Source organism: Ovis canadensis, chromosome 13, assembly GCF_042477335.2.
Source record: "Ovis canadensis isolate MfBH-ARS-UI-01 breed Bighorn chromosome 13, ARS-UI_OviCan_v2, whole genome shotgun sequence".
NCBI classification, from domain to species: Eukaryota; Metazoa; Chordata; class Mammalia; order Artiodactyla; family Bovidae; genus Ovis; species Ovis canadensis.
In genome coordinates, this window is record NC_091257.1 from 63,292,141 (window position 1) to 63,436,319 (window position 144,179).

General features: G+C 41.4%; 1 protein-coding gene and 2 pseudogenes across 5 annotated transcripts; all 3 read right to left on the minus strand.

The window, feature by feature from the left end:
- Positions 1 to 19,541: 19,541 nt before the first annotated feature.
- On the minus strand, positions 19,542 to 80,786 carry FERMT1 (FERM domain containing kindlin 1). Of its 5 annotated transcripts, none has more exons than XM_069547954.1 (17): positions 80,757 to 80,786; positions 80,494 to 80,584; positions 69,952 to 70,120; positions 67,446 to 67,679; positions 64,117 to 64,263; positions 62,564 to 62,777; positions 60,526 to 60,628; positions 47,722 to 47,829; positions 47,205 to 47,336; positions 45,616 to 45,665; positions 32,359 to 32,483; positions 31,289 to 31,395; positions 29,969 to 30,190; positions 29,002 to 29,126; positions 27,783 to 27,924; positions 24,147 to 24,316; positions 19,542 to 22,501 (listed from the first exon to the last, which is right to left on the minus strand). In XM_069547954.1, exons 3-17 carry the CDS (start codon positions 70,100 to 70,102, stop codon positions 22,492 to 22,494), a joined length of 2,040 nt encoding a protein of 679 aa, XP_069404055.1. In that variant the 5' UTR covers positions 70,103 to 70,120; positions 80,494 to 80,584; positions 80,757 to 80,786; the 3' UTR covers positions 19,542 to 22,491. The 5 variants fall into 5 exon arrangements, with proteins under 5 accessions (XP_069404055.1, XP_069404052.1, XP_069404054.1 ...); XM_069547951.1 differs by having other exon boundaries at positions 79,972 to 80,584; positions 80,726 to 80,765; XM_069547953.1 differs by having other exon boundaries at positions 80,494 to 80,771.
- Positions 39,479 to 45,439, minus strand: LOC138417253 (developmental pluripotency-associated protein 2 pseudogene; annotated as a pseudogene).
- Positions 80,787 to 112,381: 31,595 nt separating the features above from the next.
- LOC138417873 (pyridoxal kinase-like) lies at positions 112,382 to 113,541 on the minus strand (annotated as a pseudogene).
- Between the last annotated feature and the right edge of the window lie 30,638 nt (positions 113,542 to 144,179).

A 144,179-nucleotide genomic window follows, 5' to 3' on the forward strand; every position in this document is an offset into this window, starting at 1 on the left:
CTGGAGGCTGCATGGTGAGCTGGTATGAGGAGGAAGCCCCCTTCCCAGAAGAGGAAGGCACCCCAGTCCACAGGAAAGAAAAAGCGGCAGGAGGGGCATCCTCAGAGGAGTGTGAGAGCAGGGGCAGGCATGGGGCAAATCGAGAAGGACTGGTTTTGTTTCCTTTTAAAAAATAATAATTTACTTATTTATTTTTAGATGTGCTGGGGCTTTGTTGTTGGGCTTTTCTCTAGTTGTGGTAAGTGGGGGCTACTGTTAGTTGAGGTACGTGGGCTTCTCACTGCGGTGGCTTCTCTTGTTACTGAGCACAGGCTCTGGGGCACGCAGGCTTCCGTAGTTGTGACTCCCGAGCTCTACACCACAGGCCCAATAGTTGTGGCTCAGGGGCTTAGTTGCTCCTCAGCATGTGGGATCTTCCTGGCTCAGAGATCAAACCTGTGTCTCCTGCATTGGCAGGCAGATTCTTTACCACTGAGCCACCAGGGAAGCCCCATGGCTTGGGTTCTCCGGGACCCACTTTGGTGAAAGTACGAATGTTTGTCTCTCGTAAGGGGTGGGAATCAATAAAGAAGGCAGAAGTGCAGAAGGATCATTCCCACCCCATGGCTGGGGTGATCAGTCCTGGTTACCACAAGCCCAGGTCTTCCCGAAGCTGTGGGGATGTTAAGTGTGTGTTCCTTCGAGCATATTTGTTTAGAGCCGTCAGTGCCTTTCTTCTGCAGAATTCCAAGACTGTTTGTTCATCTAGGGTCTTTGATCTGCACACCCCACCCCCTACCCCCAGCCAGGGGTTAATCATTCCCAGCGCTGTGTACACAGACTTCTGAGACCAGAATTTCATCCCTCCTCCTGTCAGTCCTTATCTGAACAGCCCTGAGGAACTCCAGGACCTCTGGGGACTGGCATGTTTAACTGGATAATTGCAAATTCCTGGGCATCTCTTTTGAGGCCTTCTTTACCTAAAGCCTCAAAAATATCCTTTCAGCTAAGTGCTAGCCTGGAGCCTTGCTGCTCAGAAGTATACCTCCATCAGCGACACGAGAGGGCAGGGAGATGCCTGTTCTGTGCAGCACTGTTTAGGGCATTGCATTCACTACCCAAGGAGCCTGAGGCTCAGGCCCCAGAGGTAGAAATGCTGTGTCATAAATGACATGAGGTCAAGAGGGAGGAGGGATCAGGGAAAGATGGGAAGAGTGAAAAGACCGGTGTGGGGGTCAGTGGGCAGCCTGAGGTGAGGCCCTTACCTCTACCTTTGCTTGGTTCTCATGCCAGAGAGCACCCAGCAGGTCAACCACAACTCAGCTTCTTCCAGAGAATAACCAGCTGGGTCTGCTCTCAAGGTGACCAGCAACCTGAGGGCAGCAGAGGTTTGGGGTGTTCAGGCTGGGGTGCCCAGATGAGGGGGAGCTGAATCCACTGAAACATGCCCATTTGAATGGAGACCCTGAGGAGGAAGTGGCTGTCCTTGGAGACCTGTAAAGAGGACACCAGGGAGTGATGTTGGCCTGCTCCTCTGGACACCAGTGGGGCAAGAGGCCTGGACAGGCCCTATTCGAGGAGCCCCCTGAGGTCATTGTCTGACACTTGCCGGAGCCCCAAGCCCTCTGAGCCACCTTCTCATTCCTGCTTTTGCTGGGTAGCCCACCAGTGGCAGCAAGGGCCTGGCCAGGTGAGGTGGACCCGATATCTGAGCTCGGCCCTCTGCTCTGTTGCTTTGGTCATACCCAACCCAAGCAGACCAGAGAAGGCAATGGCAACCCATTCCAGTACTCTTGCCTGGAAAATCCCATGGATGGAGGAGCCTGGTAGGCTGTAGTCCATGGGATCACTAAGAGTTGGACACAACTGAAGTGACTTAGCAGCAGCAGCAGCAACTCAAGCAGAGATACTCTTGGTGGGCTACCCAGTTGGGCCTTTAAGCCAGGGAGTCTGGAGGCAGATCCTTCATGGCAGCATTTGTTCAGGGGTCTCACCCAGGTGGTATGTTAGCCTTGCCTCAGTGGGTGCACTCCGCTTGTTACCAGCATCCTGGCCCCCTCCCTCCACCTTTTAAAACTGAGCACTTACTATACTCAGAGCCCAATGCCATATGCATTGGGATGCATGTGGATTCTTTTTGAATCCACACTCAAATCCTCACTGGGTAAGATTTTTCCCATGCTACAGGTAAGGAAACTGAGGCTCTCAGAGGCTTTCTAGGCTTTGGAGCACACTACTAGTTTCTGCCTGGCTTACCCACTGCTTTATATTGCCTTCCACAGGCTTCAGGATTTCACACTGTAATATCCTTTGTAAGCACAAGAGAAACTTCCAAATACTTGGACCCAAATCACTCTAAAAGCCAGGACAGATGGGGTATTTCCTTTCATAGTTGAGCAGCTCATTCTCCAAAGAATGACTTTCTGGGCTCTTGTGGCCCCAGGACTGAGGCAGATGGGTGGGCAGGGTCACTGGGCACCTCTCAGGAAGCCCCTGGTCATCTTTTCCTGCCCCTTCTCCTCCCCCAGCACCACCTCTGGAAAAGATGACTCAAGTGTTTGCCCTCTTTGGACAAGGGTGCTAAGGTCCAATGACAAAGTCCTGGAGCCAACAAGTGTGCCAGGCTGCATGCCACCCCCAGGGGATCTTCCAAAGTGGGCTTTCGTGCCCTCCTCAGGACCACCTTACTCTCCAATCCAGCTCACTCTTCCAGACCTCCCGTGGCTTCCCTCAGAAGTTGGCCTTTAGGTAAGGACTTGCATGCAGGTAATTTACCCCAGAGACCATCCTGAGAGGCATGGAGAGGGAGTAAGGAAGTGAGACCCAGAAGGGCAGGTACTGCAGCTGTGTTAACTACAAGCAGGTCACTCAGCCCTCCTGGGAGCCTGTGTCCAGCTGCCTTGGGATTATTTCATCCCGTGGCGAGGAGGTGGGGTGTTTACCCCCTCAGCCTCTGCTGCTTGTTGGCTCAAGGGTTCTTCCTATGGCTCTAACTGCCCAGCACATCTGCTTTGCCCTGCGAACTCTAAGGAGGGCTATGGGGATGGGTGGGCACTGACAGCATCTGCCTAGCACCTTCAAGGTTTTGCCCAGGCAGGCTTTCACTTGGTGTTCTCTCCCAGGTGGACCTGGGGTTAACTGCTGTCCTGTGGACTGATGTGGTGCCTCCCTAATTTAAGAGTCAACTCCCTGAGTATGGGACACATCATTCTTCTTTTGAGCCCAGGTGCCCAGGATATAGGCTGGCACACAGGATGAGAAATGAGTTAGAATTCCCCCCAAGGGGCCCAGGAGTGGATGGGGCAGGACTCAAAACAGCGAATGTTACATGAAAGTGCTTGGGACTTCCCTAGTGGTCTAGTGGCTAAGACTGTACTCACAATGCAGGGGCCCAGGGTTCAATCCCTGGTCATGGGACTGTATCTAAAATGCTGAAATTAAGAGTTCACATGCTACAAATAAAAGATCCCACATGCTGCAACTAAGACCCAGCATAGCCAAATAAAGAATATTTTATAAAATGCAAGTGCCTGAGACTTACATCCCTGGTCTGCCAGCATCCCAGCCTTGAGAAGAGCTCAGGTGAAGGTTGAGTGGGCATGGTGGGTATAGGTGGAGGTGGTGGAGGTAGGAATAGAAGGAGAGAACTGAGTCCCAGAGAAGTTTCCAATCCTTTTCCCCAGTACAGCTAGGGGTACTGGGGGGAAAGTTCTCTTGGAAGAAAATCACAAGGTTAGATGTTAGTAAACCCAGAGCCTTCAGAAGAAAAACAGTAAATCAGTAATTACACACCTGGCTACATGTTTTTTTCTGGATTTAGATTGAAATCAGAGTCATGGGTCCTTGGCCTTAGATGTGACTTGCCTGGTTCCACCCCCTCCCTGTCTGTTTTAGAGGGAGAGAACTGAGCCCCTTTGAGGAACATTGGCTTGTCTGGGGTTACATAGTTGAGTTCCAATAGTCCAGTGAGAAGGAAGGGTTGACCTAATTCTCACTGTTCTGTTTTGGGCTCTGGGCTTGTTTGCATAGCCAGCCAGGTCTCATCTGCCCTGGCATTAGCACGGTGGGCCTTTCTCCATAGGCGTGACTCATGGAACACACCTGACGAGAGTCAGGAGACTGGCAGAGTTTCTAGGGGTGCTGACCGCTGTGGTCCTGATATCATTCCCAGTACGCCAGAGATAAATACCCCGAGACTATATGGGGCTGCCCCAGAGACTCAGATTTGGTGCTTTCCAAAGGGACCCTGTCTAGCTCTGTGCATGGTTCTGCCAGCCTGGGTGCAGTGAGGGGGCCTGGCTTATGTGATGGGTGACTGGGCAGCCAGCTTCCCCATCCTGCCTCCAGATGCCAAATGGCTGTGCCAAGGGTTCTTCCCCCAAGGGCTGGAGTTGGAATGTACAAGTTTGAGGCTCATTCTTCTCTGACACCAGAGATAAGCTGGAGGAATGGGAGGGTGATAGTGGGAGGAGATGGTACCAGGTTGTCAAGTCTCCAGGCAGCAGCTCTCACGGAATGGTATGCAGAGCAGAGGTCGGGGCTCCACTCATGCGGCTGATCTGAACTTGACAGAATGAAATAGTAACAGGTTGGGACTCATGTTTATTTTTCTATTGACACATCACTCAGTGACAGTGAAGTTTTAACGTGAGGATTTATAGGATGCTTAGAATGAAAAAAAAATTACCATTTGAGATCCTGTTAAAATTTTTAGTGGAAGAGAAAAAAATTGAAAAGTGAGACTCTAATCTGGCACTTTATTTTGTATGTGGCTGTAGGAAGTGGGATAAGGTAGTAAGTAGGCTGTTTGTTTTTTAAATTAATTAATTTGTCTGCACTAGGGTCTTTGTTGCAGCACATGGGATGTCAAGGTGAATTCTTAACCACTAGACCCACCAGGGAAATCCCTAGGCTGCTTTTATAAAACACATTCTGGAATTTACCACATCTCAGAGGCATGAGGTTCCCTGGTAATTCAGATGGTAAAGAATCTGCCTGCAATACAGGAGACCTGGGTTCGATCTCTGGGTCAGGAAGATCCCCTGGAGAAGGGAATGGTTACCCACTCCAGTGTTCTTGCCTGGAGAATTCCATGGATAGAAGAGCCTGACAAGCTACAGTCCATGAGATTGCAAAGAGTTGGACACGACTGAGTGACTAACACTTTCACTTTTTTCACTTTCAGAGGCAGTACACAAATACAAAGTTCTTTAAAGTGGGACAGGATACTGGGTTTGCATCATAACAGAGCTAATCTTTGATTGGGTACAATGTCTGCATCCTGAAGCTTCTACTTGTCTCGTATATTTTCTTTCTACTCCCAATGCTGAATTTTATTTGTTTATTTACTTTTGGTTGTGCTGGGTCTTTGTTGCTGCACAGGTTTTCTCTAGTTGCAGGGGCTACTCTTCATTACAGTGCACCCGCATCTTATTGCAGTGGTTTCTCTTGTTGCAGAGCACAAGTTCTAGGGCATATGGGCTCAGCTGTGGCTCCCAGGCTCTAGAGCACGTGCTCAATAGTTGTGGTACACAGGATTAGTTGCTCTGTGGCATGTGGGATCTCCTGGGATCAGGGATCAAACCCATGTCCCTTGCATTGGCAGGAGGATTCTTTTACCATGGTCACCAGGGAAGACCCTGTCTCATATTTTTAAGTGAATCAATTGGTTCAGGCTTTGCAATTCAACACATGTTTGAGATGGTGAAGGACAGGGAAGCCTGGTGTGCTGCAGTCCACGGGGTCGCAAAGAGTCAGACACAACTTAGTGATTGAACAACAACAAAAACAGTCCTCAGAACATGGCAGCATTTGCCTGAGGTGCTCAGGATGTAAAATGGTGACTCAGAGATGAACAGGACATGGGACTCTGTCTTCACGCAGTCCCCAGACTAGAAAGGGCAGAGGACAGAACACAGTCCTGCATAGTGTGAGTGCACCATCCTGTCACAAAGGGCTGAGCTGCAAGCTCTGTTAGCTCTGGAGGTGTCCAGCCTGTTCCTTGCTGTTTTCAGGGTCTGGCAGTACCTGCGCACATATATGCTTAAGAAATATTTGCTGAATGAATAAGGGTTTATTAACTGCATCTCCTTCTGTTTCTGATCAGTCATATTTCCTAATTTAGGATTTTCCATAGAAGGACTGTCAGGGTTTGCCTGTATATTTATTTAGATTTTTAATATGTTGAATAAAATTCTTTCAGAAGCAACAATGTTCAAGTTGCACAAACAAGGCAATGATATACGATTTCATGGAGCCTGAATGTTATTTATTCCCATTGCTATAGCCACATACACATGCAGTGTGGATGTTCAGTACCATTTTGTGGAATGAAGTAATGCATGCCATCCAATAAGTATATGAGTGTATACTCAACATCATTAGTCACCATGGAAACACAAATTTAAGCTACAATGAGATACTAGTAGGCACCCACCAGGATGGCCAAAATGAAATAGATTGATGGTACCAAGTTGTGGGGAAGATGTGGAGCAGCTAGAACTCTGCAGATGAGAGTGTAAGGTGGTACAGCTATTTTGGAAAACTGGCACTATCCATCTGTGAATGTCAAGTGTACATCTACCTGGTGACTCAGCAGTTGCAATCTTGGGTTAATATGAAAGAGAAATGAGTGTATATATCCACCAAAAGAATGTATATAACAGCTTTATTCAAAAGCCCTGAACTGAAAATAGCCCAAATGACACAAATAAGAAAGTTCAGTTCAGTTCAGTCGCTCAGTCATGTCCAGCTCTTTGTGACCCCATGGACTGCCAGCACACCAGGCTTCCCTGTCCATCACCAACTCCTGGAGCTTGCTCAAACTCATGTCCATTGAATTGGTGATGCCATCCAACCATCTCATCCTCTGTTGTCCCCTCCTCCTTCCACCTTCAAACTTTCCCAGCAACAGAGTCTTTTCCAATGAGTCAGTCCTTCTCATGAGGTGGCCAAAGTATTGGAGTTTCAGCCTCAGCATCAGTCCTTCCAGTGAATATTCAGGACTGATTTCCTCTAGGACAGACTGGTTGGATCTCCTTGCAGTCCAAGGGACTCTCAAGAGTCTTCTCCAACACCACAGTTCAAAAGCATCAGTTCTTCAGTGCTCAGCTTTCTTTATAGTCCAACTCTCACATCCATACATAACTACTGGGAAAATCATAGTTTTGACTAGACAGACCTTTGTTGGCAAAGTAACGTCTCTTTTTTAATATGCTGTCTAGGTTGGTCATAGCTTTTCTTCCAAGGAGCAAGCTTCTTTTAATTTCATGGCTGCAGTCACCATCTGCAATGATTTTGGAACCCCCCAAAATAAAGTCTGCAACTGTTTCCATTGTTTCCCCTTCTATTTGCCATGAAGTGATGGGACCGGATCCCATGGTCTTAGTTTTCTGAATGTTGAGTTTTAAGCCAATTTTTTCACTCTCTTTCACTTTCATCAAGAGGCTCTTCTTTGCTTTCTGCCATAAGGATGGTGTCATCTGCATATCTGAGGTTATTGATATTTCTCCTGGCAATGTTGATTCCAGCTTGTGCTTCATCCAGCCCGACATTTTGCATGATTGTACTCTGGGTATCAGTTAAATAAGCAGGGTGACAATATGCAGCCTTGATGTACTTTCCTGATTTGGAACCAGTCTGTTGTTCCAATGTCCAGTTCTAATTGTTGCTTCTTGACCTGCATACAGATTTCTCAGGAGGCAGGTAAAGTGGTCTGGTATTTCCATCTCTTGAAGAATTTTCCACAGTTTGTTGTGATACACACACAAATGGAGAATAGATACATAAATCATGGTATAGTCATATGATGGCCTATAGCGGTTAACTCTGAAGAACATCCCAGGCAGAGGGCTCAGTATGTACAAAGAAATGGAGTTTTGACAAGGCTTGGTGTTTAGAGGGAAGGGGCAACCTAGTATGGTAGGAGGATTGCGAGACCCAGGGAGGAGGCTTGTAGGGAGAGAGATTGGAAGGTTTCTTGGCTCATTTTGTAAAAGGCCCTGTGGTAGCCATTAATGCTGTTAGCCACATATTTCAGGTTCTCTCCCTCTGGCCACTTGGTAAGATTTTACTCCTGGCCCATTGTGGTTGAGTGGGACCATGTTTCCATGTTTTATTCCAGTCAGTGGGTTGTAACAGGAAGCAATGTGCGTCACTTCTAGGCAATGCATTTAACTGCTATCAGTTCAGTTCAGTCTCTCAGTCATGGCCGACTCTTTGCGACCCCGTGAACTGCAGCATGCCAGGCCTCCCTGTCCATCACCAGCTCCTGGAGTCCACTCAAACCCATGTCCATTGAGTCAGTGATGCCATCCAACCATCTCATCCTCTGTCGTTAACTGCTATAGTGAGAACTTTCAAGGAGTTCTCTCTTCCACTCTTGCAGCTGACACTGTTTGGGAGGTGGCTGCTCCATTAGCCTGGCCCCTAGGAAGACCAGAGTTCTCTTGAGGTTGAACATATATAGTGTGAGAAATAAACTTTGTAGTTTTAGGTTGCTTGTTACTACTGCAGCATATTTTTATCTATTTTGGTTGATACAGACCTTGGTTACGATGTCAATTTCATTTGTACATTAATTCGTTCAACACACTGAGCTTCTGCTCTACACTAACTACTATTCAAAATGCTGGAACAGATATAGTCTCTTCTTTTGGAAACTTTCATCCTATTGGGGAGTATAGAAGACAAGCAAATTCATGGATAAGGTAATTACAGATTGCAGTAAGAGCTGTAAAGGAAATAAACAGGCTAGTGACTGTTACATTCCTTTACAATGTAAAGAAATCAGGAAGGAGAGTGGAGATGGACATCAAGAGGGATTGCTTCATTTGAACTGAGACCCAAGGATGAGAGGGAGCTGTCATGCCAAGAGCCACAGGAATAATGTTCCAGGGAAAAGCCTCCAGGAAAGGACCTGTTGGGTTTGAGTTGCAGAAAGTAGATCTTTGTGTCTGTAGGAATGTAGGGGAGGGGAGAGGAAGGCAGGGACAGTATGTTGCAAATAAATTGCACATGGCATGCTTGGTGTGTTGAAAGGTCACTGTCTTTGCTTTGTTGTAGGCAAGAGCAAAGTTGCTAGGGAACTGTTGCCCAAAATGCTGTCTGTGGCCAGGGTTAGGGTTACAATGATAACTGCTTGCTTGAATTGTCTCAGAACAGGAGGTCCCAATAAGGAACTTGATGCTGCCACTGGAAGACTAACCAGTAGAATTCAGGAGGGGCCAAAAGGAGGGAGAAGATGACCAGTCTCCCAGAATCCTTGTTGCCAGAATCCATCTTGGCTGAGAGATGTGCACACTACTAGGAAGGACCCTGAGTCAGACTATGGGCCAAGCAAGATGATTAGTCAGAGACAGCCTGGAAACTAACCCCATCACCATAAAATCTGAGACTGAGCCAGGTGGCAGAGCAGTTCTCTTGGGTTCCATTACTCTGCTGCTTTCCGCCTGGGCTCCCCTTTCCAATAAAGTCCCTAGCTTTGTCAGCATGTATGTCTCCTTGGATAAAAGTCCAATCTTGAGCCCTAGAAGGGGTCCCCCTTCCTGCAACAAAGCTAAGGAGTTACATTAGTAGGGTGATGATATTGGCTTGAGAGTGTTGATAATAAAAGTGGAGCCAAGGATACATCTTTGATATGTATGAGGTAGAAGCCACAGAATTTGTTAGTGGATTGAAAGTGAGGAATGGTAGGCTGAATAATTGCCCTCAAAAATATCCATGTCTTAATCCCTGGAACCTATAGATGTTACTTTATATAGCAAAAGGAACTTTGCAAGTGTGGTTAAGGTAATGGATCTTGAAGATGAGATTATCCTGGATTATGTGGATGGGCCCTGAATGTAATCACAAGTATTTTTATTTATCTGTTCAGAAGGAGGCAGAGAGAGATTTTGCCGCAAAGAAGAATGCAAAGTGGAGACTGAAGAAGGATGCTCCACTGCTGGCTTGAGGAACGCAGCTTTAGAGGCTGGAAAAGGCAAGGGAGTGGATCCTCTCCTAATTGCTCTGGAGGAGCACGGTCCAGCTGACACTTTGATTTTGGCTCAGTGACTCTGACTTCAGAATTCTCACCTCAAGAATTCTGAGGGAACACATGTATATGTTATTTTTTTATGGTGGTAAAATTTACATAATTTAAAATGTATCAATTTAACTATTCATTAAGTTTACAAACCAGTAGCATTAAATACATTAACAGTGTTGTATAACCATCACCACTATCTTTGGCTTAAAAAACTTCATCATCTCAGTAAAAAACTCTGAACCCATTAAATAATAACTCCTCATTCCCCCTCTCCCCAACTCCTGGTGACCTCTGTTCTACTTTTTGTCTCTGTATTTGTCTATTCTAGATACTTCCTGTAAGTGGAGTCATACAATATTTGTCCTTCTATTCTGGCTTATTTCACTAAAGCATAGCGTCTTCAAGGTCCATCATGTTGTAACATATATCAAAATTTCATTCCTTTTTAAAAAATTTCATTCCTTTTTATAGCTGAATATTACATGTGTTGTGTTAAATCACTGCTGCTAAGTCACTTCAGTCGTGTCCAACCCTCAGCGACTCCATGGACTACAGCCTTCCAGGCTCCTCCGTCCATGGTATTCTCCAGGCAAGAGTACTGGAGCGGGTTGCTATTGCCTTCTCCTAAATCACTGAGGTTGTGGCAATCTGTTATAGTAGCTGAAGGAAACTGACAAATGAGGGAGAGAAAAGAAGGTATTAAGGATGATCTGCAGATGGTGCTAGTGGTAAAGGACCTGCCTGGAAATCTAGGAGATGTAAGAGATGTGGGTTCTATCCCCGGGTCGGGAAGATCCCCTGGAGGAGGGCGTGGAAGCCCACTCCAGTATTTTTGCCTAGAGAATCCCCTGGACAGAGGAGCCTGGAGGGCTGCAGTCCATAGGGTCACACAGAGTCGGACATGACTGAAGCGACTTAGCATGCATGCAGGCTTTTGGCTTGAGGACTGAATGGATTGAGATGCCATTTACTGGGAAAGAGAAGACTCAGAGAAGATCAACAGATTCAGGGTAGGAAAATCACAGGCTCTGTTTGGGCCATACTGTTTGAGATATCTGCTGGATTTTCAGAGCTGTTGAGGAGATAAGCAGATATCCGACTATGGAATTCTGAGGGGAGGGCAAAGCGGGAGAGCTACACTCTGGAAATGTCACCACATAGAGATAGTGCTTAAAGCCAGCAGCCTGGTTGAGGCGTCCCAGGGAATGTGTGCAGAGAGAAAAGGAGGGGACGCAGTTACCAGCACGTGAAGGTGGAGGCAACCTAGCTGGCTGAGAAGGATCAGCAAGGGAGGGGAAGAAAACTCAGGAAAGTTTGGTATTATCAGAGTTTTGGTAAGGAGGGCATGACCAGTCAGGCTTGGAGAGACCGAATAGAGGGGAGGACAAGACCGGGGCGAGAGCAGAGTTTGAGGTGGTGAGCAAGGGAACAGAAGCCAGAGAGGAAACAGTTAAGGTGCAAGAGAGTTTTAGCTTTCTTAACACTTGGAAGAAATTTTGCTGTGAGAAGGAGCAGAAAAATGGGGTAAGGTGGAATTCAAAATTTTTAAAGTTGGAAATATTGTAGTTTTCAATGGCTGCCTAGCAAGTACCCTATAAATAGTGGCTTTAAGCAATAATCCTTATATTCTATTCCATGATTACTGTGGGCCAGAAATTTGGTCAGAGGTTGGCTGGATGATTCTTTTGCTCCAGTTTGTATTAACTGGAGTCATCGGTAGTATTCGGCTGTTGAAGAGGTTGGTTTTGAGGGTTCAAGATGGCTTCACTCACAGGTCTGGCATCTGGTGGGTATGAGCTCCACTTGCCTGTCAGCTAGAGTGCCTGCTTGTGGCCTCTCTAGTATGATGGCCTCAGAGCTCAAGAGGGAGTGCCCCATGACAAGATAGAAGCTACCTGGACTTTTATGACTAATGTTTAGGAGTCAAAGACTATCACTTTGGCTGTACTCTTTGATCAATCTAGCCAGAAGCCCAACCAGATTAAAGGTTGGGACATAGTTCCTGCCCTTTGGTGGAAGGACAGTCATAGAATTTGCAGCTGTGTTTTAAATCCCCACAGATCAGAACATGTTTGCAGGCTGGGTGAGAGTGCACCGTGAGATAGGGAGAGGTGAATGATGTGAAAGAGAGAAGAGCAAACTGTAGGAATCAAGTCCTTCGCAGGTCACAAGGGGACAATACTCAAAGGCTCAAGACTGAGCACTGTTCTCACCAGGACAGGAGGGAAGAAGAACGTGTGAGGAAGGATTTGGAGTCAAAAGATGAGACTGCTCCCCTCTGATGACTTCACTGTGCCCAGTAATGTACAGGTCATTACATTACAAATCATGAGCTAAGGGTAGGTGCTGAGGAGGATTGAGAAAAACTGTACAGCAAGCTGTACAGCACAGTGATTTCAGAAAGTGAGAACACTAGGTACTTGTTTGAAAAGCTGATTTTAACAATGCTGCCTTTCTATTATTGCCAAAAAGAATATAGATAATACTCTTTGTGACCCCACGGACTGTGGCCCGCCAGCCTCTTCTGTCCATGGAATCTTCCAGACAAGAATACTATGCCATTTCCTACTCCAGGGGCTCTTCCTGACCCAGGGATTGAACCTGTGTCTCCTGCGTTTGGCAGGCAGATTCTTTACCACTGCACTACCTGGGAAGCCCTAAGTATCTGATGATCAATCCTGAATAATATATTAATAACAAAACCATTTTACTGGTGAGCATTAATTATGTCAAGTATTTATGTAAACTAGGAGAGATACACTAAATTCTAGGAAGTTGATGACCAATTCTTGTTCACCACCTTCCTTTCGATGGGAGGCATTTGCTGTTTCTATCTTATTGCTTGGGGGAATTAGGATTAATTTCATAAATTAAGTCTGAGGAAGAACCCAAGATTAGAACTCTGACATAATTTCTTTTTTTAGGAGTATGGAGAAAATGAAAAATACCTGCCTGTTTTATTTAAGAGGATGTTTGGATCACCAACTCCTGAGTGTATTTAAAAAAGAAAATCTGGCAAGAGTTTGTGTGAAGTGACTTGGTAGGTGGTGTCCTTTTGTAAATGATGCTTTCATAGTTGAAAACATTTGTGTTTCTTGTTGTGGAATTGCTTTTAGAAGGACTATGATATGCACAGAAAATAATCAACAGAATTTCTTTTATTTACTAGAGCATTCACAAAAATATTTTATCAAAATCTCATAACTCACCTTGTTTAGTTTTAGATATTTCCAAAAGCTGAATGTCCATGAAAACAATGAAGATTCATCCAGTCAGGATATCCCAAATAAGGTGAATGAGGCTTTGCTAAGAATTTCCAAAGGGGAGTTTTGATGATGCACCATTACAAAGATCCACACATACTTCATAGAATTACACTGTACCAGGAGTGATTGAGATATTAGGCTCACCCAAACAAAACTCGTCTGTGTCCACGGATTGTTATCTATGCCTTCTCTCCATCCAGTATTCTTTATATTTATTAATCAACTGGGTTTCCACCCCCTCAACTAGCAAAGTTAGTTTTAAAAACCTATTTTTAAAAACATTTATTTCTTTATTTGGTTGCACTGGGTCTTAGTTATGATGCGCGAGGCCTTTTTAGTTGCACATGTGAACTCTTTGTTGTGGCAGGTGGGATCTAGTTTCCTGACCAGGGATCATTCCCTGGCTCCCTGCATTGAAAATGCAAACTCTTAGCCACTGGACCATTAGGGAAGTCCCAGAATGCTGATTTTGAATTGAGTTCATGGTTACCTTGAATAAAGACCAAATATTTCAATCTCCCTTGTAGCTAATTGAAGCTGTGTGACATAATGCCTGAAGCTAAAGCAGCTACCAAAGAGATGACAGCAAAGTCACACCATGAGATGGCAGAGGAAAAGGTTAAAAGGATGTGGGTCTCTGACATGGTACAAACATAATGCCTTTTTGGTCTAGGCTTGCCTTGAGAGTTTTAGGTGGAAGAGAAAAAACTTGCTTGTTTATGAGTCACTATTATTTTGGGTTTTCTGTCACTTATAGCTTTATGATTCTAACTGAAATATGTAAAAACTGTGTGTGTGTGATTTAACTACATTGGTTGAATTATGATTGACTGAATCATAGCAAGGCTTGAAAACTCTCGGCCCAGTGGCTGCATCACATTCTCAGATACATGAGACACATATTCACATATTTTAAAGATATGTGCATACTAGACAGGGCAAGCTTCGAGAAGCCCTGTGGTTTCACATGACTGGCTGTGACTATGCACATTGTCTGCCCCTGAATGTACTTGCATTTACACCCCCTTATCCTAGAGTATTGTTTTCCAATGACTCAGTGGTAAAGAATCTGCCTGCCAATGTAGGAGACACAGGTTCGATCCTTGGATCAGGAAGATCCCCTGGAGAAGGAAATGACAACCCACTCCAGTATTTTTGCCTGTGAAATCCCATGAACAGAGGAGCCTGGTGGGCTACAGTCCATGGAGTTGCAAAGTCCTAGAGTGGACTCTGCTGGATTATAAACAATTGATTATTCAACAGCTTCTTACAGAGTGTTTGACTACCCATTTGTTCTCCTGATGTCTACTGGTTTCAAAGAACCATCTATAAAGGGAGGCAAAGGTTAGAATGAAAACATTTCACTCAGCCTCTGAAAACGGCGCTCAGTCCCTGAGGAAAGGTCACCTCTCTCTGGTGGAATTGGCATCAATTGTTTACATGCAATGGCGGGAACTGGGCCAACCCTGTGTGGGGTGGAGTGGGAGTGGGTAGGGTTGTCTCTGGTCACCGTTGGGTGTTCGAGCTATTGGGAAGAAGGCAGAATTCTTTCCCCTCCTAAACTCCGCCTCTGTCCCATTTGCAGTCAAATGTCATATTGAACAAGTAGGTCAGCAGTTAGGTCTAAGATTTTTTTTAGAAGAAATTTTCATCATTTTGTTGTTGGAAATCTGATGTGATATAATTGGGAGGAAAAAATGTCCATGGAGTTTTATAGGTCTGACCTATTATGTTCTGGGAAAAATCACCTCAGGGGTGTATTATTACGTATGAAGACAGTCTAGGGCTCTCTGCTCACAAGGACTTGCCATTCACATGGGAATATCAAGAGCTGTACTAAAGTCAGAGGTCTGGGTTCACATCCTCGCTTTCCACATTTTAGCTGGGTGACCTTGATTAGTTGCTTGACCTCTCTGTACACAGTTATGGTGAGTGCTGGAGTCTTCTCAGCCTTGTCAGAAAGCCAGGTATTTGAATTTCTTCCCAACTCTGATTTCATCTTGGGTCATGTTGGCTGTGGTAGGCATCTTTAAACCAGGGAAACTGGCAAATTGGGGCTCCCTCCTGCCCATGGAGTTATTAAAAATTTACCAGGACTCCCTGTACTTTTCCAAATCTGTATAATGGGGTTGATAACCCCTACCTCACCCAGAGGATGAATGGAATGACCTTGTGGGAAGCACAAGTGATAGCCGCTAATACGTGTTGGTTTCCTAATTCTTTTAGCCGTGGATCATTAGCAATGTTACTGTTGAGACTGCTCTTTGGGGAGGCAGAAGCTGACTTCACTGGCTCTAAGATGGCTGAGCCATTTAACCTCTCAGTATTCCTTTGGCCCCTGGGGCATATTTGACTGCCACAGCAGCTTGTCATCCTACCCTGAAATTTGAGTTATGTAACAATAGGGCCTGACACAGATAACGCGGTTGTGTTGGCAGAATGATGATAGTTTTGAGAGAAAGGCAAATGTATGGTAGAAAGGCTTGGAGTGTTACACTGGAGTCGGGGATGCACCTGGACATGACTGAGGAGGTGAGGGGAATGGACAATAATCACCGAAACCTGGGATATAAGGGGCTCCAAGAAACCACCCAGTCTTTACCCCTTGCCTTTCAGCTGAGGAGACAGATACTCTTAGATCAAGGCTTGGTCTTCCTCTACCGTTGTTTTTCCAGTTTCCTTTTTGACCAGGTTGATGCTTTAGCTTTTGATTATGGTGAAAAAATGATCAAATTCAGACTCTGTAAGATAATTTTCTAAATGGGATCAGAAAAGCAAGCAGGAAAATATCTTAAAATAGGAATATAAACTGGTGTTGCCACTGTGGAAAATAGTATGGAGGTTCCTAAAAAAAATGATAAATAGTATAAATAGAATTACCAGATGATCAAGCAATTCCACTTCTGGGTATTTATCTGAAGGAAATGAAAACCACTTTCTAGAAGCAGTAACTGTACCTTCATGTTCACTGCAGCATCATTCGCAATAGCTAAGACGTGGAAACAATTCAAGTGTCCATTGACAGATGAATGGATATATCTACACAGTGGAATATTAGCCATAAAAGAAGGAAATGCTGCTATTTGTAACAACATGGATGGACCTGGATGGTTTTATGGCAAGTGAAATAAGTCAGAAAAAGATATTAATAAATACTGTATAATCACATTTATATGTGGAATCTAGAAAAACTGAACCCCTAGAAACAGAACAAACTGGTGGTTTCCAGAGGTGGGGAGTGGAGAATGGAAGAAATAGGTGAAGATGGCGAGAAAAAAAGGGAAAAAAAATGTCTTAAAAGTGAAGCATTATGTTCCATTCTGTGGCCCAGGTGCTTATCTGGGGGACCTGTTCTCACAGTGGATGACGGGAGTGCAAAAGGGCAGTCAAACTGTACAAGGACATGAGGGCCTCTGTTCACATCAATCACTAACTAACATCCAATTGTCCAAAGGAGTCACATGGCCAAATCCACACAATGGGGCAAGAGGTATGCACTACCAACCCCTGGGAGGAGGGGGCAAATATCCAAATTATTACACAAACTTCTTTAAAAATAAGTACATAAATATTTTATAACTGAAAGTATGTCCTCATTAAAAATAATAATGTTGGCACCTCCATTGTGGTCCAGTGGTTAAGTCTCTGTGTTCCGAATGCAGGGGCTGAGGGTTTGATCCCCGGTCGGGGAACTAAGATCCCATATGCCACACAGCATGATCAAAAATAAAGATTTAAAAATACAAAAAAAATAATGTGTCATCTTTGAATTGCATTTTATAGTTTTTTTCATTAACATTTATTTGTTTGGCTGCACCAGGTCTTGGTTGTGGCACGTGGGATCTTTAGTTGACGCATGTGGGATCTAATTTCCCTGACCAGGGATTGAACTCCAGCCTTCTGAGTTGGGAGTATGGACTCTTAGCCACTGGACTACCAGGGAAATCTCTGCATTTTATAGTTTTTGAAACATCTTTGCAGTCATTCTGTCATATATTCTTTCCAGTAACCCAGTGATTCAGTGGGGAAAGCAGCACCCCCATTTTTAAAGATGTCAAAATTCTGGCTGCATTATTTTCCTAGAACTGCCATAAAATTTTACCATAGGCCTGCTGGCTTCAAATAGAAATTTGTTCTTTTGCAGTTCTGGAATCTAAATGTCTAAAATTAGACGTCAGCTGGACTGTGATCTCTCTGAAGGGTCTTGGGAATAACGTGTTCTTGCCCTTGTGGTTGCCAGCAGTCCTTGACTTGTAGTTGCATGTGTGCGTGCGTGGTAAGTTGCTTCAGTCACGTCCAAGTCTATGCGACCCTATCAACTGCCAGGCTCCTCTGTCCATGGGAGTCTCCAGGGAAGAATATTGAAGTGGGTTGTCATTCCCAAGCCAGGGATCAAACCTGCGTCTCTTACGTCTCCTACATTGGCAAGTGGCTTCTTTACCACTAGTGCCACCTGGGAAGTCCTGGCTTGCAGCTACACCGCTCTAATCTTTGTCTCAGTCATCACAGGGCCTTCCTTCTCCCTGTCTCTACCTGTCTTCTCTCTTCTTATAAAGCCCCCAGTCATACTGGATTTAGGGGCCACCCTAATTTAGTGCACCTCATCCTAACCTGATTACATCTTCAAAGACTTTATTTCCAATTAGGTTACATTCACTGGTTCTGGGTAAACATGAAGTTTTGGGGGAAAACTAGCCAACCCATATACTGGCAAGTAGGTTTTATGGTATTTGTGTTCATGATGCCTCAGGGTTTGATGTCCTCTCCGCCAAATCCATGCCATGTGTCTTAGGCCAGAGCTTCTCAGACTTTGCTGTGTACACATATCACTTGAAGGTCTTGTTAAAATTCAAGAGGTCAGGGTGGGCCTTGGAGCTGGGATAAGGATGAGATAAGGGAGGCCCTGGTGGTGAGGACCTCCTTAAATGTGCCCCGGGTGACTTGCTTGCTTCACCCTGTTCCCGGCCCTATGGATCTGGCGTCTCTAACCAGTGTTGTGGATCCAACAATACACTTTCACCAGTATTCTTGCCTGGAGAATCCCCATGGGCAGAGGTGTCCGGCAGGCTACAGTACATGGGGTTGCACAGTTGGACAAAACTGAAGTGACTTAGCACTTATGCACGCAAGCTGCAGTGTATGTGGGTTTCGTGCTCAGTATCTGACCCTCAATAGCAAAGAGCGTGCTTTTCCATTTTGAAGCTGAGTGTGTGGGCTAAGTCCTAGAAAAGAAAACACAGGTTCTGCTGGGTCATGTGGACTGACCTGGCTGCTAATATTAATTTTTTGGGAACACTGCAGGTATCTGGGAGAAGGCAATGGCACCCCACTCCAGTACTCTTGCCTGGAAAATCTCATGGATGGAGGAGCCTGGTGGGCTACAGTCCATGGGATCACACAGAGTTGGACACGACTGAGCGACTTCACTTTCACTTTTCACTTTCATGCATTGGAGAAGGAAATGGCAACCCACTCCAGTGTTCTTGCCTGGAGAATCCCAGGGATGGGGGAGCCTGGTGGGCTGCTGTCTATGGGGTCGCACAGAGTCGGACACGACTGAAGTGACTTAGCAGCAGCAGCAGCAGCAGCAGCAGCAGCAGCAGCAGCAGCAGCAGCAGCAGCAGCGGCAGGTATTTGAGCCCCTTTGTAAGCCCCTCCATCAGACCTCCATCCCTGAGCCTCACCCGTTCCTGGAAGACCTCACTATTTCAGCACTGGCTTTCCCACTCTCCACTATGTTGCCTGAAAGAGCATCCTTGTTCTCTCCCAACAGTCACAGTGGGCACAAGTCAGGGCTTCCTTTATAAGGCAGGTGCTGGGCCCAAACCAGCCACTCCACCACCAACCCCTGTGTGTGGGGCCTGGGCCCCCAGGCTCTGTTGCATTCCCCATCCCTTCTTTTCTCAAAGATATACAATTCTTTCCCTCTTTCAGGACCTCATTTGCCAACCTTGCTTCGCTGTTATGGGCCCTATTTGGGGCCAACAAAGATGCAGGCTTGGGGCTTTGGACCCTGCTCTCCCCTGAGGCCCTGGGTCCCCTCACAAAGGGCTCTCCTCCTCCCCTGGCACATTCCTGCCTCTGGGGATCTCAGAGAGCAGCCAGAGGCTTGCCTCCCAACTTTCAAGGGAGGAGAAGAGAAAAAACACCCTGCTGGGTTGTGGACAGCACTGTCATTTGAGGTCCTCTGTACAGGAGGGACTGTGGGATTTTCTCTCTGTAATGACTGGAGAAACTGAGGCCTGCAAGGTCACACACACAGTGGCGAGTCAGAGGAAGGAAATTCATTTAGTTGAAGATCTCTTTTGACAGTTGTTAGTGAGGAGCATGAGCAAACCTGAAGAGAAACCTCACATTCCCATTCTGTTTACATTCTGTTCACACAAGGGCTGCTCTGAGGGAGCTGGGTCTTCACGCAACATGGATGTCTGGGCAAACGTAGGGAGGCTCCTGGAGGCTCTCTCTAAATCTTCTGGCCTAGTGTCATGTGAAGTGGCTTCTGGGAGCTCTGGGCTCCAGGGTGGCTTATTGGAATCTGACCTTTCACTCAGAAGATTTCTGCTCTGAAGAAATCTGAGAATCCATCACCCCAAGGCCAGCAAGAGTTGAGGGCAGTGCAGGCATTTGTGAGGAGGGAGAACCCACAGGCAGGTTTTGTTCTCTTTGCTGGAGCTCAGTATTTCCCCTTGGCTTCAGGGAGGAATGCGCTCTTGAGAAATGGGATAGGGAAACTTGAATACAAGTAAGGGCTATGTGGGGACTGTCAGCTTTTCTAGGATTTTCAGGGTCCAATGGCTCTTGGAGCTAAGGGGCCTGAAGAGGGGAAAGGGGGTGAAAAAGAAAAAGAGGCAGCTTTCTCCCACCCTTACCATCTAGAGAGATTCAGGGGTGATAGCAAGGGATGAGGAGGAAGTAGGAAACCACATGCTGTGTGGGCAAAGAATGAAAGTCGTATATGTCATTATCTCACATCATCATCTCTCCTGTGATTTTATAAAAATCATGTGTTTGTGTGGGAAAATGAAAGAATGTATTTCATGTATATTTCATTATTTCACATGATTTTGCTGCTGCTTCTCTTCCTCCTGTCAGCCTGGAATCTCTCAGGGAGGTTGGAGGAGTGGAAAGGAGCCTCCTTTTCTATTTCACTCTTTGCTGAATATACTGAAGTGAAAAAAAAAGTCTTTACTTACAAGTGAATAAAAAAAAACTGTTTAAAAATTTTAAGCAATTTCAGGATGTCTTGCTTCTAATGCCTGCAACTCAAAGATGAGTTTTCAAATGAAAGATTCATCTGCTTACTTTTTTGACCTTGGGACTGAAAAAGAAACTTTCCCAGAATCAAAATACTTGTGAGGCAACTCACTTCTCTGGCTCCCAGACCTTTCTGATACCCCTGCACCTCCCCAGCTCCTCGGAGGCAACCAACCCTTTAGTTTCCCTGGCCCTCCCCCACCAGTGTGTGAAACGGGGACACTGAGCTCAGGAGAGGCCTGCACTGGGGCTGGGGTAGGCATTTCAATGCTGCACAGGTTTTTGTGGGGTTTGCTGGACTAAGGTCAATGGTCTCTGTAGTTAAGACCTGCCTCTCAATCTTGTTCCATTGCTTACTCTTGGTGTGACCTTGGGCAAGTTACTTTATCTTCTGAGCCTGGTTTCTCCTTTGTGAAATGAGAAGGCAAGTCATTCCTGCCCCTTATGCGTTGATGTGAGAATTGCACAAAGGGTTGCAACAGTACCTGAAACCATACTCAATATCTTGTAATACCTATAATGGAAAAGAATCTGTACCTGAAACTAATACAACTGCATTGTAACTGTATTGTAAATCAACTGCAGTTAAAAAAAAAAAGAACTGCATGAAAGGATGTCTACAAACTCCACATCTCTAATTCTTATGGACCATCTAAATGAAAGATGTGCCCTTGACATTTGACCATAAATCAGAGGCATTCTGATGCCTTTGGCTATTTTTGATCTATGGTGCTTTTTCCAAAAGGTAGACCTGGATAAAAAGAGCTCACTATATGTCAGAAAATCTGGTGATGATCAGTTGATTTCAAAAAAAAAAGTTGAAACCAATGATTAAGTAATGTTTCTAAGTCAATCTCACTGCAGAGAATATGCTCAAATCTTGGAATTGTGAGCAAAAGCATATGTTAAACCTGAAAGTTGCACTTCTTTTTCAAAGTGGAGAAAATATACACCTTTTTAGAGTCAATAGACTGGAGATGACACAATTAGACCATATTCAAATCTGTAGAAAACTTTAAAAAAGTCATATAAAATAACAAAAAAATGCAGATTTCCCCATGTACCATAGATAAGAAAACAAACAAGGTTGAAAGCCACATATTAATTTCAAATTTCATCATAGGAAGTCAGGTGACCTTTGCACCCAATGTAAAAAATCTGTAAGTTGCTCTTTAGAATAGCAATGTTTATGATTTTTGTCACACTTGCTTTTTCCTCTGGGATGTTGCTGTGTAGTCATGGAAGAAATGCTCCCTTAAAAGTCTGGTTAAAACCAGTCAACTCTTTTGAGTTTTACATGGAAATATCAGACAACTAGGAAAAGCTGAGGAAGAAAGTTGAGCCAAAGGTCTAGCTTTGGTAAATTAGGCAGAGCTGTATTTGACAGCAGACGGGTAAACTGTGACATCAAGGAGCACTATTTTAATCTAGGGCCCAGCTAGGTTCTAAAATAATGGGACCCAGGACTATGGAGAAATAACCACCAACTTCAGCACCATTCACTTGGCACTGGTTTCTGTATGAGTGAGTGAGTGAAGTTGCTCAGTCGTGTCTGACTCTTTGCAACCCCATGGACTGTACCCTACCAGGCTCCTCCATCCATGGGATTCTCCAGGCAAGAATACTGAAGTGGGTTGCCATTTCCTTCTCCAGGGGATCTTCCTAACCCAGGGATTGAACCTGGGTCTCCCGCATTGCAGGCAGATGCTTTAACCTCTGAGCCACCAGGGATTTTCAAACTCAGTTCTTTATGACATGGACCAGATGAGTCAAGTGCCTGAGGCACAATTAATCTTTTAGCCAGGCCTCAGAAGTTCAGGTATTGCCTGAAGATTCTTCACTAACATTCACTTCTAAGGTGAGGCTGAAAGAGGAACTTCCAGTGACAACTTCTGCCTCAGGGCTGAAGAGTCCCCAGCCAAAGCTGTCTTGAGGTGGCCCCCAGAATTGCAGAGATCTGTCTTCTCAAATAGCTCTGTTGGAAAATAAAGCAACAGTGGATGTCTTTGGGCATCTGAGGTCTAACAAGGCCCCCTGAGCTCTGCATCCTAAAGGAACTTTAAAGTGGAAAGGGAGTCTCGGCCTTAACCTTGCAACCCATATCCTTTGTGTGACAGAAGAATATTTATAAAAACATAATAAAATACATCTCATATATCCTTCTATCCCCAGTACTGCTTTTTACTTTCTTAAAACTCACTCATCCCAACAATGACAAACCAAAACAGAAAATGACAATTGAGGCAGCTGTTAATTGGCCCATGTTCATGTCTCATGGCAGAGATGACAAAGCAAAAAGCAGAGGAAAAAAAAAGGTTTGTTATCAGCTTTTGATTTACAAAAGTCAAAAGCCTTTAGGGGAAAGGCCATGAGTCATATGTCGTTCAGTTGCTAAGTCATGTCTGACCCTTTGTGACCTCATGGACTGAAGCATGCCAGGCCCTTCTGTTCTCCACTGTCTCTCAGAATTTGCTCAAATTCATGTGGAGTAAGAAATGGCAACCTGCTCCAGTATTCTTCCCTGGAAAATTCCATGGATGGAGGAGCCTGGTGGGTCATAGTCCATGGGGTCAGAGTCAGACACAACTGAGCAACTGAGTGCACACATTCACGTAAACAGACACAAACCTAAGAGAACACTGTTGAGTGATAAGAGCAAGGCTTCCCTACCCCACCCACCCACCAGCCAAAGGCCCAGTAGAAGTCTCCAGGGATGCCAAGAGCTCTTAAATTTGGTGGGCTTTGGGGATGGGCTGTCCTGCTCTTCTCTCCCTGACGGGTTGCAATGGAAACTTTGCTGGAAGCCTCGATGCATGAAGTGGTTTTGTGAAGAGAGAATTGGACCCATCTTCTTGAGCCCCAACCCAGAGTAGAAGCTTTGGAGACATGAAGCAGTTTTGAGGAGTGGGATTCCCAGAACCCATGTGTTATCACGTCTTTAGAAGGACTTAAAGGTGGCTGGAGTGGAATGGGACTTGCAGTGGGGTCGGGGGGCAGTAACCTGTGTCTAAGACAAGAGGGGTCAGTGATCACCTTGGCAGATACCGCTCTGGACTCATGCCACCAAGGGCCACTACTCTGATGCCTTGTCACCAACTAGTACCAGGTAACCCCACCTTCCCCCAGACCTGCACCCTAGACCTTGATCCCCAGGACGTAAGAAAAATCAGGGCTCCCTCTACCAGTTCCACAAGATGGCAGGTAAAAGCACTTCTGTTAAGGAAAGACCTATTTCTTTTCATACCTGAGTTTGGGGAATAAGATTTGTCCTTACTACATGTGCTACCTGGCTTTCCTCTGACTTAACAACCAAGCCATAAGCACACAGGCAGCTTCCAACCCTGTACGCACAGGCTCTTCAAGTTACAGGTGGGGCCTTAGAGCAATGCCAAGTACGGTGCTCTCTCCCACCCCACATTTTAAGTTACCAGGCCCCTTCCACCACAGGTGGCAGAGGGAAGAGGTGGGGGACGGATGTGCTAGGCAAGGTGTCTGAAATAAGGAGAGGGTCTGGGTGTCCATATATGCTGTCAGCCTGGAGCATACACACGATTCGCGCCATGGACCCAGCTCCAGGGAGGCTGCCCTCTGTGTAGGCCCAGCAGGCCTGCTTTGCTCACTCCTGGCCGCCGGTCAACTTGTGGAACAGGTCCTCGTCAAGCGTTTCATTCTGGTCCTTGGAGCGGGTGGACAGGAAAATGTAGCCTCCGATGTACTCATGCACGATTTTGCAATCCGCACTCAGGCAGGTGAACGCAATGGAGACGTTCTGGTCAAACTCGATAGCCACCTGGAAGGGGAAGGCATAGGTACGCTTAAAACTGACAAGGATGGATCGAAAAGAAGCCGCTTGGCTGGAGATGGTCCAGAGCTGAGGACTGCTGAGGTGCTGACAGCTTTTCCCGAACCTCACAAAACCCCACTGCTTGCATCAAAGCTTAGAGAAAAACATCTCTGCTCTCCGTGCGCCCTCTTGTGGTGTCAACTTTGCCGCGCACCTGGGAAAACACTAAGACCTAATGCAAAGATATTTCCTGTCTGTCTCTTTAGATGAAAGAACTGTCTAAACACTATGTGTGGAGGGACAGGACGCTTTGCAGAGTTTTGAGCGGAGAAGAAAAGGCTCACATGCATTTTTCCATGGCCACGGCCCTCAGTCCTTCCCAGCTGGAAGTCATAAACTCTACACTAGAAGAAATTGAAGCTTGACGGGTTCTCTACCTTGGCTACTACTGGAATCAGCTGAGGACCTTAAGAATGGATGATCTACATAGAAACATTCTAATCTAGAATGCTTCATTTCTCTCAATTTCTTCTTTCCATCATCATCCAACAGTGGGTAAGTATGGGCACGTGTGTCACTTAGATGTGACTTACAATTTCACTTCCAAAGGTCCCTTTCAGAAGATGGCCTTTCAATGAATTTTAATACAAAGTGTGCAAAATGTGTTAGTTTACTAACTGTACTTTTGTCAAACATTGGCTACTCTTTAATATCTAGAGACTAGATATTATACAATTGGGACATACTGTCCAGTATTTACAAAGAATATACAGCAAAGCTAAAATGCATGTAACTTATACAACAATGGATATGTTGAAATGTCCTTATACACAAAGCAAGACATCTTCGCAAAGTTCATTCTCTATTTGCAACATCTAAGTCTTTTAGATGTCCTGAGGTGACAACATATGACTAAAAAGTAGAACTATTGAATTGATCAATTTGTAAATATCTTTGTTATAATTGATAAAAAAGTAGCATCTTGGACATGGACTTATTAATCCATCTGAGAAATCTAGGTCAGGACTTGTTCATTAGGTTGGCAGCAGAGGGGAAGAGGAAGTATAAATGGAGGGATATATGTGGAGGTGTTCATATTTATATTTTGCTTCATGTCTCACTTTTAATGGAATATTAAGGGAATGTAGTATTTTAATCATGACTCTGCCAACATCTTTATGTAGAGTCTGTTGCCATTTTTTACTTTTATGAAATTTTTGTCCCAGGAAAGGTAGGACTACATTTTTTCCTTCTAGATTGAGTTGGTGTAGTGTATTCTTGGTTATCAAAATACTCATATAGCTTTGGCACTTTGAAATGGTAAATATTCATGATGTGTGAAAAAGCATGCTATATGACTATATGATCTTAATTATATAAAAATGGATGCTTACTTTTATAGATAAACAAATGAAGCCTAGAAAAACACATCAAATGGTAAACTGCTTGTGATTATGGATGACTTTGTTTTTTGCCTTTTGTGTTTTTTGGTTTCCTATTATGCACATGATAAGTTTTAAGAAATAAATGTTATTTTAAAAACCTTTAAAAAAAAGAGTCACTGACCTTGCCCATTCCCAGAGTTGGATTTTTTTTCCCAAATGGTGTTACTGAGGTATAACTGATATATAATAAACAGACCTATTTAAGGTACACAGTTGGGTTATTTTTTAAAATTATAGTTGATTTACAATGCCATGCTAATTTCGGCTGTATAGCAAAGTGATTCAGATATATATATATATACAGGGTTGGCCAAACTGTTCTTTCATTCTGTAACATCTTCTGGAAAAACCCAAATGAATTTTTTGGCCAACCCAATATATATATATATATATATACACGTGTGTGTGAGTGTGTATACATTTTTACAATAGCCTTTGCTATTATGGTTTATCATAGCATACTGAATATAGTTCTTTGTGCTATACAGCAGGACCCTGTTTATCCATTCTATATACAAAAGCTTACATCTGCTAAACCCAATCTCCCACTCCATCCCTCCCTCAACTCTCTCCCCTGTGGCAAACATCAGTCTGTCCTCTGTGTCTGTGAGTCTGTTTCTGTTTTTGTTCATTTGTGTCATATTTTAGGTTCTGTATCATATGCTATAGCCATATAATTGATATCATATGGTATTTATCTTCCTTTTTTTTGACTTGTTTCACTTAGTATGAGGATCTCTAGGTGTATCCATGTTTGCAAATGGCATTATTCTGTTCTTTTTCACAGCTGAGTAGTACTCCATTGTATCTATGGACCACATCTTCTCTACCCATTCACCTGTTGTTGGACATTTAGGTTGTCTCCATGTCTTGGCTATTGTGAATAGTGCTGCTTTAAACATAGAGGTCCACATATCTTTTGAATTAGAGTTCTGTCTGGATATATGCCCAGGAGTGGGATTTCTGGATCATATGGTAATTCTGTTTTCAGTTTTCTGAGGAACCTCCATACTGTTTTCCAGAATGGTTGCACCAACTTACACCAACAGTGTAGGAGGTTTCCCTTTTCTTGACACCCTCTCCAGCATTTATTGTTTGCTGATTTTTTGATGATGGTCATTCTGACTGGTGTGAGGTGGCACCTTGTAGTTTTGATTTCCATTTCCCAGAGGTGGATTTATATGGCCTTGAGGGTATAGCAAGGTTTTCAAGCCACTGCCTTAGAGGCCATCTAATCTCAGACCTTCATTCTACAAAAGAATTAAGACTGTCAACAGCTGTGCTGAGAGGAATCCATGGTTCTTAAAAAAATGTGAGCCTCTTAACCTCCCTCTACATTGACAGCTTTCTACTGGAAAAATAGGAATGCCACAGGAATGAGGTAGAGCTCCTCTGTCATCATTAGAAGAATGTTTTAAACCATCAGGACTCTCAGGTGGCTCTGACTCAGTCCAGCACAGCCTGTGACGTAGGTGTGGCCTGGTTCCCAGGGCAGAGATGATTGTGGTGGACGGCTCCTGAAGTCGGAGGTGGAATTTTCCCCTGTCACCCCTGTGTACCATGCTGGCTTTGGTACTTTTCCCCTTTGGGACTAGAATGCTTTCCACATGGTCAGTTGAGCCTGGGAGTCCTCAACCAGTTATACCTCTTGGCAGCCAGTCAGATGAGGCCTGTTTTGGATTTATTCTGTATGATATATGCATCTCAGGTGACTTCTGCTAAGTAATTATCAGCCTAAATCTTATATAATCATACATGAGTTGAAGGAAATTAAACTACTGAGCAATTTTAGAGTCTGTCTGTATGGAGACCAAGCCAACTTATGTTAATTCAAAAGCATTTGGCCTATACTTGTTAGGGAACTGCCCAGAACTGCCTATGATTATTTTAGCAGACAATTACCACATGCTTGTGGTTTCTAAATTCTAGGTATAAGAATACCTTCTTAAAATCAGAATAAGCTGCAGTTCTGAGGGAGCACAGGTTTAATAGGTTCAATACTGAATGTATCCAGACTTTCACTTTACCTGCCGGATTTCCCAGTTTACATTCCACTGTTTCATATTTGTAAATCTCCATGTTGTAATTGGGATCCCAGTGGCTGCATCGATTCTAATCAACCTATTATATGAAATTCCCAGAATGTCATCTTTTTTGCTTCCTTTAAATCTGAAAAAATTTAATTAAAAGATGTAACTACTTCCTGTGACATGATGTTTATTCACACACAACTTCTTAAAAATAATACCAACATTTCGAAATAATTAAGTAGACAATGAGGGGTTAACTTTCTGCAAAGGGCATTATTATTGTGATAGAGAGAATATAAAGGCTGGAGAGAATTAGGATGTCCTGCTGACATCATTTAAATGAAATTGACATTAGAGGAAAGCAAAATAAGAGGCAGTCAAGTCAATTAATTCAAATTAGTACCAATTGTGTATGCCAGGCACCCTTCTAGGCACTGCTTAGGCACAGCAACCTAAGCAGACAGAAAGAACATTCCTAACCTCATTGAGCTTATATCCTAACTGGGAGAGAGGGTCATGAATAAATGAAATATATATGTCAGATAAGATCATGAATGAGAATAAAGCACAGAAGTGAGACAGGGAATAATGGGGAGGAGGTTCTTACAATTTTAAATAGAGTGTCAGGGATATCTTAGTGAGAAAGAAGATTTGATTGAAGAACTGGTGTCTATGAGGGCGTGAGTTATGTGGATACCTGGAGAAAAAGTATCTTAGGCGGAGGACACAGGGCAAAGGCCTGAGCTCTCTTTCCCTCACCAGCCCCCTCATGCTCAAAGCCCTGCCAGGAGGCCAGCATGGCTCCCTGCCAGGAGGCTAGGGCAGCATGAATGAGGGGAGAGGAAGTGAAATTCTAGAGTTAAGGTCCTGCAGGGCCACTGTAAGGATTTGGCCTTTACCCTGAGTGTGACAGAATGCCTTTAGATGGGGTGAGAAGAAGCCTGACAGGATTTGACTTAAAAGGATCACACAGGCTGCTAAATTGAAAACTTAGGGAACAAGCAGGAGAAGCAGAGAGATCAGGTAGGCACTCTTAACAGAGGTATGGAAGATTGTTATGAGCAGCCAAAAGTGATGGCCATTTGTGAACAGAAAGTATTCTAAAGTTTAAAAAAAAGAGAATTTTATATTCTAGACCAAATGAGAATAAACTGGATTCCAAGGAAGGCACTTAGAATTGAACAGAAAGTAAGAGGCAGGTGAGCATTATAATCACCTGACAAGGTAGTAGGTGAGGCCGAATTCAGGTAGAGACTGCCATGCCTGGATGAATCGCAGCTTGGCTTCGACCAGGGGCATTTGGGCCACGTTCTGGTGGGCTTCCAGAATGCAGGCTGCCAGCTAAGCAGAAGTGGAAGATGTCAAATTCCCTTTAGCAGACACTGACTCTCTACAGCAAGTATCCTGTTGGCTTCAGGTCTCCAGTGAGAAGAATGAACACAAGACCCAACTGCGGCTTCACAAAGACAATTCCTTTCCATTCATTCATTCATTCTCTCTCTCTCTTTTTCTATAATACACACAAATCACTGGGGAGAAGCAGGATGATCAGGTAATTTGTAGGCTTGCTTTTTTTCTGGGGTCTGTGGGGTCTCCATGGGCAATGGTTCTACTTGAATTATTTTACTGTGTACCTTTCAACCCACTCTTATGGAAGCATAAATTTAAAATTTTAATTTGTGGGGACTAAATCATTCTTTTAAAATTTTTATTCTGGGAATACCGCCATGTTCAGTTAGTAGTGCAGTCATTGCTATCAAAATTAACAATAATTTGGGACTTCCTTGTTGGCCGAGTGGTTAAAAATGCACTCTCTGATGCAGGGAACATGGGTTCAATATCTGGTTGGGGAACTTAGATCCCACATGCCACAGAGCAACTAAACCTATGTGCTACAGTGACTGAGCCTGCATGCTCAGAGCCTGTGTGTTGCAAATTAGAGAGAAGCCCACATGGCACAGTGAAGACCCCTCATGCTGCAATTAAGATCCAACACAGTCCAGTAGATAAATATTTAAAAAATTAACAATAATTTCTTAATATCATTTGATACCCAGTTCATAGTTAAATTTCCCCATTAGCTGATTTTTCATGATGATGATCTCAATCAATTTAATTCCCTATTCTATTTCAGAAAATACAGAATGTACTGCAAATAATCACCCCAGCCTGCTTAGCAGTACCTGTTTAGACTTGTGCTTTTTTGCACACCGAGGTGACACAAAACATTCCGGGTTTATGTCCATGTTTTCGAGACCAGAAGCCACCTGAGATGCTGAGTTCCGGTTTTTCATCTTCAGAAAAGAAAGAATGTTGAGGACCTCTGGCTGGTAGGAGCTGTCTGCCATGGTTTTGCCCTTTGATGCCAAGATGCAGGCAGCCATCCATTGGGCATACTGACTCTCCTGCAAGAAACACCAGAGGGCTGAGAAGCAAGTTCAAGTACAAAGCTGCCATGCTGCGAACAGAGCAGGATTTGGACCATCATTCTAGAAGATGTGGGGTGGCATGCATTTGAACTGTCTGTTAATCACCTAATTTAACACCATATGAGACGTTTTGTGTCCTGTGTTGAGTTACTAGATACCAAAGGACTGGAGAACGGGAATGTCGACCGTGAGAAATTCTATGTGGTGAACTTTGAATGTAAAGATGAACCAAGGACACAAAGGAGCTTCATGGAGCACAGACAGGTGAAAATTCAAACTACTGGGGAACATCCTTGATGTATATTCCCATTTTCATATCATGTCTTATCCCTTTGACAAAAGACAGTGAGGAAAATCATTAACTGACTTCTCATATTGGTGGATGTGAACCAGCTAGTTGTGGCTTCTACTGTTCTTTAATGTCTGTGCTCATTTGCTACCTCAGGGAGCAAATCAGGAAGCAAAGGGGAGTGGTCCCGGAAGCCTAGGGGATGTGGGTGAAGAGTGAAATTAATTCTTCAGGGCAACAGTAGGTGTGGCTCACTGAATCACTGGCCTCAGTCATCACCCTCCTTGCATCCACATCTCTAGCCATGTAATTTTACAGTCCCTCCCATCAGAGCCAGAGTGTAATTTCCCATCTTTTGACTTTCGGCCTGGCCAAGGATGTGCTTTAATCAGCGGAGTGTGGGTGGAAATGACAGTGTACCTACCAACTGACTCCAGGCTTAAGCGTTAGGAGGTCTCACACGTTCCCACTCTCCTTCTGGTACTTCTGCCATCACTATGAGAAGAGCCTCCCCAGGCAGCCTGGGGCTCAAAGTAAAGCCCATGAGCTCAGCCAGTGGTAAAGAGCCAGCTGAGCCAGGTGGATGGCTTGAAGCAGATTTGTCCAGCTGCCCACAGCCTGAATCATCCAATCCCTAGTCACCTGGCAGAATGCTTATTGGTACGTATCTTTATGATTTTTGTGATTGTTAAAAAGCAGGAGCTGACTGATGAGTGCTCTGATTTGAGAAAACAACTGAGATGGTTTGTCTTGAGGCTTAGTAAAAGAGAAGTGATTTTACTTACGTGGTCACATCTCAGATACACTTCATTCATACCATCAGCAACTGGGATTAGTAATTTGATTCCAAATTTTCTCCCTGCTACATTTACATCTGGCACAACTTCACAACCTGAACGACAGAAGGCAGGGAAAGAACTGAGTTCTGAGAAATCTATTAGACAAATATCAGATGTGCATCTAAAAACAAAGAATTTGAACATAAACTCTTCAGATTTGACTCTCTTCTGAAAAACTGAAGAGCAGGCTGATAACATTGATTAAAGCAGGGGTCCCCAACCTCTGGGATCTAATGCTTGATGGGCTGAGGTGGAGATGATGTAACAATAATAGGAATAAAGTGCACAATCAATGTAGTGTGCTTGAACCATCCCCAAACCGTCCCCTGACCCCTCCTCCTAATCTGTGGAAAACCAGTCTTCCACAAAACTAGTCCCTGGTGCCAAAAAGGCTAGGGACTGCTGAATTAAATGATTACTAGGTAAGTTATGAACTTAACATGGATAAATAAAAATATTTTATTTTATGGATTTCTTAAATATGTCATCGATTGACTTCCTTTTCAGGCTAATTTGGCTAACTCATATGATCAGTTATTGAACATAAACTTTGAAAGAATTAAAGGAGAGGGAATTCTCTGATTGTCACAATGATAAGGGAATTGAGTGCGCTAGTTAATTAAATTTTTAGTTAATGGAGTTACCAGTACACTCACAGCCATTTTCAGACATAAAGCCCAAATGTGACATTGAATTAAACATAATTGTTTTGGAATTCAGAAAGCTTTACAGGTTCCAACAATGTCTCATGTACTATATTTATGACAACAATTACCATCACATCAGAGACTTGGACACACTGGGAAAGAACGGGCAGCATAATAACTGATTGTTTTTTCACTGATTTGCATTCCAGGTTCGTACTTCATGGGGAGGAGGAGCTCCAGGCAGGTGGCCATTGACAGCCCATGACAGACAGAGGTTTCTCTGGGAGGGAACATGCTTCACTGGGTGATCATGCTTTCACCCTCTTGATGGGCCTTGTCAAGACATACTGAGATACTGGATCCTCTTACCTCTAAGGTTTAATTTTTCAACTGGTTCTCCTTGTTCAAGTTCCTTATTCTTAAAGTAGGCTATAGATGTGTCTTTAAAGACAAACCAATATTGTTTGAAAGCTTTTAATATTAGCTTTTTGGGCCTGCAAATTAAAGTACAGTAAACATTTGAAAAACCATCCAGAAATGTAGGACACATTGCAAATTCAAGCGAATCAAGATGCTCTAGAGATCCTTTCAAACAACATTCTCTGTATTTTTTAATAATTTTCAAATTGCTAACTCATTTCTAAAACTGGAAAATGGGAGTTTTGATATGAGATGTAGAAGTTAACACAAAATTTCAGGAGCTAGACCACTCAGTGCTACACTTTAGCTCTCCTGTATAAATGTATGACCCTGGGAGAGCTGCTGTGTCTGTTTGGGCCATGTGTACTACTTCTGTGTGATGGGAGAGTATCAGCCTCAAACTCACAGGGCTTTTGTGAGGGTAGAAAGAGGTAATTTCTGTAAAGTGTCTGGCAAACTGAAGTGCTCAACAAGTTATTATTATTATTATTGTGATGATGTGAGAAACATCCGTGAATATGGAGACATCTAAAATTTCAATTTATTTCTTGATTCTGAAAAAGCTGTCCATATGGAGAACACAAGCGTCAAGTTACAGACATAAAAATCAGATATAAAAGTAAGCAACTTTTTCTGTATTTTCCTCTTGACCCTAAAAGAAACCAACCAGAAAATTCCCAGTGAGCCATGGAAATCACCAAAATCTATAGCTAATCCATGTAGACCCTACTGTTATTAAAAAATATTTTGAGGGAAGATTTCTAACCACGGTATCTGTTTAGGCCAGAAAACTGTAATCTGGGCTAGACAAGGCTGGCAGTGCCAAAGGAAGACCTCAGCTAAGTCATTCAAACTAGAAAACGAGAGAGCAAGCTGGGGAGCAGGGAAGAGGGTACAGCTAGACAGAGACAAGGTAGTAGGTTTCATATGTGGTTCATTGGGACAATTCCGGCTTTGGGGGTGGATCAGGGTATCTCATTTCAGAGAGCTGGGTTTCTGTATTTAAGAATGGGAGGAAGACAGGAAGCTTGGGGTTAACTGCACTCACATATGCTTCTAGGCAAGTCTTTTAACATGTCGGTAATAATCTTTTGTCTGCTAAAAATGTGCTATCCTTAACACAAAGATAAGGGAAATGTTAATTTAAAAAACCAGCGTATTACAGGAGATTGTTACATAACAATTATATAATAAAATTGAAAAACATTATATGTAGTTAATATTTCCAGGATTTAAAAAACCACTACTTGTTAAGTTTTATTATGTTGAGAGTTGTAAGATAATTTTAAGGGACATATTTGAAAGGTACCTGTCTAAGAATCAGATTTTCCAAAGTTAACAAACAATGTTTTCAAAATAAAATCTAAGGACATAGCCTACAAACAAAACATAGTGAAGTCTCAGTTTAGTCTCAGGATTCTAAATGTTTCTATTCAGAATTAAGAATGAAACTCTGTTTCTCCACTTTAAGTGGACTTGAAGAGTATCAAAAGATTTTAAACTCTTTCTACTCTCTTCTTCCAGGTTGGGTCATCCTCCAACTGCTTTCACACATCCCCAAACTCTTATTCCATATTCCAGAGACTGAGGAAAGGCAGGGAAAGAAGAGTGGAGAAGGTGTCAGAATGGGGAATGATGTACACAAGAATGAGACAGTCCCTTGTACACTGGAAACTATATGACATTGTTAAAAGAAACTGGAGAAGACACAGATAAATGGGAAGATACTCCACATTCATGAACTGGAAGAATTAACATAATTAAAATGTTCATATTGCCTAAAGCAATCTGCAGATTCAATGCAATCCCTATCAAAATCCCAAGAATGTTTTTCATAGATATTGAGCAAAAATTTCTAAAGTTATATGGAACCACAAAAAACTCTGAATAGCCAAAGTAATCCTGATGAGGGTAGGGGACAAAGCTGGAGGTATCACATTCCCTGACTTTAAACTATATCACAAAGCCACAGTAATCAAAACAGCATGGTATAGGCAGAAAAACCCATGCACATATGGACAATTAATTTAGGTAAAGGAGTAAAGCACATACAATGGGGAAAGAATAGTCTCTTCAATAAGTGGTGTTGGAGAAACTAGACTGTTACAAGCAAAAAAATGAAATGAGATCACTATCTTATTATTGTTGTTTAGTTGCTAAGTCATATCTGACTCTTTTGTGACCCCGTGGACTGTAGCCTGTCAGTCCATGGGATTTTCCTCTGTCCATGGGATTTTCCAGGCAAGAATACTGGAGGGGGTTGTCATTTCCTTATCCAGAGGATCTTGCCAACCCAGGGATCAAACCCATGTCTCTTGTATTGGCAGATGGATTTTTTTTTTTACCACTGAGACACCTGGGAAGCTTATTATCTTATACCATACACAAAAAAACAACTCAAAATGGATTAAAGACTTGAATGTAAAACTTGAAACCATAAAACTCCTAGAAGAAGAATACATAGGCACTACACCTATGTTTGCCAGCATTGCTTAGATATTGGTCTTAGCAATATCTTTCTAGCTAAGTCTCCTCAAGCAAGGGAAACAAAAGCAAGTTTTAAAAATTGGATTTTAAGAAGATTCTGGATGGCAAAGGAAACCATAAAAATGAACAGACAAGCTACAGAATGGAAGAAGATATTTGCAAATGATATATCCAATAGAGCAAATACATATATCCAAAATATATAAAGAGCTCATATAATTCAGCAATAACAAAAAACAAACAACCCAAAGACTGAGCAGAGGAGATGAATAGACACTTTTCCAAAGACATACAGGTGACCAATAGATACATGGAAAGATGTTCAACATCACTAATTATTAGGGAAATGCAAATCAAAGCCACAAGGTTAAAATCACTTTATGCTTGTTAGACTGGCTATTATAAAAAATACTAGAAATAAAAAGTGTTGGTGAGATTATAGAGAAAAGAGAACTCTCACACACTGTTGGTGGTAATGTAAGTCGATATAGCCACCATGGAAAACAATATGGAGATTCCTCAAAAAATTACGATTAGAACTACTGCAAAACTCAGCAATTTCATTTCTCTGAGTATTTATCCAAAGAATATGGAAACACTAATTTGATATATGTACCCCTATGTTCAATGTGGCATTATTTACTATAGCCAAGATATGGAAACAACCAGAGTGTTCATCAATAAATGAATAAAGAAGAGATGATATGAACATGTATATGAATATATATGTATATTTTCAATATATATATTCACAATGAAATATTAGCCACAAAATAGAATGAAATATTGTCATTTGTCATGGACTTTGAGGGTACTACATTAAGTGCAATAAGTCATACAGAGGAAGACAAATACAGTATGATTTCATTCATGTGTGGAATATAAAAAACTAATTAAAAACAGACAAAAATAAATGAACAAACCAAAACAAACACATAGATATAGAAGTGAGAGTAGTAGTTACTAGAAGGGGAGGGTTGGGGAAAGGGGGGAACAATGGGTTAAAGGGATAAACTATATGGTGGTGGTGGGTTGTGGTTTAGTAGCTTAAGTTGTGTCTGACTCTTGTGACCCCATAGATTGTGGCCCACCAGGTGGCTCTGTCCATGGGATTCTCTAGGAAGTATACTGGAGTGGGTTGTCATTTCCTTCTCCAAGGGATCTTCTGGATCCAGGGACTGAAGCCGTGTCTCCTGCAATGCAGGCAGATTCTTTACCATTGAGCCACCGAGGAAGCCCATGGTGATAGACGGAAGCTAAATTTTGGTGGTGAGCACACTGTAGGGTACACAGAAGTAGAAATATAATGATGTATATATGAAAATCACATAGTATTATAAATCAGTGTTACCTCAATAAAAATAAATGAAAAAGTAATCCATAAATTTTACCTGAAGAATGACAAAGAGAAATAAAAGCAGAAAGAATGAGACAGTCTCAAATCCTCATGGAGCTTCCCTTTTAAAGAGGGAAATGTGTAAATAAATAAATATAAAAAAATGTGGTAAGTCACACAACAAGGATATAGGAGTAGTAACAGAGGACACTGTTTAAACTCAGAATGAAGGATCAATAAGCATATGATGGGAAGAACAGAAAAGAAATTTCAAAAAGAAAAGTGCAGGCAACTGCATGTCCAAAATGCAGAGGTGAGTCAGAGTTGGGTACCTTGCTGGTAGAAGCTGGGTCAACACTTCCTGGACATCTCCCTTATGCTGGGTGCTGCTGGGTTGAGCCATGGAAATGGGCAGAGGGGCAGTTTCTGAAACTAAGTCATTTCCATGTCAGGGCTGATGAAGACAAGAACAGCGAGCAGGCTGGGGCCACTGGGGGCCTCTGGATTGTATGGCTAAGAAGTTGGACTTTATTTTCTAGAAAAATGGTTCTCAAACTCTGGTATTCATAAGACATGGAAGGGAACTTATTGGAGATATATAAGCCTGGACCCATTCCCAGAGAGTCCTATTCAGCAGGTTCAGTTTAGGGCACAGGTGTCTGTAATTTAGGTAAGCTTTCCTAACATGGTTTCCTAGTTTGCCCCATAATCTCCAAAGTAAATCTGGGCACAATCTATCTTTAAAATATTTTGAGTACCTACTTCCTAACATATTTACAGTTATTGAAAATTATATATGAAAAGTTCATTTTGTTTCAAGAAGGGAGGTTATACAAATCCCAGTGGAGGAACCACACTGTTGGCTGTGTTTACTAATTACAATATTCATATTTTAATGCCATCTATCTGTTTGTGAAGGGTTTTGTTGAAGCAAGGCTACTAATTTTCATATTCCTTGATGTCAATCACTCACTTATGCAAACTAATCAGGATATGTTGTAATTTAGTATTTTTAATAAGTGTGTTTCAAATACACTATCATTCAATTTGGATGCTGTTTAACACAGAAAAATTCTGTTTCCAAGTTTTAAAGGTGAGCAGATAATACTGTTTTAATAGGCAGGATCATTACCGGCAACACTGTGGCAATGGAAACATTTCCAAATAACTCTCAAAATGTTCTCCTCATAGCATTAATATCTTTCAAAATCTAGTTCCATACTCACTAATTTTACAATCACCTTTAAAAATTTACAGATTAAGTGTATCTATTATTTTTAAAGTATCTGGAGACTCACTACCAATGGCCACTTATTATCACAGAAAAGTCATAGATTTGGAACAGTTTTTTTTTTTTTTTTAAAGTATAACACTTATAGGTAATTTTGCATGTGATAACCAGTGAGCCTTAGAGCAGGATCAAAGATTTTCATGGTCACCCTCCATCTCTTTAAAAGTACTGTAAAGAGTCTCATTTATAAATTGAATCAAACTGACAGTTTTTTATAGCACATTGTGTATGTCTGATTGGAACTTCTTTGCTATAGTAACTTGACTGTGAATAATTCCATGAATGAATTTTATGTATAACCTCTCAGCTATAACCTTGCTGTGGAGCCATTTATTCCAAAGCAGTCTCTCCAGCAGTGGTTATAACCTCACAGTTTGGGGATAAATCATTGTTTTTATTAAACATATAGCTGACTATTAGGATTGTATCTTGCCTGATTTATATTTAAGGGTTTGTAGCAAGTAAAATCTTAAAGAGATTGATTGGGCATAAAGTTCTAGATCGACTTATCTTCTCTTATGTGCTGTGTGCTAAGTCACTTTAGTCATGTCTGACTCTGTGACCTCATGGACCTGGGTCAGGAAGATCCCCTGGGGGAGGGCATGGTCACCCATTCCAGTATTCTTGCCTGGAGAATCCCATGGACAGAGCAGCCATAGGGTTGCAAAGAGTCGGACATGACTGAAGTGACTGGGCACGCACTCATGGATGACAGCCTGCCAGACTCCTCTGTCCATGGGATTCCCATGCAAGAATACTGGAATGCGTGACAGTGTCCTCCTCCAGGGGACATTCCCGACCAAGGATCAAACCTGTGTCTTTTATGTCTCCTGCATTGGCAGGCTGGTTCTTTACCACTAGTGCCACCTGGAAAGCCCTTATCTTTCCTTAGTCCTTTCAAAATATCTTCCAGCCAACAAGAAATCTGCTGCCCCTATTTTTCTTTTGTAGGAAATCAATCTTTTCTCTCAGACTTTAACAACTTTCTCTTACCAGTGTTGGGCCATATCAAGATGTACATTTATATTGATTTAGTTTGTTTGGATATGAGATTTCTGAATTTAAGGATTTTGTCCTCAACAATTATGAAAACTCTCAAGCATTCTTTTTTTATATATGATTTTTGCCTTATTTATAGACTTTTGCATTTGTTTTTAGCAGCTTTATTCATAGTTGCCAAAACTTGGAAGCAACCAAGGTGGCCTTCAAGATATGAATGGATAAATTATGGTATATCCAGACAATGGAGCATTCAGTGTTAAGCCTAAAACTGCTTAAAAAAAAATCTATTAACTAAAATGAAACCAAATTAAATTCTATCAAGACATAGCTAGAAACAGTCACTTTCAGATAAACCTCAAGTACAGAATATAGACATTCCCATCTGTACTTAAGGCATTAGGCCACACTGAGGATGGTGAGGACAGAGCATAGCCATCACTGGGATGTGAGTCACTTTAACCATGGACTCTCCACCATTTATCCTTTCCCCCCTGATTACTAGTAAGGAGATTGAATCAGTAATCAAAAACTTCTCAACAAGCAAAACTCCAAGACCAGAAGGCTCCCATGGTAAATTCTAACGTTTTAAAAAATTGAGGCAAAACCAGTATATAGCATTTCGTTACAGATATACAGGGCTTTCCAGATGACACAGTGGTAAAGAATCCTCCTGCCAATGCAGGAGACGCAGGTTTGATCCCTGGGTCAGGAAGTTTCCCCTGGACAAGGAAATGGCAAGTCCTCCACCAGTATTCTTGCCTGGAAAATTCCATGGACAGCAAAGCTTGTCAGACTGCAGTTTATGGGGTCCCAAAGAATCAAGCTCAACTGAACAACAGCGACTGAGCACACACACACCACTACAGATATACAATAGTAATTCGATATTTGATGCTACAAAAATCTAGTTACCATGATTACCATAAAATTACCCCTATCACCCATTTCCCCACTTCACACTCCTTCCCCTCTCATAATCACTTATTCTGTTTTAAGACATGACCCATTTAAAAGCAATGATGTTGATGTATCCAAACCAGGTTTCTTCCTCCTCCCCACTGCGATTAATCTTTTCATAATCTTCTTATTCCTCCGAACACATTCAGGGCATAACATGTTATCTTTCAGGCCATGAAGAGAGAGGTCATCCTCCTGGGGTGTTGGGAACCCAGGTCTGACCTGCTTGGAACTGCAGGTGAACCCAACATTCGGTGTCTGCCAAGAGTGGTCTGCAGTGGACCACAAAACACTGGATGCTTGAGGCTTGGGGCAGAAAGGACTGAGAGGTAAGAAGGGCACACACATTCACAGCCTTCGGCTGAACAGCCCCTGCAGCAATTCTTGACCATGCTGCCAGCATGGCTACCTGAGCTGAAGTTACCACATCAACCTTGTTAGTCCTTTCCTCACTCTCACTCATCTTTCTTTTCTGTATACTTCCCCTCTTGGTCATCATGTTGTATTTCCTTGAACATGAGTGCATTTGGGCCTGCCGTGATGATTTAGGAATATACTGATCTTTTTCAGGATAAGCATGTTCTTGGAGTCTCCGAGAAACTTCTATTTTCTGGCCGTCGGTACTCAACTTAAGTTGTTGGCACCAGTATCACAGTGTCCTGACTCACGTCGTTAATTGGAGGCAATGTGGTGGGCAAGGGACAAACTGATCTTCTAAAGCTAGAGCTCCAACAAGCTTCCTCAAGCTCATTTGTTCGAGGAGGAGGAACTTGATCGTTTGTATTCAGTGCCTCCTCTTTGACTTCTGAAGTTGAGGAAACACCTGGTTCCACTTGATGGTCTTCAACAATTTTCTCATTAACTGGATACAATGTAGGAATCACATTTTCTTCATCTAATTGCCCTTCAAAAAAATTCTTGTAATTTGCGTATGCTATTTCAAGGAATGCTCAGAGAAAGGCAGAGCCACAATGTTCAATCTCTGCAGTTTAATCCTCTTAACCCTAGGGTTTCTCATTTGTTGACTTTTTATTTATTTATTTGGCTGTGCATGGGCTTGAGTAGTTGTGGCTCATGGGCTTAGTTGCTCTGCAGCATGTGGAATCTTCCCAGATGAGGGATCAAAACTGTCTCCTGCATTGGCAAGCAGATTCTTATCCACTGTACCACCAGGCAAGTCCAGGGATATCCTCTTTTGAATGCTTGCTTCTCCACCCTTTTTTCCTTCCTAAACTCCTAGTTGAACCCTCTTATTCTACCTATATCGTATTTTCCACTTTTATCTTTCTAAGTCCTCTCCTTAACTTTTTAAATTTTTGGCCATGCTGTGCGGCTTGTGAGATCTTAGTTCCTTGACCAGGGAACAAACCTGGGCCCTTGGCAGTGAAATCTGAGTCCTAAACACTGGACTGACAGGGGCTTCCCTTTAGCTGTGTTTTAAACTTGATGTTTAACACATGTATTCAATTTTCAATTTCTGTGACTATGTTTTTCTTTTCTAGAGTTTCTAGTATTAACTTTCATTAAAATGTTTACCTTTCAGTATATTTAATGATTTTTAACATACTCATATTATGGTTTCTTCAGATTGTTCTACTGCCTAATCCTCTTATTTATTGGGCCTACTGATGTTTCTTTACGGTAGTTCATGAACTCACAGGGTTAGCAATTTTTATTGGGAAGGTTTTTATTTGTTTGTTTATTTGAGGGGGTTTACTTTCTCTGTAGCTCTTTAGGTATTTCTGCAATTACATTTGCCAGGGTTTCATAGCTTCTGTGGTTTTGGACCAGTATGTTTTATTTTTCAGAATTCTTTTATCATAGAAGACATTTAAATTTAGATCTACATCTGGGTGTGGCACAGACCATGGCTCTTATTTTTCAAAGGACATCGCATTTCCCTACACAGAACTCCACGCAAAGATGAACTTCTTACTCTTCCTTCCACTGATGGGCAGTTTTTCTATTCCTGGTTAAGCAGAAAAGGCAGCTCTTACAAGTTTCTGCCTTTACGCAGCGGCTTCAGTCCTGGCTCACTGCCTCACAGGAGGCAACCCCACCTTAAATTTTGTGCAGGGATTACAGTCCCAGCCCTGAGCCATGAGAATCCATGTCTATAGCCTAATCTCCCTGTGCAGCTGAGGCCTCATGTGTATTGTGCGTGTGTGCTATGTCAGTTCGGTTGTGTCTGACTCTTTGTGACTCTATGAATTGTAGCCCACCAGGCTCCTCCGTCCTTGGGATTCGAATACTGGAGTGGGTAGCCGTGCCCTCCTCCAGGGGATCTTCCTGACCCAGGGATCGAACCGTCTCCTGTGTCTCCTGCATTGGCAGGAGGGTTCTTTACCACTGAGTCACCTGGGAAGCCCTTCATCTGTATTAGGGAAAGGGAGGGAAAACCACTAGACCATTCAGGTGTGGTGGTGGTTTAGTTGCTAAGCCATGTCTGGCTCTTGCAACCCCATGGTCTGTAGCCCATCAGGCTCCTCTGTCCATGGGATTTGCCAGGCAAGAATACTGGAGTGGATTGCCATTTCCTTCTCCAGCATCTGCATTAGGTTGGTGCAAATGTAATTGCTGTTTTGGACTGTGAATTTTAAATCATTTTAACTAGGCTCAAACACATTTTTATTAATCAAAATAGGAACCATTACAATCAACACATTTTTGCCAACAAGAAATAAGTTTGTTTTTTTCCTGTAATGTAAAAAGTCTGTGCTTCGAAATTTGACGAACTCTTGGAAAGCATTTTCTACCTCCTGCTGGTTGTGGAAGCATTTTCCCTGCAAAAAGTTGTTGAGATGCTTGAAGAACTGGTAGTCCAAGGTTGGCAAGAGGTCAGGTGAATATGACGGATGAGGTAAAACTTCATATGTAGCCCAGTTCGTTCAACTTTTGGAGCTTTGGTTGTGTGGCATGCAATGCGGTTAGGTGGGAAGGACTGGGCCCTTTCTGTTGACCAATGCCAGCTACAGGTGTTGCAGTTTTTGGTGCATCTCATTGATTTGCTGAGCACACTTCTCAGATGTAATGATTTCACTGGGATTCAGAAAGCTGTAGTGGATCAGACTGGCAGCAGATCACCAAAGGGTGATCATGACATTTTTTTTGGTGCAAGTTTGGCTTTGAGAAGTTCTTTGGAGCGTCTTCTTGGTCCAACCACTGAGCTGGTTGTTACTGGTCATCATATAAAATCCACTTTTTTCTTGCATGTCACAATCCAATCAAGAAATGGTTAGTTGTTGTTGTATAGGATAAGAGAAGATGCTTCAAAATGATGGTTTTTTTGATTTTTGGTCAGCTCATGAGGCACCTATCTATCAGTTCAAGCCTTTTCACCTTTCCAATTTGTTTCAAATGCTAGATGATTGTAGAATGGTCGATGCCGAGTTCTTCCGCAAATTCTCATGCAGTTGTAAGAGGATCAGCTTTGATGATTGCTCTCAATTGGTTGTTGTCAACTTTGGATGGCCAGCCACTGCGCTCCTCATCTTCAAGTCTCTCATCTCCTTTGCAACACTCTTGAACTGCCACTGTACGTTCATTAGCAGTTCCTGAGCCAAATGCATTATTGCAGGTTTTATGCAACATCTCTGCTGCTTTATGACCCCTTCTGAACTCAAATCAGAAAATTGCTTGAATTTGCTTTATGTCTAATATCATTTCCATAGTTTACATTTCTAAAATGAGTGTAAAATACACAACAAATAATGTCATTAGCAAACAAAATAAAATGAGAAATATGCATTAAAATGATATATAACATAACCACATTTAAGAATGTATTCCAATATCAAATGGCAAAGTTCAACAATACAGAACCACATTTACTTTTGTACCAACCTAATAGAACTGGTTCCCTCTTCATTCCCTACAAGCTGAGGAAGTCTCACTTGTGACTTCCCAGTCTCACTTCAAGATCAATTTTGTATAGGTAAGCAAGATTGAGATTTGCATCAGATCAGATACCACATTGCTAGGAAGAGAAGTCCATTATTTACATGTGGGTTCAATAGATGTGGTTTCAGAGAAGGCAATGGCAACCCACTCCAATACTCTTGCCTGGAGAATCCCATGGGCAGAGGAGCCTGGAAGGCTGCAGTCCATGGGGTCGCTAAGAGTCGGGCACGACTGAGCGACTTCACTTTCACTTTTCACTTTCATGCATTGGAGAAGGAAATGGCAACCCACTCCAGTACTCTTGCCTGGAGAATCCCATGGATGGAGGAGCCTGGTAGGCTGCAGTCCATGGGGTCGCTAAGAGTCGGGCACGACTGAGCGACTTCACTTTCACTTTTCACTTTCATGCATTGGAGAAGGAAATGGCAACCCACTCCAGTGTTCTTGCCTGGAGAATCCCAGGGACGGGGGAGCCTGGTGGGCTGCTGTCTATGCGGTCGCACAGAGTCGGACACGACTGAAGCGACTTAGCATTAGCAGCAGCAGGAAAGAAAAAGGAGCTTCACTGTCAAAGAAAAAAATTTAAAACCAAAGGGCTAGTTCAGTGCTCTTCTGTTGAGGACAGGAGGCCCAGAGAAAAGAATGGCCTATAAAGATCACACACCCACCAACAGCAGAGGTATACCCTCCAACCTCCTTCCTCCTTTCTCTTCTCCTTTCCTGTGTCATTAGCTCCACTCTCCCCCGTCCCTTCCTCCTATATTTATTTCTTCCAGAAACAATATTATATATTACATTCAATGCATTGAGAACTTTGGTAGACAAAGTGTCCACTGGCCAAATATGAGGATAACTTTGTGAGTTTTAGCATAAAAGTCACTTTAAAGTGATATGGATGTGGGGCTTACTTCTAGAATATCATCTCCTTTTTAGGATTTATCATTTTATAGGAAGAATACTGTCATCATTTGGTCTGTGAAGAGCTCAGTTTGCTCTATACAGAAGCTATGGCAATCAGATTTCTCTCAAGAACAATTAATAATTTATAAAGAGATTTGTGGATTCCAGTTGTTATTTTTTTCTGTAATTTTGACTGTAATGATACATGGTTACAACTATTTATGCCACAGAAGTTAAATGAATGACCCAATTGTTTGGACCATCTGCTAAGATCACATTAAAAAAGAACCCTGAAGAAACCCAGTGACAAATACTGTTACCTTTGGACTCTTATTTCTCATTTATATCTGATTCATTGCTCATTCTTTCCAAGTTTTTCTTTGAATCATGGTAACAAAAGCGACCGGTGTTTCTTTTCAAGCCAACTAAGTGAAGTGTCAGTTTGTCAGGAAAAGTCAACAAACCATAAAGTAACAGACAGAACTTCAAACGAACCTTACTCCTTTCATCCTAACCCACCTTGGCACCATCACAAATGTGGCAGACCTTCATGAAGAAAGTAAAACACTTCTGTTCCTTTTAACAGTTTCAGAGTGATCTGAGGTGACTGGGGGGTTTATCAGAAATACCTTAACAGGTGAAGGTAGATAAACTAAGGTGTGTGTATGTGTGTGTTAGTCACTCAGTCATGTCTGACTCTGCGACCTCATGGATTGTAGCCCATCAGACTCCTCTGTCCATGGAATTCTCCAGGCAAGAATACTGGAGTGGGTAGTCATTCCCTTCTCCTGGGGATTTTCCTGACCCAGGGATCGAACCCACATCTCCTGCATTGCAGGCAGATTCTTTACTCTCTGAGCCACCAGGGAAGCCAACTCTCTGTAAGTCTGGGATCAAAGCTCTAGAGGCAATCATAAAAAAGCCTTCAAATAGTATGAGAGCCCTGAGAAGGTGGACCATAAAAGTCTGGCATACGTGTTCATGATCACCAATACTGACCATATTTATACCAGCATTTCATGAGCCAGGAACCATGTTTAATGCTTCATATGCATCATTTAATTTAATATTCCCAACATACCCAAGAGGAGGTATATCCCCACTTCATAGATCAGGAAACTGAGGCTCAGAGACATGATGACAATGCCTGAGATCATCCCGCTGTTGTGCGCTATGGAGCTAGGACTCCATCCATTATCTGTCTGATGCCAAAGCTTGTTCTCTTACCTTTGAACCATGAACCTGCCTAATGGATGTTCAGTTTAAACTCCTACATTCTTTACCTGCAAGATTTTGCTATGAGTAACTTCTTTCCTCTTCAAGGGTGACTTACCTAAATAATCTGAGATTATCTGCAAGTTTAGGGATATCAGTAATGTCCTCCTGAGGAAAAGCAGATAACATTTGACAAGCAGTAATTAGACAGGTGGTGCTGGTACTCTATCCCACACTGTAGCCACCTGCCACGTGGAACTATTTACATAAGAATTAATTAAAATTAAATAAAATAAAAAACTCACTTCCTCAGTTATACTAGCTACATTTCCAGTAGTTACCTCAAGGGTAGGGTGGGAGAGGGCTGGGCCTGAGATTAGGCACATGTGGGGATCCTGAGGGTAACTGGTGAAGTTCTGTTTCTTGATTTGGGTGGTAACTTGGCTGATAATTTAATACTGATTTGTTAAGCTATACGTTTTTGTATTTTTTCACTTTCTGTGTCATATATTACACAAATGAAAACAGATTAAAAAAAAAAAACTGACCATACACTATCATTCAAGTTAAAAATCTGAGTTAGAAACTACTTTTATGCTCAAACAAAATATTTCATAATTTTTACATCAGAGTGTATAAGAGTAGCTATATCTAGTTTACTGATATATAGAATCCTACTGATTCTCAGAAAGAATCTGGTTCAAAGTCCATTCTATGGTATAGATTGGTGCCTATTTTCAAACTGAAAAGACTATTTGGCATCACATAAAAATATTGAGGGTGTTGAGAGGGAATTTTCCAATTGTTCTAAGAAGGATGACTTTTCCACTGTATTTAGTAGAGGAAGTAAACAAAACAGAAATCCAGTTTCGTGGGGCCCAGATCTCATAAATGTGGTTCAGGGCCTGGATTTCTTCAGAATCTGAGAATTTCATTTATATAAGGTAGTTGCTTTTGCATTATACCAACTCCCTATTTTAAGGAATTTAATCATAAGAGAACACACATTAAATACAATATAATGTCTCATTACATCTATTACTATTTATACCAAATTACAATGAATCTACCTCTCTGATTCAATGTGATTAAACTAATGATTGAAGAAGTTAAACAAAAGGGTGGCTCCCAACAAATGAATCAAACAAGGCAGGGCACTGCAATTATAAAGCTGACAATTCAGCCACATTTGCTGGATAAGAAGCAGGAGCATTATTACTTTATGTTTTACTGGAGAGTTTTTCTTTATTTCCTAAAGTCAAAAGGGTTCAGGAACTTTTTACAGTGTACAGTCTTGCCCAAAGAAATGCATGACTAGTTCAACAGATCACATGGTTTTGTATCTGTGAAGCATCCTCTCTACTTTCACAGCTACCTCATTCTTCTAGACTTCAGTTAAAGGGCCAATATCATGTTCCACTCTAGTGAAATGGAGACCAGAGCGGTCTTTCCCTCATACCAAGCTAGCTTATCTTTAAGCAGAAATACAATACAAAAGAATTGTCATTGGGAGTGATAAAAATACCTTACAGTTACTTACAGAGCTGATCTGAGAAAAGCTAGTCAAGTTTAAGTTTGTCCGAGGAAGAGAGTATTTTCCTTTCTTCAAAATCAGACAAAATATTCCCTTATTTATAATAAAAAAGCACATTTATATTTGTCAATCAGAGCAAAGCCACAATTCTGAGTTATCAGAAACTTTCATACCAAAGTGTTGTCTGCTTTTCCACCTTCCAGGGTCACTTCCAAATTAGAAAGTGCTGCTTCTACTTCGTCAACCTCAGACTCATTTGTAAAATCCTGCATTTCAGTGGACAACGACAGTTTGCTAATGTGATACTACAACAGAAACAGAGTGTTTAGGATTACTAGATACACAAATGAAGACAGAAAATACTGAACATCTCCTGGAAGGAGATCTCCCAGGTATGCAGGGAAACTGACATTTTAATGTAAATTATTTTGAGATTTATGGTTAGTCATGTTCCAACTCAGTTCTTCTCCATCACTGGTTGACCTTATAGTGTGGAAGCAATGAGGATAGCAAGACTGTTGCCTTATAAGATGTATGCATGGGTTGGTTATGAGGAATATTTTAAACTTAAATTTACTACACTAATTTTCAACTCCTTTTCTAAGAAAAAATCAGTAGAAAGAAAATGAAACTTTAAGGAGCAAAATTTTCTTTGTTTCCTTCCAGAGGAAGGTACCAACGTTCCCATACCTGTAGTGCTGCAAAGATCAACATTTCTTCCTCTGTGCAGTCAATTTCTTCTAAGAGAATGGCCCACCTGGCTTGTTCATAGAGTTGGTTTATTCGGACAGCATCATACTAGAGAGAAGAACAGGCATGTGCACATGTGTGTGTGATGGGACATATTTACATCCCATGATACAAAAGTTCTAGAATAACTGAGGTCAATTCTTATTAATCAAATGCAATACATTTTAGTTCAGGTAACTGAAAGAAACCCCTCTATCTTTCCACTACTGCAGTTCATTTCACTTCTGAATTAAGAATTTTCTTTCTCAAAATATTTCCCAGAGCTTCTTCAAGAGGCCAAACCGACCCATCTTAGTTAGACTCCATTATTTTCCCTTTCTTATCATACTTCTGTTGGTGGGAAACACAGCTAATGGAATGGTTTATGTGTTAAGCAAAATAAGGAGAAGGGGTCCCCAGGCTGATCTGTAGACTCTGTGTAATTCTAAGCAGAATCTTAACCCCCCACCCTCTGTGTTTCAGTGGACAAGGACACAGGTTTTTAGTGGAACTTCACGCAAGCTGTTCAAGTTGGGCTGGAAAAGACAATGTTCAAATATCTCCAAGAACAATTTGAAAAACAGCAATGTTGGGAAGGTACTTTTCCTCTCAGTTATTGAAACATACCATAAAGTGGCAGCAACTAAAACTGTGTGTTATTGCTGTGGCAATGGACAAAATGTCAATAAAGCAATATCTAGCAACAGACCTAATGAAGGTATGTAATTTAATATAAAATAAAATGGCATTTTATAAGCAAGAGAAGCTTTCTTTCAACACTATAATAGTGTTAAAAATGCCTAGCCATTTGGAAGACAAGATAGAAAATCACAAAGCCTTACACATCCAAAATATACAGATAGATGAAAGAATCCAAGCATGCAAAACCACAATGTGATACCATCTCACATCCACTAGGATCAATCTAACCTAAAGACAGATAATAACAAATGTTGCTAAGAATATGGAGAAATTGGAACTCTTATGCATTGCTTGTGGGAATGTAAAATGGTGCAGCCTCCATAAGAAACAGTTTGGCAGTTCATCAAAAAGTTGAACATAGAGTAAGATCCAGCAATTCCACTCATAAGTATATACTGAAAAAGAATGAAAACAGGGACTTGAATGGATACTTGTACTGCAGTGTTCACAGTAGCATTATTCACAATAGCCCCAAAGTAGAAACAACCAAAATATCTATCAATTGATGAATGAATAACAAAAAGAAGTATATACATACAAGAAGTATTATTTAGCCTTAAGAAGGACAGGAATTCTGATACAAGCTATAAGATATATGCATCTTGAAGACATTACGCTCAGTGAAAACAGACAGACACAGAAAGACAACTATTGTATGACTCCACTTATATGATGAACTGCTGAGAATAGACAAATTCATACAGATAGGAAGTAGAATAGAGTTTACTAGCTGCTGGAGGAAGGGAAAAATGGGGAGTTTTGTTTAATGTGTATAGAATTTCTGTACAGGATGATGAAATAGTTCTGGGAATAGTGGTGATAGTTGCACTACTCTGTGACTATACTTCTTGACACTGAACTGTAGACCTAAAAATGATTAAAATGGCAAATGTTATATTTTGTATATTTTAGCACAATTAAAAAAAGTCAAAGGAAAAAAACCCCAGATGTGTACATGAATGGTCACAGCAGCATTAGTCATAATAACCAAAAAATAGAAATAATTCAGATGTCCATGAAAAAAAAATATGGCATAACATATAATGGAATATTATTTGGCAATAAAAAGAAATACAATACTGATACATGCTACAATACAGATGGACCCTGAAAATATGCTAAAGGAAAGAAACTGTCACAAAGTACCATGTATTTTGTATACTGTATAATTCCATTTACATGAAATGTCCAGAACAGGCCAATCCACAGAGGTAGAAAGTAGACTGATGGTTGTTAAGGACTGGGAGAATTGAAGGGAAATGGGAAGAGACTCCTAATGGGTGATAAGGTTTTTTGATGGGATGATGAAAATGCTCTGAAATTACATAGTAGTAATGGTTGCACAACTCTGAATATACTAAAAACCACTGACTTGTACATTTTAAATGAGTGGAAGGTTGGTATGTGAAATGCATGGTATATGATTTTATATCTAAAGGCATGTGGTATATGATTTTATATCTAAAGGCATATTATATTTAAAAATCTAAAGATAACAATCAAAACTATTAGAAGGAAACACATTAGAAAACTTTGTTATCTTTCAGAGAGGAAGCCCTTTCTAAGCAAGACAGGAAGCCTTTAGGTTATGATGCATAAGGCTGACTTTACAATCATTTAAAAATCATTTAAACATTTTTAATGGCGAAAAATACCCTAGAGAAGATTATATGTTAAGACAAGATATAGACTGAAAGAAAATATTTACAATAAATAAGTGCTCCTATAAGTCAATATGAAAAATATAAAGAATTCAATAAAAAATGGGGCAAATATATATAAACAGGCAATTCACAGATGAAACCAAAATGGCCACATAAACATTGGAAAATATGCTTGACCTCATTAATAATCAGAGGATTAAAACTAAAACCAGATGACATAATTTCTATTTTCCTATCAGATTTATCTAGGTTGTAAGTACTGATAATGTGTGGTGTTGGTGAGGATGTAGTGTAAATTGGCACATACACATATGTCAGTAGGAAGCACTCTGGCAGGATCTTTAAATGTCTTTTTCCCTTTCATGAGCATGTCCATGGTTACTATTCTAAAGAGATACAAAGCATTCATCAAAGATAAGCAATCCACAGGTCCTGATAAACTATGTGAAGTTGCTCAGTCGTGTTCGACTCTTTGTGACCCCGTGGACTGTAGCCTACCAGGCTTCTCTGTCCATAGGATTCTCCAGGCAAGAATACTGGAGTGGGTTACCATTTCCTTCTCCAGGGGATCTTTCTGACCCAGGGATCGAACCCAGGTCTCCCACATTGGAGGCAGACACTTTAACCTCTGAGCCACCAGGCTTTAGCCTTTTCCTTGATTATTTTGTAGTAGTTAAAAAAAGTGAGTCAGACACATATAGGCTGACATGAAAATATGGCTGATATAAAGTAAAAAGAAGCAAGCTGCAAAGCAAATATATGTTTATAAATGTATGTGAAAAAATCTGCAAGGATGGTTAATCATTAAGCTGTTAACCATGGCTACCTCTTGGGAGAAAGATCATGGTAAAGGATTACTTTCCATTTTTACTGTAACTACTTCCTTTTTATGTTTGATTTTTAAAAAGTCCTTTAAAAAATACATATGAAATTTACCATCTTAACCATTTTTAAGTATACACAGTGGCATTAAGTACACTCGCATTGACCACCATCTGACTCCAGAACTTGATTCATCTTGCAAAACTGGAATTCTGTTCCAATTAAACAGTAACTCCTTTGTTTGATTTTCTTTTTTCCCTTCATATTGAGTTTATACTGTATCCTTTAAAAAAGAAAAAAATGTTGAAGAAAACATGGTGGAGAAATAGAAAGACATTCAGAGTATGTAAACAGGTTTATCGATGGTTGGTTAGCATGAGTCCACTTTTCCTTTTGCATTAACTTTATGCGCGTGGGACTGTGACCTGCCCGCAGGCTTCCTCCTTCTCATTGCTTTTAAAACTGCTTGGAAAGGAGGGCAAATGCAGATCCAAGTGTGTGGTTTTCAGGAGGCTGGAATAATAACAGTCTTAAGGAAGTGTGTCCTTGTTTTTTTAACTTTGCCAGGTGTCATGGAAACCCTCAGGCGTTTGCCCCAGAATCCTCCAAAAACAAACTGAAATATGACACGCATGAAAACATTCACGGCAGCATTATTCCTAACAGCTCCAAACCAGAAACACTCGAGTGTCCCTCAAATTGAAGATGAATAAACAAAACGCATCCACATGTATCCATCCACATGATGGGACTCCACTCAGGCAGAAACGCAGATACACATCAAAGCCATCATGCCGAGTGAAAGAATCCAGACACAAGCTACACGCTGTATGATTCCATATGTGAAATTTCTAGAAAAGGCAAAACTCAAGACAGAAAGCAGATCAGGTGCAGGCTGGGGCTTGGGACAGAGACTGACCACAAATGGGTATGACTGGAAACGTTTTTGCATGATGCAAGTGTTTTAAAACGAGATTGTGGTGATGGCTACACGACTATGTAAATTTACTAAAAATTACAATGTATACTTGCAATGGGTGAATTTTATGGCATGCCAATTATACTACCATCCAAAGACATGAAAACTAAAAAAACCACATATACACACAGTGCACACCAAAAACCAGGCAACCAACTCCCAACCCTATCCCCACGAAAGGCCCCTGCCCTTAATTCAAGCTGACACACACAATTTAAATAGTATGTGCAGTTGCTAAAATCTGAATTGGGCTCATAAACTGTCATTTGTCATATACATATTTATATATATCTGTATGCATGTATGTATCTATTGGTCTACCTATTACTCCTTCTCTGTTTGCTTAGTGAAAGTAAATTAAATCACCCGATAAGGCTTTTCTCTCAAATGCAGTCAGTACAGATTTAAGAAATTGAATAAGCGCTTCCACACTTAAAACTACTTATCTCCTTTCCATTCCCAAATCTGGTAAAACAATTCTTTGAAAGTATTGATTAACAAGAGTTGCCTATTTTTCCAGACTGACATCAGGAGAACAGGCTGGGCCAGGCCTGGCTCTTGCTGAGGAACCCCAGATCGTCTGCTACATCCAGAGAGCTCTGGACTTTTCCTCTTTGGACTGTTTGCATTCCCACTGAGCACAGGGTCCTGGGTATTTTGCAGGTTCATTTGCTAACAGGGGCCCCAAAAGGTTTTCCCTGAGAGCTCTTTCAGGGGTTTCAGTGATTCAGAAACACATTTTTCCCTGGTGGGGACTGGCTACTGCTGCTCTCTCCTTGGCCCTCGATTTCCTTTGTCTCCTAGTTAATTGAAAATAGAAATCACCAAAACATGTGGCTTCTGCCACCTCCACTGCTCAAATCCCTGTTTTTCCCCATCTAGTCAGTTCAATAAACCTCTTTCTCCTTCCACCAATCAACAATATGAAAAAATAATACAGCCTACCTCCCAAAGTTTTCATGCTCTCAGGAGAGGATTACTATTTGATCTAATCATTCAAGATTCTCTGTTAGTTGGGTAGCAACTTTTAGTATCTTTTAAGCCTCTTACTAAAATTGATGTACCTTTTCTGGAGAAGGAAATGGCAACCTGTTCCAGTATTTTTTGCCTGGGAAATCCCATGGATAGAGGAATCTGGTGGGCTATAGTCCATGGGGTTGCAAAAGAGTTGGACATGACCTAGTGACTATAAAACAACAACAAACCCTGTAAGACACCATCCTGCAGGTTGTTGTTTTCTTTTTTGCTGTAGAGCAGGCATTCCTTTTTTTGTGGTTGCTAGCTGGATGCTGTATTTAATGAAGTAGGTATGAGCACATGCTAAAAATATAGCCTTAGTACATAGAGATTATCATGCAGTTAGTGTAATTTGGCATATGTGCTAATGTACTGAAAAGAAGATTACTTCCGTGAACTATTTTGCTTTTGTATTTTGCTTAAAATGAAACTAATTGATGGGGGAATATGTAAGACCCTGCATAAGGATAAAAGCAACATGTTTCTAGTTATGTGATGATCAAGATTTATCATGTCTGTGTTGCTATATGGCCTCTGTTCAGTAATCTTAAATCTAATTTTAGGCCTAAAATTCCCATTTTACTCCAGAGTGAAAAATGATTATATGTAACTCTGTAAACCCTGTCATATTATTTTTGTAAAAAACAAATGTAAATGTGTACATATATATGTGTATATATATGCATCTATCTGTCTATATAGGTTTCCCCTGTGGCCTAGACAGTAAAGAATCTAACTGCGATGCAGGAGACCTGGGTTTGATCCCTGGATTGGGAAGATCCCCTGGAGAAGGAAATGGAAACCCACTCCAGTATTCATGCCTGGAGAATTCCATGGACAGAGGAGCCTGGTGGGCTACAGTCCATGGGGTTGCAAAGAGTCGGACATGATTGAGCAACTAACACACACACACACACACACACACGTATGAAGTATGGAAGGTCCTAGTTGATTACCGCCTGCCTTGACAGCACTTTTCTCTAAGATGTTAGACTTGTAAACCACATATTGCAGGCCTGAGGACTGAGTACAGAATCAAGTTAGAAAACACATCTTTCAAGGACAGAGTTTGTCTGCTTCCTAATGAGGAAATTAATAACAAAGAAACACTTTTCAAAGACGTTGGACTTTAAAAAGTCCACATGAGCCTAATAAAAGGGAAAGTGTTGCTTTGAAGTCATAAAAGTTATTTTTTAAATGCACACATCTTAAAATGCCCTTAAATGGGGCAAAAGAGTATATAATGATGAAATTAATTTTGAATGAATTTAAAAGAGACAAAAGGTGTACAATAAAAAGTCAACTCTCTTTCTTCCTTGTTCCGCACAAATGGTGGTTTCTCTCCTGACTGTTTTGTATCTTGTTCCTTTTTGAGTGAGTGAGTGAGTGAGTGAAGTCCCTCAGTCGTGTCCGACTCTTTGTGACCCCATGGACTGTAGCCTATCAGGCTCCCCCGTCCATGGGATTTTCCAGGCAAGAGTGCTGGAGTGGATTGCCATTTCCTTCTCCATTTACTCAATAATATTCCCTGAACATGTTTCCCATCAAAAGGAAGCTGACTCATTCTTCCTAATCACAACACTAGATGAATGGATCATAATGTAACTAACCAGTTCCCTACTGATAGATGTTTAGGTGGTTTCCAATTTTTTTCTAAAACAAACAATGTAATAATAACTATTCTTGTGTACAGATATATTGACTAACATATTTGAGTATAACTGTGGTAAAAATACCAAAGGGTAGGTTTTCTGGGTTAAAGCTATGCAGAATTGTAATTCTGACAGACACTGTCAAATAGTCTTCCACAGAGACTTAATTTGTACTTTGACCTACAAGCAGTCTATGTATGAGAGAACCTGTTTCTCCACACTCTAGATAAATAAGATAGTGTATGGAACTTTTTGTTCTTTGTGGATGTAAGACTAAGAGCTATTATAGTTCCTTTTCTATGAACTATGTGTTCACATCCTTTGCTAGTACGTTGTTGCTATTTTATTACTGATTTGGAAGAACTCTGTATATATTGGAGAGTCTGTCCTTTTGTTTGTAGTAAGTATTACAATAAAAATTTTCTACTTATTTGTAGTTTTTTGCCATGTACACAGTTTTCACTTTTAATTAAAATGTATCAATCTTTCCTTTTATGGATTCTTTTTGCATTTCTAAAGTAATATATTTGAAATGTTGTATTCGAGTACTCTCATATATCTGAGATTTTAATCAGTTCCGGTAGCCTACACCCTGAAGCTTGCTTGTATCTCTCCTCTGAAAGCCAGAGTAGAGAGGTTCCCTGGTCCAATTAACTGATCTAGTTCTTAAATACAGGGTGCCTTGTATATTTGCAGTGGTTTCCTGGGTGCTATCTTTGCTCTTCTTAATTTATTGTAGATTCTTTGAAAACATGAACTCTATCTTAAGTTTCTGTATCTTCTACTCAGTACGCAGTAGAAGCCTTAAACTTGGTTTCATTTATAGCACTCTGTACTTTAGGAGGGGAAGGGAAGGAGGGCTGCCACAACTCTAGTTGGTTGGGAATCATCTTGCATCGCAAAGTCATATCCTGCTAGCCTGAATCTTCCAGTCATTTTTGGGTTGACAGCTGCTATTTGGCTGTTATATTCAAATACATTTTGTTCATAGGCTGTGGACAGAGAATTCCTTACCAATTAAGCAAGCAGAGACTGGAGGCAAAGAGCCTAGGACAATGGCCCTGGCGACCTTTGTCTTTGGTGTGCTTGCCTCCTTCTGGGATTATGATTCTTTTTAATCTTCCACTTTTTAAATTATTTTTACTTTTTAAAAAAAAAATTTGGCCACACTGAGAGGCATGTGGGATCTTAGTTCCCCAACCAGGAATCAAACCCACACCCTCTGTATTGGAAGCATGGAGTCTTAACAACTGGACCATCAGGGAAGTCTCATAATCTTCCACTTTTTAGACAATACATATTTAACACTGCTCTTCCATGTTTGCTAACTTAGGCTGATGATTTGACATGTCTGAATTTTTTGACTGTGATGTCATTCACATGTTTCTGACAAATTTTTTAGAAGTAGATGACTGAGTTTATTTTCAGCAATGAGCTCAATTGCCAAAGCAAGGAATTTAATGTAGAATCTCTTGGCAAGGAAACTGATAGGAAGGCCTTCAAGACCTAGCCGATCCAATCACAGAGCAAGTGACCAAGGATCACTCTCCTAGCATCCTTGCAACATGTAGGGGTGGAGGGCAAAGGATTTATCAGAAGTGCTCCCTATTTTCAAGGAGTCTGGAGTTTGTGGAGAAAATTCATGAACGTGGTACAATTAGAAGTATGAGTCCTGAAATCACACTCAGTTGTGGCTCAGAAAATGGAAGGGCCAGGGTGACCAAGAATAGAGAAAAGCTCTTATTCTAGAAGGAATAAGACTTGAGTGTGATCGTAGGGCAGGGTTTCTGAATCTGGGAGTCTAAATCAGGTAGTCTATAAGCTTGGATGAGGAAAAATTACATCTCCATTTGCACCAACTGCTAGTGGAAATTTAGCATTTCCACCCATGATGAATGTAAGCAACAAACCACAGTATTATAGAGTACTCATGACTACCAGAATCACAGACTTTTCATATTCCTTACAGTTGCTATTTTCCAATAATGCTCACATGCATCACCACCACTTCAATATTAAGCTAGTCATGAGAATGGCCACTATATATTCCTGTTTATTCAATTAATGAAAGAGATTTACTTATATCCATTTTGGATACTTTTGGTTACTATAGTTCAATATAATTATTCCTTATTGTAATCTTATGTTTTATTTCATAAATTTGAAAACCTTATTATCATGTCCAGCAGTTTTGGGTCCTTGGCTGCTATCTTAGCTCTTGGCACACGGTTGCTGTTTGTTGTTTAGTTGCTGAGTCAGGTCCGATTCTGTGCAATCCCATGTACTGTAGCCTTTCAGGCTCCTCCATCCATGGGATTTTCCAGGTAAGAATACTGGAATTGGGCTGCCATTTTCTTCTCCAGGGGATCTTCCTGACCCAGGGACCATTTCCTATATTGGCAGGCAGATTCTTTACCACTGAGCCACCTGGCAAGCCCTTGGCACACAGTAGTTGTTTGATAAATAAATGAAAAAATAAACAACAGGGGTACAAGTCTGAACAGACAAGATGGAGTCACATTCCTGACTTAGCAATTAGAAAATGCATAAATATGCTTTATTTACGTCTTATCAGATTTCAGAAAAAAAAAACTTCTATATTAGAATAGATAGCATACAACAAGGTAGAACAAGCTACCTAGAGACTAGGCAAGGAAAGAGTAAGTTGAGTGAGGAATGAGACTAAAAATTGAGGTCATAGGAAATGTAAAGATTTGGTTCTTTGATTTTTTTCATCAGTGTCTTATAGTTTTCTGTATATAGCTCTTTTGTCTCCTTAGGTAGGTTTATTCCTAGGTATTTTATTCTTTTAGTTGCAATGGTAAATGGGATTGATTCCTTAATTTTTCTTTCTGATTTTTCATTGTTAGTATATAGGAATGCAAGTGATTTCTATTTATTGATTTTGTATCCTATGACTTTATCAAATCCACTAATTAGTTCTACTAATTTTCTGATAGTGTCTTTAGCATTTTCTATGTACAGTATCACGATGACATAAACAGATGAAGGGATATTCCATGCTCGCGTGTTGGAAGAATCAATATTGTGAAAATGACTACACTACCAAAAGCAATCTACAGATTCAATGCAGTCCCTATCAAATTACCAATGACATTTTTCACAGAAGTAGAACAAAAAATTTCACAATTCTGTATGGAAATACAAAAGATCCCAAATAGCCAAAGCAATCTTGAGAAAGAAGAATGGAGCTGGAGGAATCAACTTGCTTGATTTCAGACTATACTACAAAGCTACAGTCATCAAGACAGTAAGGTATTGGCTCAAAAATAGAAGTATAGACCAATGGAACAGGAAAAAAAGTCCAGAGATAAATCCATGCACATAAGGGTAATTATCTTTGACAAAGGAGGCAAGAATACACAATGTGAAAAAGATAGTCTCTTTAATAAGTAGTGCTGGAAGAACTGGACAACTACAAAAGAATGAAATTAGAACATTTAGTAATACCATACACAAAGATAAACTTGAAATGGACTAAAGACCTACATGTAAGACTAGAAACTATAAAACTCTTAGAAGATAACAGGCAGAATACCATATGACATAAATCATAGCAAGATCCTTTATGACCCACCTCTTAGAATAAGAGAAATTAAAACAAAGATAGATAAATGGGACCTAATTAAACTTAAAAGCTTCTGCACAGCAAAGGAAACTATAAACAAGGTGAAAAGACAACCCACAGAATGTGATAAAATAACAGCAAACAAAATAACTGACAAAGAATTAATTTCCAAAATATACAAGAGCTCATACAACTCAATACCAGAAAAACAAACAACCCAATCAAAAAGTGGGCAAAAGACCTGAACAGACATTTCTCCAAAGAAAACATACATAGATGGCTAATAAACATATGAAGAGATGTTCAACATCACTCATTATTAGAGAAATGCAAATCAAAACTACAATGAGATATCACTTCATCTCAAACAGAATGGCCATAATTAAAAAATACACAAACAACAAGTGCTGGAGATGGTGTGGAGAAAAGGGAACCCTCCTGCACTGCTGGTAGGAATGTAAATTGTTATAGCCACTATGGAAGACAGTAAGGAGAGTTCTTAAAAAACTATGAATAGAACTACCAAATGACCCAGCAATATCACTTCTAGGCATATACCCTGAAGAAAACAGAAGATACATGTACCCCAGTATTCACTGCAGCACTATTTACAATAGCCAAGACTTGGAAGCAACCTAGATGTCCATTGACAGATGAATGGATAAAGAAGTAGAGGTACATAAATACAATGGAATATTACTCAGCCATATAAAGGGATGCATGTGAGTCAGTTCTAATGAGGTAGAGGAACCTAGATCCTATTACACAGAGTGGAGGAAGTCAGAAAGAGAAACGCAAATATCACATATTAACATATATATATATGGACTCTAGAAGGACAGTACTGAGGAATCTGTTCACAGAGCAACAGTGGAGATGCAGACATAGAGAACAGACTTATGGACAAGGGTGGGGGAGAAGAAGGAAAGGGTGAGATAAATGGAGAGGGTAGCATGGATGTACATACAGTAACATATGTAAATAGATAGCCAATGGGAATTTGCTGTATGACTCAGGGAACTCACACTGGGCTTTGTAACAGCTTAGAGGGGTGAGAATGGGTGGGAGGTGGGAGGGAGATTCAAAAGGGAGGGGACATATGGACACCTATGGTTAATTCATGTTGATGTACAACAGAAATCAAACCAACATTGTAACCAATCATCAACAATTAAAATAAATAAATATTTAAAAAAAGATTTGGTTCTAATAGGCAACACAAAAAGAAAATCCTCATAGCTGTATAATTCACATTGCCCTTAGGAAAATTAAAACAATTGGTTAGGAAAAGCTGTAACAGTGATTTCTCCTCCAGATTTAATCAAAGAAGAACCAAAATTTGCTTTCTTACCATGGTTTGATGGAAGTGATGCACTCCAGACACAAGCCAGGTCCAGGGGCAGAAAACTGGATCTCAACCAAAGATGGAGCAAGAGCTCCAGAGAAGGACAAGAAATAGGGCTTATTTTAAAGAAGACACCAGTTAGAGAAGCAGTGATCCCAGAAGGCCTCTGGAGACCAGATTTAAGCTAAGGACTAGGGAGAAGATAGTGGCAGAGACAGAGAGAGACACTGCCATGCACGAGGAAAGGATGGGCGCAGAAGGCGACTTGGAGCAGCTCCTCGAAGAGCAGCCCTTTGGTAATTGGACAAAAGCAGCCAGCTTTTGGTGGAAATAATACAATCCTGTGCACTCAGGTGACCAGTTTGTATTTTCTACTTTGGGCCATTTTAAATGCTGGTTCACAGCTCTACAAAAGGGAGAGCTGGGGCAAAGAAAAGGCAGACATTCAGAGGCCTTGTTTCACCACTCAGCTGTCCTGGGAAACTTCAGGGAGGGGATGAGCACTTAATATGGGAGTTGGCAACCAGCTGGGTTCTTTATTGACCCAGGTGACCCCTCTGTCTCACCAATCAAGACTCATTCAGCACTGTGGTGGGGAGCCAAGTGTGTGCTATCATGGGGTCCTGGCTTCTTCGCCAGAAACCCTACACCTCTTAACCTGGCCCTGACAACTCCTTTCTTCTTAAGCATGAAGGGCTCCAGCTTCATGCTTGTGAGCCACTCACTCTCTTCTTGTTCTGGGCCCCTGTGGAGAGGGGCAGCACATGCCATGCATGAAGGTCCTCAGAGACTCCCTAACTCAGGGGAAGCTCACCATTCCCACTAGAGACCAACAGGAAAATCCAGAGACCAGTATACACTTATTGGTCTAACCCTGCAGAGCTAAACAGAAGGTTACAAGAATTAATCCTAATTTTGGTAACTAAATGATTCAGCTTTACATTTCAAAGCATTTGCATTTAAAAAGGAGAGAGAATAGAGAAAAAGTATCTTACTTTGGGATTCAAGTCAAAGAAAGTGTAGTATTTAAATCGTAACAGCAGCTGCTCATCCTCCTGGATGCCTTGTTCCATAAGGGAACGTGAGGAGTCTAGCCAACTAGAAAACAAGATAAGTTTTAAAAGTCAATCAATTTTACACACATATTTTATTTAGTATTATATAATATGATATATATACATATACATGTAAATGTATGCATGTATGTCTATATACACCCTTGAACAAAGTCTGGGTAAGTAACATAATCTAAACCCAGTAAAGGAGATGACTTGATTATAGCTTGTGCCTCTATTTTATCACACAGCTTTCTAAGTGCTTCTTTGTACTTATGTATTTTCTCACTGGCACTTTAGAGTAAATCAGTGAATGAGCCAGGGCAGTTATTTTCCTAGTTTTAGCAATGAGGAAAATGAGCCTCAGTGACATTAAGTGACATGTTCAAGGTCCTGTGCCTCCTGGTGGAGCCAGAATGAGAATCTGCAGTTGCTGACTGCTGCATGTACTTGTGCTGTGTGTACTTGCTGACTGCTGACCACTTCCACACCAGGTGACCTGACCCCAAAGTGGCTTTATCTTATTATCTAGACCTTTCTGTAACTATGGAAATATTCTACAATGCCCAGTCCAATTGAACAGCCACTAGTCACACAAGGCTACTGAAGATTTAGCTAGTGCCATATTTTAATTTTAATTATATTCAAACATTAATGTAAATGTCCACATGCTGCTGGTGACTCCTGTATTGGGTAGCACAGTTCTAGAGTCTGAAAGATACATACTGGGTAATGGTGAGGAGAGAATAACAGTTAACAATGAAATGAGGTGGGAATGAGGGCCCTCCAATACCACTGAAAATGGCTTGAACTTCTATATATGAATATATAGAAGATCAGTTTATATGTTTTATGTATTTTATATATGTCTATATAAATTTATTTTATTTATATATAAAATATTCTATTATATAGTCATATATTCCCTTGTGGGAGAATGAGGACAACCAAGATGCAGTCTCCATCCGAAAGGAACTGACAGTCAGTGGGGTAACCAAGCCTCAGATTAAAGGAACAAGGAGACACTGGAGCAGTAGGACGGGACTTGAGGGAAGTGACTGATCTTCTGAGAAGACTGGAAGTGGTTGGGCCTTATAGGACAAACAGGGACAGGCTAGTAGAGCAGGAGGGAGGGAGAGGGTCCTGGAGCAGAGGGAAAGCTGGAGGCAAGGCAGTGACGCAGGAAGCAGCATGTGCGTTGGAGGCATGGGGAGCATGAGAGCGCAGCAGGACAGAAAGATGGACATGCATGGAGTCTGATCTCACGGGATCAAAGGAGAGTATGAACTAGGATCTGAATGCTAACACATGTGACTTTACTTGGACAACAGTGAGTGAAATAAGTGGTGGTTTGAGAAACTTTGAGTGTATTTTCTGAGACCACTTCAAAGCTTAAGGACTCACTAATTGGAATGCAGAATGGAAAAAGGGGTGCTCTATCAAAGACAGCAAAGCCACTTGGGGCTCCCCTGCTGCCACAGAGGGAACCAGCCCACTTATAAGCTGATCTGCTGCTGCTGCTGCTAAGTCGCTTCAGTCGTGTCCGACTCTGTGCGACCCCGTAGACGGCAGCCCACTAGGCTCCTCTGTCCCTGGGATTCTCCAGGCAAGAATACTGGAGTGGGTTGCCATTTCCTTCTCCAGTGCATGAAAGTGAAAAGTGAATGTGAAGTCACTAAGTCGTGCCCGACTGCCCATAAAATTTGCACACGTGTCTGAACAAAGAATTAGCATTCACATGCCAGTAAACCATTGAGTTAACCCAATGTGTAAATGTCATACTTTAAATGTATTGAAATGGCAAATGGTTACATTTTGTCTCTTTTGTTGCTAAAATCAGTGCTGGCCTTTGTGAATAGTATACAATTCCTAGGTGTGCTGACTTGAGAACTGAACAACCCCTCCGTGCCTCATCTCCACAGCATCTCTCTTACATTAACATCAGTTCACAGAGAAGTAAAACAAGTTAAGTCCTTACCCTGCGTTAAGCTTGGCTTTGTCAGCCAGAGACCGAGGCTGGTACATATCAGCAAGTGCTTCTGGTGATTGTGGGGGCTGGCTGAATGCCAGGATGCTACAGTTTTGTTCTGCCAGGGGGCTGTCACTGAACCAAGTCATTGTGGACGATGCTGGTGTTCCGTTTATGGGGTCATATGTGGGGGTCATGGTTTTACTGTATAAGCCAGGACTTACTGCAAAGCAAAGGAAAGTACGAACTAGGATATGAGATTTGGGATACGAATCTTTAGAACAATAATTATCAACACTGCTTGTACTAAAATGGATTTTGAATTTAAATGTCTGTATCATTTAGAAAAAGCAGATGAATGATGGTAGAAGTTAAACACAGGTGAAACTCCAGTCTGAATATTTAGTCCCTGGAAAGCTTGGAAACTCATAGGCTGTAAAAACTTCCAAAATCACTTCCAAAATCTTCTTCTTAATAATTCAAAATTCTCTTATATCAGTAGTGAGTTCTGGCACTATTAGAAAACTGGAGCTCTCACAGAATACATGCATATACTTTATTTTTTGGCAAATCTCTTAAATTGCAATGCTTACCAATTTAAAGAACTTAGCTAGTTGATGGTTTATAAATCATCTGACTCTACTTTGCATAAGGGAAATATAAATAATCCTTTTCATTCTTTGTACTGGAATATACTATGCAAGAAACTCTCAATATTGCAAGCATGCTAGAGATTCATTCTTATATACAGGCATATCTCATTTCACGATGCTTCGAAGATATGTTTTTTTGTTTTTTAACTTTTTTTGTTTTTACTTTTGTGACTGTGTTACATTTTGGTAACTTCTCCAATATTTCAAGCTTTTTTCACTACTATTATACTTGTCACTGTGATCAGTTATCTTTCATTTTACTACTATGACTTGCTGAAGGCTCAGATGATGTTAGCATCTTTAGCAATAAAATATTTTAAATTATGGTATGTACATTTTAAAAAGACATACTGCTACTGTACTCGTAATGGTAACAATATAGTGTAAACAACTTTTATATGCGCTGGGAAACAAAAACAAATTTTATGCAACTTGCTTTATTAGAGCAGTCTGCAGTATCTCTGAGCATGTCTGTAAAAATAAAAGAATGACACTTTTCTAGAATTTTTATTGCCCCTCCTGTTACATACCCAGTGCAAGATTTAAATTGAGTTCAGGAAAGAGTCACGTGAAGGTAGAATCAGGAAGAGAAGTATATTTGAATGATCTAACAAATTTCCTTATCCCACAAATTCATGGCCAATTCTGCTCAAGCTTTTCATTCATCAGCAGCATAATATATACAATTAAAATAATGAGCCATATAACATATCTTATTAAAAATTTTCTGTTCTAAAATTAGTTGGATACTCTTTCCTTATCACTGGAATCCTTAATTTTAGTCCTTGATTAGGGAGAGAGGAGGAAAGGCTAAGTAGAGGGGAGGAGAGTTCTTGGGACTTAAGAATTTAAGAAATTCTTGGATTTAATAATAAATTAAAATAATGAAACACCTATCATGAATCTTACCAGATGGACCTGAAATTGTTGGAGAACCCTCCAGGTTTAAAATATCTTCAATTACGGGCTCCTTATTATTTTTGTCTTTTTTCTTCTTCTTTTTAAAATATTCACCTGAAGGCTTTAATAAGGACAGTTCTTCTGCTCTTCTAATATCTAAAAAATATATATAAAAAAGAAAAAAGAAAAGCAAGAAGTAAAAAGAAAATTCCTTCTAAGACTTTGAGTCATGCTGGGCATTTGAAACTATTTCTCAAAAAATTCCTGAGAAGTAAATGGAACTAAATGACATTCCTTTTGAAGAAACTGAAGATCAGTGACCCCCAAAATGGGTGTGTGGGGATCAAACAGTGGAGGGAGATTCATTCTAGGAAAATTTCTAGTTTGTTTTTAAATCTATTGTGAAACTATTTCAAACATATTCAATGCTAGCATGGTGGCCCCTTCCCATGCTCGCCACCCCCTTAAACCTTTCCTACTGTTTTGCTGTTCTTGTGTCATTTACTTACTAGCAGTTTCCCCCTTCCTCCTTCCTTCTTCCTTTTCCCCCTTCCTTTTCTGTTTTTAGGTTTTTAAGCAACCAGCAAGGACTCCATCTTTTTCTTTATGGACCAGTGGTCCTCAGAGCCTTTGTCTGCCCAGTGGCTTCTTCCATCCCTGTGGCAGACATCCTAGGCACCTTGTCCATTTCCTGGCCCTCCCCATTTTGGTGCATTTTGACCTCTTTCCAGTGGTAGCTAGGATGTATCTCTTTATCCAAGGGCCTGCTTCAGACAGAGATGCAACAGGTCACATGAGTTCAGAGAGTTAATACTCCCCAAGAGCAGCCCTCAATGACTCAGTGACTGGTGGAATGGTATATTAACATCCCAGCTCCCTTACCCCTTGGTTGCATAGCTCCAAGGCATGACCACACCACTTCGCAGAGGGCCCCAGCTGTGCACAGTGTGAGCTGATTAATGACACTCGCTTATTAGTGGCCTTCTCTTCCCAGTCTCACTTCACCACTCCCAGCCAGTGTTTCCTGGCATGACTTTCTAAATAAATAATATTTATACTTGAATTCTTATCTCAGGTCTTCTTCTGGAGAACTCAAGCTAAGAAGATAGTCCCCACTGTCCTCCATTAATCAAATATACTTCTAACTGCCATTTCCAATTAGAACTGATTGTACACTGGGCTGTTATGATCCCAGGTAAAAATCAAGGAATGTGCATGTTAGAATCTCTGGGCAGCTTTCCTGGAGGTAAATGCACTAATTCCACAGGTATCCTCACCTCTTAGTTCAGCTGAGGTTGAATCTGGCAGTTGAGCTACCAGTAAACAAACCTGACTGTCAGGTTGCAACACACACCTGTAACCATTCCAAATGCATAATTCATACACAAAACCAGGAGATGAATAAAAATTTCCAGTAGCATTAGTAACAAAACAAAACAAAAACCCCACTGATATCTAAGCCCAAGGTTTGTATCTTGTCTTTTCTTTGAGAGAAAAAAAAATCATCCTGTTGCTAGATTTAAGTTCAGTTGGTCAGATATAAAAAGTGATTATTAGGAAATTCCCTGGAGGTTGAGTGGTTAGGTCTTGGAACTTTCACTGCAGGGGGCATAGGTTCAAAGTTCAATCCCTCATTGAGGAACTATGATCCTACATGCTGTGCATCTTGGCCAAAAAAAAAAGTGATTATTAGAAATGCCAAGTTGAGTCATTTAGAGTTACCATGAAGGTGTAATCTAGAAAGAAAAGAATGTATGAATGCTTCTGTTTATTTAAAAACTTCAAGTTTTTGACCCCAGCTATAATGTGTGCTTCTAGTCTACTGTAGTATCTGAAATGTACATTTTCTTTACTCATTTACTGTTTTCAAATTTTCACTAGAATATTATTGAAAGCCAGGTACTTTGTGCTTATATCATTTGCTCACCATGCATCAAGGAAAATTCTGGAACTTACCTTTTGTAATGGAAGCTTCCAATCATTTGTCTGGTCAGCAAACAGTTACCAAGCAGGTGATATGTGTTGGGCATTGTGCTAAGTGTTAGGAACAGACATGCTCAAGAAATGGCTGTCTTCATCCTATATAATACCATACCAGCCTGCACCACTCAACACTGGCACTCTCAATAATGTGTACATTATTAGATTTTCCCCCCTTTTTCCTCCATTACCTACCTCCTTTTAACATCTTATTTTTTACATGATTTTTTTTTTGGTCTCTGTATGCTACAGTGGAAGCTCAGGGAGGGCAGAGGGTTTGGATTATTTTTATTGCTAACCAATCTCTGCTGCAAAGTTGCTTCAGTTGTGTCTGACTCTGTGCGACCCCATAGACGGCAGCCCACCAGGCTCCCCCATCCCTGGGATTCTCCAGGCAAGAACACTGGAGTGGGTTGCCATTTCCTTCTCCAATGCATGAAAGTGAAGAGTGAAAGTGAAGTCGTTCAGTCATTTCTGACTCTTGGCAACCCCATGGACTGCAGCCTACCAGGCTCCTCCGTCCATGGGATTTTCCAGGCAAAAGTACTAGAGTGGGTTGCCATGGCCTTCTCCAAACCAATCTCTAGCACTCACCATAGTGCCTGCCAAGTCAAAATATATATTTGCTGAAGGAGTGAATAAGCAGTTTACAGTTTAATGGGGAAGATAGATCACCCACTCACATAGTGTGTATACTGTGTTCAAATCCTAAATACTAGTCTTGGAACTCAAGAATATACCTACACACACTTTCAAAAAATATGCTTCCTTACCCAGAGTTTGCTAATATTATGGAAGTCCCAGAAAGAAGAAATGGTTTGGGCAGTGTTGTCCCTAAAGACTGTTAAAATTTTTGATCCATAATTAAGCATACATTTCTGCTTAAAATAAACTCCACAAATGATGTTTATGTACAGAGTTATTTACTGGAGCCAAGTGTTAGGGAAGCAATTAAGACATTGCATCACCATTATCTCAAAAACAACATAGACATATCAGCTCTATGGTGATAATGATTTAATGGAATTCTTTTCGTTTGTCTTCAATATAGCAATTTCAGTATGGCTTAGGGAAATGAGTTTGGGGGTGGAAATCTTAATGGAGTTGTCTTTCCTGTTTACAAATCTCTTTTGAGACTTTGAGCTTTAAGCTTTGGGAAAATGAACCTGATTTACTCTGATAATGTTCCATCTGGTTTAACTTCACTTAAATGGCTAAAGTCCCCAGAACTGGGCTTGAAAACTGTGCTCCTAATAAGGGATGTAAAGCCAACCACTTGTGGGCAGAAGTGCGTGTATTTTCCTGTCCTCTTTTGCTGAGAGTACAGAGGGTAGAGGTGCCCGCCTGTGGGGACTCACTCAGGGCTCTGCAGATGTCGCTGACAGCTCTGAAGACCACAGTCGAGAAGCTGACTCGCAGTCGGACTGTCTTCATGTTTGGCAGGCGGAGGCGAAGCATTTTATGCTGAGGGGTAAAGACAAGCTTTGCATCTGCCTGGACCCCACATTTGTCCAGAGTCCAGTGTGTTTTCAGAAGCCAGCAATGTTTCTGTTCCCACCAAAGGGCAAAGTCTGACCAGTCCTGGGCTATGTCTGCAAGAATAGAGAACAGAGCGCAGAAAAGTGAGAGCAAGCACCTGCACCCTGGAGTCAAGTCCTGCATGTGCAAAACCAAAGCCAATGCTGGTCTTCCACTCTCATCTCTTCCTACAACCCAAGGCTCCATCATTCTTGGCTTCTTGTCCAAGTCCCTAAGACAAGGCAGCTAGAAGACCGACTGAACCTCACCTTCTTTACATTTAAATACTATGGAAGGAACAGAAACATACAACGTTTATTCACGATGAAATGCTAAAGTTTTCTTCTCCCAAGTCCCTCAGTGCCATGGTCCTTTCTGGGAAGGCCAGAAGCAAGGCTTTGTTTAATTGAGATGATTTCTCTAATAGAAATGGATCCTTCCAGGTCCCTGGTGGTCTGGTGGTTAAGAGTCCCCCTTCCAATGCAGGGCATGTGGGTTTGATCCCTGATCAGGGAACTAAGAACCCACCTGCTGTGGGACAACTAAGCCCATATGGTACAACTTGGCCCATGCACTACTAACACCACCACAACAGTGAGGAAAAATAGATGAATCCTTCAGACACCAGCTCACAAGGGAACATCAAAAGCTTCCAGTCAAAGTACATACAGAACTACTGAGAAGTTTACATTTCACCCTTCTCAGGAATGTCCACCTCTTATCAGTACCACTGCATTACCAGTTTCCAAAATTGTTGACACTAAAATCAGAGCTGAATATTTTATCTCTCAATAGTAGCATCAACACTGAACCCTTCCACTTTTCAATGCCCCTTGGCATCAAGATTGAATCTTTCCCCTTTGCCAATGTTAGAGTCATAGTCAATCTTTTACTTTGCTAAATTAAGAGTCACCAGTACTTTTACTTAAAATATGGTTTCTCCCTCTTTCTCGCTTTTTAAATTAGAAAACCTTTCTCTCAGTGCTATTAGTAGAAGTATAAATGCTGTAGGCTTCCCCCATGGCTCCGTGGTAAAGAATCTGCCTGCAGTACAGGAGATGTGGGTTCAATCCCTGGGCTGGGAAGATTCCCTGGAGGAGGGCATGGCAACCCACTGCAGTATTCTTGCCTGGAGAATCCCATAGACAGAGGAGCCTGGCGGGCTATAGTCCATGGGGTCATAAAGAGTCAGATGTGACTGAAGTGACTGTGCACAGCGCAGTGTAGAATAAATGCTGTAATGCTGTAACTATTTTGGAAAGTCCTATGATTCAGTAACTTTTCTCTGATCTGTATGCCCAACAGAAATGCCTATACTTACCTAAGACAGGTACTATCTATAAAAGCCCCTATATGTAAAGAACCCAATATCCATAAACCATCAGGTAAATGGATAAATTGTGGGGGAAAAATCATATAATGGAGTATTATACAGCAATGAGAATCAAAGAACCCAAACTATATGCAATAAAATGGATAAATGTCACAGACATAATGTGGCATGAAAGAAAGCAGATGCTTTAGGGTATATTATCCTGTATAATTCCACATATATACAGTTTGAAAACAAGTAAAATTATTCCTTTGGAGTAACAATTCAGGGTAATAGCTACCCTTAGTGGGACAGTGGCTGGGAGGTGTCAGATGTGGGACTTGGGTAGGGGAACAGGTATTGTTTTATATCTTGATTTGGGTGGTGGTAATATGACTTTGTGAAAATTCACTGAATTATACACTTTTGATAATTGCACTTTTTGTATGTATGTTATACTCCAATGAAGACAACTTAAAAATACTTTATATCACTAGTATAAGTGAAAAGCCAACATCTGTGGTCTTAAATAGAAGACAAAAAAATAAATGCAAAGAAAATAAAACATTATTAAATTCTAGGTCCATCGCGTTGACTCCTGATGTGAAGACTCTGACCCTGAAGACTTCTTTCCTTGTTTAAACAAGGACTAGTAGCAAATGGTAGGTAAGGACACTGGTACCAGGCTGCTTGCTCACAGAGCAATCAAGCATTGACAAAAAATCATGTAACAGTCTAAGGCCCCAGGTGTGGTCTAAGGTTACCCTAGATGTCACCATGGAGGGTGACCTCATTCCAGTGCAAACAGGTTATTACACCTACTGGGGAGCTTCAGTTTGCTACCAAAGACTTAAGTTTTGACAGAGGGGGTCAGGGGGTTGTTTGGGCTCATTCAGGGCTCCCCATTTCTCTTCTTCCTGTAGAAAGGGGCCATTGCAAGATGGATGATCAGAAAAACTTAGATAGTCAGACAGCCTAGTTCGGTCATTCAGTGATGATGCAACATAAGAAACCATAAATAAGCAGCAACTTACTTATCTGTTCCACTAACTTGAGCATCACTCCCCCAATGTGCAGGTCTCCAGACACTCTCAGTGTGATGTCCTTCTGCTCCTCTTCATTTGGATGATCAACTCGGACCACAAGCTCCCAGGAAGCAGATGCAAAGTCACTGGATGAGAGCATTGTGGCAAATACAGGTGTCTACGTGAAAAAAGGCAGACGGACCAGAATGAAACTGAGGCTCATCAGGTAGACTCTGCAGAGCAAAACTTTCTTTTCTCTCATTTTTAGTCCCCTCCTCAAAAATGCTGCAGAGTTCCTGATACTAAATTCAGCATCTTAACTTTAAAGACAAAAAGTCTTATAAAAATGATCTCTTCTAAATCTCTTGTACTTTAAACTTTCTACCCTCCCAGGTCCACCTAGCTATTTATTTTCTGTGCCTGCCCCATGCATCCATCCCTTTCTCCTGACTTTTCTTGACCTTCTATGAACTACTTTAGCAATAGGCAACAAATCATGACAATCCTTGACATAAAAAATCACATTTATTAAAGTGTAATTTACATACAATAAAAGGCATTGAATTGAAATGTATACTTTGATGCATTTTATTGTATGCATATTATACTTAAAAAGAATTGATTTTAAAAAGAATATCTATACATAGGTATTATTACATTCACCTATAAAATAGTAAGGACATTTTCTGGTATGAAAATTAAAAAAAAAAACCAGAACAAAATAGTTACTTGTTTAGTCATATAACATGTAGTTTTATCTTAAGCACATAAGAGATACAGGTCATTAATAATTTGTTCTTGTTGTTCAGTCACTAACTCATGCCCCTCTCTTTGTGACCCCCTGGTCGTATGCTAGGCATGCTAGTCTTCCTTGTCCCTCACCATCTCCCAAAGCTTGCTCAAACTCATGTCCATTCACATGTCCATCTTGATTCCAGCTTGTGAGTCACCCAGCCCAGCATTTCGCATGACGCATATAAGTTAAATAAGCAGGGTGACAATATACACCCTTGACATACTCCTTTCCTAATTTGGAACCAGTCCTTTGTTCCATGTCCAGTTCTAACGGTTGCTTCTTGACCTGCATACAGGTTTCTCAGGAGGCAGGTAATGTGGTCTGGTACTCCTGTCTCATTAAGAATATTCCACAGTTTGTTGTGAACCACACAGTCAAAGGATTTAGCATAGTCAATGAAGCATATGTTTTATTTGAATTCTGTTGCTTTCTTCATGGTCCAACAAATGTCAGCAATTTGATCTCTGGTTCCTCTGCCTTTTATAATTCCAGCTTGTATATCTGGAAGTTCTTGGCTCACGTACTGCTGAAGCCTACTGCATAGGATTTTGAGCATAATCTTGCTACCACTGAGATTAGTGCAATTGTACAGTAATTTGAACATTCTTTGGCATTGCCTTTCTTTGGGATTGGAATGAAGATTGACCTTTTCCAGGCCTGTGGCCACTGCAAAGTTTTCCAGATTTGCTGGCTTAGAGTGCGGCACTTTAACAGCATCGTTCCAGTTCAGCTGGGATTCTATTACCTCCATTAGCTTTGTTCACAGTGATACTTCCTAAGGCCCACCTGACTTCACAGTCCAGAATGTTTGGCTCTAGGTCAGTGATCACACTATTATGGTTACCCCAGGTCATCCAGAGCTTTTTCATACAGTTCTTCTGCGTATCTTCTGTGTATGGAAGAAAGTGAAGAAGAACTAAAGAGCCTCTTGATGAAAGTGAAAGGAGAGTGAAAAAGTTGGCTTAAAGCTCAACATTCAGAAAATAAACATCATGGCATCCGGTCCCATCACTTCATGGCAAATAGATGGAGAAACAGTGGAAACAGTGGCAGACTTTATTTTTTGGGGCTCCAAAATCACTCCAGATGGTGACTGCAGCCATGAAATTAAAGGACACCTACTCCTTGGAAGGAAAGCTATGACCAGCCTAGATAGCATATTAAAAAGCAGAGACATTACTTTGCCAACAAAGGTCCATCTAGTCAACGCTATGGTTTTTCCAGTAGTCAGGTATGGATGTGAGAGCTGGACTATAAAGAAAGCTGAGTGCCAAAGAATTGATGCTTTTGAACTGTGGTGTTGGAGAAGACTCTTAAGAGTCCCTTGGACTGCAAGGAGATCCAACCAGTCCATCCTAGAGGAAATCAGTCCTAAATGTTCATTGGAAGGACGATGTTGAAGCTGAAACTCCAATACTTTGGCTACCTGATGTGAAGAGCTGACTCATTTGAAAAGACCCTGATGCTGGGAAAGATTGAAGGCAGGAGGAGAAGGGGACCACAGAGTTTGAGATGGTTGGATGGCATCACTGACTCAATGGGCATGAGTTTGAGTCAACTCCAGGAGTTGGCGATGGACAGGAGGCCTGGCGTGCTGCAGTCCATGGGGTCGCAAAGAGTCGGATACGACTGAGTGACTGAACTGAACTCTGTGTATCAGTTCAGTTTAATTGCTTAGTCATGTCCAATTGATTCTTTGTGACCCCAAGCACTGCAGCAGGCCAGGCTTCCCTGTACATCACCAACTCCTGGAACTTGCTCAAACTCATGTCCATCGAGTCAGTGATGCCATCTAACCATCTCATCCTCTGTAGTCCCCTTCTCCCTCCACGTTCAATTTTTCCCACCATCAGGGTCTTTTCTAATGAGTCTATTCTTCTCATCAGGTGTCCAAAGTATGGGAGCTTCAGCTTCAGCATGAATCCTTCCAATGAATATTCAGGATTGATTTCCTTTAGTATTGACTGATTTGATCTCCTTGCAGTACAAGGGACTCTCAAGAGTCTTCTCCAACACCATAGTACAAAAACATCTATTCTTTGGCACTCAGCTTTCCTTATAGTCCAACTCTCACATCCGTACATGACTACTGGAAAAACCATAGGTCTGACTAGACAGACCTTTGTCAGCAAAGTGATGTCTCTGCTTTGTAATATGCTGTCTTGGTTGGTTATTGGTTTTCTTTCAAGGAGCAAGCATCTTTTAACTTCATGGCTGCAATCATTATTTGCAGGGATTTTGGAGCCCAAGAAAATAGTCTGTCACTTTTTCCATTGTTTCCTCATCTATTTGCCATGAAGTGATAGGACCAGATGCCATGATCTTAGTATTTTGAATGTTGAGTTTTAAGCCAACTTCTTCATTCTCCTCTTTCACGTTCATCAAGAGGCTCTTTAGTCCTTCTTCATTTTCTGCCATAAGGGGGTGTCATCTGCATATCTGAAGTTATTGATATTTCTCCCAGCAATCTTGATTCCAGCTTGTGCTTCATCCAGCCCAGCATTTCGTATGATGTACTCTGCATATAAGTTAAACAAGCAGGGTGACAATATACAGCCTTGATGTACTCCTTTCCTAATTTGGAACCAGTCTGTTCCATGTCCTATTCTAACTCTTGCTTCTTGACTTCATACAGATTTCTCAGGAGGCAGATAAGGTGGTCTGGTATTTCCATCTCTTTAAGAATTTTGCACAGTTTGTTGTGATCCACACAGTCAAACGCTTTGGCATAGTCAATAAAGCAGAAGTAGATGTTTCTCTGGAACTCTTGCTTTTTCAATGATTCAACCGATGTTGACAATTCGATCTCTGGTTCCTTTGCCTTTTCTAAATCCAGCTTGAATATCTGGAAGTTCACAGTTCATGTACTGTTGAAGCCTGGCTTGGAAAATTTTCAGCATTACTTTGCTAGCACCTGCTGCTGCTGCTGCTGCTAAGTCGCTTCAGTCGTGTCCAACCCTGTGCAACCCCACAGACGGCAGCCCACCAGGCTCCCCCATCCCTGGGATTCCCTAGGCAAGAATACTGGAGTGGGTTGCCATTTTCTTCTCCAATACATGAAACTGAAAAGTCAAAGTGAAGTTGCTCAGTCATGTCTGACTCTTAGCGACCCCATGGACTGCAGCCTACCAGGCTCCTCTGTCCATGGGATTTTCCAGGCAAGAGTACTGGAGTGGGGTGCCATTGCCTTCTTCAGCTAGCACATGAGATGAGTGCAATTGTGCTGCAGTTTGAACATTGCCTTTCTTTGGAACTGGAATGAAAGCTGACCTTTTCCAGTCCTGTGGCCAGTGCTGAGTTTTCCAAATTTGTTGGCATATTGAGTGCAGCACTTTCACAGCATTATCTTTTAGGATTTGAAATAGTTCAGCTGGAATTCCATAACTTTCACTAGCTTTGTTTGTAATGATGCTTCCTAAGGACCGCTTGACTTCGCATTCCAGGATGCCTGGCTCTAGATGAGTGATCACACCATCTTCCGTGTATTCTTGCCTCCTTTTCTTAATCTCTTTTGCTTTTGTAGGTTCTTACCATTTTTGTCCTTTATTGTGCCTATCTTTGCAATGAAATGTTCCCTTGCTCTATCCAGTTTTCTTAAAGAGATTTCTAGTTGTTCCAACTCTATTGTTTTCCTCTATTTCTTTGCATTGTACACTTAAGAAGGCTTTCTTATCTCTCCTTACTATTCTCTGGAACTTTGCATTCAGTTGTGTTATCTTCCCTTCCTCCTTGCCTTTTGCTTCTCTGCTTTTCTCAGCTTCTGTAAGGCCTCCTTAGAGGTCTTTGCCATTCCCTTCTCTGGTGGACTGGATGTCCATAGGACAACATGGCAGCAGCAGTCTGAAGAGGCACTGGTGGCCTGGGAAGCAGCCTCGCAGAGATCACACTGGAGACGGAGATGGGAGCAGGGTAGTGACCAGCACCACCAGTTCCTAGCACAGAGCAGGAGGAGAGGAGAGGCTGGGGCCAGAGCTCGGCAGTGGTGGGGGATCAGCTCCAGGGTGACCTGCAGCAGCAGAGAGGGCGAGAGAGGCCCTCTGCTCCTGAGTGGTGGATCAGCCCCAGGGTGGCCAGGGGCAGCACATATTCAACTTACTTGAGTTACCACTTTATATTATATATATCATATAAGTTTTTGGACACACTTTTGGCAAAATATTTAAAACAGGAGTGATAGACATATAATCCCACTCTTCAAAGTACAGATGAAGTGAGTGCTTCAAACCCACAGTGTCCCATCATTGGAGGAACTAGGATGAATGAAGCTGCTGCTGCTAAGTTGCTTCTGTTGTGTCCGACTCTGTGTGACCCCATAGACAGCAGCCCACCAGGCTCCCCTGTCCCTGGGATTCTCCAGGCAAGAACACTGGAGTGAGTTGCCATTTCCTTCTCCAATGTGAATGAAGCTAAGCAGTTTCAAAACTGAGTGTTTTGAGTATAATAGGAAGACTGGAACCCCAAATTTGCAGAACTTAAAAATGTCAGTTCTCTTTAAGTAGGAGGCAAATGATAAATACCTCCTGGCTATTTTAAGATTTGAAATAAAGATCAGTCATTGAAGTGATGACAAATCTTTTTTACTTTGTGAGGTAAAGACAGCTTATAAGAAATCCCGGTTTTCATAAGGCCTGTTCTTGAAAATCATCAGTGTATGCAAAGGGCTCGGGAAAGGGTCTCTCTAAGGGAAAGTGCACAGGAACCCTGTGGATCTTATTTATATGCAGATTCTATTCAGCAGGATCTTATTAACATACAGGTTCTAGTCAGCAGATCTGGGAATGATGTGGAAACCCTGCATTCATAACAAACTCCAGCTGATGCTAGTCTTCATCTTACACTCTTAAGTCAAAACAGCCACTTAAAAAATTAGCTCCAGGACTCCGTTCCTCCCTTCAACCTAATTAGATCAGTATTAAGCTAGGACCACGGTGACCTCTGAGGAACATTCTTTTTAATATTAAGCACTAAATCCCGTGGATAGGGGAGCCTGGCAGGCTCCAGTCCATTTGGTCACAAGAGTTGGACATGACTTAGTAACTAAACCACCAACCACTAATTATAGTAAAAACTCTCAAGAAAGTGGGCATAGAGGAAACCTACCTCAACATAATAAAGGTCATAAATGAGAAACCCACAATAAACATCATTCTCAGTGATGAAAAGGTGAAAGCGTTTCCCTATAAAATCAGGAACAGGGACTTCACTGGTGGTCCAGTGGTTAAGAATCCACCTTGCAATGAAGGGGACACAGGTTCGATCCCCTGTAGGGGAACAAGATCCCACATTCCCTGGAGCAACTACTGAGCCTGTGCACTCCAGAGCCTCTGTGCCAAAACTAGAGAGCCCACAGGCTGCAACTACTGAAGTCTGCATGCCACAGCTAGAGCCCCTGTGAGGCCATGAAGGATCCCACGTGTTGCAACTAAGACCTGATGCATATAAGTAAAAAAATAAAAGATCAGGATCAAGACAAGATGCCCACTATAGCCACTTTTATACAACACAGTATTGGAAGACCTAGCCACAGCAATTAGACAAGAAAAAGAAAAAAAAGGAAGCCAAACTGGAGAGGAAGCAGTAAAACTGTCACTGTTTGCAGATGACATGACACTATATATAGAAAACCCTAAAGATGCCACCAGAAAACTACTAGAGCTAATCAATGAATTTGGTAACATTCCTGCTGCTGCTGCTAAGTCACTTCAGTTGTGTCCAACTCTGTGTGACCCCACAGACGGCAGCCCACCAGGCTTCCCTGTCCCTGGGATTCTCCAGGCAAGAACACTGGAGTGGGTTGCCATTTATATATATATATATAGTATCTGTTGCATTTCTGTACACTAACAATGAACTATCAGAGAAATTAAGGAAACAATCCTACTTAACCACTACATCTAAAAGAATAAAATACTTAGTTATAAACTAATCTAAGAGGTAAAAGATCTGTACTTGGATCTATTTACTAGACGCTGATGAAAGAAATGGAAGATAATACAAACAGATGGAAAGATATACTATGTTCATGGGTTGGAAGAATTAATATTGTTAAAATGATGATACCATGCAAGGAAATTTACAGAAAGTGTAATCCCTATAAAAATAACCAAAGGCATTTTTCACAGATCTAGAACAAATAATTTAAAAATTTGTATGGAAACACAAAAACCCACAAATAGTGAAAACAAGCTTGAAAAGGAAGAACAGTACTAGAAGAATCATGCTTCCTGATTTCAGATTATACTACGAGGCTACAGTACTCAAAACAGTATGGGACTGGCACAAAAACAGACACTTAGATCAATGGAATAGAACAGAGAGCTCAAAACTAAACCCGCACGCTTATGGTCAATTAATCTACAACAAAGAAGACAAGAATATTCAATGGAGAAAAGATAGTCTCTTCAATAAGTACTACTGGGAAAACTGGACAGTTACATGTAAAAGAATGAAATTAGAACACTCTCTAACACTATATACAAAAATTCAAAATGGATTAAAGACCTAAATGTAACCAGAAACCATAAAACTCCTAGAAGAAACCATAGACAGAACGCCCTTTGACATAAATGGTAGCAACATTTTTTTGGTATCTGTCTCCTAAAGCAAATGAGATAAAAGCAAAAATAAACAAATGGGACCTAATTAGACTTAAAAGCTTTTGTACAGCAAAGGAAGCTGTAAACAAAATGAAAGGACAACATATAGAATGGGAGAAAATATTTGTAGAAGATGTGACAGACAAGGGATTGATTTCTAAAACATACCAACAGCTTATACAGCTCAATTAAAAAAAACCCTACCCACTCAAAAAATGGGCAGAAGACTTAAATAAACATCTCTCCAAAGAAGACATATAGATGGCCAACAGGCACAAGAAAGATGCTCAACATCGTTAATCACCAGAAAAGTGCAAATTAAAACCACAGTGAGATACAGTCTCATACCTGTCACAATGGTGATGATCAAAAAGACTAGAAATAACAAACGTTGGTGAGGACATGGAGAAAAGGGAACCTTCAATACTTGTTGGTGAAAATGTAAATTGGTGTAGCCAGTGTGGAAAACATTATGGAGGTTTTTCAAAAAACTAAAAATAGAGCTATCATATGACCCAGCAATTACATTCCTGATAAATATCAAAAAACAAACAAACAAAATAACAAAACAAATAATCCCCCCAAAACACCAATTTGAAAATATACAAAATATACATATTGTAAAGATATTATTTACAATGGCCAAAATACGAAGCAGCTTAAGTGTCCATCAACATATGAGTGGATAAATATGTGGAATGGGATATTATTCAACCATAAAAAAGAATGACATTTTGCCATTTCCAACAACATGGATGGACTTGGAAGATATTATGCTAAGTGAAAAAAGGCAGACAGACAAATACTGTATGATAACACTTATATGTGGAACCTAAAATAATAAACTACTGAATATAACAAAAAGGAAACAGCTATATAGATAAGAGAACACATATATAGAGAAAAACTAGTGGTTACCAGTGGGGAGAGGGAAGGATGGAGGGGCAAAATAGGGGAAATTAAGAGCTACAAACTATTCTATTATATATAAAATAACCTTTATAGCTTATAGGATACATTGTATAACACAGGGAATATAGCCAATATTTTATAAGTATAAATGAGGTATAGCCTTTAAAATTGTGAATCACTGTTGTACATCTGTAACTTATAATGCTGTACATCAACTACATTTCATTTAAAAGTTAAAAAAATTATAAAAAGCAATAATTAAACCACCAGTGTCACTGTTCACATTCATAAGCAAAAGAGAATCACAAGATAAATGCTGCAAATCTGAACAGGCTTAGAACAGATTTCATTTGTTCCACTCAACTTCAAGAGTTCAGAGGCGACTAAAGGATCCTAATGTTTGCACCTCCCAATGCACAGAGGAACATACAAGACTTCTTGCATGGGCAGCGTCATGCAATGATTATATTGGGCCTAACCACCTCACTGTCATCTTCAGCCTCAGGTGTTATTTTATTGTGTACATCATTCAGAATGATGTACTCTGGGATAACTACTATCCTTGTGTTATCTCCATCCTCTCAGCAATCCCATTTAGAAATGAGGAAACACAGTCTCAGAAAAGCCAGAAGTCACACAGCAGGTTAGATCAATTCAGGTTCTAACTCCAAACTCTCAACCAGCACTCTGGGACATATTCTTGATAATATTACAAAGTTAATATGAAATACAACACTTAAAACTATGAGCTAAATTCTCAGTACCTTCACCAAACATTTTAACTAACATAAATCTTCCCATTTAGGAGACAATAAAGATACCTCTTTCACTGTCAAATTCTTTAACATGGTATTGAAATATTTGACTTTAGGATCCTTACAGCTTTTTTAATGCTATGCTTTGAGGCTTTGTTATTTAAAATGTTTTGTACATAAAGAAAATAACCTTACTTTTAAAATGACTCCTCACTGCTTGTTTTGGGAGCAATTAGACAGGATTTTTCTTTACCTAACCTGGGCAGTAAGGTATTTCTCATTTAAAAAACAGGCAATAGGTGGTGATTCCCTTACAACGAAATTCAGGCAAAAATTAGACAATCTGGTTTCCCCACATTCCACTCCTATCTTTTCTGCGCCTTTCTTTTCGAGAGTGAACTGCAGCAAGCTGTTGCTTGTTGAAGAAAGCCTCAAGCTTCGGCTGGGAAAGCAGACCTAGGGTGTTAAAGATCAGAACTAGAAGCAAAGCGCACCACCAGCACACCTGCCTTCCCTGGGGAAACCAAGTGGCCCACTTCCGGTAGTCCTTTATAGAAAACTCAGTCAAGACAGACACAGGCAGACAGAGAGACAGAGAGGGAAACAGACCGAATGCTCGCTCTGGAAGAACAGAGAGGGAGTGGGTCCGAAGGCCACTGGTCTGTCTTTTGCCAAGTATGCAGGGAGGGTCCCAGGGCCCAGGGGAATGTGGTGGGTGGGTAAGAAACCCCTCCCCACCCGTAAGGTCAGCACCGCTGCTGGACTGAGAGTTTATTTTGCGAAGTCAGATGCTCAAGGTCGGAGAAGGTGGTCACAAGCTGATCACGAGATTTTTAATTCAACAGCTATTTACATGCAGGAAGCCGCATAAACGCAGGAGCGGGGGTCTGGGGAACCAGCGGTGCCCATCGCAGCCTCCCTTCCCCGCCAGTCTCCATTCCCCGCCGGGGCCCAGCTCCTGGGCACTCACTTCCTTTCTCAAGCCTGCGTCGTGGGTCTCGCGGCCGGGCACGCGTGCCGCTGCCCTCCTGGAGACGCGGGCAGAGGCCACCCAGGGCGAGCTGGGGGCGCGCGGTGGCGGCGGCTGCTCCGCGAGGCTCTGCGGGCGAGTGCTGCGCGCGGACCTGCCGCCTAGACTGGCGCCCGCCCCCGCCGACTGATCTCCGCCCCGCGCGGCCCTCCGGGCACAGCCGGCCAGGGCGGCGGGCAGGCGGCAGCACGACTAGCCCCAGCCTGCCAGGTCCCGCTGCCCGGGGAGGGGGTGCTCTGCAGACTTTACGGACAAACGGTGGTCGCTGGGCTGCAGCGCGACAGGGACAGCAGGGAGAACCGGGGCGGATGCTCAGACCCACGCCCCTCTTGAGACCTCTCATCCTGCCCCCCCTCCTCTAGACCGCCTCTCGTTTCCCGGTTCCCCGAGGCCCGCCCGGGACTAGCCTGGTGATTAAGGTCCTGCTACTTTCCCCGCCCTCCGGGTGTACTTGTCACTCACATCCCGGGTGCGTCCACTTCCTCCGAGTCCTGGCTCTAGGCAAGAACAACCGCCTCCGCTCTAGAGAGCCCGGAGGACCTGTGGTTGCCAGCTGGAAGAAACAAAAGTGGTTCATCTCTGAGTAACAGGGTGGTGTAAACCTCTGAGAAGGGCGAGGCGCCCCAAACACGCACGTTGGAAGATCCCCGGGAAACCTAAGGCCGCTCCCCTCGCTGAAGTCTGGGTGGCTCACCTCAGATTCACCACCCAGCCCCACCGCTCACCTTCCTGTCGGATTCACTTCCGAAGGAAGCAGGAAGGGTGGGTGACCTTGGGCAATTGGCACACCTCTCCAAACCTTTCGTTGAGTATTTACTGCGCACCAGGCCTGAGTCTGAGCTTTGAGGATATAAAACAGGGTTATAAAACAGAAAATTATAGTTTTCTCATTTGTAAAATGGGTAAAGGGACGGGATTCTCACAGCCAGAATTTCAGTCCATAGAGGAGTTTCATGCAGTAATACAGTCTTTAGCGACTTTCATCAAGTACATAAAGCTTCCCATAACATTTAATTTAAAATGTTGCAAAAATTAGAAGTGGAATCCTTGTTTTTGCTTGGCATTACCATATTCAGCCATTATTATGGTTCTGAAAGTACTTAACATTTAATTTTAAAAGGCCAGTTGAACAAACATCAGCAAATATGGGGCTTTAGAATTAAAATGATTAAAAATGTGAAACTGAATTTGTAGTTTGTCAACTATAGGAATGTGGTCAACTGTCATCTGGTTCCACTTTCTTGCATACCTAATACCAACTGAGCAAATATGCACTTATTTGGAGTAGAGATTGTCTAAGACTTGCTTTCTGGAGACTGTGCATGACTGATTAGACTATAGACTGTCTTCAGGATGTTGGAAACGATCATAAAGTAGTGATGGCTTTCTCTACACCAAATTGGTTTTCCATTTTAGTTGAACATATCTGGATTGCGTTAAAGAATTTAACTCGTTTTAAGCTTTCTGCTTGGCCTAAATTCCTTTTTAAGCTTTTCATTGAAGTATACTTTTATATGCAAGAACACAAATCAAAAATATATAGCTGATGAATTTTCACATGCTGGACACATCTGTGAAATGAACATCCAGATGAAGAAACAGGATATTGCCAGTCCTCAGAAGCCCCTTAATCTCACCTTTTAGTTTTTAATACTACCAGCACTCACCAAGAATAGCCATTATCCTGATTTCAAATGCTTAAATGGGTTTTTGCTGATATCTGTACCATATGTAAATGGAATTGGATGATATATACTATTTTGTGTCTAGTTTCTTTTGTTTAGCATTGCTTTTGAGTTTCATCTATATTGAATGTCTTAGGGTTTTTTTTTAGTACTTGCTTATTATTGTGATAGAGGTTCAATTCATCCTCTAAGGTTCTGATTTACAAGTGTATTAAAAAGTATATTTTTGGACTTCAAAATTTCATAATATATTAACAAGCAATGCTTGCTTGAATTCCTCTTGAAAACAAGCAGAATCACCACTTTGAGTCTGTTATTTAATCCACACATGTTCATCAAGCAATGAATAAGGTTATTTATTCATTCATCCATGGTATTACTGTGAGCTAGACTCTGAAACAAGTGCTGAAAATACTCAGATTAGGCACAGACTTTATCTTCAGATCCTAAGGAATATGGAGGAGTGGTGTGTACCTCTCCTAGGTGTGTGGCATGGTGGGGAGCTTTAGAAAAGGCTTCAGAGATGGGTTTGAGATGGAATTGGAAGTTTGATAGTTGCCTATAATAACCTGTAGTCTTTAGAAAACAGTTTTAAGGTATATTTTTTAGTTAGTAGATAGTTATTGTGCTTCAGGAGATATATTTCCTGATCTCAAAAATTTCCAGGTTCACAGTGCAAATATTGAAACAATAGCTATTATCAGATACTTATAATACTGCAGAGCTGGCCTGAGAATCATTACCCTCAACAGGTAAGTTAGTCAGGTCTGCATTATCATGTGGAATATAAATGTATAACAGAAAAGAACAAACCTAAAATATACAGGATAGCCCATTTTCAAGGCTCTTCCTCCCTTTAAAGATATAACATTTTTCACTCATATAGAGACAAAAAGTTGTAGAACCTTTTTGGTATACAGGAGCCTTTTTGGTGTACAGGAACCTTGTTGGATATTTACAGAAACATGGTGACCTGACTTACTTGGACAGCTGCAAGCACAAAGAATTCTAGTACCAAGAAGTTTGAAACAACCAGACACATCCCTTCTCTTTGGGGATAAAAGAAGCCTGAATTCTAATGCTGGGAAGATGGTTCTTTGGATTGCTAGTCCATCATCTTCTTAACATGCTGATGTTCCAAATAAAGTTGCTATTCTTTGTCCCAACAGCTCATCTCTTGATTTATTGGCCTGTTGCGTGGCCAGTGGTTTGAGCTCAGACTTGGTAACAAGTACACTGGAGTGGATGATTGATGTGGCCATGTTCTTATTCACTGAACAGAAATGGGAAATAAACCAGTAGAGGGCCTTTGACCATCCTAGCTACTTTAACTTGTTAGACACAAGTGACCTTCTTCTGCTAATATGTTTTCACTTCTACCAGATGAGCCCTCACAGTTTAAAGAATTCTATATGCTTGACTTAGAGAAAATGAGAAAACTGCTAGAAAGAGAAAAGAGGGAATTTTTTTTCCTGATTGTTGGTTTTATTTGAAAAAACAAGCCGTTACCGAATGTAAATTTCTGTATTGCGTATTCAGCTCATAAATGTGTCACAAGTCTGGCAACTAAGAAATGGCAGCAGTCACTGAAAATGTATTTTTGTTTTTACTGAGTCCTTGAGACTCAGTAGCTGTGTTCATGTTTGTGTTCTATTTAATGCAAAAAAATCACAATGTGCCTATTGCAGCTACACCCTCCTTTCCAGTTGGGTGGGTAATAAGTACTTTCTATGCTCAGGCAAGTTCTAAAATGTTCTCCCTGAGTGGGCAGAGAGGTATGTCCTGGTCTGTGGACAGGTACCATGTAAAGATAGTGAGAAAGGGCAAAGGAGATCTTGTTGGAGGCCATTGTTGAGTGAGAGGAGCAAGAAAGATTGTGCTTTCCTTCCTCTCTTTCCCTCCTTCTTTCTTTCTTCTTCCTTCCTTTGTTGTTACTGTTGTACAGTTGCCAAGTTGTGTTCAACTCTCTGCGACCCCATGGACTGCAGCACGCCAGACCTCCTTCCTTTGCATCCATTTAAATCAAAGGGTACAAAAGAATATACTCTGATAACTGTCTTCGTCTTCTCTTGATAATATTAAGTTCCCTTCTCTGGAGAAAACTGTTTCTAGTTTCATCTTGAACCTTCCAGAGATAGTCTGTGTGAGTAGACTATTTAGCTTTTATACAAGTGGTAGTATTCGATACATATATTTTTTTCCTGTGTTTTGTTTTTTCACTTTAAAATATCTTAATTGTGAACATCATTCAGAGTCATCATTGCCTACTACCCTTGGAAAGTCTTCTTTACATTTGTAGAAATTCTTTCCGTCTAGAAATCAGAACTCGAATTTCCAACCTCCTTTGCAGCTGGGGCACAGGCCTGCGACCTAGACCCTTTTGCTTGGGTACACACAAGCACAACTTTAATTTGGAAGTGAGTAAGATGCAAAGACAAGATGTATTTGAAGTTTCCACATCTAGTAATCATAGGAAAGAAAGGATTATAAAATAAATGAGTAAAAGTACAATGAGAAACAGGATATTTGTAGTTTCCAAGTATCTCCCTACAAGATACATAATAAAAAACTGGTAGTTATCACCTTAATCAAGTGATCAAAATAAACATCATCTATAATAATGCATACTGACCTTGCATACCTGAGAAGGCACAGCATCAATTCCATGGTATTCTTGCCCAAAATATATATAACCTGAATTTAATCATGAAAAAATACCAGACAAACCCAAATTGAAGGATAGTTTACAAAATAAGGGGCTTCCCTGGTGGCTCAGAGGGTAAAGTGTCTGCCTGCAATGCACTAGACCCAGGTTCCATCCCTGCGTTGGGAAGATACCCTGGAGAAGGAAATGACAACCCACTCCAGTACTCTTGCCTGGAAAATGCCATGGATGGACAGGCCTGTAGGCTACAGTCTATGGGGTTGCAAAGAGTCAGACATGACTGAGCAACTTCACTTTCACATTTTTTATAAAATAAATCATTAATATTTTTCAAAAGTGACAATGAGAGACAGAAAAACTGAGACAGTGTCAGATTGGAGGAGACTAAAGAGACAATTAAATGCCGTGTGAGATTTAATCCTGGAACAGAGAGCAGATGTCAGTAGGGAAAGTCTGTGAAATGTGAATAGGGCAGTGGATTAGTTAATAGTATTATTAGAATGCTAATTTCCTGATTTCCATAATTTTATTGTGACTATGTACAAGGGTATACAAGTTCTCTGTGTACTTTTCATAACTTTCCTAAAAGACCAACATTATTCAAAATGAGGAGAAGGAGGAAGATAGCAACAGGAGCATGCTCTGACGCTGAAGCAACTCACTAAGAAGAGGAGAATTGAGGTTCTGGATCCAGCCATGACCTTCCAGGGAGCAGGGAGAGAAAATGTCATGTGCAGGTGGTTGTTGTAACTCAAGTTAAAAAAAAAATTAATTTATTTTTAAATTGAAGGATAAGTGCTTTATAGAATTTTGCTGCTTTTTGGTCAAACATCAACACAAACCAGCCGTAGCTTGATATATGTCCCCTCCCTCTAGGACTTCCCTCTCATCTCCCTCCCCATCCCACCCCTCTAGGTTGATACAGAGCCCCAGTTTGAGTTCCCTGAGACATACAGCATATTCCCATTGGCTATCTATTTTGCATATGGTAATATAAGTTTTCATGTTACTCTCTCCATACATCTCACCCTCTCCTCCCCTCTCCCCATGTCCGTAAGTCTGTGATGTCTGTTTCTCTCTTGCTACCTTGCCAATAAATTGATCAGTAATATCTTTCTAGATTTGTATATATGTGTTAGGATATGATATTTATCTTTCTCTTTCTGACTTACTTCAGTCTTTATAATAGGCTCTAAGTTCATCCACCTCATTAGAACCTACTCAAATGTGTTCCTTTTTCTGACTGAGTAATATTCCATTGTGTATATTTAACACAACTTCTTTATCCGTTCATCTGTCAATGGGTATCGAGGTTGCCTCCATGTTCTAGCTATTGTAAAAGTGATACAGTGAATATTGGGGTACATGTCTCTCTTTCAATTTTGGTTTCCTTAGGGTATATGCTTAGGAGTGGGATTGCTGGGTCATATGGTCATTTTATTGCTTGTTTTTTAAGGAATATCCATACCATCTTCGATAGTGACTATATCAATTTACTTTCCCACCAACAATGCAAGAGTGTTCCCTTTTCTCCACACCCTTTCCAGCATTTATTTATTGTTTTGATGATGTCCATTCTGACTGGTGTGAGGTGATATCTCATTGTAGTTTTGATTTGCATTTTTCTAATAATTTTATTAATATATTTATTAAATATATTTTTATTTTTATATATTTTAAATAATATATTTATTATTAACAGAAGACATTAAGAAGAGGTGGCAAGAATAAACAGAAGAACTGTACAAGAAAGATCTTCATGACCAAGATAATCACGATGGTGTGATCACTCACCATGAGCCAGACATCCTGGAATGTGAAGTCAAGTGGGCCTTAGAAAGCATCATTATGAACAAAGCTAGTGGAGGTGATGTAATTCCAGTTGAGCTATTTCAAATCCTGAAAGATGATGCTGTGAAAGTGCTACACTCAATTTGCCAGCAAATTTGGAAAACTCAGCAGTGGCCACAGGACTGGAAAAGGTCAGTTTTCATTCCAATCCCAAAGAAAAGCAATGCCAAAGAGTGCTCAAACTACTGCACAACTGCACTCATCTCACATGCTAGTAAAGTAACGCTCAAAATTCTCCAAGCCAGGCAGGCTTCAGCAATACGTGAACCGTGAACTTCCAGTTGTTCAAGCTGGTTTTAGAAAAGGCAGAGGAACCAGAGATCAAATTGCCAGCATCTGCTGGATCATGGAAAAAGCAAGAGAGTTCCAGAAAAACATCCATTTCTGCTTTATTGACTATGCCAAAGCCTTTGACCGTATGGATCACAATAAACTGTGGAAAATTCTGAAAGAGATGGGAATACCCGACCACCTGACCTAAGAAACCTATATGCAGGTCAGGAAGCAACAGTTAGAACTGGACATGAAACAACAGACTGGTTCCAAAAAGGAAAAGGAGTATGTCAAGGCTGTATACTGTCACTCTGCTTATTTAACTTATATGCAGAGTACATCATGAGAAATGCTGGACTGGAAGAAACACAAGCTGGAATCAAGATTGCCGGGAGAAATATCAATGACCTCAGATATGCAGATGATACCACCCTTATGGCAGAAAGTGAAGAGGAACTCAAAAGCCTCTTGATGAAAGTGAAAGAGGAGAGTGAAAAAGTTGGCTTAAAGCTCAACGTTCAGAAAATGAAGATCATGGCATCCGGTCCCATCACTTCATGCGAAATAGATGGGGAAGCAGTGGAAACAGTGTCAGACTTTATTTTGGGGGGCTCCAAAATAACTGCAGATGATGACTGCAGCCATGAAATTAAAAGGCCCTTACCCCTTGGAAGAAAAGTTATGACCAACCTAGATAACATGTTGCAAAGCAGAGATGGTACTTTGCCAACAAAGGTCTGTCTAGCCAAGGTTATGGTTTTTCCAGTGGTCATGTATGGATGTGAGAGTTGGACTGTGAAGAAAGCTGAGCACCGAAGAATTGATTCTTTTGAACTGTGGTGTTGGAGAAGACTCTTGAGAGTCCCTTGGACTGCAAGGAGATCCAACCAGTCCATTCTGAAGGAGATCAGCCCTGGGTGTTCTTTGGAAGGAGTGATGCTAAAGCTGAAATTCCAGTACTTTGACCACCTCATGTGAAGAATTGACTCATTGGAAAAGTCTCTGATGCTGGGAGGGATTGGGGGCAGGAGGAAAAGGTGACGACAGAGGATGAGATGGCTGGATGGCATCACTGACTCGATGGATGTGAGTTTGAGTGAACTCCGGAGGATGGTGATGGACAGGGAGGCCTGGCACGCTGCAATTCATGGGGTCACAAAGAGTCGGACATGACTGAGTGTCTGAACTGAACTGAACAATAATTTTTTCTTGTGTTTGTTAGCCATCTGTATGTCTTTTTTGGAGAAATGTCTGTTTAGTTCTTTCCCCCAATTTTTGATTAGATTGTTTGTTTTTCTGGTATTGTAACTCAGAGTTTTTGAACTAGATTGGGGTTTGGGGACCATATCTAATATTCTTATCTTGCAGTGACTTTACAGCATAGTGGTTCAGGATTTGAAAACTGACATAGCTGTGTTCACCTGCTGGTACTGCTGACATTACGCATGAGAAGTGTTGGGCAAATTTTAGTCTGGATCTCTGAGCTTCAGTTTCTGGTTCTATAAAATGGGACTAATAATACCCATCTCATAAGGTGCTATGAAATGAGAGGATATTCTCCAAGCATAGAATCTGTAACTTTACTACAGTAATAAGTAAATAAGAAAGACTGGGCTGTTCTCCAATAAAGAGGAGGAATTGGAGACTCTGAAGATGTTGCATCTCATCCCAGTGCGGTAAGACTGTGCTTACCTCTCCTGCATTTTTGCTCACAGGTAAGGGATGAAAGAAGAGGAGGAATTGTCACTTAGGTGAATCTCTAGGAATTTATCAATTTTCCTAGACTGTACCACAGGGAAAATGCAACAGTTTACACCAGGCTAGTAGGAAAAGGGTCCCAGCGAGTTCTTTCCAAATCTCAATGCAGGTGTAAGGTGCTCTAGAAATATTGGAGTGATTTCTTTCCTACTTTCTAGTAATATATATTCAATAAACACTGTCTATTATTATAGTAGCAGGTACGATTTTGAAAAATTCAGAATGCTGAGTGTGAGAACAGTCCTTAATTTTTCTAAATCTTAATTTATATTTTAATTTTCGGTTAAAGATAGTTGATTGGCCACTCATCTTTTCTTCCTATTGACTCCCTGCTAAAATTACAGTATAGGAATAAAAGGTATAAACGTACAACAACAAAGGTTAACAGGAGAAAGGCCATCAACCAATAAGAGATTTCAAGATTTACTAGAAGAAAATTGAAGAAGGAGTGTTTACTAATGAAGCAGAGCAGTGAAATCCGTAGTCTAGGACTATGTGAAAATGGGAATGTAACCGTGGCTTTCTAGGATATTCTCAGAGAAATTCAAGTCCTAGAAAATGACAAGTACAACAAATAGGTATGAAATATCAAATGTGGATATGAGGTGTGTTATCAAAAACAAGGGAATGAATAGAAAATCTCTATAAAAAACAGTCAGTTGCCTCACTGTCACATTCAGGGAGAGTATATGGCTGCAAGATCTCCACCCTGCTGGCCTGAATTCAGATGGCTCTGCTCTTTAGAAGTTAAATGTCTCCTTTGAAAAGGTTACCTGCCATAAAGACCAATTCCCTACTCAGTTACCTGAAAGCAAAGCCAGTCAGTGAAACCCTCTGCCCCCACAAAAAAAAACAAACAACTATATCCTCATTTTCAAATGCTATCAAACATTTAAGGAAACCATGCAACATGAGAGAGAAAAAAACTTTTAAAAATTCTTATTTTATTTATTTCCCCCAGTTTTATTGAAGTAATTGATATGAGAAAATTTCACACAAAAAATGAGTAAAATACAGGACTTCCCTGGTGGTCCAGTGGCTAAGACTCTGCATTCCCAAAGCAGGGGGCCCGGGTTCAATCCCTGCTCAGGGAACTAGATCTCATATGCCACAACTACGAGAAGATCTTGCATGTTGCAACAAAGATAGAAGACACCTGGTGCTGTGACTAAGACTTGGCATGGCCAAATAAATAAATAATAAAAAATAAGTTAAAAAGATAAGAAACCTACATGGTCAATACAGTTCTGTTCAGTTCAGTCACTTAGTCATGTCCAACTCTTTGCGACCCCATGGATTGCAGCACGCCAGGCTTCTCTGCCCATCACCAACTCCTGGGGTTTACTCAAACTCATGTCCATTGAGTCGGTGATGCCATCCAACCATCTCATCCTCTGTCATTCCCTTCTCCTCCCACCTTCAGTCTTTCCCAGCAGCAGGATCTTTTCAAATGAGTCAGTTCTTCAGATCAGGTGGCCAAAGTATCGGAGTTTCAGCTTCAGCATCAGTCCTTCCAGTGAATATTCAGAACTGATTTCCTTTAGGATGGACTGGTTGGGTTTCTTTGCTGTCCAAGGGACTCTCGAGAGTCTTCTCCAACACCACAGTTCAAAAGCATCAAGGTCAATACAAGAGAAAAGCAAAAACACAGTGGAATAAATTAGCACAGAAATAGTGTGAGAAACTGTCTAGAGTGAGGAAAAAGAGTCTCTAGTTTAAAGAGTTTACTGGATACCTATCAAGTAAATAAGAAATAGCTATATCAAGTTACAGCACTAAGAAATGTGATATCACTGTGGAAATATACAAACTCAAAAGCTTAGTAAGAAAACCCAGCTTATCTATAAAAGAACCCAAACGATCTTTCTATACTGAGTCAGACCATCAATCAAATATGTTTCAGAAATGCTGGGACTCAGAAAATTTAATTCTCACAAAATCTGTCTTAGAAACATTCTCAAAATGAGTTCAAGAAAGCAAGGAAGTGAATCAAGAGAGAGGGACAATTAGGATACAGGAAACAGTAGATTCAATTCTGAAAAGCAAAGAAGACCTCTTTCCCTGAGAGGAAGTCTCTAGGGCAAAAGTTGTCAAGAATATTTGATGCTATGAGAGGTTTGGAAAAAGATTTGGGATTGGTAAAGGAAAATAGTGCAAGAAAAAATAAAGTCGATTAGAAAATTCAGGAAAGAAAATAGATGTAAATAGGATATACAACTTTTCAATTTCAAAAATTAATCCATAAACAAAGCAGATAAGACTGAATTATGAAACAGGATGTAAACATTGTCAGTGTGATATAGTAAGAAAGATATTTGGTCTTCATCCAGTTCCTGACACACAGTTCCTAAAACTTTTGGAATTTCCTGAGTGATAAGGGTGACGGAGTGTCTTTTGTTGTAACTAGTGACTCTTGTGGAGAAGGCAATGGCACCCCACTCCAGTACTCTTGCCTGGAAAATCCTATGGGTGGAGGAGCCTGGTAGGCTGCAGTCCATGGGGTCGCTAAGAGTCGGACACGACTGAGCAACTTCACTTTCACTTTTCACTTTCATGCATTGGAGAAGGAAATGGCAACCCACTCCAGGGTTCTTGCCTGGAGAATCCCAGGGATGGGGGAGCCTGGTGGGCTGCCGTCTATGGGGTCGCACAGAGTCGGACATGATTGAAATGACATAGCAGCAGCAGCAGCAGCAGCAGTAGTGACTCTTGACAGGGCCCTAGATAGCCTCAGGTTGGGGTTGGTGGCCAGAAAGACCAGGCTTTGATTAAAAACTTTCAGCACCATCTTCTAGTCTCCAGGAGCTGGAGTTTGGCTTTATCACCACCTGCCAAAATCATGCCTATAAAACCCCTTCAGCGATGGTTTTTGGAGAGGCTCTGAGTTGGTGAACCCATCCACATGCCAGGAGATCTTGCACTCAACTCCACCGAGACAGAGGCCCCTGAACTTGCCACCCTTCTGGACCTCACTCTCAGTATCTTCATCTGCCTGTTTCTTTGTATCCTTTCTAATTAACTGGAGCAGTAAGTACAGCATTTTTCCCGAGTGCTGTGAATCTTTCCAGTAAATTATTCTTGCATTGAGGGAAAGGGGATTGTGGGAACCTCTGACTTTGTAACCAAATCAGACAGAATACAGGTAACTTGGGATGCAATTCTTGTAACTGGCATCGGAAGTGAGGACAGTCTTGTGGGACTGAGCTCTTATACCTGTGGGGTCTGCTGCTATTCCAGGTGGCCAGTGACAGAATTACATTCACTTGAAGGACACCATTTTGTGTCAGAGAATAACTGGTTGGGGGAAAAGACCTTCCAGTCAACTTCAACAATACAAAGATAAAGGCACAGGTGACAGAGTTTTGGGGTGGAAGAAAAAGAGAATGTTGTTCAGTCACCAAATCTTGACTGCCTCTTTGCAACCTCATGGACTGTAGCACACAAAGGTTCTCTGTCCTCCATTACCTTCCAGAGTTTGATTAAATTCATGTGCATTGAGTCAGTGATGTTTTCTAACATTCTCATCCCCTGTCACCTCCTTCCCCTCTTGCCTTCAGTCTTTCCCAACATCAGGGTCTTTTCCAGTGAGTCCGCTCTTTGCATCAGGTGGCCAAAGTATTGCAGCTTCAGCTACAGCATCAGTCCCTCCAATGAATATACAGAGTTGATTTCCCTTAGGATTGACTGGTTAGATCTCCTTGCAGTTCAAGGGACTCTCAAGGGTCTTCTCCAGCACCACAATTCAAAAGCATCAATTCTTCAGTGCTCAGTCTTCTTTATGGTCTAACTCTCACGTTCATACATGAGTACATGAGTACTGGAAAAACCATAGCTTTGAATATTCAGACCTTTGTTGACAAAGTGATGTCCCTACTTTTTAATATGCTGTCTAGGTTTCTTTCCAAGGAGCAAGTGTCTTTTAATTTCATGGCTGCAGTCACTGTCCAAAGTGATTTTGGAGCCCAAGAAGATGAAATCTGTCACTGTTTCCACTTTTCCCCTTCTATTTGCTGTGAAGTGATAGGACCGGATGCCATGATCTTCATTTTTTGAATGTTGAATTTCAAGCCAACTTTTTCACTCTCCTCTTTCATCTTCCTCAAGAAGCCCTTTAGCTCCTCTTCACTTTCTGCTATTAGAGTGGTATCATCTGCATATCTGGGGTTGTTGGTATTTCTCCTGGCAATCTTGAATCCAGTTTGTGATTTATCCAGCATGACATTTCGCATGATGTACTCTGCATATAAGTTTAATAAATAGGGGGACAATATGCAGCCTTGACGTATTCCCTTCCCCAAAATTTTGACACAGTCCGTTGTTTCATGTCTGGTTCTAACTGTTGCTTCTTGACCCACATACAGGTTTCTCAGGAGACAGTTAAGGTGATCTGGTACTCCTATCATTTTAAGAATTTTCAACAGTTTGTTGTGATTCACACAGTCAAAAAACGTTCGTGTAGTCAATGAAGCAGAAGTAGATGTTTTTCTGGAAAGTGAAATTAGCTCAGTCGTGTCTGACTCTTTGTGACCTGATGGACCATACAGTCCATGGAATTCTCCAGGCCAGAATATTGGAAAGGGTAGCTGTTCCCTTCTCCAGGGGATCGTCCCAATCCAGAGGTCAAATCCAGGTCTCCCACATTGCGGGTGGATTCTTTACCAGCTGAGCCACAAGGGAAGACCAAGAATACTGGAGTGGGTAGCCTATTCCTTCTCCAGTGGATCTTCCTGTCCCAGGAATTGAACCGGGGTCTCCTGCATTGCAGGTGGATTCTTTACCAACTGAGCTTTCAGAGAAGACCCCCTTGCTTTCTTCATGATCCAACAAATGTTGGCCATTTGATCTCTGGTTCCTCTGCCTCTTCAAAACCCAGCTTGTACATCTGGAAGTTCTCAGTTCGTGAGAGCTTTCAGAGGTGCTAAAGGCCTCATGTTACATTACAGAAAGCCAAAAGATAAGGTTAATAAACAGGTAATCAAGGTATTAATATATTACTTTGTTACTTTGAAGTAACAAAAGTAACCAAGGGAAGAATTGAATTAAAAATATGTCTAGATATACCTATTTTGGGAGGTGGGAGATTTGTAAAAGAACTTAATACTTATCTATTATACATGGAAGTCCACAGATGTCTCAAATTGATAACTTAAGAATTAGTAGTAGAAACATATTATATACAGTTGAGTCTTATTATTCATGGAAAGTATGTTCTATAAAGTTGCCATGACCATTGAATTAGTCAATAATGAACCATTGTTCCTAGGGAGATATACGCACACAAACACACATACACACATATTTCCCATAGATGGTAATTTTAAATCTAAAAACAACTTATCCTGGTAGCTTCTATTTTTAAAAATTTTCTGAGGTTCAGAAATGTGGCTAATCTTAGGCTGCTCCACTAATAGATGCCAGAGTTGGGATTCACACTACATCCAAATGATAGCAGAGCTAGAGATTTTTGCAGGACACGACACTGTCCACTGATCTCCATCCTCTGGTCATCCTCCATTCTTCTTCCTCTATAATGGAAGAAATTTTCACATATTGAAGTATGGGGAAATCATTTTGGCTTGTAAATGATTTAGCTTAAAGTTTATGCTAACTGAAACAGTCTGTTTGTGGTCTATTGAGCATATTTTGTACATCTGCTTTAACTATTAAAAAAAAGGGTGAGTTGACTAGAAGTAAAGAATGTCCATATCAAAAATAAAAATTAAATTATCCTTTCTTAGGATGGCAGTGCTGGTATTTCTTCAATTATAAAACACCCTTCCTAGTTGCCAAGGATATACTGACTCACGGTGTATATGCTCTGCTGACCTGTTTATTTTTGAAACCTTGAAGGAATGTGTCCTTGACTTATTTGATGTTCTTTGCTCTGACAAGATATGATACTGCTGAAAATCATGCTTCTCTAGAGCAGGACCTCAAATTAACCTGAGAGGGTGTCTCCCACAATATAGTCCTCAATTTGGGCCAAATAAAACTCTTTTATAGTCCTATTATAGATTTTTATTTATTTATTTATTTATTTTTAATTTTTATTTTTACTTTATTTTACTTTACAATACTGTATTGGTTTTGCCATACATTGACATGACATTGCTTGGCATAACCCATGGGATACCATAAAAATTCACCTGAGGTTACCTGGAGTCTACTTTGGACCCCAACCCTACAAACTTCATAGCACCTTTCAGGTGCTTCAGTGAGTTGTCCCTGATATCTGGATCTCCTTGCATTAAGTGATGGTCGATAAATTTTATTTGAGCTGCTTGTTATCTTAAGACTTAGAGTCTTAAAGGGATACCAGTATATTTCCTAATGAAAGGCACATAGGGGAAAGTTACTAGGTAGAGAACCTAGAGGGAGTTGCTAGGCAGGAAAAGCCTAGAAGGAACTTTGAAGTGAAGCGAGTTGGCTGACTTAAAAATGTGGCTTAAAATTGGAGATATTTGTCCTTTATAGTAAAATAAAATTGGAAAAAAAAAGAGGAGGAGGAAATTGTGCTTTTAAAGACTACCAGCTCCTGGACAGACTGATTACCCACTGGAACTCCAGTTAGCTTCATGTACCATTGGTACAGAGCCAATACTTGTAAGTACTTATCTAGCCCTAAAATGGTAAGAATGGGACACTTTTGACATTCCAAATCTGTTTTTTTTTGTGTGCACAGTTACACTAAGCTTGCTTAATAAAACATGTTTTCTTTTCTTTTTTTTTTTTTTGAGCCAAAAGCTTTTATTTTTATTTCTATTTATTTATTTATTTTTTAAAGTGTTTGCCTCATTCAGTATTCCTTTCTTTCTTTCTTTTTTTTTTACTTTACAATATTGTATTGGTTTTGGCATACATCAACATGAAACTTCTTTTCAAAATTTTAATCCTGATAGTACAAAAGCAGTCCTAGGAGATTATTTGGAATTTTAACTCTTATCATGTCTCTGAAATGTAAACACAGCCCATATTGCCTCAGACTACAGTTCAATTAGTAGGTCCTAAAACTTAAAAAAGAAAAAATGGAAAAAGAGGTCATTAAAACTCAAGCAAGAAAACTATGAGATCTCTGTTTGTGTCTAGCTAGATGTATTATGTATGTGTACACATTATAACTATGATGTTTATACCTTTAGATAATATAAAAATTAGTTTTTAAAAGAGTTCTACTAATTGGCTTAAGAAAAAAGCACCTACAAATTAAAAAGAAATTTTTTTTTGCTGTTCCAAGTGACAAGAGGGATCTTATGTACCCTACAGTGAAAGCATGATGTCCTAACCACTTGGTTAGGACAAGTTACCAAAAGCCTGGAGAAACTATTTAATTTGGGAATTCCCAAATCAAATATTTATAACAAAAAACTAAGCCCAAATTTTAAATGATCATGTGATCTAGGATTAATCTTTAATGAATGAAAACAAGTTTAAGTTGTTGGTTTAACTAAGGGAGACATGTCTTTAGAGTCACCAACATTAAATATAACACATATTTTACCTCGGTTTACTAAAAATCAGTAAGCTCATGTTACCTCTGTTACAAAATTTATCAACAAGAAAATTAAACTTGGCAATATGAAATTTTCATCAGTAGTGAATAGAGATAAATGGGATAAAAGTTTTTAGGTGAACTCTTTAAGAATGATTGTCTTGCGGTTGTTGTTCATTGTTCAGTTGCCTAGTCATGTCCAACTCTTCACAACCCCATGGACTGCATGGGGTAGGCTTTGTAGTATGTCTACCTAAAAATAGTTTCTCCAGGCTTTTGGTAACTTGAAGCTTTAAAGTTTTTTTCTAGATTAAGTTAAATGATGGGAATTCATTGAATATTCAGATCACTTCCAATTAAGGTAAAATACTAAAACATTAATTGCTAAGCAAGTCTAAATTTACCTACTTTTCTCTCCTTATTAGAGAAAAATTAAAGATGTTTGAATTTATTGGAAACATGCCTTATATGACATTAAGGGAAGAAATTTTGATATGAGTAAATGCATGTTTTCAGAGACTGCAGAGTACGTTTGCAAGTTTGCCAACCAGGAACTGCTGATATGACAAACAGTTCACAATTGCTTGCTTTTGTTTGTTTGTTTTTTTTTTTTGCTAGAGATTCAGGCTTTTTTATTTTTATTTTTTGTCTCTCCCCCCGCCGCGCCCCCCCCCCCCCGCCCCACCCCTCAACTTCTTTCCTGCACATCCTGTGGGATGTGAAATCTTAGTTCTGGGACCAGGGATTGAACCCATGTCCCCTGCAGTGGAAACATAAGTCTTAATCACTGGACTATCAAGGAAGTTCCAGGTTTTTAAAAAAATTAAAAATGGTAATATACAGGTAATTAAAGCTATTTGAAATAGGGAAATATTTCAGTATACAATGAAAATAAGATGTGTGTTTTCAGTAAAAGAAGGTATGAAAAGTGGAAATGCATTTTGTTAAGACAGAGAAAGTGATTTTGGGGACTTCACTGGTGGTTCAGTGGTTAAGACTTTGCATTTCCAATGCAGGGGTCACAGGTTCAATTCCTGGTCAAGCAACTGAGATTCCACATGCTGTATGGTGACGCCAGGATAAATTAATAAAAATTTAAAAATACAGAAATAAAAACAAAATGGGGCTTCCCTGGTGGTCTAGTGGTTAAGAATCCACCTGCCAGTAAGGGACATAGGTTTGACCCATGGTCTGAGAAGATCCTGTATGAAGTAGAACAACTAAACCCTTGCTCCACAATCACTGAGCCAGCACTCTAGAGCTCATGAGTCACAACTACTGAAGCCTGCACACATGGAACTCATGATCTGCAATAAGAGAAGCCAGTGCAATGAGAAGCCCATGCACTGCAATGAAAAGTAGTCCCCACTGTGGCAACTAGAGAAAACCCTGCATGCAGCAACGGAGACTCAGCACAAGCAAAAATAAATAAATAAAAAGAAAATTAAGATTTTTGTCCTGAAGCATCTCAAAGAGAGATATTAAACTAATTAGGCTTATTCAGTCTGTTAAATTATATGGGAAGCACTGTAAAATAAAAGGTAGCATTAAATCATCTCCATACACATTATATAGATATCAGTATATATTATGTGGGCTTCCCTGGTGGCTCAGATGTTAAAGAGTCTGCCTGAAATGCAGGAGAGCCAGGTTCAAGCCCTGGTTTGGGAAGATCCCCTGGGGAAGGGAATGGCAACCCACTCCAGTATTCTTGCCTGGAGAATTCCATGGACAGCGAATCTCCTGAAATTATGTAAATTCCTGGAAGTCATATGTCCTGATATAAAATGTTATCTTGTCATTAAAATTGAGGCTTATGCCAAAGGAACTGAACTCATATTAGGAGAATGCCCTAGTTGACTTTCATGCAAAGGTAACAACAGAATCTGTAAGATTATGGCACATATAGATAAAGTCCATTCTGCCTCTGCAAGATTGACCCCTTATCATCAGGCTTTCGCCATCCAGATGTCCTTGTAACATGGTCAGTCTGTTCCTAAATCAGAGAAATTAAGGTGGGCAAGTGATAACTGTGAGTGGAAAACTCAAGATGGTTGCTGGGTTCTCCCCAGCTCTCTGACAAATCCCAGTTTTCATTTAAAGGGTTAAAACCTCTTTCTGCAAGGCTGATGATTTCACAATGATAAAGTGTTAGAAAATGTGTTTTCCAGTTAGAGAATATCTTCTACAATCTCCAGTGATTAAGGCACCACTTCACCAGGCAAATCAGAAGAGTATTAACAAAAACCTTTGCAAATTTCTTGAAATTATCACTGACACTGTCATCCTCAGTCATCAGGCAAGGTCAATAAAACTAATGGGGAAAGTGGACTTGAGTAGAACAAAAATTAATTACATGAGACTGAATGAAACTAAATACAATTTTAATGACTTTTTTTGTCTGAAATATTACTAATTTTTAATTTTTTTCCCTGAAACAAAGGAAAATTTCTATCCTAAGCTAATTCCAACTCATAACAATTTTGTAAATTGTGCCTTTGTGAGCAGATTGAAGCGTTTATCTTTCCTCTCTGCTTGAACCCTCCAGAATTTAGAAACTCTTGGGTTCCCAGCAGCCTATCCAAGAGAGTAAGGAAGGCTACTTCCTGGCAGGTGCAGGAGCTTCAAGATATTTTGGACCCTGAGAAAAGAGATATACCCCTAAATCTTTAGATACTTCAGGCAGAATCTCATGGCATGACTCTCTTGGTCTTCAGAGGACTTTTAAAAAATTTTATTTTCAATTGTAATTGATTTACAATGTTCTGTTGGTTTCTGCCATACATAAATATGAATCATTCATAGGTATACACATGTCTCCTCTCTCTTGAACCTCTCTCCCACCTCCCACTCCATTCTATCTCTCTAGATTGTCACAGAGCACAAGGCTGAGCTCCCTGAATAATACCACCATGTCCCATTAGCTATTTATTTTACACATGGTAAAGACTCTGATGCTGGGGAAGATTGGGGGCAGGAGGAGAAGGGGATGACAGAGGATGAGATGGTTGGATGGCATCATCGACTCAATGGACATGGGTTTGGGTGGACTCTGGGAGTTGGTGATGGACAGGGGGGCCTGGCGTGCTGCGGTTCATGGAGTTGCAAAGAGTCGGACACAACTGAGCGACTGAACTGAACTGAATGTGTATTTTTCAATGCTCCTCTTTGAGAGGACTTTCGATTCCTCTTGAAAAGTTCCAGCAAAGCCATACTTAAAAGAACCTATATGATCAATTCCACTTATGTAATCAGGCCAAGTTTACTGGAACCAGATTTATTTTGCAAACAAATTAGTATTAATTTGACTATTATATTTGGTAAAAATGAAGATAATATATAGAGAAAAAATTATGTTTCTATAATATATCTTTATGGATATTGAGGTTTTGTTTGTGCTGAAGTTTTGCATTTACTACCTACACCTGAGGTGCCTCTTTGTTCCTATGTTACTTTATTGTAAATTTTATTGAATTATTGAAAGAATATTCTAAACTTTTTCTGAAGTTGATTACAGTAATCTCTCTTTGGATGAAGATTAGATGCCACATGTTCTGCATTCAGGAGACCATGCTTACTGAAAGAGACACCATTTAAAGGACTTTCCAACATAGATGAAAGGTATTCTTAATGGGAGAACAAGATGGCAGAGGAGTAGGTGGATGTGGACTACATCTCTCTCCATGGATACATCAGGAATACACCTTCAGACACAGAAGTGCATGCATAACACCAGCTGAGAGTAGACAGGAGTACTTGACCAGTGGAAAAGAATACATGCTACTGCTGCTAAGTCACTTCTGTCGTGTCCGACTCTGTGCAACCCCATAGATGGCAGCCCACCAGGCTCCCCCATCCCTGGGATTCTCCAAGCAAGAACACTGGAGTGGGTTGCCATTTCCTTCTCCAATGCATGAAAGTGAAAAGTGAAAGTGAAGTCACTCAGTCGTGTTCGACTCTTCACGACCCCGTGGACTGCAGCCTACCAGGCTCCTCTGCCCATGGGATTTTCCAGGCAAGAGTACTGGAGTGGGTTGCCATTGCCTTCTCTGGAAAAGAATATATAGAACCACGCAAAACTCAGTAGGACAAAGGAACTAGGAGGAAAAACAGGAGTGTTTGTAGGACTGGACCTGCCCTAGGTGGGTGGGGAACTGAAGCAGGGGTCCAATCCCCATAGTGGGGCAATTGTCTGAATCAGAGGAGAAACATTTAAGGCTGAGAGTGAAATAGCTGATCCGTGGCAGCCTATATAGAATGAGAATCAGACTGTCCTTGCCACACCCATACATATGCCAGGCAGGAATGTGGGTTTCCTGGAAGGGACAGCGGCTGGGAGATGGAGTTTAGGGATTGTGGAGCAATCGCAGGGCAAGGGCTGTTGTTGACTGCAGAGAGATGGATTGAGGGTATGTGGAGGAGGAGATTGTGGTGGAAAATGCCTGTGGAGGAAAGCCAGGCACCCATGGAAGCAAGGTGATACTGCTGAGTCATGCGTAGGGGGTGGAGCCTTCACCACAGCCCCTCTCTCTCCACATGCCAGAATTGACAGCTGAACAATAGAGAGGCTGGCCCATCAAAGACCTGATGCACTGAACTACAGAGTAGGACCCCACCCAGGGTGCCCCTTTAAGTGTCTGATGCGCCAATTTACAGAGTAGGACCCCTGTCAGTGGTCCCCTCTATGTGCATGATGCATGGAACAACAGAGAAGGATCCAAGGCAAGGGATCCCTCTAAGTGCCCGAATGGGTGGAGCTAGGAACAAAGACTGGCCAAAAAGACCTTCTGATCACCAGCTACATGAGGCTTGAAGAAAAGACTCTGATAGGGTCATAACTCCTGCAGCAGAGGCAGTCTGTGTCCTTGCACACTTGGCACTGCCAGGGTCCCCACAAGCCAAGCAGCTGCACCACCTTCATGCTCAACTCTCACTGGGGCAGAGCTGCCAGAGGCAAAAACAAATAAACAAACAAACAATTCTTGTGTTTATGGGCACAGGGCTGCTTTGGTCCTGTCTGACTCTTTGCGACTCTGTAGACTGTGGCCTGCCAGGCTTCTCTGTCAGAGAAGGGGTTCTCCAGGCAAGAATACTGGAGTGCATCAGCCAATACTGGTTGCCATACCCTTCTAGAGCACTATATCTCCTACTACCCTAGCCGCCAGCCCCCCTGAGTAACTGGTACTGCCAGAACCTCTGCGACCCAAGCAGCTGCACCACCCCCACACCTGGCCCTCATAGGGGCAAGTCCAAGCCCTTCAGGGCAGCCTCAGGAGCTAAACCCAAGTGGATGACCCACATGCAGAGGTGGAAATACAATCACAATTGAAACCTAGGGGCAGTGTGGCTAAGGAAGACCTCAAACCTTCTCACTAGCTGTACAAGCTGTAGATTAAATTCACATGATCAACTAGGCAGACTCTGTGTTGATGGAATATATAAAAGGCCATTGAGAGCTCCCACAAAAGAAAACGCACTAGGTCTGATAGCCGAGGACATTGGAGGCAAGAACACACAAGGGTAGGACCAGATTAGAATCTGAGCAGCCCCCACAGCAGGTCCAGAGATCAGCACAGTGTTGGATGGCATCCTAGGAAGGTAAGGTGGACTGTGATTCCCAGCGTGGGAAAGGACTCTGACAGCAGTGACTCAAGAAAAACATTTATTATTCTTGTTTTTGACTTGTTCTGTAGATTTTTTTTTGGATCCCCATCCCGCGCCCCGACCCCCCTCCCCACTTCCCCCGCCCTCGCCACCCTTGTTGTAGTTGTTGATTTTATTGGCACTAAGAAATACAATTAAGCTTTTGAGCATTTTTTTTTCCTCAGTCACATTTTTTATGGTTGTCATAAACCTCTACATTGGGCTTTTGCAGTTCTGTGGAGTTTTCCTCTTTTTTTTAATTTAAAATTTTAAACCTGTTATATTTTTGCTACATTTATTCCTTTGTTTGCCTTTCCTCCTATTCTGTTCCCCTTGCAGTTAATCTTTAATGTACCTATATCTTCTTCATCTACCTCTATTTAACTTTGCATGTCTATTCTTTCTTTCTTTTATTTATTTCCTTTCCTCTCAACATGTTTGTTACTTTTGTTTTCATTGCTTTATTCTCCATTTGGCACCTTGTTTTAGTTTTGTTTTCCAGTTTGTGCACAAGTTAGTTTTGTTCTTAACTGGTAAATATAATTTTTGATTTCCTTTTTCACTGGATCACTACTCTACTTTATTTTTGTTGAACTGTTTTCACTATGCTCATGAGTGTATATATACATGGGTATATTCCATTATTTTAATTATTATTTGCCTGATTTTGTAACTGCCATTGATCTGGGGTTCATCTTTGGTTTCTCGTTTTTGGATATTTGTGTTACTCTCCTTTCATGCCATAACAAACCACTTGTGGAATCTTCATTCCTGACCAGAGATCAAACCCTGAGCCTTTTGAGTGGGAGTGCTGACTCCAAGACCCTAGACTATTGGAGAACTAGCCCTAGCGAATATCAAATAGTGAGAACTCACACAAAGGAAACCACTTGAAGACCCGGCATCACCCAACCACCAGTAGCAACAAACAGAACAAAAATACAAGATCAATCATCAGTAGACAGGAGGACCACTTCACTCAGCCTTGCCCATCAGAGGAAAAACAAACAAGAACTCAGCACAAATGTCACCCTCTATGAAGCTCACACAAACCACTGAACCAACCTTAGGAGGGCAGAAACCAAAAGGAAGAAAGAATTCAATTTTCCTTGAAGCCTGGGAAAAGGAGACCTCAAATACAATAACTTAAAAAAAAAAACAAAAACAGAAAAGGCAGAGAAATACTGCACAAATGAAGGAACAAACTAGGAACACAGAAGTTCAAATAAATGAAGAGGAAATAGGAAAATTACCTGAGAAAGAATTCAGAATAATGATAGTAAAATGATCAAAAACCTTGAAAAGAAAATGGAGAAAATGCAAGAATCAATTAACAAAGACCTAGAAGAGTTAAATAATAAGCATACAGAGACAAACAACACAATTACTGAAATTAAAAATACTCTAGAAGGAATCAATAGCAGAATATCTGAAGCAGAAGAATGAATCAGATAAAATGGTGGAAATAACTTCTAAAGAGCAGAAAAAAATAAAAAGAATGAAAAGAGCTGAGACCAGTCTCAAAGACCTCTGGGACCATATCAAATGCACCAACATTTTAATTATAGGGGGTCTCAGAAGAACAAGAGAAAAAGAAATGGTATGAAAAAAATTTTTAAAGAGATTATAGTTGAAAAATTCGCCAACATGGAAAAGGAAATAACCAATCAAGTCCAAGAGGCACAAACAGTCCCATACAGGATAAACCCAAGGAGAAACACTCCAAGACACATACTAATCAAACTAACAAAGACTAAACACAAGGAAAGAATATTAAAAGCAGCAAGGGAGAAGCAACAAGTAACATACAAGGGAAACCCTATATGCTTGACAGCTGATCTTTCAGCAAAACTCTGCAGGCCAGAGGGAAATTCAGGATATATTTAAAGTACTCAAAGAGAAAAATCTACAACCAAGATTACTGTAACCAGCAAGGATCTCATTAAAAACTTATAGAGGAATAAATAGCTTTTCTGACAAGCAAAAGTTAAGAGAATTCAGTACCACCAAACCAGCTTTACAACAAATGTTAAACGGATTTCTATAGTCAAGAAATACAACAGAAGAAAATAAAGATCTACAAAATCAACCCTAAACAATTAGAAAATGACAATAGGAACCTATATATCAATAATTACTTTATGTGTAAATTGATTAAATGCTCCAACCAAAAGACATAGACTGGCTGAATGGATAAAAAAAAAAAAAGACCCATATACATATACTGTCTATAAGAAACCCATTTCAGACCTGAAGACACATATAGACTGAAAGTAAGAAGATGGAAAAAATATTCCATGCAAATGGGAAGCAAAACAAAGCTGGAGTAGCAATCCTCATATCAGACAAATAGACCTTAAAATAAAGAAGATTACAAGAGATAAGGAAGGACACTACATAACGATCAAAAGATCAATCCAAGAGGAAGACATAACAATTGTAAATATCTATGCACCCAGCATAGGAGCACCTCAATACATAAGACAAACACTAACAAACATAAAAAGAGAAATTGACAGTAACACAATAATAGTAGGAGACTTTAACACCCCACTCACATCAATGGACAGATCATCAAAACGGAAAATGAATAAGGAAACACAAGTCTTAAATGTACATTAGGTGAGATGGATCTCATTGATATCTTCAGGACATTCCAGCCAAATGCAGAAGAATACACCTTCTTTCCAAGTGCACAGGGAATATTCTCCAGAATAGATCACATCCTGGGTCACAAATCAAACCTGAGTAAATTTAAGAAAATTGAAATCATATCAAGCATCTTCTCCAATCGCAATGCTATGAGACTAAATATCAACTACAAGAAAAAAACTATAAGAAACACAAACACATGGAGATTAAACAACACGTTTCTAAACAATCAACAGGTTACTGAAGAAATCAAAAGGGAAATAAAAAAATTTCTAGAAACAAATGGCAATGAGAATACAACTCAAAACCTATGGGATGCAGCAAAAGCAGTTCTAAGAGGGAAGTTTATTGCAATACAATCCTACCTCAAGAAACAAGAAAAATGTCGAATAGACAACCTAATTTTACACCTAAAGCATCTGGAAAAAGAAGAAGAAAAAACCTCCAAAATTAGTAGAAGGAAATAAATCATAAAGATCTGAGCAGAAATAAATGAAAAAGAAATGAAAGAAACAATAGTAAAGATTAATAAAACTAAACACTTATTCTTTGAGAAGAGAAACAAAATTGACAAACCCTTAGCCAGACTCATCAAGAAAAAAAGAGAAGAATCAAATCAACAAAATTAGAAATGAAAAATACAGAAATACAAAGGATTATGAGACTATTGGGAACAACTATATGACAAATAAAAAAGATAATATAGAGAAAATGGACAGAATCTTAGAAAAGTTCAATCTTCTAAGACTGAACCAGGAAGAAGTAGAAATTATGAACAACCCAATTACAAGCATTGAAATTAAAGCTGTGATCAAAAATCTCCCCCAAAACAAAAGCCCAGGACCAGATGGCTCAACAGGAGAATTCTATCAAACATTTAGAGAAGAGTTAATGCCTATCCTAAAACTCTTTCAAAAAATTTCAGGGGAAGGAGCACTTCCAAATTCATTCTATGAGGCCACCATCAACCTGATACCAAAACCAGACAGACAACACACAAAAAGAAAACTATAGGCCAATATCACTGATAAACATAGATGCAAAAATCCTCAACAAAATTTTAGCAAACAATTCAGCAACACATCAAAACACTCATACATCATGATCAAGCTGGGTTTATTTCAGGGATGCAAGGATTCTTCAATATATGCAAATCGATCAATGTGATGCACCATATTAACAAACTGAAAGATAAAAACCATATGATCATCTCAATAGATGCAGAAAAAGCCTTTGACAAAATTCAGCACCTATTTATGATTAAAAGTCTTCAAAAATCAGGCATAGAAGGAACCTACCTCAATATAGTAAAGGCCATATATGATAAGCCTACAGCAAACATTATTCTCAATGGTGAAAAACTGAAAGCATTACCCCTAAAATCAGACACAAGACAAGAGTGTTCACTTTCACCACTATTATTCAACATAGCTCTGGAAGTCCTAGCTACAGCAATCAGAAAGAAAAAGAAAGAAAGGGAATCCAGATCAGAAAAGAAGAAGTAAAGTGCTCACTGTTTGCAGGTGACATGACTGTACATAGAAAACCCTAAATATGGTATCAGAAAATTACTAGAGCTAATCAGTGAATTTAGCAATGTTTCAGGATTCAAAATCAATACACAGAAATCACTGCAATTCTATATACCAACAATGAAAAATCAGAAAAAGCAATTAAGGAATCATTCCCATTCACCATTGCAACAAAAAAAATTAAATATCTAGAAATAAACTTACCTAAGGAGCTGAAAAAACTGCACACAGAAAATTATAAGACAGTGACGAAAGAAATCAAACATGACAAAAGACCTATATATATAAAACTATAAAACACTGGTGAAAGAAATCAAAAAGGACACTAATAGATGGAGAAATATACCGTGTTCATGGATCAGAGGAATCAATACAGTGAAAATGAGTATACTACCCAAAACAATCACTATCAAGCTACCAATGGTATTTTTCACAGAGCTAGAACAAATAATTTCACAATTTGTATGGAAATACAAAAAACCTCAAATAGCCAAAGCAATCTTGAGAAAGAAGAATGGAACTGGAGGAATCAATCTGTCTGACTTCAGACTCTACTACAAAGCCACAGTCATCAAGACAGTATGGTACTGGCACAAAGACAGAAATATAGATCAATGGAACAAAATAGAAAGCCCAGAGATAAATCCATGCACCTATGGACACCTTATCTTTGACAAAGGAGGCAAGAATATACAATGGATTAAAGACAATCTCTTTAACAAGTGGTGCTGGGAAAACTGGTCAACCACTTGTAAAAGAATGAACCCAGAACACTTTCTAACACCATACACAAAAATAAACTCAAAATGGGTTAAAGATCTAAATGTAAGACCAGAAACTATAAAACTCCTAGAGGAGAACATAGGCAAAACACTCTCCGACATAAATCACAGCAGGATCCTCTATGACCCACCTCCCAGAATATTGGAAATAAAAGCAAAAATAAACAAATGGGACCTAATTAAAATCAAAAGCTTCTGCACAACAAAGGAAACTCTAAGCAAGGTGAAAAGACAGCCTTCAGAATGGGAGGAAATAATAGCAAATGAAGCAACTGACTAACAAGTAATCTCAAAAATATACAAGCAACTCCTGCAGCTCAATTCCAGGAAAATAAATGACCCAATCAAAAAATGGGTCAAAGAATTAAACAGACATGTCTCCAAAGAAGACATACAGATGGCCAACAAACACATGAAAAGATGCTCAACATCACTCATTATCAGAGAAATGCAAATCAAAACCACAATGAGGTACCATTTCACACCAGTCAGAATGGCTGCGATCCAAATGTCTACAAGCAATAAATGCTGGAGAGGGTGTGGAGAAAAGGGAACCCTCTTACACTGCTGGTGGGAATGCAAACTAGTACAGCCACTATGGAGAACAATGTGGAGATTCCTTAAAAAACTGGAAACAGAACTGCCTTATGACCCAGCAATCCCACTGCTGGGCATACACACCAAGGAAACCAGAACTGAAAGAGACACATGTACCTCAATGTTCATCGCAGCACTGTTTATAATAGCCAGGACATGGAAGCACCCTAGATGTCCATCAGCAAACGAATGGATAAGAAAGCTGTGGTACATATACACAATGGAGTATTACTCAGCCATTAAAAAAGAATACATTTGAATCAGTTCTAATGAGGTGGATGAAACTGGAACCTATTATACAGAGTGAAGTAAGCCAGAAAGAAAAACATCAATAGAGTATACTAACGCATATATATGGAATTTAGAAAGATGGTAATGGTAACCCAGTATGTGAGACAGCAAAAGAGACACAGATGTATAGGACAGTTTTTGGGACTTTGTGGGAGAGGGAGAGGGTGGGATGATTTGGGAGAATGGCATTGAAACATATATAATATCATATGTGAAACGAATCGCCAGTCCAGGTTCAATGCATGATACAGGGTGATCAGGGTTGGTGCACTGGGATGACCCAGAGGGGTGGTATGGGGAGGGAGGTGGGAGGGGGGTTCAGGATGGGGAACACATGTACACCTGTGGCGGATTCATGTTGATGTATGGCAAAACCAATACAATATTGTAAAGTAATTAGCCTCCAATTAAAATAAATAAATTTATATTTTTAAAAATGACATAAACAGATGGAGAAATATTCTATGTTCCTGGGTAGGAAGAATCAATATTGTGAAAATGACTATATTACCAAATGGAACCTACAGATTCAGTGCAATCCTTATCAAATTACCAATGGCATTTTTCACAGAACTAGAACAAAAAATTTCACAATTCATATGGAAACACAAAAGACCCCAAATAGCCAAAGCAGTCTTGAGAAACAAGAATGGAGCTGGAGGAATCAAGCTTCCTGACTTCAGGTTATACTACAAAGCTACAGTCATGAAGACAAGATTGTACTGGCACAAAAACAGAAATATAGACCAACGGAACAAGATAGAAAACCCAGAAATAATCCCATGCACCTATGGGTACGTTATTTTTAACAAAGGAGGTAAGAATATATAATGGGCAAAGACAGCCTCTTCAATAAATGGTGCTGGGTAAACTGGACAGCTACATGTAAAAGAATGAAATGAGAACACTTCCTAACATCATACACAAAGATAAACTCAAAATGAATTAAAGACCCAAATGTAAGACCAGAAACTATGAAACTCTTAGAGGAAAACAGGCAGAACACTTGATAACATAAATCGAAGCAAGATCCCCAAGACCCATCTTCTAGAGTAATAGAAATAGAAACAAAAGTAAATGAGTGGGACCTGATTAAACTTAAAAGCTTTAGCACAGCAAAGGAAACTATAAGCAAGGTGAAAAGACAACCCTCAGAATGGGAGAAAATCATGGCAAATGAAACACTTGACAAATGATTAATTTCCAAAATACATAAGCAGCTCATACAACTCAATACCAGAAAAACAAACAACCCAATCAAAAAGTGGGAAAAAGACCTAAACAGACATTTCTCCAAAGAAGACATACAGATGGCTAACAGAAGAAAAGATGCTCAACATTGCTCATTATTAGAGAAATGCAAATCAAAACTACAATGGGATATCACCTCACACTGGTCAGAATGGCCCTCATCAAAAAGTCTACAAAAAATAAATGCTGGAAAGGGTGTGGAGAAAAGGGAACACTCTTGCACTGTTGGTGGGAATGTAAATTGATACAGCCACTATGGAAGACGGTATGGAGATTCCTTAAAAAACTAGGAATAAAACCACCATATGATCCAGCAATCCCACTCCTAGGCATATACCTTGAGGAAACCAAAGTTAAAAGAGACACATGCATCCCATTGTTCATTGCAGCACTATTTAGAGTAGCTAGAACATGGAAGCAACCTAGATGTCCATAGACAGATAAATGAATAAAGAAGTTGTGGTGTATATACACAATGGAACTTTACTAAGCTATAAAAAGCAACACATTTGAGTCTGTTTTAATGAGGTGGATGAACATAGAACCTATTATACAGAGTGAAGTGAGTTAGAAAGAGAAAGATAAATACCATATTCTAACACATATATACGGAGTCTAGAAAAATGATTCTGAAGAATTTATTTACAGGGCAGCAATGGAGAAACAGACATAGAGAATAGACTTATGGACATGGGGAGAGGCGAGGAGAGGTTGAGATGTATGGAAAGAGTAACATGGAAAGTTACATTACCATATGTAAAATAGATAGCCAACAGGAATTTGCTGTATGGCTCGAGAAACTCAAACAGGGGCTCTGTATCAATCTAGAGGGGTGGGATGGGAAGGGAGATGGGAGTGAGTTTCAGAAGGGAGAGGATATATGTATACCTATGGCTGATTCATGTTGAGGTTTGATAGAAAACAGCAACAATCTGTAAGGGAATTATCCTTCAATAAAAAATAAATTAATTAAAAAGTATTCTTAAGTAGCTCATGTACAGTGAAACTGACGGGAATTGACTCTTAAGTTTGTATTTCCTACTTAAGAAGGGCTTCTGCACTGGACTGTTTTATAGAAAGGACTTCTGACCTCAAATGACACACTAAGACAAAGGATGACAGCAATGGCATACAGCTGACACAGGAATCCACACTGGGCCTGCAAGACCCACCCTACTAATTCAATTGTTCTGTGAACTAAATACTTGTCCTCCTATTCAAAATGGAAACTTATTGTTTTGCTTCTAGCTATACTTTTGTCCTAATGCTGAGAATGAAAAGAAAATTCTTTAGTAAAATTGTCACAGTATAACTAAAGAGCCTCTTGATGAAAGCAAAACAGGAGAGTGAAAAAGCTGGCTTTAAAACTCAACATTAAAAAAACTAAGATTATGGCATCTGCTGCCATCCCTTCATGGCAAATAGATGGGAAAAAGGGTGACATTTCATTTTCTTGGGCTCCAAAATCACCATGGACAGTGACTTCAGCCATGAAATTAAAAGACATTTGCTCCTTGAAAAACTATGACAAAAATAGACAGTAATGCATACATATTAAAAAGCAGAGACATCTCTTTGCCAAGAAAAGTCTGTATAGTCAAAGCTTTGGTTTTTCCAGTAGTCATGCATGGATGTGAGAGCTAAACCATAAAGAAAGTTGAGCACCAAAGAATTGATGCTTTTGAATTGTGGTGCTGGAGAAGACTCTTGAGAGTCCCTTGGACAGCAAGGAGTTCAAACCAGTCAATTCTAAAGGAAATCAATTCTGAATATTCATTGGAAGGACTGATGCTGAGGCTGAAACTCCAATACTTTGGCCACCTGATGTGAAGAGCCAACTCATTGGAAAAGACCCTGATGCTAGGAAAGATTAAGGGCAGGAGGAGAAGGGGGCGACAGAGGATGAGATGGTTGGATGGCATCATCAACTCAATGGACATGAGTTTGAGCAAACTCTGGGAGATACTGAAGGACAGGGAAGCCTGGTGCCCTGCAATTCATGGGGTCTCAAAGAGTTGGACATGACTTAGCGACTGAACAACAACAATAACTTCTAGAGGCAATCTAATTGATTGTTGGATTTGCCATCAAATTCCTCTGTTAGTACAAGACCAATTGGCCATAGTACAAGACCATAATACCCATATCACTGACTTTTCAAATGTTTCTAACATTACCATCCACCTATACTGACCTCCCTTTGGCCTAACCTTTCAGGTACAAATTCTTCTATATACTAAAGCGTCCCTCCTTTGATACGATCCTTGATCCTTAGAGACTTGACATAACTTACTTTAGGACACCTCATTCTGTTTCTTATTTAATTAACAAATGTCTTAATGAAAAAACACAAGTAAATTATGCCAGTGACTCCATTATGTCAAATACTATAGAGATGGCTTTTGGAAAGCCTGTAAGAGAAATGACCCATGGCTGAATTTCATGCTAACAAAACTTGCAGTGAAAGCACTGTGGGAGAGACCACTTGTGCTCACCCAGGTTTTGTCTTTGTATGTGATATTGGGTCTGATCCACCTTCCTAAAGATGGGCACATAGTCTTAACTAGCTGGCAAATAGAAGGTTTATGTTTACTAGGATAATATATTACTACATTGTCTATACATAAATAAAGAGATGAATCTATTTTTCCTCTTTATTACAGAGTCAAGAGATCCATGTTAGCAAGATAATAAAATACCTCATGTCAAAATATTTTGGCAATCTTGGTTCCTAATGCAGGAGAATGTATAAACAGAAATATGATTAGAAATCCATCAGTCACCATTGGTCAAATAGTTGAGGAAACTGCAAAAAGCACTGCAGCATAGCAGATATCCCTAAATTCCTTAGCCCACATAGTATTGGATAATAGAACACTGCCTCATAGTTTTGCTGGTTAAACAAGGAAGCAATAATTCTATTGCTCACACTACTTGCTGCACTTATATCAACAACCCTGGAAAAGTAGACACACACACACACACACACACACACAGTTTCCCAAAAGGATGAAATGACTACAAGGTTGTCTGATATCTTTTTTTCCTGCTTTGCTTTACAAATGATCATCTTTGTCATAGTAGGTATTATTATTCTTTTGCTGGGTATGAAGTTATTCAGGACATGCTTTAAGGTTATTGCTAAAAACAAGTGTAACAATGTTTATGTGACAATTCAGCATAATTGATAACATTTATAGCCTATAAAGGCTTCTCTGGTGACTCAGACTGTAAAGCATCTGCCTGCAATTCAGGAGACCTGGGTTTGAGCCATGGGTCAGTAAGATCCCCTGGGGAAGGGAATGGCTACCCACTCCAGTATACCTGCCTGGAGAATTCCACGGACAGAGGAGCCTGGTGGGCTCCAGTCCATGGGTCACAAAGAGTCAAACATGACTGAGTGACTAACGCTTTCACTTTCATAACCTGTAAGGGCTTTCCAGGTGGTGCCAGTGGTAAAGATCCCACCTGCCAACACAGGAGATATAAGAGATGTGGGCTCAATCCCTGGCTTGGGAAGATCCCTTGGAGGAGGTCATGGCTACCCACTCCAGTATTCTTTTCTGGAGAATCCCATGGACAGAGGAACCTGGCAGGCTACAATCTATATAGGGTTGCAAAGAATCAGACATACCTCAAGCGACTTAGCACATGCATGCATGCATGCATCGCCTATAAAATGTTCCCCAATTAGCACGCCTGTGCATGCCCTGTTAGCTATGTCTGACTTTTACCCCCTACTCTGCCTTCCCTCAATTTAATAATCAGGCAAGCCTCTTTCTTTCTTTTTCTTTTTTTCTCATTAAAAATGTAGACGTTACATTTTTCACAAGGATGAAAACCTAACGATGGTCATTAAAGGAGACAGGTTTCTGCATCACTCATAGCACTGTGGCCTGGACAATGATCTCTGGGTTCTTGATATTCTTGTTGCTCTGGACCATTCTCAGCCTCAGCTAGGCCAGGCTAGGCTTTGGTCTGTCCCCAGGCTTGACTTTTGTGCACTTGATTGTCCACTGCAGAACATGGTACCTGGCAACATGGTGTACTCACAGATCACCCAGAGAGCCTTAGGGTGCCTGTGTATCCACACCTAGAGCATGGCTGAGAAGAGGCCCTCAGTGTTCACAAAGACTGTGTCCACCTCGTTCATTTCCACATGAATGTGCTGTGTCACCACAGAGCCATCAGTGGTCAGCATCCTCAGGCTCCCCAGCTCGATTGGGTAGTTGCTGCCTCTTGGGTGACAGCAGATCTGAGGTGGTGATGACCACCATGTTGGGGCCCATCAAATGCAGCACGTGCATCATTGCTGAGGCTTGTTTCTCGCTAGGGATCCTCCTCCTGCTCAGCAACTCAGTCTTGAGCTGGTCATTTGTGTGTGTTAAGTTGCTTCAGCCATGTCTGACTCTTTGCTACCCTATGGATTGTAGTCTGCCAGGCTCCTCTGTCCATGGGATTCTCTAGGCAAGGATACTAGAGTGTGTTGCCATGTCCTCCTCCAGGGAATCTTCCTGGCCCAGGGATCGAACCTGTATCTCTTAGTTCTCCTGCATTGGGAGGTGGGTTATTTACCACTGGAAGCCCCAGAACTGGTTGGGGGTTATGATGTCTGCAACCAGCATGACCTTCTCTCTGTAAACCTGAAGGAAGTCCTCAAGGGAAGTACATGGAGTCTTCTCCATTCCACTTGTCTCCATTCACGGAGTTGCTCACATAAGCGTGGAGTTCTGCTGTTCCAGCTCCCACAGGATGTCCACCACCATGGTCAGGAAGGATTTGTCTTGCATGTAACCTGTGAGCATGTTGTCATATTTCTTCATGTCATTCAGCTTCAGCCCGTCTGCCAGCTTGGGGAGTTCATCTGAGTTCAACACTTGGCCCTTCAAGGGATAGTGGCCTGTGTGGTTTGAAAACTGGACAGAGTTCACTGTGTCCACCTCAACCCCCAAAACCTGCAGCAGGAACATGGCCACCCAGTTGCCCTCTAGCTGTGGATGACATGGCTCTGAATGGAGAGCACCCGGCATTCCTCCTGCATGCCAGGCGGGATTAGATCTCCTCTGTGAGCCAGGGCTATGTTCTGCTTGGCTCCTACCATACTCGGGCTTCGTTCCAATGTGGCTCCTCTTGGCGCAGGCCCCTCATTTGGATGGCAGGCTATCTCCTTCTTAGGCAGATCTCTATACATATGTAAACAACAAAAAAGGAAGCCTAGCACTGAGGGACTTGATGGGCCCAGGGCAGGCAGCAACCACCCTGGCATTGAGGGGACAAATATTTTGATCATCAGTGCTTTCTATAGAAAGATTTATAATCAAAAGGGAAAAATAATGGATGGAAAATTTCACCTATTGAGGTATGGGAATGCCTGGTTTCTGGGTTAATCATGATTTTAATTGAATTTTATGTTAACTAAAACAGCTTGTTTGTGGTCTCTTGAACATACATTGTACATTTGCTTTAATCACTAAAGAGAAGATTGTACTGACTAGAAGTAAAGAATGTCCACACTAAAAATAAAGTTGAAATGCCTGTCTTCAAGTGATGCCAAAGCTGGTATTCCTTCAGTGATAAGACTCCCTTCCTAGGTGCCAAGGACATATTAACTTGCTGTGTATGTGCTGATTTATTTTTGAAAACTTGAAATGATGTATCCCTGACTTGTTTGATGTTCTTTGTTATGACAAGACTGTGTGGAAAACCATGCTTCTCCAGAGAAGTTCCTCAGATTAATCTGAGTTGCTGTCTCCCTGACCATGGTCCTCAATTTGAGTCAAATAAAACTCTTTTATACTACTATTGTAGATTTTTAACTGATTATTATTTTTAAAATTTTACTTATTCATTTATTAATTTTTGACTGTGTCGGGTCTTTGTTGCTGCTTGTGGGCTTTCTCTAGTTTTGGAGAGCAGAGGCTACTCTCTAGTTGTGGTGCACAGGCTTCTCATTGCATTGGCTTCTCTAGAGCCCTGCCCAGGACAGGCTCTAGAGTGAGTTCAGTAGTTGTGGCACGTGGATTTAGCTGCTTAATGATATGTGGAATCTTCCTAGACCAGGGATTGAACCAGTGGCCCCTGCATTGGCAAGCAGATTCTTAACCACTGGACCATCAGGGAAGTTCTTTATTGATTATTTTTGGAGACATCTGTGTGAGACATGAAATAAGAAAGCTGTCTACTGTCTTGCTCCACCTCAGTTGGACACTAGCATGTTAGAGATGACTCAAATTTTTTGTTGTCTGCTGCAAAAGCACCTTGAATATTAATTTTGGAGTTACAAATAAAGTTTATCTAGTAATGTGTGTTTGTTGTTCAGTCACATCTGACTCTTTGTGACGCCATCAACTGTAGCCTGCCAAGTTCCTCTGTCAATGGAATTCTCCAGGCAGGCATACTGGAGTGGGTAGCCATTCCCTTCTCTAGAAGATCTTCTTGACCCAGGGATCGAACCTGGGTCTCCTGCATTGCAGGCAGATTCTTTACTGTCTGAGCCACCAGGGGAGGCTGGGCAAATTCTCAAATATGGAACTGAGAAATGAGGTTCCACTGTATAGAGATATAGATTTAACACCCAGGAGAAAGAGCTAAAAGAATTAGAAATATTTGCCTCTGGGAACAGGAGGACACTGTATGGCAAAGAATGGGGTATGAATCTGTTGCTTTCAATCAAGTACAGATTTTAACCTGTTAAAAAATTTAAAGTGAATAATTTTTCAAAAATATTTTAAATCACTCCTTTTTCCTTGCCTTTTCCCTTCTGCTTTGCTGGTGGGAAATGTTATCTATTGTTATTGGATTTCACTTCCCTGACCTCTATCCAGCATCTTAAGAAGATCCCAAGGCTATAGAGCTTTCTGGAAGGGCTCTCTGGGCTCCAGTTCCACTGGTCTCTAAAAATTGGTCTTCTCTAAGTACTTACTTAAAGGAAATGTCTTTCTTTCCCTGAGCCCAGTTTGAGCCTGCTACAAACTTCCAGTGCTACAATGAATATCTCTCCTGCATTTTTCTGGCGAGAGAATGGTTCTTGGGAAGGGAACAGGAGATGGCAACCTCAACTTCTTAGTAGGAATTGCAAATGACAGTTGGTTCCAATCCTTGACCACTATGGAGGATAAGCTCAAGTTTTCAGTTTCCTGAGTCATGGTGAGTACTTTCTTTGTTCCAGGCACAGTATCTAGTTCTTTGTATGCATTATGTCACTTAATCCTCATAACCTAAGGGGACATATTTACAGATGAGGGAACTGAAGCTTAAGGAGCGTAAGCAATTTGCTCAAGGTCACTCAGCTATTAAGTGGCAAACTTGGAATTTGAAGTTGGACCCGTTTAACTCTCAAACCAATGTTCTCAATAGCTCACAATACTATTGGCACACACATGCAGTATTCCTGTTGCAAATTTCAATTCTACCTAGTTTTGATAGGTTGAATTGCTGGCAGCTTCCGAGAGTTTATTGCCATTTAAGAGGGCTCTATCTCAGCAGGATGGTTTTCTTGGAGTCCACCGAGGAAGGTGTGCTTTTTGTTGCTTCTCATCCTTGTTTACACAGTTCTTTCTGTCTGTACTGCCCTCCTCGACCTTTTCTTTGTGTAAATTCCTACCCCTCCCTTAAGAACTAGCTCTGTAGGTGGTGAAGCTGTGGGAAGCACAGATGAAGGAAGGAGAAGTTTTAACTTTGAATGAAGGTTGATATTTAAAGTTTTACATGAAACTAGACTATCCCTTACCAAACTTTTTTTTTTTTTTTTTTAATGACCAGCCAGTGTCAGGAGCACTTTTCATGATTTAAGAGGGCTCAGATATCTTATAAAAGCTGTCCTGATTTTCACCCAAGGAGGGGTGACACCCTTCTCCTTGTGTCTACAGGCAGAATGGGAAACAAGTAAAATAGTTTTAAAAGATTATGATGTATGAGTCTTGCTTAGTCATTGTACTAATAATACATATGTGCGTATATACTGAACATGACTACAAGCTTTCTACTGTTTGGGTAAGCATAATTTATTTTAATCCGTTATCTACTGTTTTGAATTGTTTCCATTGCCCTCCAACTTAAGGCTCTGCTGGATATCTTGCTAAATTTTTGTGCAAGTATGTAAAAATTTAAAGGGTTTTGGGGGACTTCCCTGGTGGTTCAGGACTAAGACTCCATGCTCCTGATGCAGGGAGCCTGAATTTGATCTCTGATCAGGGAACTAGATTCCACATGCCACAACTAAAAGATTCTACATGCCACAACTAAGTCTCAGAGAATCAAAATGTTTAAATAAACAAAAATAAGTTAAAAAAAAGAGTTTTGGTATGATTGTAAAGTTTTTTCACCAGAAAGATTGTATCCATTAATATTCTGTCCAGCAGTATATCAGAACTCCTTTAAGATTATTATGCATTGTTATCACTCTTGTATTAAAAATTATGTTCTACTAGGCCCTTAGAGTACCTGTCTTTTGACACACAGTGAAAAAGTGAAGGACATATGGCAACAATATAATAATGTGATAATGTCTGTGTATATGTTTTATAGTTTCATTTACCTTAATAAATGAACAGTTTCATGCACCTTTCCAGAGAAGGCAATGGCAACCCACTCCAGTACTCTTGCCTGGAGAATCCCATGGGCGGAGGAGCCTGGTAGGCTGCAGTCCATGAGGTTGCTAAGAGTTGGACACGACTGAGCGTCTTCACTTTTAATTTTCACTTTCATGCATTGGAGAAGGAAATGGCAACCCACTCCAGTGTTCTTGCCTGGAGAATCCCGGGGTCAGGGGAGCCTCGTGGGCTGCTGTCTATGGGGTCACACAGAGTCGAACACGAATGAAGTGAGCAGCATGCACCTTTCATATTCAAGCCTTCTCAAATTATATCTTGCAGATGAATCATCTGGGTATCTTGTTAAAATGCAAATTCTGACTCAGTGGGTCTGTGTTGGGGCCTGAGAACCTGCATTCCAGCAAACTCCCAGAAGGTGCCAATGCCGCTGGTCTCCAGGCTACATTGTGCATTACTAGTCTTAAGAAAGAAAAGAGAAAGAGAAGTTGCTCAGTTGTGTCTGACTCTTTGCAACCCCATGGACTATAGCCTGCCAGGCTCCTCCATCCATGGAATTTTCCAGGCAAGAGTACTGGAGTGGGTTGCCATTTCCTTCTCCAGGGGATCTTCCTGACCCAGGGATCCAACCCAGGTCTCCTGCGTTGCAGGCAGATGCTTCATTACCGTCTGAGCCACCAGGGAAGCCTATTAGTAGTCTTAGTTCATCTCAATTCCTGTAATAAGTTGGCAAACAACAAACACTCAGGTTAAGCAATTTGTCTTCAGTGCTGACAATGCAGCTTCTTTCAGTCATTCATCCAGGCATTATGGAGACTTCAGCTAGGGAAGTCAAGTCCCCACTTGGGGGAGCTTGTCTTCTAGTGGAAAGTCCGATTATAGGCAAGTAAATAAACAAATACAAATAAAATGCAGTTTCAGGTAATAAAAATGTTTACAAAGGAAAATACAGAAGGATGAGATTGACCCTTAACAGGAGTCTTCTGAATCTACAGTTTACTCTCAGTCTTCATCAACTAAAGATACGGCCTTAACTGTTTTATAACACTTCGTCAGTCATATTTTGTTTTCAAACCTCTTTCCCCTAGTTAGTTTTCACAATACCCTTATGATAAGTTTAAACAAGGATTCAACACAATCCAGCTGACGAACTGTTCAAGATTCTTGAACTAAAATACAGAGGGAGAGGAAAACTGAAACTGTTAGTTGCTCAGTTGTGTCTGACTCTTTGTGACCCCATTAACTGTAGCCTGCCAGGCCCCTCTGTCCATGGGATTTCCCAGGCAAGAATACTAGAGTGGGTGGCCATATTCTTCTCCGGGGGGTCTTCCCAACCTAAAGTTGAACCTGGGTCTCCAGCATTGCAGTCATATTCTTACTGTCTGAGCCACCAAGGTTAAGTAAAATGTACTGGAAAAGACCTTTTGTTTTCATTTGAGTTGACAAAGGAACCCCTTGGCCTCTTCTTGACAAGCTCACTCATCAAGGTCAAAGAAAAGGTGACTGTGTGAGTGTGTGTGTGTGTGTGTGTGGTGTGTTTGTGTGTGCACCACACCCGATCCCTTTGTCCTAGAGGACTGGGTCTAACTGTTAGTATATTTTGGTTGTAGACAACATAAACCAATTCTGTCTTAAAAGAGTAAACAAATAAAATTGAAATATACGGTTAAGTAGCTGCAGTCCACAGACTCAAGGAAAAGCTCCCCATTAGACTTTGGAAAGGATAGGAACCAAGGCATATAGGGATCAAATCACTTTAGGCTTCTCTTTTCAGACAAATGGTTTCAGGTTTTGTGTCTGTTAGGCATTGAATTGTATTGGCCAAAAGGTATGTGGAGGTCCCCCCTTCAATATTTGCAGATGTGATCTTATTGGGAAGTAGGTTCTCTGAGTTAAGACAAGGTCATACTGGAGTAGGGTGATAAATCCAACATGACTAGTGCCCATATTAGAGGTGAAGAGACAGAGACATGGGGAGAGGATGGGGACTGACCCTGGAGGCAGAGATTGGGGTGACACAGCTAAGACCCAAGGGAGGCCAAGGATTTCCAGCAAACACCAGAAGCTAGAAGAGGCAAGAATGGATTCTCTGCTAGATTTCAGAGGGAGCAACGCCCTGTCAACAACTTGATTTCAAAATTCTAGGCTCCAGAATTATGAGATTAAAAGTTTCTATTGTTTTAAGCCACTCAGTTTGTGGTACTTTGTTATGGCAGCCCTAGGAAGCAAACACAGTGTTTTTCTGCTTCAGGTTCAAAATATCTGAGTAGTCCAGTTTATGTTATTGCACACTCATGAGATCATATTTGGAGGGGTGGGTGGTTCTTCAAAGGGTAAATAGATGCTGTTGCCAGGAGTGAGAATGGGTGAGGGCAGCAAAATGTACTTGGTTTGAACCATGTATGCTGCTGAAGCCTCATGACCTGGCTGCGGGGTGTGATTTAGGAATACTCAGGCCATGTGCTGCTCCAAAATATGGTGGTGTTTCTGTGATTTCTTCCTGACTAGAGAAAAAATTCAAACCTCTTTACAAATTGAACACTATCGCAAGAATCTTGGTAACTGTACTGAAACTTTCCATTTTTAAAATCAACCACACACATATGCATCAACCCAACCATGTATGTGCTTACCCCACCACCTGGCCCATCCGCTCCTCGGCTTTCCCACCCTTTTACCTATTCATCCCCACTGTTAGCTAATCTATATGCTTACCCACTCATCTACTCGGACCACCTATTTATCCATAAATGAGCACCTACATCTGTTAGACAATGATCTTTTTTTTTGCCCACACCACACAGTTTGTGGGATCTTAGTTCCCTGACCAGGGATTGAACCCATGCCCATGGCAGTGAAGGTACTGAGGCTTCACCACTGGACAGCCAGTGAATTCCCTATCAGGCAATGTTTCTAAGTCCATTCATTCATTCAACAAATCACTCAGTATTTGTTGAGTGCCTCCTCTGTGCCAGTCAATGTTCTATGTGCGGGAGATAAAGCAGTGAATGAAAAGTCTCTGCCCTGATGGAGTTTGCATACACTTGTAAAGGTAGATGTTAAACCAATAACTAGGAAGACAATATGTGAGGCAGCCTCTCCTTTTCCCCTAGTTCCTTTCCTTCTGATATTTCTGTTTAGTGTGTATGCAAAGCTTTGATTTTGGAAAATTTACAGAGCATAGAGCATAGGCTTCCCTGGTGGCCCACTGGTAAAGAATCTGCCTGCCAAGGCCGGAGATGTGGGTTCAGTCCCTGGGTGGTGAAGATCCTCTGGAGAAGGAAATGGCTACCCATTCTAGTATTCTTGAATGTTAAATCTCATGGACAGAGGAGCCTAGCAAGCTACAGTCCCTGGGGTTGCAAAGCGTTGGACACAACTTAGTGACTAAACAGTAGCAACAACAATAAAAGCATAGACAGAGGACAGTTGGAGAAGAAGGACGTCACTTCTAGAGGTGGGTGAGGTTGAAGGCTACTAGACTCTAAGCCCCTAGAAGATAAGAAAAGTGTGTATTTTAATTCATTACTTTTTCCCAGGGCTTGTTACATAGAAGGTAGCAAACAAATATTTGCTAAATGATGAAAGTGAAAGAGGAGAGTGAAAAAGTTGGCTTAAAGCTCAACATTCAGAAAATGAAGATCATGGCATCTGGTCCCATCACTTCATGGGAAATAGATGGGGAAACAGTAGAAACAGTGTCAGACTTTATTTTTTTGGGCTCCAAAATCACTGCAGATGGTGATTGCAGCCATGAAATTAAAAGACGCTTACTCCTTGAAGAAAAGTTATGACCAACCTAGATAGTATATTCAAAAGCAGAGACATTACTTTGCTGACTAAGGTCCGTCTAGCCAAGGCTATGGTTTTCCCTGTGGTCATGTATGGATGTGAGAGTTGGACCGTGAAGAAGGCTGAGCACTGAAGAATTGATGCTTTTGAACTGTGGTGTTGGAAAAGACTCTTGAGAGTCCCTTGGACTGCAAGGAGATCCAACCAGTCCATTCTGAAGGAGATCAACCCTGGGATTTCTTTGGAGGGAATGATGCTAAAGCTGAAACTCCAGTACTTGGGACACCTCATACGGAGAGGTGACTCATTGGAAAAGACTCTGATGCTGGGAGAGATCGGGGGCAGGAGGAGAAGGGGGCGACCGAGGATGAGATGGCTGGATGGCATCACGGACTCGATGGACATGAGTCTGAGTGAACTCCAGGAGATGGTGATGGACAGGGAGGCCTGGAATGCTGTGATTCATGGGGTTGCAAAAAGTCGGACATGACTGAGCGACTGAACTGAACTGAACTGAACTGAACTGAAAGAGAAACCAGTCTTACTCTATAGTTTCCTGATTTTTAACCCTTTGAAATGTTTAAAGATATTACTAAAAAACAGAAATTAGGTAAGACCTCTTACAGATGTCTAGAGCTGGTGTGACCTAAATCAAATCCCTTATGATTATACAGTATAAGTGAGAGATAGATTTAAGGGACTAGATCTGATAGACAGAGTGCCTGATGAACTATGGATGGAGGTTTGTGACCTTGTACAGGAGACAGAGATCAAGACCATCCCCATGGAAAAGAAATGCAAAAAAGCAAAATGGCTGTCTGAGGAGGCCTTACAAATAGCTATAAAAAGAAGAGAAGCAAAAAGCAAAGGAGGAAAGGAAGGATACAAGCATCTGAATGCGGAGTTCCAAAGAATAGCAAGGAGAGATAAGAAAGCCTTCTTCAGCGATCAATGCAAAGAAATAGAGGAAAACAACAGAATGGGAAAGACTAGAGATCTCTTCAAGAAAATTAGAGATACCAAGGGAACATTTCATGCAAAGTTGGACTCGATAAACGACAGAAATGGTATGGACCTAACAGAAGCAGAATATATTAAGAAAAACTGGCAAGAATACACAGAAGAACTGTACAAAAAAGATTTTCACGACCCGGATAATCACGATAGTGCGATCACTCACCTAGAGCCAGACATCCTGGAATGTGAAGTCAAGTGGGCCTTAGAAAGCATTACTACAAACAAAGCTAGTGGAGGTGATGAATTCCAGGTGAGCTATTTCAAATCCTAAAAGATGATGCTGTGAAAGTACTGCGCTCAATATGCCAGCAAATTGGGAAAACTCAGCAGTGGCCACAGGACTGGAAAAGGTCAGTTTTCATTCCAAACCAAAAGAAAGGCAATGCCAAAGAATGCTCAGACTACCACACAATTGCACTCATCTCACATGCTAGTAAAGTAATGCTCAAAATTCTCCAAGCCAGGCTTCGCAATACGTGAACCATGAATGTTCAAGCTGGTTTTAGAAAAAGCAGACGAACCAGAAATCAAATTGCCAACATCTGCTGGATCATCAAAAAAGCAAAAGAGTTCCAGAAAAACATCTATTTCTGCTTTATTGACTATACCAAAGCCTTTGACTGTGTGGATCACAATAAACTTGGAAAATCCTGAAAGAAATGAGAATACCAGATCACCTGACTTGCCTCTTGAGAAACCTCTATATAGGTCAGGAAGCGACAGTTAGAACTGGGCACGGAACAACAGACTGGTTCCAAATAGGAAAAGGAGTACGACAAGGCTGTATATTGTCACCCTGCTTATTTAACTTCTGTTCAGAGTACATCATGAGAAACGCTGGACTGGAAGAAACACAAGCTGGAATCAAGATTGCTTGGAGAAATATCAATCACCTCAGTTATGCAGATGACACCACCCTTATGGCAGAAAGTGAAGAGAAACTAAAGAGCCTCTTGATGAAAGTGAATGAGGAGGATGAAAAAGTTGGCTTAAAGCTCAACATTCAGAAAACTAAGATTATGGCATCTGGTCCCATCACTTCATGGGAAATAGATGGAGAAACAGTGTCAGACTTTATTTTTTGGGGCTCCAAAATCACTGCAGATGGTGGTTGCAGCCATGAAATTAAAAGACACTTACTCCTTGGAAGGAAAGTTAAGACCAACCTAGATAGCATATTAAAAATCAGAGATATTACTTTGCCAACAAGGGTCCATCTCGTCAAGGCTTTGGTTTTTCCAGTGGTCATGTATGGATGACTGTGAAGAAAGCTGAGTGCTGAAGAATTGATGCTTTTGAACTGTAGTGTGGAGAAGACTCTTGAGAGTCCTTTGGACTGCAAGGAGATCCAACCCGTCCATTCTAAAGGAGATCAGTCCTGGGTTTTCATTGGAAGGACTGATGCTGAGGCTGAAACTCCAATACTTTGGCCACCTCATGCAGAGTTGACTCATTGGAAAAGACCCTGATGCTGGGAGGGATTGGGGGCTGAAGAAGAAGGGGACAACACAGAGGTTGAGATAGCTGGATGGTATCACCGACTCAATGCACATGAGTTTGAGTGAACTCTGGGAGTTGTTGATGGACAGGGAGGGCTGGTGTGCTGCGATTCATGGGGTTGCAAAGAATCGGACATGACTGAGTGACTGAACTGAACTGAACTGAGAGCTGTTCTATGCCAGTCATTGTAGAGATAAAAAAACTATCCCAGGAAACTGAGAGGAAATATAAACAAAAAAATCCAGAATAGACAATTTAAAGATGATTATGCTTTGACTCCCACTGAGCAAAAATAAATAGGAAAAGCATGAAAATTTGGCAAGACTTGGACAAAGAACTCATTTCAGTATATTTTCAATATAGTTACAATGCTTTTAACAATGCATTTTTCTCTATTGTAAGATGCATGTTGGTGGTAGAAGATGTAGAATGGAGAGCCCCCATGGGGAACTTCTCTCTCTTCTGCTCAGAGGATCACCTGGGATCTTCCCACCCCCTATTTGGGAGAGTTCTTGAATGAATACCGGGCAGTTTCTATGCTCCTCTGAGAATCCTTTACTGAGGAGACACCAAGCAGCACTAAGAGGGAGTTTTATGCATCACTGAAAAGTGGTGCATTCATTCAAGCTGTTGGAACCCACCTGGGAGAGCTTGAGACAGCCAGTCACACCAAGGATATTAACAAATATAGATTCTGGACTTGAGAAGATTCCTTTGGTCCATTTCCAGTTGAGGTGATTACAGGAACCCTGACAGCCCTCAGGTAGCAGAAGGGAGGATGGAAGTGAGAGAGCACAGCACATCACACCTGCCAGCTGTTGAGTATTTGGAAGTCTCTTTAAATTTTTATTTATTTGTTTTTATTAAAGTATAGCTGATTTACAATATTATATTAGTTTCAGGTGCACAATACAGTGATTCACAGTTTTTAGAGGTTGTATCCCATTTATAATATTATAAAATATTAACTATATTCTCTGTGAAGTATAATACATCCTTGTAGCTTATTTGTTTTATACACAGTAGTTGGTACCTCTTACTATCCCACTCTAATCTTGTCCCTCTCCCCACTGGTAAATACTAGTTTGTTCTCTATGTCTGTGAGTCTGTTTCTGTTTTGTTTCATATTTATCCATAAACTTTTTTTTTAGATTCCACATATAAGTGATAACACACAGTATTTATCTTTCTCTGTTTTTTTTCACTTAACATAATACCCTCCAGGTCCATCCAAGTTGTTGCAGATGGTAGAATTTTATTCCTTTTTATGTGTGGCTGCGTAGTATTCCACTGTATGTACATACAACATCTTCTTTATCCATTCATCTGTTAATGGGCATTTAGGTTGCTTCCATATCTTTTTGTTATAAGTAATTCTGCTATGGACACTGGGGTATATATAATTTTGGAAATCTCTTAATTAAAATCCCAGAAACACACAAAATGTTATCCATAAGCCATTACCCAGAAATGAAAAACTTGTTGGATATAAGTTCCTTTAGTCATTTTTTTCTGTCTCTATACAGAAAGATATATAGAAAAATATTTTTTACCGTAATAGGATTCATATACATCCTGCTTTACAAACTGCCTCTACCATCTAAAGAATTAATGTATAACACATTATGTATTAATGTATTTCTATCCCATTAAATATTATTAGTCACTGGGTATTTGTTTACTGGGGGCTTTCCTGATGGTTCAGAGAGTAAAGAATCCACCTGCAGTGCAGGAGTCACAGGAGACACAAGTTCAATCCCTGGGTCAGGAAGATCCTCTGGAGGAAGAAATGGCAATCCACTCTAATATTCTCACCTGGGAAATCCCATGGACAGAGGAGCCTGGTGGCTACAGTCCATGGGGTTACAAAGAGTTGGACACAACTTAGGGATTAACAACAACAATGCTTTTTTACTACCTGGCGCTACTGTGCTACTTGCTCAGGGATTTTAAAGATGTATTACTGAGAGTTTTTAGCATCAAGGAGATTATAGTTTAGTTAATGAGGAGACCTAAAATAGGCATACAAATAAAATAGCTAAATAATATGACAATATTAGGAGAGTTCACACATTACAGTTTGGGAAGATAGTTGATGGGTATATAGAATCAGAAGACTTGAAATTATCTCAGCAATTTTGTTCACTAAATGAATTTGCCATACAATATTTTCAGTCTCCTAATGTTACCGAGGCTTCCCTGATAATAGCTCAGTTGGTAAACAATCTGCCTGCAATGCAGGAGACCCTGGTTTGATTCCTGGATCAGGAAGATCTGCTGGAGAAGGAATAGGCTACCCACTCCAGTATTCTTGGGTTTCCCTTGTGGCTCAGCTGGTGAAGAATCTACCTGCAATGAGGGAGACTGGGGTTCAATCCCTGGGTTGGGAAGATCCCCTGGACGAGGGAAATGTTATCCACTCAATATTTTGGCCTGGAGATTTCTATGGACTGTATAGTCCATGGACTATACAGAAAAGAGTTGGACACAACTGAATGACTTTCACTTTCATTTTCAATGTTACCAAGAGGTGAGGGGTACAGCTGCTTATCTGCTCAAAAGCCAATAAACAGGCCAAGTTGGTGGAAAGAAAAGTTTGCCTTTTTTCAGATGCCAGCTTCTGATGCCAGCCTCTGATATCAACCTCTATGGGAGGCAAGAGGTTTTATAGACAGAAGGAGGGGGCTACATGCAGAAATAGCACAGTCATCTTCATACTGGTCATCAGTGGTCTGAGCAGCATCATCTCAACTGTTTCAGGTACGGTTAATCTTCAGTTCCAGGTCTGTTTGTTTCCATTTTTTTGAGCCCAGTTCTCAGAATTGTCGCAACTCATGTCATCTGTACAGTCTGGACATCATGTAGTTAGCTTCACCACCTGGGGTTTCAGTTTCTATAACACAGCTCATGGGTGTGGCTCAGAATATTTATAGCCCTTGAGAAAAAACTAAAGGTCTTTGACTATGCTTAATGACTACATTATTATTATTTGGTCTCCTTTGACTGTTTTCCCTTGTTTCTGCATTTTTCATTTCTCTATTAAACTTATTCTATGATTAAAGTTTTCCACAGACAAAAGACAGGCAGAGGATATGGGTGGGGGGAACAAGGGCAATAGGGTCCTGCTCTGTTTCACTAACCTGTAAAATGGGAATAAGGATAAAAACAGTAATACATACTTTGAAATGTTGTTTTGGGATAAAATAACATCAGTAGCTATAATAAGTAATGGAAGGCATGTATATGGATCTTACCATGTGCTGAGCACTGTTCTAAGAGCTGACTTACTGGAAAAGATCCTGATGCTGAGAAAGATTGGGGGCAATAGGAGAAGGGGGCTACAGAGGATGAGACTGTTGGATGGCATCACTGACTCAATGGACATGAGTTTGAGCAAACTCAAAGAGATAGTGAAGGACAGGGAAGCCTGGTGTGCTGCCGTTCATGGGGTTGCGACTGAACACCAACCAACCAAGCATCATAGCAACCTTAAGTAGAAGAAATGGAATCACAGAGAAGCTAAGTAACTGGCCCAACATCATATAGTTGAGAAGGGGCAAAGTGGGCTTTGAACCCAGGCAGTTTACTTCTTGTCTGGACTATGTATCTGAAAGAGTCTTTGCAACTGGAAAATGCTTTATAAATGGGGTTATAAATAAAAAGTTCCAAATGAGAGGCCCAGGGCTGTTGGAACTGTGTGTTTCTTTTTCTTTTTTGACCACACTGAGTGGCTTGTGGGGTCTCAGTTCCCTGAACCTGGGCAAAGGCAGGAATCATAACAACTAGGAATCATAACAGCTAGGTCACCAGGTAACTCCCCAGAACTGTAGGTTTCAATGCAGGAGGCTTCTTGCTGATTAGAGGGGTTGGGGAAGGCTTCTGGAAGATGTGTCCCTTTGAAATGGGAGCAATAATGTCTCCATTTTGAAATCAGCTGCTGTCTGTGTCTTGCAAGATTGAAATCAGGAAGAGAAGAGACCATCCGAAAGTAGCTCAGGGACAAAAGGAGAGTATTTGTCATAATGGAGGTGTGAGCTGTGGCAGGACTCAGGATTTCATCAGAGCCCCGCGTCTTTCTCCCCATGTCTTGGCTCTGTTTCCTTCTGCAGTGGTGTTATTCTCAGGCTGACTTAACTAGGTGAAAAGGATTGCCATGCCCATTATGACTGTACAGTTGGAAATGCTGAAAGTTCTGACAATGTCCCGGGAAGGCTTCCCACCAGTCTGGCAGGAGCAGGTGCCCACTCTTGGACTGCACCACAGAGCATTGTTAGAGAGATGCGGTTGATCTCTCTCACTCCTCTTCCATATGGACTATGTGAATGTCTAGAGTTGCTACAGTTATGAAAACAGGAAATGCAGGAGGGAGGACAGGTAAGGGCAGTGCTACCCTTAACTCTTGGCAAGAACCCTTTCTCCTCCCACAGCTCCTTCTGGCAGGACTGTCCCACTGGCTGAGGAGCCCACGTAGCTTAGAGTATTTCCCTCTGGAGACCACCTCTAGACCCTTAAACGGCTTACACTGGGTACCTAAGACTTTGGAACTCCCTTCACAATGGGCCTCAAGCCTGTTTCTGCCTGGACCATTCTCAGCCTTTGCATTCTGACCATCCAGGTCTCAGTGCCTCTCCAACCCACCCTGAGCAGTGCCTCAGGCTGCCCCTGTCCGTAGGGTAGATCCACCGCAGCGTGTACTCCTGTAGGTCTGAGCAGTGTCCCAGGGAACTCACTTTGCAGCAAATGCTGTCCATCTTCGTCTCTCATGGCCCTTGCACTACCTCTCAGGCACTCTGGGTTTGTTGGAGGAAGGAAAGGGCAAAGGGAGAGAGAACATGGAGTTAGTTTGTGGGGAACTGAGTGATTCCATTCCAGGTCTCCAAAATGATAACCTACTTCAGGGCACATGTTTTCCTTTGCCCTCATGGCAAATATCCTTTGCCTGGATTTGGTCACCTTATATCTGCATGACCGTTTTTGGCACTAAATCTTCAATTAGCCAGTCTATGAAAGGGAAGAGTACCCAGGACTGTTTTCTTTACCTACCTTGTATCTGGCTTAGATGTGTACACAGAAGGGCATTATGGTGTGGGATGGAGCCAGGGGAGGGAAAAATACATGAATGGGCTATTGGCCTGGGCCTAAGAAATGTTAGTCTATAATAGGTGCTCAGTCCAGTTCAGTCACTCAGTCATATCTGACTCTCTGTGACCCCATGGACTGCAGCACGCCAGGCCTGCCTGTCCATCACCAACTCCCGGAGTTCACTCAAACTCATGTCCATTGAGTCGGTGATGTCATCCAACCATCTCATCTTCTGTTGTCCCCTTCTCCTCTTGCCTTCAATCCCTCCCAGCATCAGGGTCTTTTCAAATGAGTCAGCTCTTCACATCAAGTGGCCAAAGTACTGGAGTTTCAGCTTTAGCATCAGTCCTTCCAATGAACACCCAGGACTGATCTCCTTTAGGATGGACTGGTTGGATCTCCTTACTGTCCAAGGGATTCTTAAGAGTCTTCAGCACCACAGTTCAAAAGTATCAATTCTTTGGCGCTCAGCTTTCTTTATAGTCCAACTCTCACATCCATAGATGACTACTGGAAAAACCACAGCCTTGACTAGACAGACCTTTATTGGCAAAGTAATGTCTCTGCTTTTTAGTATGCTGTCTAGGTGGTCGTAGTTTTTCTTCCAAGGAGTAAACGTCTTTTAATTTCATGGCTGCAGTCACCATCTGCAGAGATTTTGGAGCCCCCAAAATAAAGTCAGCCACTGTTTCCATATCTATTTGCCATGAAGTGATGGGACCAATGCCATGATCTTAGTTTTCTGAATGTTGAGCTTTAAGCCAACTTTTTCATCCTCCTCGTTCACTTTCATCAAGAGGCTCTTTAGTTCTTCTTCACTTTCTGCCATAAGGGTGGTGTCATCTGCATCTCTGAGGTTATTGATATTTCTCCCAGCAATCTTGATTCCAGCTTGTGCTTCTTTCAACCCAGTGTTTCTCATGATGTACTCTTCATATAAGTTAAATAAGCAGGGTGACAATATACAGCCTTGAGGCTCTCCTATTCCTATTTGGAACCAGTCTGTTGTTCCACGTCCAGTTTTAACTGTTGCTTTCTAACCTGCATACAGATTTCTCAAGACGCAGGTCAGGTGGTCTGGTATTCTCATTTATTTCAGAATTTTCCACAGTTTATTGTGACCCACACAGTCAAAGGCTTTGGCATAGTCAATAAAGCAGAAAAAGATTTTTTTTTTTCTCGAACTCTCTTGCTTTTTCTACAATCCAGCAGGTGTTGGCAATTTAATCTCTTGTTCCTCTGCCTTTTCTAAAATCATCTTGAACATCTGGAAGTTCACCGTTCATGTATCGTTGAAGCCTGGCTTGGAGAATTTTGAGCATTACTTTACTAGCATGTGAGATGAGTGCAATTATGTGGTAGTTTGAGCATTCTTTGGCATTGCCTTTCTTTGGGATTGGAATGAAAACTGACCTTTTCCAGTCCTGTGGCCACTGCTGAGTTTTCCAAATTTGCTGGAATATTGAGTGCAGCACTTTCACACCATCATCTTTTAGAGTTTGAAATAGCTCAACTGGAATCCCTTCACCACCGCTAGCTCTGTTCGTAGTGATGCTTTCTAAGGCCCACTTGACTTCACTTTCCAGGATGTCTGGCTCTAGGTGAGTGATCACACCATCGTGATTATCTGGGTCGTGAAGATCTTTTTTGTACAGTTCTTCTGTGTATTCTTGCCAGTTTTTCTTAATATATTCTGCTTCTGTTAGGTCCATACCATTTCTGTCATTTATCGAGTCCATATTTGCATGAAATATTCTCTTGGTATCTCTAATTTTCTTGAAGAGATCTCTAGTCTTTCCCATTCTGTTGTTTTCCTCTATTTCTTTGCATTGATTGCTAAAGAAGGCTTTCTTATCTCTCCTTGCTATTCTTTGGAACTCTGCATTCAGATGTTTATATCTTTCCTTTTCTCCTTTGCTTTTTGCTTCTCTTCTTTTCACAGCTATTTGTAAGGCCTCCCCAGACAGCTATTTTGCTTTTTTGCATTTCTTTTCCATGGGGACAGTCTTGATCCCTGTCTCCTGTACAATGTCACGAACCTCAGTCCATAGTTCATGAGGCACTCTAGCAGATCTAGTCCCTTAAATCTATCTCTCACTTATACTGTATAATCATAACGGATTTCATTTAGGTCATACCTGAATGGTCTAGTGGTTTTCCCTACTTTCTTCAATTTAAGTCTGAATTTGGCAATAAGGAGTTCATGATCTGAGCCACAGTTAGCTCCTGGTCTTGTTTTTGCTGACTGTATAGAACTTCTCCATCTTTGGCTGCAAAGAATATAATCAGTCTGATTTCGGTGTTGACCATCTGGTGATGTCCATGTGTAGAGTCTTCTCTTGTGTTGTTGGAAGAGTGTTTGCTATGACCAGTGCGTTCTCTTGGCAAAACCCTGCTATTTACCTGGGGCCAAACTATGGTGGAGGTAATGAAGATAATGGTGACCTCCTTCAAAACATCCCATGCATGTACTGCTACACTCAGTGACCTCAACCCTGCAGCAGGCCACCACCGACTCACGCCTCCTGGAGACTCCTGGACACTCCAGGCAAGTCTGAGTCAGTCTCTTGTGGGGTCACTGGTCCTTTCTCCTAGGTCTTGGTGCACAAGGTTCTGATTGTGCCCTCCAAGAGTCTATTTCCCCATCCTGAGTAAGTTCTGGCAGCTCTATGGTGGGGTTAATGGCGACCTCCTCCAAGAGGGCTTATGACATACACAAGTCTGCTGTACCCAGAGCCCCTGTCCCTGCGGCAGTCCACTGCTGACCCGTACTTCCACGGGAAACACTCAAACAGTTCTGTGTCAGTCTCTGTGGGGTCCCTGGGTCCTGGTGTGCACAAGGTTTGTTTGAGCCCTCTTAGCTTCTCTGACAGAAATGGAGTTTGATTCTAAACGCGAATTCGCCCTCCTACCATCTTGCTTGGGCTTCTCCTTTGCCCTTGGACTTGGGGTATCTCCTCACAGCCTGCTCCAGCGCCTACCGTCTTACTGGGATTTCTTTGACCTTGGATGTGGAGTATCTCTTCAGGGCTGCTCCAGCAAAGCACAGCTGCCGCTCCTGACCTTGGATGTGGGGTATCTCCTCTGGGCGCTCAATACATGTTTAATGACTATGTCTTTCTGTGCTTATTTCTGTCTGCTGGGTTTCTTGGTAGTATTCAAGGTGCTTTACCACAACGCTCCCACTAGATGTCACTGTTGTCCTGCTTGCAAATCCTATATACCTCATTTCCTTCTGCCCCTCCCCCATCTAGGTTTGGTTTCATTAGATTTAGAACAAAAATATGTTTATTTTTAAGTTAGAGGTCAGATTTTCCTCTAGTAATTATCAGAATCCTTGCTTTACTTGCATGTTGTCACTGATTTCCTATTACTGTTGTTTTATTTGCTCATATTGTGCACATGAAGATCTCTATGCTGCTGCTAAGTTGCTTCAGTCCTGTCCGACTCTGTGCGACCCCATAGACAGCAGCCCACCAGGCTCCGCCGTCCCTGGGATTCTCCAGGCAAGAGTACTGGAGTGGCTTGCCATTTCCTTCTCCAATGCATGAAATTGAAAAGTGAAAGTGAAGTCACTCAGTCATGTCCGACTCTTCAAGACCCCATGGACTGCAGCCTACCATGCTCCTCCGCCCATGGGATTCTCCAGGCAAGAGTACTGGAAGATCTCTATAGGTATTTAATAAAACTTGAATTGAAAAGAGAGGATTTCTAGGGATTTGAGGAGAGTGGTCTCCTACTTTAACTTACTATAGTACTCTCTATTTTTAAAAGATTAAGTAAATGCTTTGATTTTACCAGGGTTTTAAACCAGATCTTAATCCAAATTCAGTGTGAATTAGAAAAGGAGGGGGGGGGGAACTGACCTATAACACAAAATTAGCATTTCCTTTGACTATAAATATAAGCAGTGATAGTTCTTAGAACTATGCCACCAGCGAAATCACAATGTTTTATATCACAGTTCCTGCTTCAGGGCTTTGCATTTGCTGCCCTTCTGCCTGGAGTGCTTTGGCTCCTGATGTGTAGGTCTCAAATGCCATTTTGTCAGATGTCTCCAAATATCTTGCATAACATCGTCCCTCCCTCTCATCATTACTTCCATCTATTTCAGTCATAGGACTTACCTGACCTATTATGTCATCTGATACATTAGACATTCTCTTGTTTATTGTCTGTTTGTATCCATTAGAATGTAAGCTCCAAGGGGCTGTGCACTTTGTTTCTTTTTTAAAAAACTGTATCCCTAGAGCCAAGAACAGTGTCCAGCGTAGAGAAGCTCTCAATGAATATTTATTGAATTAATGAATGAGTAAATGAGAACCAGCTTTACATGTGTATCTGTTTCCTGTTGCTGCTGTAACAAATTACTGATAGAAATTTACTATCTGACAGTTCTAGAGGCTGGAAGTCTGAAGCAGGTCTCATGGGACTAAAATCAAGGTGTCCTCAGGATTGTTTTCTTTCTAGAGACCCTAGGGAGAATCCATTTCCTTGTTTTTTCCACTTTGTAGGGATTGCCCACCTTCCTTGGCCTGTGACCCCCTATTACTTCCATCTTATAATCCAATATCTTTGGGGGCCATTGTTCTGCCTACCACATCATCTGCGTTATTTTTTAAAAAAATTACCTGGTTTGGATGATTTCTTCTTTAGAAGGTCTAATTGGTGGTGTTATAACTAACAGGGACATCAGTTCAGTTCAGTTCAGTTCAATCGCTCAGTCGTGTCCGACTCTTTGCAACCCCATGGACTGTAGCACACCAGGCCTCTCTGTCTATCACCAACTTCTGGAGTTTACTCAGATTCATGTCCATTGAGTCGGTGATGCGATCCAACCATCTCATCCTCTGTTGTCCCCTTCTTCTCCTGCCTTCAATCTTTCCCAGAATCAGGATCTTTTCAAATCAGTCAGCTCTTCACATAAGGTGGCCAAAATATTCGAATTTCAGCTTTAGCATCAATCCTTCCAATGAATATTCAGGACTGATTTCCTTTAGGACGGACTGATTGGATCTCTTTGCTGTCCAGTCTAACTCTCGAGAGTCTTCTTCAACACTGCAGTTCAAGAGCATCAATTCTTCAGGGTCTCACACCCAAGCATGACTACTGGAAAAACCGTAGCTTTGACTAGATAGACCTTTGTTGGCAAAGTAATATCTCTGCTTTTTAATATGTTGTCTAGGTTGGTCATAATTTTTCTTCCAAGGAGCAAGTGTCTTTTAATTTCATGGCTGAAGTCACAATCTGCAGTGATTTTGGAGCCCCCCCCAAATAAAGTCAGCCATTGTTTCCATTGTTTCCTCATCTATTTGCCATGAAGTGATGGGACCAGGTTCCAAGATCTTAGTTTTCTGAATGTTGGGCTTTAAGCCAATTTTTTCACTCTCCTCTTTCACTTTCATCAAGAGGCTCTTTAGTTCTTCTTCACTTTCTGCCATAAGGGTGGTGTCATCTGCATATCTGAGGTGATTGTTATTTCTCTCGGCAATCTTGATTCCAGCTTGTGCTTCATCCAGCTTAGCATTTCTCATGATGTACTCTGCATATAAGTTAAATAAGCAGGGTGACAATATACAGCCTTGATGTATTTCTTTTCCTATTTGGAACCAGTCTGTTGTTCATGTCCAGTTCTAAATGTTGCTTCCTGACCTGCATGCAGATTCTTTTCAAGATGCAGGTCAGGTGGTCTTGTATTCTCATCTCTTTCAGAATTTTCCACAGTTTATGTTGATCCACACAGTCAAAGGCTTTGGCATAGTCAATAAGACAGAAGTAGATGTTTTTCTGGAACTCTCTTGCTTTTTCAATGATCCAACGGGTGTTGGCAGTTTAATCTCTTGTTCCTCTGCCTTTTCTAAATCCAGCTTGAATATCTGGAAGTTCACAGGGGCCATGGGACTGGATTGTGAAGCAAACCCTATGTGTGTTGATTCTTTTTTTGTGTGAGGGCTTGATACAAAAAAGAAATCCCATGCTATACCCCTCTCTACTTCTTCCCCAACCTCCCTGTTAAGGATATACTTGAACCCAGTCCCAGTACCACCTCTGACCTTATCATTTCTCCTCTTCTCCCAAACTGACCTGAGGAAAGTCAACGGAGAGGGTGGCTCTGGTGAGGGAGGGAGCAATAGGAGAGATCTAATAAAAACTGGAAATGTGCCACTGTAGAAAACAAGAAAGATTCTGTCTTCATTTCTCCTGCCTTGAATCTGGATCCCATCCATAGTCGACTTATGTGCTTACAACTTTACCTACTACCCACACTGTCCTCACCTCTCCAGCATTAACTGGCTGCTGAGAAGTCAAATACCCCAGTCACCTGCCTGAGCATATCTCTTGCTACCCTCCCTCAAGTCTGCTCTGAGCTAGCCAACCTGGCTTCTTTGCTTTTCTTTGATCACATCAGACCTGGCCTTTATTCTGCACCTTGCCATGGCTATTCCCTCGGCCTGGAATGCTCATCCCTAGTTTCAGTCTAACTGCCCCTATGGATGTTTTTGTCTCCATTTGTAAAAGACCTGCCAGGTTGCAAAAGACTTTTCCAGGTCCTAGGATTTTGTAACTTCTCTAGCTGGTCATGGAATTTCTATGGCACAAATGATAAAAAAGGAAATTCTCTTGTTGTTATGATTATATTCTACAAATTTGATTACTAAGAAATAAGCTGGTAAGTAGCTTTTTATATACTTTTTCAGCTCTTGAGTATTATAGTCAGGATTTCTTAGCTAAATGGTTTCCTTTACCATTTCACTTGGAGTTTTATTGAACATACTTATTTCAACTCCTGACTGAGTGACTTCACTTTATCTCAACTCAATCAACTACATACTGTTTGATCTTAGAAAATTAATTTAAGCTTCTGAAAAAGTTAAGAGGTTATTTAGAGTTTTTCTTTCTTTTTTTAAAACTTGGACCTGAATGGAGCATTGTGGGGGAATATCATAATAGTTAAAACTGTAAATTATAGTTAATATGTTATACATCTTATATAAATCTATTTTTCTGGGAGAACATTCATAGCTTTCATTGATTTCTCTAAGCAATCCACAACCTCCCCAAAGGTACAAGTCACTAGGTTAGATGATTTTCAAGGGCATTTCTCATTTTAGACAATTTTTATTACCTTTTACCTGCTAGGTGCTATAAAATGGTGGCTGAAGAAAAACAGTGAAATTCAGGCCCTTATGGAAGTCCATGTCTGGAAGGGGAAGCATATAAAACAGAGTAAAAATTTGCAATGGACTGGCAGGCTGAAGAAGGTATTCTGAAGATATCCCTTTGAAGATATTTGCTAGGATACTGGGGGAGATCATTTAAGACATAATCACAAACCTTCAAAAAAGTGACAGTGGAGGCTTAGCCCTCCAAGGTGGTGGTAGAGTTAAAGGTGGAGAGGGAGTGGAATGAATGGAAGGTGTCTTTTGGAGACAGCCTTGGCTAGACACAGTGATGCACTGGATGTGGGAGTAAGAGAAACAGACAGGAGGAATCAGCTGAAGGAATCTCCAGCATTCTGGCCTGAAGAATCAGTGGTCCCATTTCCTGAGATGGGGGAGTGCTGATGGCGTTGCAGAGAGGCATTGCTGATTTGTAGAACAAAGTTCTTAAAGAACTAGTGCCTGTCTATAATGGCTTCTCTGATGTGTTATCACTGGAAATTTCCATTAACTGGCTTGATTTTAGATGTTCCCTTAAGTGACCATTCACTCAGTAGGCAATGTTCAGTGATCCCCTCCTGTGTGCCTCCCATGTGCTAGGTGTTGGAGGAAGTTATGGAGAGGACATAACCACTGTTGACTCAAACTGGACCCAGGCAACTGGAGACTCCTCACCCCTTCCCTGTCCTCAGAATGTACGTTCTACCCACTATTCCCACAGTGGGAGCTGGTTTCAAGGACATGGCCTTGAGAGAGCATGTGTTTTGGGATCAACTGAAACCAGTTAAGGCTTCTGTATAAACTTTAGTACTCTGGTGGGTGGGTGTGGGGATCTACTCCTCTAGAGGTCACCCAAGACAAGGCTTTCATGTGAGTACCTTTGCTTTTTAAATCAGGCATGTACTGGTTTGGAGTGCTCTGGCTCTTTCTTTGGTCTCTGCTTGCCTTCCATGTACAGGGGCTTCCCTGGTGATGCAGATGGTAAAGAATCTGTCTGCCATGTGGGAGACCTGGGTTTGATCCCTGAGTCAGGAAGATCCCCTGGAGAAGGAACTAGCAACCCACTCCAGTATTCTTGTCTGGAGAATCTCATGGACAGAGGAACCTGGAGGAGCTACAGTCCATAGAGTTGCAAGAATTGGACACGAGACTTAACACTCACTCAATGCCCTCCATATACATGGATCAGTTTCAGATTTCACCCAGGGAAATCCTGAGGTTGCAAACTAACAATTGATGAGCCATCCAAGAAATAGGCCTCAGGAAAGAGGTATTGGGGGAAATCCTGACCTCTATGTGAGGAGGGGTGGCTTATATATCAGATGCTGGGGGACCACCATGTGACTACAGGGATGTCCCTAAACACCTAGTGGGCTGATGCATTTGTCTGAGGAACTATTCAGAGTGCACTATAGCAAAGAAGACAAATGCATGGCTGTCTCTGCTGTGGGTAGGTTGGTGGCCTCCAATGTCCAACAAGAGGCTCAGGCTTGAGTTAGAAAGCAGAAGAGCTGAGGTTATGGAAGGATGTGCCTGGTCCACCACTCTGTTAGCTTCAGGGCTGGCCAACAAGGTGCAAGAGCAGGATGATGAATGGAAGAAATTGGCATGTCATTTTACAAAGCTAGTGAGATAGGAAAGGGACAGGGTAAAACCTTTAAAAGAAGGACATAGTCATTGAGGACATGGCATAAACTGGTTAGAACCAACCAGGCCCAAGGTGGTGGAAGATTCAACTTCTGGTAGCATATGACACTTCTGAAGCAGACGGTGAAAGGCCGAAAAGTGACAATGACCAAATTTCTGGTTATCTCCACTCTTTCCCCCAAAACAGTTGGAATAATCCTCCCACTCATTAGCTTATGAAATTACCCAGCTCATAAAAACTAACCACCGCATATTTGGGGGGCTTTAGCATTTTGAGATGGCCCATACTCTATCTGCGGAGTGTTTCTCCCAGGGCCACTCTCAGTCTCTGAGGCAAACTGCATTCTGTCTATGGAGTGTAAGTCAGCTTTCACTTTAACTGTTTTCTCAGGAAACATGCTTTTACTTTACTATGGCTTGCTCTTGAATTCTTTCCTGCACAAAGCCAAGGATCCACACTTGGTGGCCCATCCGAGGGACTCACTCAAGTCCTGGGACATGACCCTCTTGTGTCCTACTTTTTCCTGCAACACTTGGAGGGCACAAGCTGCCTGAGGTTGAAGTCCAAACGCTTTGACAAAACCTGAGTGGGACTCTGAGAGGTGGAATCCCTGGAAAAGTGAGGAAGCGAAGAGGAGGATGAAGTAGTGATTGACAGTGAAATCACCCCATGCTGCCAGTCCCCAGTACAAAGGAAAATAAAAGCAAAGTAACAACAGCCTAGCCAGCAGGGCAGCCCTCAGTTTAGGAAACATCCATGATGAGAGCCTTTGGGCTTATTGATATAGCGGCCAAGTTCCAGCAAAAGGTCAGGGAAAGTATCCAGACACGGTTAGCGCAGTTGGGATGTGAGAGGTGATGGCATTTCTCTGACCAGTGAAAAGCACAGGACATGAGCGGCATCGCCACACATCCAGCCCTCATGCAACAACTGCAAGGTGCTTGGACAAATCTAGCTCACAGGGAGGCCTGGCCCAATGAAGCACATGGAATCCTGGAAATCTATAGAGGAGATGCAACAAATTCTTTGGGAGTTGGGAAAGAGATGAATCATCAATGCCTCTGTCTTTGAAGGCTTTGATCAGGCCACTTTCTTATAGGAATGAGGGCCAAGATAGTCCAGCTTGCCTCCAGCACCTGGTATAGGACGCCAATACCATGCTGAACCCAGTAGTGGGTTAATACATTTATGATGTTAGGCAATACACTGCTGATCTGGGGGAAACTGACAAATCCTGCGTGGGATGTGGCTGTGGGAAAGACCCAAGACAGATAGAGAGCTCTAAAAGTCCAACTGGCTCTAAAAGGTCCTGCAAAAGTAACTTGGAGGCAAATATGCTTTGATCCCCTTGCTGCCAGGATGCTGCGTGAAAAGATAGATTTGGCAACCCAACACTGGGTTGGTTGGCCTGTGCAAAATCTTAAAACCTGAGTGACAGTTCAGACCTGTCCAAATTGCCAGTGTCATCTCTAATGTCTTGCCTGCTTCAGCAGAAGCTTCATGGATACAGTCCTATTTGGAATGGGTGCCTCTCTTGCCCCAGGTATAGGATGCAGGCCAAGATCACCTCCAGGTAAGAGCCACTGGAGGCAATCAGAGGTCTAATGTGGAGCTCAGTATTTACTGGACTCCCAGATATGATAAATAAAAGGTGATGTCTCTGGTTGGTATTGGAGCCTAATGTGCTCTGACGTGCAGTCACCTGTAGAGGTTTCCTTGTCTTCTTACCCATGATTTCAGAGGGCAAAAGGTTATGGTTAAGAAGGCCCCTTCAACACTGCAAGTTTGGTGTTCTCTCCACAAGAACATGAGGTTTTTATGTCTCCAATACCAGAGAATGTATTGGGCATTGGTACCCTACAAGGTCAAACTCTCAAGCCTTCATACGTGAGTTCTGCCTCTGGGTTAGAAGAATCAAACAGGTGCTGAGGGGCAACAGCAACTGGGAGCCAGTAGTCCACCACTTCTGTGAAGAGGGTTGCTGTGAAACAATGTCAGTTTCCTGGCAGTGGTGGGGGTGGGGCGGGGCATAAGGAGACAGGAGAAACTGTGCTCAATGGGTATTGTATGCCTGCCCAGAGTCCTTTTAGCTGGTATGGTTGGTGAAAAAAGTCAGATGGCTCATGGCGACTGACCATAGACTGCAGAGAACTAGAACAAGGTAGGACACCCAGTTTGTGCAGCCGTGTGCCCAACATCACCCCTATCTTAGAAACCTTGGCCATAGTTCTAGGAAGGTACTATGCTGTGTTGCCTTTTCTAGTACACCTTGGGCCACCAAGTCACAAGATCAATTTGTCTTCATGTGGGAAGGACAGCCTCACCACCTGTCCTGGGATGGGACCCCAAGACATCCTGTCCCTGTTCTCCTTTCCCACATCAGGAAAAGGGGCCCTGGACTACATGGATGATATCATGGTAACCTGTGAAGACTTGCCTCTGCTGAAGGACACTCTGAAAACTTAGCTGGAACACCTGAGAGGAAAGGACCGGTGGTGAACTCACAGAAAATTCAGGGCTCAGTCACTGTCATAATGTTTTTAGGAATCATGTGGTTGGGTAAGAGTCTCATTGATCCAGAAGCTGTGATTGGTAAAATACAAGCCTGTCCAACTTGAAAGAGGAGCAAGCCTCTGTAAGGATTTGGGGTTTGGAGGACTTTCATTCCCCACCTGGCAGAGTGCCCCATCCCTCAAGCCTCCTTGTAAAGAAAAGGTATGTGTGGGATTGGGGATCAGAGCAGCAAGCCGCCTTTGAGAAGGAAGCACACTAATGAAGCAGATGAAAGCTCTGGGCAGCTCCCAAGCAGGGCTGCGCTTTGAATTCAGTGTATCTGTGACTCTGTAAGGTATGGGCTGGGCACTGTGGCAGAGACAGCAGAAGAGAGTACTCGTAGGAGTTTGGTCTCAGCTCTGGGAGGGGGCAGAAACCCCCTGGATCCCATAGAGCAACAGCTCCTGACAGTGTACACAGCACTCCTCCAGGTAGAGCCTTTCATGTAGGCAAGAATTTCCCTTTCTATCAAGAGATGGATTGAGAACATGTTCCGTCAACACACCTCTGCCATGGCTCAAACTCCCATGCTACATAGCAGCTTTTTCACAGCAGAGGAGCACCCTTCTGCCAGCTCAGTCTCTAGATATGTGGGTGCTGGAGTATGCAGACCCTCCAGATGCCCCTCCCCTATTTCTGTGGCAGCCCCTGTGGCCTGTAGAAGTTAATGGGAGAAATTCCTGCTGTGCCTGGTGTTCTGATGAGTCTAGTCAGGGCAACCAGTCCAGGTGGACTGCAGCTCAACACTGACACCATCTGGATCAAAACAGGAATGCACCCTAGCAGCCAGTGGGCTGAACTCAGAGCAGTTTGGTTTGTGATTACTCAGGAGCCGCAGCCCTTAGCTCTTTGCATTGACAGCTGGTATGTTCTAAAGGGATCAATCCTGTGGCTTGAACAATAGGAAGCTGAGGAGTGAATGATCATGAAAAAGCCCCATGGGGTCAGGATATCTGGAAAGACATCTGGGTTCATCTGCAAGAGCCTGAGGCTCACTGTCTTTTAAAGTCCCACCTGGTAAGGCACTGACACCCCCTGGCAATTAGGAAACTTGGGTGCAAACTTTAGCAGCCTAATCCTGTAGCTAAAGCAGACTGTGTATATAGAAAGAGCAACAACCTTAGTCCCTGGGTGACATATTGACAAGAATGCGGGATTATCCTTGAAATACAATGATTTGTTTAAGGTAGTAACAGCATGTCCTGTGTATTCTAAACAACACCCAAGACAGCAAACTGCCAAAGGAGTCTGGAGCCAGTCACTGGAGTTCTCAACCAGTTAGGGATTGCAAATTGGTTATATTAGCCCCTGCCTTCAAGTTGTTGTTGCTCAGTTGTGTCTGACATTTTGGGACCCCATGGACTGCAGCGCACCGGGCTTCCTTGGCCTTCACTGTCTCCTGGAGTTTTGCTCAGACTCATGTCCATTGAGTTGATGATGCCATCCTGTTGCCCATTCTCCTTCTGCCCTCAGTCTTTTCCAGCATTAGGGTCTTTTCCGATGAATTGGTTCTTCACATTGGTTGGCCAAAGTACTGGAGCTTCAGCTGCAGCATCAGTTCTTCCAATGAAGTTTCCGGGTTGATTTCTTTTAGGATTGACTGGTTTGATCTCCTTGCTGTCCAAGGGACTCTCAAGAGGCTTCTCCAGCACCATAGTTCGAAAGCATCCATTATTCGGTGCTCAGCCTTCTTCATGGTCCAACTCTCACATCTGTGCATGACTACTGGGAAAACCATAGCTCTGACTATATGCGTGTTTGTTTGCAAAGTGATGTCTCTGCTTTTTAACATGCTCTCTAGGTTTGTCATAGCTTTTCTTCCAAGGAGCAAGAGTCTTTTAATTTGATGGCTGCACTCACCATCCACAGTGATTTTGGAGCCCAAGAAAATAAAGTCTGTTACTGTTTCCACTTTTTTCCCCATTTTTTTTTTTTTTGCCTTGAAGTCATGGACTGAATGCCATGATCTTAGTTTTTTGAATGTTGAGTTTTAACCCAGATTTTTCAAGTGAGGGTTCCAAACATTCCTTTGTTTTGTGTGGTCACTGTATCTGGCCTAATCCAAGTTTTCCCTGTTATCACTCAAACCAGGCTGTCATCCTTAGGGGATTAGAGAAGCTGAGGACCATGATCAGGTAGCTTCGTTGACTAGACAGCGATTGGCAATCACATTTCAAAGGTCATGATGTGCAAGACCAGGCAAAAGAGCATGGCACCAAATGGAAGCTCCATCTCCCCTAGACCCCACAGCAGCAGTGTTGGTAGAAAGGATGACCGAAATATTAAAGCAGCAGATTAAATTACTAACAAGGAGAAAACCTTGGCCAGGTAAAATGAAGTACTGCCCTAGGTTTTACTACATTTGAAGGATCAGCCAGTAGGGCCTATGGCCCCATATGCCAGACTGGGATCCCCATTGAGACCAACACCTTGAAGGTGCAGAAGTCTCCAGACACTCTCACCGTTTATCATGTGCTGTGCTGCCAAGGAGACCACGCTGCATCATGCGTGGGGAACTGGCACTCACGCCCCTGGGTGAGGGGAACTGCTCAGTTTCCTCTGGGCTCCTGTTGTCCTGCTGTGAGTTGTATAGTGAAACACACTATCCCAGGAATGGAACATGCACCACTGAAAGAAGGGAGAGGATGGGGATCCTGTTCTGCCTTATCCTGTCCCCGGTCTGTCTCTGTCTCCTCACACTGGACAACGGTGCTTTCCGCAGTCAACATGTATGATTTGTACACCCACATCAGATTCCTAAAGCTGCAGCCACATTAACATACCAGGATCAGTCCGCAAGTGTAGTTCTTGCAGAAAAGGAAGATCTTCCTATAAAGGTTTCTACTAAATATTTGTCTTTTCTACTTTAGACTTCTGTCTATAGTGTCTGGTCATGGGATAGACACCTGATGGAAATACCTTTCCACAGTGGCCCCTTTGTATATTTATCTGGCAAAGGAATCAGTTCAGCTGTTAGGTAGGTAGGAAATTGCCCCTCTTGAGCTCATCAGAATTGCCATATTAGGTACTACCACCACAGGGAGGGGAATGGAAGGCCCTAAAGTGGTGCATTAAGGAAGAACAAGCGAGGACAAGTACTCTCAGTTCATTTGGTATCACCCACACTGATCTAGAACCCTGGCCTGTGGCGCCCATGATCAATAACACTGAGCATGGATACTCTTTTTCTGTCAATCAAATTATACAGTGAGTCCATCAAACTTCCTGACTGGAAGGGTCCTAAAAATACTCCCATCTGAACTAGGGTGGCTACTTTCAGATTTGGGATGGGTTCATGTAGTTCAACCTAGGTTATGGAAATTTGAGCACTTGGGTGCCCCTACATTGGGAACAGAAAAATCACTCCAAACAGAACCAACCCCACTGTACAGGGAATATGGAATGACTATCACTAGAGCTGTGTGGTCATTCTGGTATGACTGGATTGGCATTGACTGGCCATGCTGTCCAGGTCTATCATAATAATTTATTATTAGCCCCAAATGGGGCTGAATGGTTGTATGTCACAGCTATTTGGCTGTGACTTTCACTTGGGTGGTTGGGCCATTTCACTCTGGCTTTTCCCTGGGCACAGGGGAGAATGGGCCTCACAGTACCAAACTTGCAAACTTCCCTCTCCTCAAGGCCAGATGGGCACATTCTGTTTTCTACTGGTACAGTCACTTGGCTGCTGTCTTTGCCTCCTCTTTTGGCTTGGAGAATATTATTAAATTCACCCAATAAACTTAAATGATAGCTGGCAACGCCCATCTTTACTGAACCTTAACGGTCTCTAATGAGAAAAGCTGTCCTCCAAAGTAGAATGTGAAAGTGAAAGTTGCTCAGTCGTGTCTGACTCTTTATGATCCCATGGACTGTACCTTGCCAGGCTCCCCTGTCCATGGAATTCTCCAGCCCAGAATACTGGAGTGGGTTGCCATTCCATTTTACAGGGGATCTTCCCAACCCAGATCTCCTGCATTGTAGGCGGATTCTTTAACATCTGAGCCACCAGGAAAACCACAAAATAGAATGTACTTAGACATTATTGTTGCTTTGCAAGGAGGCACCTGTGCCATTATCCAGACAGAATGCTATGTGTTCATATCTGATGAGTCTGCTAATACGTCAGCTTTACTAAATCACTTGAGGGCACAAGTGAATGACCAGAGTGATCTGACCTTTGGCCTAAGGGATTTATAAATCAGTGGTATGGATCATGGGGCTCTTAGTGGGAAAATTATTACCTATTTGGGAATCAGCATAATCTTTCTTCTCTTGCATGTGCTTCTATTGTTGCCGTGGGATCTGCCTCCAGTGCAGCCAGATGGCTGCCAAACAAGCCACCTTCACGTTAGTGAAACCCTTTCTAACATCT

Excerpts from the sequence above, each read along its gene's own strand:
- FERMT1 (XM_069547954.1), bottom strand. The coding sequence starts at position 70,102 with ATGCTCTCATCCAGTGACTTTGCATCTGCTTCCTGGGAGCTTGTGGTC. Across the intron at positions 62,778-64,116 it reads AACAATTTCAGGTCCATCTG|TAAGTCCTGGCTTATACAGT; the intron begins GTAAGATTCATG and ends TTTGCTTTGCAG. Across the intron at positions 24,317-27,782 it reads TAAACTGGGAAATCCGGCAG|GTGGCTATCGAGTTTGACCA; the intron begins GTAAAGTGAAAG and ends TTCCCCTTCCAG.